The following is a 104,596-nucleotide window of genomic DNA, read 5'->3' as shown; positions in this document are numbered from 1 at the left end:
CAGAGTATGTGAGATGTTGACACTGAAGAGGCGATGTACTCCCTGCCCTTCTTACAGCTGCACGCTGCAATGTGTGTGGCTAAGAATATAAGGAAGCGAATGCTCAACTCAGGGTGTAGACCAAGCTTGCCTTTTCTCTCTACTTAAATAAAATATGATTATGTTCAGAATACAGTTGATGTCTGAATACTGATTACACTGTCCTATATGCATTCAGGGCTGTATTCTATTACAATACCTACAGAATACCACTTCGATTAAATCTTGATAAGGCACACAGAGAACACTCTGCTGTTATTAGTGCTAATTTAGTTATGCAGTTCCTTGCAACCAAAGTGGGAACCCGGCACTACACTATATGTCCCTTCTAATGAATGCCTTTAGCGACTTCAAGTTGCATCATTACTGACACAAATGTGGAAACGCACACATACAGCTTGTCTAGTCCCTGTGGAGAAGTATTGAGAAATAGAATAGGACTCTCTAGATAAACATGCCAATAGGTTCAGATAAACATGAACCTATTGGCACCATACCTAATGCCAGCCGTTGGCTAGAGGGGTATAAAGCCCCCCAGCATTGAGCTGTGGAGCAGAGGAACTGTGTTCTCTGGAATGATGGTGCCCCATCCAGTTTTTTTGAGATGGGTTGGGGTGGTGATCATCCTTTTCTAATCACTGAATGCAATCAAATCCTCACAGCAAAGCTCCAAAATCTAGTAATAAGTCTTTCTTAGCAATAGTTAGTTAACAGTTACTACAACAAAAGCAGGATACAATTTTTTAACACCCCTGATTTCAGTAGAAACAATGAATGAGCAGGTGTCCCAGTACTTTTGTTCACCCAGTGTATATAGATCTACAAAATGTGAGCCAAAGAACCATTTAAGCACCCAAAAATTATTTGAGTTGTCATTTATTTATGTAGAATTAAGACTAAGATCAGTGATTTATCAGTCTACTCAGGCTTTAGTAGAGCTCAGTAACACTGAGATAAATAACTGATCAGCACAGTGATTTATCAGTCTACTCAGGCTTTAGTAGAGCTCAGTAACACTGAGATAAATAACTGATCAGCACAGTGATTCATCAGTCTACTCAGGCTTTAGTAGAGCTCAGTAACACTGAGATAAATAACTGATCAGCACAGTGATTCATCAGTCTACTCAGGCTTTAGTAGAGCTCAGTAACACTGAGAGAAATAACTGATCAGCACAGTGATATATCAGTCTACTCAGGCTTTAGTAGAGCTCAGTAACACTGAGAGAAATAACTGATCAGCACAGTGATTTATCAGTCTACTCAGGCTTTAGTAGAGCTCAGTAACACTGAGAGAAATAACTGATCAGCACAGTGATTTATCAGTCTACTCAGGCTTTAGTAGAGCTCAGTAACACTGAGAGAAATAACTGATCAGCACAGTGATTTATCAGTCTACTCAGGCTTTAGTAGAGCTCAGTAACACTGAGAGAAATAACTGATCAGCACAGTGATTTATCAGTCTACTCAGGCTTTAGTAGAGCTCAGTAGCACTGAGAGAAATAACTGATCAGCACAGTGATTTATCAGTCTACTCAGGCTTTAGTAGAGCTCAGTAGCACTGAGAGAAATAACTGATCAGCACAGTGATTTATCAGTCTACTCAGGCTTTAGTAGAGCTCAGTAACACTGAGAGAAATAACTGACCAGCACAGTGATTTATCAGTCTACTCAGGCTTTAGTAGAGCTCAGTAGCACTGAGATAAATAACTGATCAGTACAGTAATATATCAGTCTACTCAGGCTTTAGCAGAGCTCAGCAACACCAATGCAGTGTTTGTAAATGCAGATGTTTGTTAATTTCCTCTTTAGAGTTTGTTTAACACAGTTTAAACATAAAATGATCATTTTGTTTCCCTTTAAAGATTTTTTGAAGGTTTTTATTTAAATATGGTGGACAAATATTATGAAATTTAATGTAACATGTAACTGCATTCTTAATACTGTCTTTTTTTTAAATCATTTTCTGAATACATATTCACAATACTTTACACTATTCCCAATACATATTAATACATCCCAACCCTAATTATTTTGTTAGATCAGGTTATATTCAGTATTTCGTACTCATAATATTTAGATTTAGAAAGTGATATCTGTCAGCAGTCGAACCACCTAGGCAAGTGTACCAATATGGCTTAGATAGCCTAGGTCCGTGGTTCTCAAACCAGTCCACATATCCCCCAAATAGGCCCCCCACTTTTACTCGTTCCCAGCAAAAGGATAGAGCCAAAATGTGGACCATCTGGGGTCCAGTGTCTGTTAGCAATGTTAGCCTATTATCCCCCTTTCTTAAGCAAAGAAGCAATCATCAGACATAAAACACGTCTTGGCCGACCGACTGCATCTGTGTTAAGAGATAAATCATGTTAATTACCAAACTATTCCTTTAATACAAATATATGACAGGCGAATTCACATGCGTGTAAACAGGCATTCAGGCAGCTTGCAAATGCAGTATTTGTTCATCAGACCCCACCTGAGCTGCAAATCACAGTACTAGAGTAGAACTCTAAATGTAAGTGTGGGATTCTGTTTATTCTCATGGAAAACATGTTTTTTATGCCCAATAAATTCACCTGCTCGGCTGTGAACTCCCCTTTGTATTTTCACAACCTATAGAAAAAAGAGCAGATCAATAGATACTAACAGGTAGTCATCCAAAGCAAAATGCAAAGTAGACTGAGTAGAGATGAATGCCAGTCCAATTCAGGACATCAATATGGTTCATGATCTTTGAGAAAGAAATGTTCCAGGAGAAATGGATAATAGTTCTGCTTTCGCTGGCCCTCGCCTGCAAAACACACACATGCACACACACACACTTGGTATAGGGGAGTTTACCCTGCAGCCCTCTCCTATTAACGGCTCCCTTACAATCAATAGGGGGCAAAAAGAGATTTAATCTCTTCGGGCGCTTGTCTCTGATTGCCCATTACGCAATAATAACACATTTCTTACTTGTGAGGCATAAGAAACAAACAAGCCTCTTATTCACAAACAGGATAAACAACAGTACCATGATGGAATTCTGAGTGTGAGAGAGAGAGAGAGAGAGAGAGAGAGTGTGAGAGAGGGAGGGAGGGAGAGGAAAGATGCAGTAGGTCTTGGTCAGAATACACTGCACGGTGGGGTTTCGAAGCTTTCTGCAGGCATGTAAAACTGCAGTCCTCACAATGGTCTCTCTCATGGCAGTGACAGCTGCTGCTGCTGCTGGGCCTCAGCACAGGACACAGAGGATTACTGCAGCAGCCCATTCTACACACACATCACATACTAAGCAAACACTAAATCCATGCTGCTGTAGAGAAGTGTCAAAAAGTTTTGCGACATTTATTAAACTACTCATAATTTCATGACATAATGTAAACAGTGAATGACATACTGGGCTGATTCTTCAGTTACAGCTACCAGGTTATGTGTCCAAGTAAAAAAAAATGTACAAAATAGATATTAGACATTTTGCACCATTAATATGGGCAATTTATTGCACCACCACAAAATCAATAGGAAAAAAAAACAACACCTATATTTTAGTACTCTGGCCTTCATTACTCAGAACTCCCTGCTCCCAAGTGACCACCACAAAAATAATTTATTATTTTATAATAAATTATTATTTCTAATAACTATGAACTATAATATAATAGTATATTACATAATTTATTAATGAATATATCATTTATTATATCTATCCAACCACTGCATTTTTGTATTTCAAGTGGGTAGTGTTAAGAAATCCATGACCTAGGTTCTAGGTCAAAACCTGTTGTGACAGTAAAGGCACCTGATGACAGTAATGACAGGTTATCAGTTTCACCATTAGTATTTTTTTATTGTTCAAAAATTAAAATAAAATACATTACTTTCTAAAACAAAGAAGGCAGGAAAAATCACCTTTTGGAATTACTAATTTTAATTCTAATTGCAAATTTTATTTTTCAAATGTTAAGATGGTAAAAGGAGCCCCCCTTAAAAAATCACCATCTTGCATGCTTACATACAGAAATATTACAGACTAGACCCCAGAGAATTTATTTTTAATGTTTTATTTAACTTTACAGGTTTCTTTTCTGTATTTCTTTATCAAAAACAGTTCAATATTTACAGTTTATAAAGAATGATATACTGACTGCACTGACAGATCTGCCTCTTCATCATGCAGAATACAAACCTGATTCTCAAGCTTTAGGACTCTCATTTTTGCTCTAATGAAATATGACCTTTTGTACAGAACAGCTTCCACAGTCGTGGTCCTCTGCTGTCATGGTGTATGAATGTGGGTTTGTGTCGGTGAGTGTACTCTCTCTGGTCAGGCCTGAGGTCAGTGTGCTTAGACGTCTTGGCCTACTATATGCTGAGCCAGCAGGAGAGGTGGAGGACAGCGCAGTCCGGCAGTTCCAGAACGGGCACCAGCACCAGTGCAGGCCTGCTCTGACCCAGCATGCTCTCCAAGCAGCCCTCCAGCCCTAAAACATACACACACACACACACACACACACACACACACACACACAAAGATCAGAGCACATGAATCCAAAGCACTCTTCTTCAAAGTCAGCTCTCCTGCACTTCAGAGCAGCTCCCACCTCTGGGGCAGGCAGGGGTAAAGGATGGACTTCCCGAAGGAACTGCCCTGAAGAGATGCTGCACTTAACCCTTTGACCAGGGAACCCATAACCATTTTAGAATTATTGATGTCCTCACATTCTGGTAAAATGTAGCTAAGCTTCACGCAGTGTAGACATATGGTCAGTCATGGACCTGGACTACTTCCTGTACTTCTCCTTACACACACAAACACACAGGTAGGTTACAATTAGTCAATGAAGTCAAATAGTCTGCAATGATTTCTATGAAAAAAGCTATGAAAGGCAACAATATAGCATTCTCTTCAGCTCTCTAAAAAGCGTGTAACGTGGAGAAGGCGGGAGAGAGCTGTGGGCCTGTCCACGGCGCCACCCTACATCGCCCTGATGCCGTTCACCTGCGTCCGTTCAGTCTAATGAGGGCCTGCACAGTCAGACACGGGAGGGCGAACAAGGAGAGTACGACAACTGAGCTGTCAGAGACTACAAGCGACTTGTGCACGTGTGTTGAGACTACTAGACCCCTACTTGGGCCATTATGTTCTTTTGAGTTTTGGTTTGGGTGTGGTGGAGGGTGTGAGCCACTTGAGCCCTGTGTTTGTGTCATCTCTGAGCCTCGCTGCCTACCTGGTCACGGTGGCCACGCCCCTTTCCCCAAGGGGCTCATCACAAGCTTTATAATGTTATCTCATTGTGTCAGATTGCAATACACAAAACTGTTGAGCACATTATAGCTTCTAATGTTCACCATAACAGGGGAAACTTGCTGTGCATATGAAACTGGAACGATGGTGGTACTGTGAAAGTAACAAAGCAAGGGGCATCTGAGTTCAATTATTTAAGTTACTGTGGCAAAAATGGTCAATGTGCATTGAAGCCATTCCACTGACGGTTCAATCGATTGATTTTGGATTGAATTTCTCACATTTGTGTTTATTTGCAAAAATCACCTGAAAAGTAAATTTCCTGAAGAAAATGCAGGACGGTTGCACAGCTCAGTGGTTGCTAAATTTAAGGCAGTTGCTAGGTGCTATGTGGTCACTAGGGTGAAACTCTTTTTACTAAGTGTGGTTGCTAGGGTACCCCAGGTGGTTGTTATGGTGTTGGTAGATGGATATTTTTGTGTTGCTAGGTAGTCTTGTCATTGGCAAAAATCTGGCAGAATAATAAGAGGACAAGAGATAAAACAGGTTATATAATGAATATATAACCAGCTCTAACAGTAGGTCATTCCCTTTAAAAAAAAAAAAAAGCTAATGCATGGTTATGAGACCACGGGTTTGTACCACGGTACATCAGTAAAACTAGTCCCATTCTAGCTGCAGTCCTCCACACAGGCCTCATTGAGGAGGCTACTCAGCTTTGGGGCTGAGTAACTCTACGGTCTGCCTGAGTCAGCTTATGAAGAGTGGACTTTTGAGATCTTGCTGTCCAGCTGTACTTGCCCCTGTGACAGCGATCTGCTGGCTTACTTCAGACCTACAAACAACCTCCTCGTGCAGCTGCTTGGCTCCCACTAATTGGTGACAAGCACTCTCATTGGTTGTTCAGATGTCACTGGCTGTTAGGCTTGTTTAGCAGGGTGGTGTCAGCAAGCTTTTCTCATCGGTGCGATCCTTCCCCTTGGACACGATGCACCACATGCCCACAGCCACACACTAAGACATACAGTCAGATCCAGTGCAATTTTTTTTTTTTTTCAACTCCAATTTGATTACATAAACCTAAATGTGCCCTCATAGCATAAAGCGCCGAAAATGGCAATGCATATTTATGAAGCAAACTTGCACTAAAGAGCTTACAGACGCTTATAACTCTACAATGAGGTGCAATGACAAATGGGCACTTCTGAAGGGAAATCGGGACAGGAAGGTGAAAGCTCTTTTCAACACCACTTGATAAGCATTGTGCTCTTTCATTAAGAACAGAAGCAGCGTGTCAACCAAAGAGTCAAAAAGCTCATGCTGGGTAATTAGCTCGGTGATTTAAAACACTACTGATGAACAGAGGATTTTTCTTTCATTTATAAGCAGGAAAGTGCTTTCTTATCTACGCATGCGGCACACCGTGGGAAGTCGAGTTCTCATGAGATCAACAGTGGACAGCACCCTGAACCAGGCACTTCACACACTAATTCAATGTCTCAAACAGGGATGATTCATTAGAGGACTTTTTGTACTCTTCCTTTTGTCTTTGTCCTCAAATATAGACATATTTACCATTCAATAGAGCAGTGAAGGTGATATACAAAGACTCAAAAACACACACAGTGAGTTTGTTGAGTTGGTCCATCAGTGCACATCAGTGCTCATACAGTTCGATGCAGCCTATTATCCTTTAATGATCCTTTTCAGCACCATTACACACATTACAGACGTCTTATTACACATTAGCCGAAGTTCAGAACTAAAACAGCAACCTAAGGCCGCATCGGGTCACACCAAATATCATGAAAGGTTCTAGAACATTAATGACAGCCACGGTAACGACAGCCAGTGAAAATGAATATAGTCTTTTTGTTGCCTATTTGTCTTCTGTAAAATCCCACAAAACAGCACTGAACGGTTTTATTAGTGTGAGAAAGCAGGCTCTGGTGGGCCTACAGGGCTTTTAACGAGTGAGGAGAAAGCCCTGGGCCAGTGGGTTTTAGCTGTGCTACAGTGCACCACAAACTGGTTCAAATTAACTGGTAAATGGCTGCGCAATTAGCAGGCATCGGCTCATGAAAATTGTTTATTTATGCTGAGGTGAGTGAGCATTGTGGCTGGAAGGCCAAACAAGCAGCAGAGGAGCTATGACTCCGAAGTGGAAGCTGGAGCACAGCGTTGGCTTTACAATGGACAGATCCAAAGCCCACGTGGGTGCTTGTGTGTGTAAAAATGGGGGGTGGGGGTGGGAGGGGGTTTGCTTCACACAATTCCGTGCTTCAGAGCAGTGAAGCTCTAGACCAGCACCCTAGTTCTTGATCACTACTTTCTTGGGAAATTCTACACCTTTAAAAGCTAAGGTGCCAAAAACTATCCCAAAAGATCCTTGAACCATTTGTATCAATTAAAGAAACTATCAAAGAAAAGTCTAAAGAACCTCAATTTCTCAAAAATACCAATTTGACCTTTCCCTGCTCTTATACACTGATCAGCCATAACATTAGAACCAGATGAAGCTAGACACAGTGGTCTTTACCTAAAGTGGCAACTGTCAAAAGGTGGATATATTAGTATATTATGTATTAGTATATTAGGGCAGCAAGTGGACAGTCCGCTCTTGAAGGTATTAGAATGAAGAATTAGAATCTGAGCCACTTTCACATGGGTCATATTGTGCTGACTAGACGACTGGGTCAGAGCATCTCTACAACAGCATGCAGGTCTTGTGGAGTGTTTTTGGTATGCAGTGGTCAGTCCCTACCAAAGATGGTCCAAGAAAAGACAACCAGTGAACCAGTGAACTCAGCAAAGGCTCATTTATGCAATCAATGGAGGCTCCACATCACAACGTACATGATCTGCAGGAACATCTAGGTGTCAGATCCCTCAGAACGCCTTCAGAGGGCTTGTAGAGTCCCTGCTTCGAATGGTTAGATATGTTGTGGCGGCACAAGCGGGTACTGCTGGATATTAGGCAGGCGGTGCTAATGATAGGGCTGATCATGTGCCTCACTTTTAGTCTGTGCTTACCAAAACTAAATTACATTCTGGTTTCCATTTTTCTCCATTTTGTTTATGGTAAGCTATGAAATGCAGCATAACTGGTTACTAATGCGCTTCATAAGAAACAGAATCTTCATGAGTGTGTGAGTTGGTCAATAACAGTTGGAAAATAACGCCTATTCTAAGAATTTATCTGAAGATCTTATGAAAGGTTTTTCCTAGGAAAGCGTTTGTGAAGCTGGCCTCCAGACTGTTAACCACAGCTCTAGATAAAATGAAAGAAGAAACTGGTTATGACTGGAGAAGTGGTGTAGCTACTAGCACAGATGTTAGTTGGACAGGATTAGCAGGAACATGTGCTGCGTTATTTCAAGCAGACAGTGCCTCATAGCTCCTGTCCCACAGTGATGGCCGAAAGCTAAATTTATTTACCCTCCCAGGATTTTTTCATATTTTTTTTGGGTGGCATCAGTCACTGAACGTGAGCTCTGACCCGTGAAGCTGGCCTGTGGCACCCTCGTAGGGCATGAGTGTCTACACAGCCAGGCATCGCATTCCACTTCAGTAGCAAGTTGTTTAAGCAGATGCATTTAAATTTAGGCCATAGAACAATATCGGGATACCATGCCCAGAATGAACGTTTTTGAAAAGTGGCTTAAAATGATGTCAGTAGCCGTGGTGCTGGTGGTGCTGGTGGTGGTGAGATAACCCTGCTCTCTCGTTATAATACTGGTGTAGGCAGTGTTTACATGCCATTTTGCACTTCTAGTGCTGGGTAAAATCCCTGTACTGGCAGAACGTGACATGCGTTTTCCAACTGTACGCAGCTTGTTATGTACTATCACCACCATCACATGCTTCTGCAAAAAAAACAAACAAATAATAACTGTGTGGTCTAGACACCCAGACAAGTCTGTCCTCATTTCTATTCATCATCTGTGACCATAATTTCATTTCCCACAATAACAAGTTACAGCAAGGCCTAAAAATGACAGTGAAATCTCGGCTTTGGCTTGTGTTCAAAACACTAATTGATTGTTTCAGAGAGGAGACAACAACTGTGTCAAGTTGATGAATGCCTCGTCCTTTTCCTAAGGAGGCGAGAGCTCTCTTGGGATGTGATAAAACTTTTATTCTGAGGAAACATCCTGGGTTTCTTTTGAAGTGGAACATGGGAGGTTTGAACAAAATGCGAGCTCATTTGACAAGAGACCTTCATACGCTTAAAAATAAAGGTGCAGCAAAGGGTTCTGTGAATGGTGCCATAGAATAACCATTTTCAAAAAAAGAATTCTGTAAAAGAGATGTGAGCCTTAAAATTGGTTAAAAACTTTTAAATTGACTTCATTAAAACCTTTAAAAGATTTTTAACACATACAAAAGCAGTTCTTTATAAAATCAAAAATGGTTCTTCTATGGCATCATTCAAGGAACTCTTTGTAGCACCTTCATTTTTAAGAGTGTAGAAAAGGGAATACCTATAACAATCAGCATAACATTAATACCACCTGCCTAATACTGAGTAGGTTGCCCTTTTGTCGCCACAGCATATCTCAAATATATAATATGTGTATTTGAGGCATGGACCCCACAAGACCTTTGAAGGCATTTTGTGGTATCTGGCACCAAGAGCAAGTAAGCAGCAGATTGTTTTAGTCCTGTAAGTTGTGAAGTAAGGCCTTCATGACTCGCCGGTTCACCAATTGTCCTTTCTTGGTCCTTTCGTTTGGTAGCTACTGACCACTGCATATCAGTAAAAAAAGCCTACAAAACCTGCCACAAAATCTGAAATGCTCTGACCCATTTGGCCCTTGCCAGAGTGGCTTAGCTCCTTATGCTTACCCATTTATCCTGCTTCTAACACATCACCTTCCAGAACTGATTGTTCACTTGCTGCTTAATATATATCTACCCCTTGACAGATGCCACTGTAGATGAAAAAATCAGTGTTTTCACTTCACCTCCATACAGAATGGCATTCATACACTAGCATCAATATTATGGCGGCACTGACAGAAATATTAAGAATATTTACCTGCAGAGAGCTCTCTGGCTAATGTGCTGCTGTTCTTGTAGAAGACCCGGGCACATAAAGGGGAGAGAGTCTTCTCCGTTTGTGCCAGAGCTTGCTGGATGGAGGTCCCCAGGATCCGCAGAATGGTCTCTGTTTTTGTAAGCTCTGGCGGTGTGCATGACCCAGTAAGGGACACGCTCAGAGAGAGTGTGGAATATTGCCCGGTGCCGGACTGTAGCAGGTCCCACTGGATGGTTCCACCTGGGATCTCCGAGGTCTGGTGACTGGATGTCCTCTCTGCAGGATCGTCCTGTACAGCGATGACGTGCAGTTCCACCGCTGCTCCCCTGGGTAAAGAAGGTACTACTGCAACCACCAGAGGAGTGCCCACGGTCTCCTCTGCTCCATAACAAGCAATCTGCAGGACAAGCCAAAAATACATGATAAAAGACTTCACAAAGACACACTACTAGGACAAAAGTATTGGTACACCTGCTAATTGGTTGTTTTTTCAGAAATCAAGCTTTTAAAGGGTTTATTCTATTCTTTTCTGCTAGATCTAGGATTTCTAGACTGTGGAACATTGCTGTGAGGATGTGATTGCATTCAGTGACGAGAATCAGTGAGATCAGGATGTTGGATGATCACCACCTCACCTCATTCCCAACTCATCCCAAAAGTATCGGATGGGGCACCATCATTTCAAATAACACAGTTCCACTGCTCCACAGCTCAATACCCCTTTAAACACCCTTTTAGCCTACACCTGGCATTAGGCATGGTGCCAACAGGCTCATGTTCCATCCTATTCTATTAGCACATCTGTGTCAGCAATAGATGCAACTTAAAGTAGCTGAATGCATTTCTTAGAGGGGTGTCCACAAACATATTGTGCAGTTAACGAACTCCAGCTACATAAATTAGGCATGAAGATAAAAAATCTTTTCCAGAAAGGCCACTTTCAGCAGAACATCTAGATGCGCACGGCCCATTTTACACCATTTCACAACACACACCTCTATTAGAAAACCTGCCGTGATGGCTTTAAATGATGTAATCTGCAGAGTTAAAATCTCCTTTCTCTTGTCTGGGCGCAAGCCATTACCACCTCTGAAACGTCTTCTGCCTGCAATACGCACAATGTAGCCCCCCTCAAATAACAGTGCAGCGGCCTCATCTGCTAATGGGGGAGAAATGAGCATTTTATAAAACAGTCATTTTGTCTGGAGTCGATAGGGCAAAAACACTTAACCCCCTTTTCAATTTGCTGGATCAATTTTCATCCACTTACACCCCACTTCGTGAGTGCAGAATAATGACAGGTTACATACACTTTATTCTGAAATTCACTCAAAAACCCACCAGAAAAAGTCATTGACAGGAGCAGGAGCGGCATTTGGAGCCTGTTTCTGGCGCACCCCAATGTGACCCAATCCGACCGTCTACATGAATGCAGCACTTACCTTGAGATTAAAAGTTGAGCAAAGGCCTAATTGTGTATCGGCGGCAAATCAACAGCAGATCTTTTAGAGTGTATGGCAACAAATAAACAATAGAAGTGTCTGAGCATGTGCCACGTGCATACGTGTGAGAGTGAGAGGGAGGGCGGGAGGCGCTGAGGTTAATTCTGAAGGCGAGGGCGCTCTTAGCACTGTGACAGCGTACGTGTATTCTTTCTGTTTTGATAAATGTTGGGTTAGCACTTTACGTGACCAAGGTACTCTGCCAGAGGGGCCGAGCCGAGCGCTTGTCAATAGTCATTGAGTGCTAAGAGTGGAGTGGGGTGGGTTGAGGGTGGACTGAGGCGGGCTGCAGGGCCTTGCTCACCCAGGCTTAAAGGCCAGCCCTCAGGCCCTGGCTGGTCAGTCTCCCAGCATGCAGCTGCAGAGCACCAGCTACACCCTCACAGGTCACTACCTTCAAAACACCCCAAACTTTCAGACTCTTTTATCCCTGACTTGTCTTAGGCTGTTAAATCACAGCCCCTATCCCCTTGGCCTTCTTTATTTCATTATTTTATATAGGGTTTTAGAAGCATCGGTGGCCCGAGAGCACTCCCCATCCCACTCCCCTCACTACCTCTCCTCATATGACGGCAGCACAACTTCATTAGACTTCCCAAGCCAGATGTGAAAGCACTTGGCCGCCTGACACCGGGCTTGACAAGAAATCATTTATTAGATTAATCTAATAAAATAAAAAGGTGACAAATGGTGATATATGGTGCGCGTGAGAGCTCAGGGACGGCGTGGGTCTGATAGCACGGGGGACCCTTTAATGCAATCCATCTATTAGTTCATTACAGTCTGCCCTCTCGCACTCATTTGCTCCACTCTCTCTCTCTCTCTCTCTCTCTCTTTCTCTCTCTCTCTCTCTGCAGAGTGCATGCTTGAGAATAATTCCAACCAGAACCACCAGTGTGTCCCTTTTCTTTGTGTTTGTTTTTCCAGTCTCCTCCATTCCTTCTCTGCCTAGTGTAAGAAGTCTGCCTGATTGTGGGTGGGGGGTGGGCGCGGCGTGCGAGGCGAACAGTAAACACCATAATAAGGAATTGGTTTAAAGCCGGTGAGCAGCAGGGAGCTGATGGGGCCTGGATGCTTAGGCAGTTCCCCTACATTTCCTGCCCAGCGGGAGGCCCTGATCGAGTAGGCTCGGTGGCTGTGCGGTGGGCTTCCACTCTCACAACACCCCTCCCACCACTTCCAGCTCGCATTCAGAGATGGCCACTTGGATAAAACACAGCCCCACTGCCTCAGTAGTGCCTATGACTGAAACTATCTTCATACACAGGAGCTGGATACAAGAACACAGCCATGACATAGCTCAGGAAACAGTAAAAAGCTTACATGTACAATGAGACACTATACACTATACAGACAAATGTATTGGGACACCTACTCATTCATTGTTTAATCCCATGAAATGAAGGGCAAAATGTGAAGAGCAGCATTGCTGCAAGGATTCGATTGCATACAGCGATAATTACAAGCCCATTTCATCCTCAACACCCCAGATCATCCCAAATGTATTGAATGGTGCATGTTAATGTAGCGGAATGCATGGGGCATGAAGGGGTGTCCACAAACGTTTAGACATGTAGTGTATACCATGCTATGTTTACAATATTAAGACTCTTACAGTTTATTCTGAATGGTGTGGATGGAAATGCCTTGTTGATGAGGTCAACAGAGAATGGTCAGACAGTGTTCTGACAACTGCGGTGAGCAGAAAAGCATCTCAGAATGCACTGCTGCACAGTCAATGGGCTACAACTGCAGAAGACCACGTCACGTTCTACTTTTGCCAGCCAATAACAGAAAGCTAGAGCTCCAGTGGGCACAGTCTTACCAAACTGGACAATTGAAATCTGGAAGAACAGCTTATTTAAGTACTGTTGTTAACCACGAGCAACCCTTCACATTGGCCCATCTTTTAATGGATACTTCCAGCATGATAATGTACCATGTCCTAAAGCAAAAAACATCTTAAATGGGTTTCATTAACATGACAACGAGTTCAGTGTTGTTCAGCATCCTGCATCACTGGCTCTGAATCCATAGAACACCTTTGGTAGAACCTTTGTGGGGACTTGCAGCATGACAGTGCTCCTGGAAAATCTACAGGATTTGCAAGATGCACTCATGTCAGCATGGACCAGAATCTCCAACATCTTGTGGAATCCATTCTAAAAAGAACTAAGGCTGTTGCTCGAGAGCAAAAGTGAGGCACCTCCTAGTATTATGATGCTTTTCAAATAAAGTGTTCGGTCAGTGCATCTCACATAAAAAGATGAACCTGTGTATCACATTTGTGCGCACACATATGCGTGCAGACACCCACTCACAAGTCTCTCCGAACTGCACTCCATAAATACTATTTCACACCAGCAGCAATTGCACTGCGCTCCCAATTAACCCTGTGAGCTTCTTCATGCACCTGATTAGAGAAATTATGAACGCACAGCAACTGCACGGCTGGCTGTGGTGTGTAGAGGAGGACATTGCCATGTTTCTATTAAAGACTTTTCCGCTTGGATTGTTTGGAGCATGGTCAACAGCACTGGAGGTAAATGTGATAAATGTTTTGTCATTAATCCGTAAAAAAGCAGAGAAGAAGCAGACTTGATGGTGTCACTTGATTGCATCGAATTTAGTCACGCAGGGCAAACAACTCCTTTATGCTTACCCATCCAAACAAATAAGACTGGACACCTAGTCTGCAAACAGTCGTTAGCGATCACTGTAAAACAGCTACAGCAAAGTAATGGTTTTAGGCTTTTTCCTGTGCCTGAATGATGTTACTAAAGTAAATATTCAACATGAGGATCACCTTGGGTTGATTTCAGTATCTAACACTGTCATTACTGAAGCACACATTTCAAATGAGAGTAAGGGAGGAATGATGTGCAAAGAAACTCATTTCAAGGCTTACAAAACACACGTCCAAATGTTTGTGGACACCAAACACACAAACAGCTGTAGAGAATTAGTGCCAATAGAATAGGACTCTCTGGGGCAGATAAACATGAGCATATTGGCACCATGCCTAATGCCAGCCACGGGCTAAATGGGTAAAAAGCCCCCCAGCATTCTCTAGAATGATGGTCCTCCATCCAATTCTTCTGGGATAAGTTGGGAAGTTTAGGGTGAGGTGGGGTGGTGATCATCCAACATGCTGACCTCACTAACATTCCTGTTGCTGAATGCAATAAAATCCTCACAGTAATGCTCCAAGTAGAAAGCCTTCCCTGGACAGTGGAGACAGTTACTCCAACTAAAGCAAGATAAACTCCTCTTTAATACAACTGATTTCTGAAGAAACAATGAATAAGCAGGTGTCTCAATTCCAATCACTATTGTGAATTTGGTTACCATTTGGTTTAGCATATCTTGTTGAGTGCCACAGGGTTCTATTTTTGGGTTCTATAAAACTGATGTTATGATATTATTATGATTAAATTATGTTATGATATAGTATTATAATGACGATAATGTTTTGCGAGTGATAAAGTTTGGGCTAAAATGTCTGGTATTTAAAAATAGAGGGAATGCAAACAGTACTCTTTTGAGCAATGCCAAGCAAGCAACTCCTTTGGATCCACAAAGAACCATGTTTGTAAGAGAGAGTGTAAGTCCGAATGTCCTTTAAATTGAGACAGAAGTGACGTGAAGGTTTGTTAAGCCACTCTTTTTTACAAACATGCTCCTTTGTGGACCAGAAGCGATTCCTCTACAGCATCGCTCAAAGAACGCCTTGTAGCACCTTTATTTTAGAGATTACCATCGTGACAGTGTTGAGTTATTAGTTACAATATCAGCTGACAATTTGCAGAAATAAATAAATTAATTAAATGAAAATACTTTTTAATTCATTCAATCCATTTTATTCGCCATAACTTTTAGGAGTTAACAGAAGTTAATGAACTGTTCTTAGGCTGATTTCTTTGGGCCCAATTGGTGGACCAACAGCACATTTTCCACACAACCCCTGGGACAATGGTTGGCAACAGGGTAAATAATCAGTCTTTGTAATTCAAGAAATGCTCTATAAACTGTCATATGGTGTTTTCATTATTTAATTATTTATTTATTTACTGATTACAATAATTACAGACAATTTCCAGCCCAAGAGGGTGTGACACAGAATTGCTAAACAGTGAACAGGTGGCTGGATCGGCTCCTTGGACAGTTGATCCTTCTCTTACCCTTTAACTTGAGCATGAACTGTTTACTTTTGGCCTTCACTGACAACCATAAATGCTAGCCGGCCACCTGTAGGGACACACTTCTCTTCTCTCGACTCTCAAACCTGTCATAATTTTAGACCTGTTTTTGGGGGTCAGAGTTAGGGCCAGGAGCAGCATCAGTAAATTCCCTTTTTAAAGCTCTCTATGCTTGGGGGTAAGGGGGTGTTACTGTCCCTGCTCCCTCAGGTCCACAGATTACTGGAGGAGGAGCAGCCAGGATGGGGAGCCCGCTGCCCTTATTAGCCATGTGGAGATGGGATCGCAGAGGGAACAGGGAGGAGATAAGCTGCTCTGAGGTTTCAGCAAAGCTCCAAAAAGGGGGGGTTTGTGTGTGTGTGTGAGGGGGAGAGGGAGGGATTAAGGGGGCTCTAAGGAAGACATCTGCCTCTGTGCCAGGCTCCATATTATCAAAGACACCAGCGTTTCCCACAACATCAACTTTTCATGAGTGCTCATTCCAGTAAATATGAGCCACTCCTGCCTGCTTTTTCAGGGGTTGGCAGAGGGGTCAGTGAATTCCATCAATTAGGTACATTACCTTTTTCCAGGGAAGGCTTGGTTTGTGGGTTTCTGACTTTAAAGGCCAGGGGCTTATATTGAACATTATAAGCTGTGCTAATTCATTTTTTATAACCTATGAAAGCATATAATGGTATTCGATCACAAATATAGATAATGCTCACCTCATCATGCTTATCCTGTTGCATGCTGCGCCAGACCTTCCTGACTGCTGGTATATGTGTGTGGTGGGTGACGTAGCAGTGAGCCTGCAGTACATGGCTCAGGGTTAGATTCGGGCCCATGGCACCCAGCACTTTCTCCACATGGCCGTAGGACATCTGGGCCTGGGAGGATGGACCCCTGTTCAGCAGCTTCATGGTGCAGGGGACCAGAGCTATCTGGCCTGCACAGAACACAGCTTCATCCACCTGTAACAAACACCAGCATACCATCAGCAAAATAGTTCTTTCTTATTATACTAGGAATGTGGACTGGTACTCATATACTCAGTTTAACAGTGTGACAGTATGTGAATACTCTCTTAACGTGAGCAACCTAACAGCAAGGGTGTGTTGTTAATGAAGTGAAAGAGAAAGTGCAGAAAGCTGTACACAACTATTCTAGCTGATGTGAGACCGCAGCCCCACATCCACTTAAAGTTTCCACTTAAAGTTAAAGTTTTGTTGTGTTGTTTTGTTTTTCTGTTTATTTTTCTTTCTTTCTTTTTTTCCTTTCCCCTCTAAATATTCACTGGAACATATGCACCTTATATACACTTAGTATGTCCATCCAAAGCATGAAACCGGATAGAAAAACACTAGCTAAAGTAAAACCATTTCAGTTCTGTCTATGGCATAATTTCTTTACTTGCTTCATTTCACCTATTCATCAAACGTTACCTTACAAAAACAACTTCCAAATCCCTGTGATACTGTACTGACTTATAACAGGGAGAAGAGCGTCTACATTGTTGCTACTCCGTAAACGAACTACGAGTAATGCTGTAATCCGAGTTATAATTGTGTAAAATCTGGTAATATTACTTTACAGCCTCCGTCCACAGGCTCTGTATCTCTCAAAACCCCAGAATAATAATGTAGAGTGTGTCCTTCTCGAGGGGTGGCTTGAAGCGTGAACTGACTGACTGTAGGAGGAGCCAATGAGCACAAAATGCCAATTCTCGCCTAATGCTCCTTAAAGGAAGCTTTCAATAGACGGTCATTTAAGGAATGATATGTACAAGTGTTAAAATCCCTTTCAAATCTGAAGGGGCCATAGAATGTCTATATAGAACATGTGTGACTTTGATCGGGGTAAAAACACGTGTATATCACATTTTATATTTACAACCTTATGATTTTGTCTTAGAATGAAACTCACTGATTTTCCTTTCATTGTGGGCTTGAGAATCATCCCAATCACAAGTTGGCTGGTTTACGACACCACAAAAGCTTAAACAAAAGCAGCATAGTTTACACAAAAGCAGCATAGCATTGCAAGACTTCGGTGGTAAAGTTTGTCATTTAGGGTTAACGTTTGGCCAAGCATGGATATCCGCTTACTTCCCCTTTTGAATTCCCCAACCATGGACAGTGGCATTGGTAAAGCCGTGGTCACTGGGGGCCTATTTCCCGTAGCAACTAGAGGTTGCATATTTCCCGACATCAAGTCAGTGTTACTGATGCACATTGTAGAGAAAGGTATTCTCAACATATTCTCAGAAAGCTGCCAGTGCGTTGTTACTGTGCCACCATCTTTCACTAGACCTTGAATGCTGCTATATGTAAATTCTGGGGAGGTAAATATTATTAGGCCAATGCAGTTGCTTAACAGTTGTGGGGTTCTGGAAGTGGTCAATTTTATAGCCCTCTTTTGTTAATGCAAAACTTGCATTTGAATGTGGAGACATACATGCGTTTAAAGTTTACAGCATGTCCCAAACTCTCAGCATTCAATTAAGCCAAGGTAAATATCAAACGCCAAGCTTTTTCATTCTATGCACCTTTAAAGAACTTCCAAATATCGTAAAGCTTCATAATGCTATAAAGACTTTGCCTAGAACCACACCATACCATACCTTCAAGCCAAGAACCATTTATGAAGCCAAGAAACTTTTTAAGAGTGTACACAGGCCCAAACCAATTTCTCTTAAAACGCATTACACGTTACAAAACCAATTAAATGGATGATGAAATGGTACTGGTGCGCTCCAAAGCATCGGTATAAAGGCTGCTGGAATAGCGAAGCAATTAACAAGTTACACCTTGTGTTAGTTTATCACCAATAACGCACGTTTCACACCATCAACAGAAACGTGTGCTAGAACGTGTGTGTACTTCATAAACACAATTAGCACCATTGTAATTAGCTGAGAAGCCAAGAAAAACTTCTTCTTAAGAAGTTCCCTGGCCCTCTAATCCTCAACCTAAAAATCCATGCAATCAATGGTCTCAGATATGCAAGAGCACCGGAAAGGTCAGGCCCTGAGAGACATATAGGGTGGCTGGTGCACTGAACAAATGAAACTCAGGGCCGAGCGCAGTGGCCAGGGTAAATAGCTGTAGGTGACACAGTGTTAATTGGAGCTCTGGGAAAGTATTTAGCAGAGTGGGGGAGTGTAAGTAGCATGGTGACCTCTGCAGGGATCATAGCAGACCAAATCAATTGATACATCTCGTGAAACAAGGTCTTTAGCCGATTAGCATACATACACGGGTATCGCATTTCCAAACCAGATTACCAGGCTAAGTCCAGGGGCCTAGCGTTAGTGGAGGCTTAGCCACCACCCCCATCTCTGGTCTGCTGGCACTTTGTGTTAGCTAATGAGGTAAAAAGCGTTACTCTACTTAACAGTTTCACATGGTAAATTCAGTTCCGGTAAGTAAAGGGTAAGTAAACTCAAACTAGGCCATAATCTCACACGTAACTTTTAGAAATTCAGAGGTTGAAATGTAATTTGAAAACAACAGATCAACAAAAAGAAACCCTTTGCCGGAGGGGGGAAATAGTCACATCAATTTCCATAGTCATATGGGTTACCCATGATTCCTAGCTCCTGGGTTCACTTGTCAACTTTGATGAATCTTCAGCATCTGCCTCTGCTGCTCCAAATTACCAAGGCTGTGCTGGAGAAGGGGGGGGGGGCTGAAGCACCGCCGCTTTTAAGCGGCCGGATCAATCATCGGATCATTTACCTGCAAGCATTATTTGGCAAAGCGTGAGAGCAATACATCTACGCCGGCGCAACCTACATGCATGTCACCCAGACGTCAACAACAAATCGTCATTGGCATTCCATTTATGAGCCATCAAGTGGAATCAGATCTTCGCCACAGAATCTCAGAGATCAGGTCAGACATGCAGTGAGGATTTCTCAGCAAGCCAGCGTTTAAGAGAATTTCACCATTTCACTTTTTTAAAATATAAAAAGGCCCGTTATTGGATGATTTGAATATCAAAAGAGGCCACCGCAAGGCTCTTCGACTGTTGTCATAAAAAAAACCCCAAAAGCTTCAGCAAGCAGGTGTGTAATGATCAATTATTAAGGACTTTGCTCAGGTTACTCCTGGCTGAGGGGGCGGGGCATGGCTTTTCACAGTGAACTTGCGAGTGAGCGAGCGAGAGAACAAGGGGGAATACTATTTACATAAAATTAACAGTTCAAAAGAATGAGTTCACACACCAATCAAACTTGTTAATTGACTGTCAATGGTGTGTCCCTGAATATACAACACAACTACATTATTCATCTTCCCCGTTGACAAGAAAGACAGTCCAATTTGCATTGGCGTCCAAAACCTGATCAGCAGCCACAATGCGCCATGCATTTTTAATAGAGCGTGGAGAGGCTGTTAATATTCATAGAGGTCAAACATTTAACTTCCTATAACCACCAGTGGTTTTCAAAAGATCAACTTTTGACCACATGATACAGACAGAATGAAGAGGATTTGATTTAAGCAGTTAGTTGGTAACCGTTGAAGCACAGAGCGCTTAGCTAATACCTCTAAGCGCTCTGACAGTTCTTGCTCTTCTGCTGTGTAATTGTTCCAGTTCTGAAAGTTTGCATGTACACCTTACTAAAGGTGTCTATATTTGTGGCTAAAAGACATCCTGCTGTCCAGCCTCCTCCTTTCAAACACAGGGCTGCCCTGTCCCGGCAGACTCTGCCTTCTTAGCATTAATCAAATGCGTGTTTTGGCTTCATGCTTTAACGACCTTTATTCTGAGCCTTAAACACCATCGCTTTTCATAGCGCCAATTTCATGTCAAAAGGACAGCCAGCCCCAAGGTCTCTGTCGGGATGCAGGCAGCAACCCATATGTAAATGCTCCCTCCACAGCAGCACCCAGCCAGGCCTCGCATGACATCTCACAACACTCCAACACACGGGGAGCATTTTAATTGTCGGCTACTGAAATCTCCAAGGCACAAGCTTTCTTAGCTTCTTTACATATTTGTGTTTGTGCTGTATGGCGAGGCGCTGGAGGTGACCTTAAAGGTTTTGCTGAGAGTGTTATTTTTGGAAGGGAAAGAGGTAGCTACCACAGTCTGGACCATACTGGCTAAAGTGACCCGCTATTGATGAACAGTCAGCTCACTCTCTCACAGGCCAAGGACGTGGTGAGGAAAAACACATCGCCGCACCATAAGATATGCTAATGGTCCCATTTCCCCATTGAATCCTCATGCATAATTGAACTCAGGGAACAGAGGGGCATATTCTGTGTGTGCAATGACTGACCACACTAAACCACAATATGATGCTACAGGGCTGAACACGGGCAAAGCTGTGGAAGAGGCATTCTACTTAGAGGCCAAGCAAATATTTTAAAAGGGAAAAATCAGAGTTCTACTGTTTTCTGAAAAATGGTTTCTAGGACTTTTCCAAGCTGTTTTCCATGACTTGCATACATGACAACACTGGACATACATGCAATGAGTGTTTTAAAAGTCCCTTAGCATAATTCAGTTTTACACATGTGTGGACAAAAATATTGGGACACCCATTCATTGCTCATTCAATGTTTCTTTCAAAATCAAGGATGTAAAAAAAAAAAAAGAGTTTGTCCTGCTTTTGTTTGGGTAACTGTCTCTACTGTGCAGGGAAGGATTTCTGCTCACTGCTGTGAGGATCTGATTGCATTCAGCAATAGTGAGGTCAGGATGCTGGACGATTAACACCCCACTTCAACCCCAACTTTCCCAAAAGTACTGGAAGGAGCACCATCATTCCAGAGAACACAGTTTTACTGCTCCACAGCTCAATGTTGGGGGGCTTTATACCCCTCTAGCCCACGTCTGGTATTAGGCATGATCACAACAGATCTGCTCCAGAGAGTCCTATTCTATTAGCAATACTTATCTACAGTGTGTAAGTGTGTGTATATTTGCACATCTATGTCAGCAATGGATGCAACATAAAGTAGCTAAATGCCTTCATTGGAAGGAGTGTCCCACAAACGGAAACCTGCAAAATAGCAACTTTACAGGAAAAGAAAAAAAATGAAATTGTGACATAATTGTCACAAAAAGAACAACTGCCAGAATCGAATTACAGCAAAAAGTAAAAATGGAAAAATTGGAGATACAAGGTTGTTCATGGGAGCAATTATATGATTTTTTTTGTAAGATGCAATTCCCTCTGAAAATCTTTTAGTGTTCAATAAATAGGGCACCCATATCTACAAAATACAATCTCAGTCTCTCCATAGATTAACCCTCCCAGGATCTTACTAATACTTCCAGGACATTTTTAGCAATTGCCTTATTTTCCATGAATTTCCAAAACTAGAAAAACAGTCTAAATGTTCAGTGTTTTCCAGATTTTCCAGGATGCGTGTGAACCCTAAAAGAAAATCACAAGTTCCTGGGGCTGAATGGGTGAACCAGAGCTAGGGCACCACATCAGTCCACTGCCTTTGCGTGTTTCACTAAGGATAGTGAAATAATCTTTTTTAATTCAGCTCTCCTGTATCCCCTTAAGTCATAGCTAAGCCATTTATACAAATCACAGTCATCTCAGACTTTGTGCACTACTTAAGCATAGAAATAAATAAGATGTGAAGACATAAACGAGATGCGATTGGTGATTCCATTTAATCCTTTTTTTCGCAATGGAAGACAGTTTGTCAGTTTGTCTCTTATTCCATCTTGAACAGGCTTCAAGTCTTTGGGATCTTTCAGCATTAGCGTGTTCAAAGCGAATCACGTCTAGAAGCGGGTGATGATGAGAGATGGGCTCGCGGTGAGCTCTACGCCCTAAGGAAACACTCATCCTCCGACACCTAATTCCAACAAATACAAAACGTTCAGGAGAGCTTAAAACTCTTCTCCATAGTGCTTCTCAACAGAACAGAATATATATATTTTTAAAGTCTTCCCTTGTTGTTCTCTTCTCTTTTTCCTTTTTTTTTTGTTGTTGTTGTTGTCTGCGCTCTCCTTCAAGCCTAACCCGTATATGCTCAACTGTCACACAAAATCAGTGTTACTTAAACGGCGACATAAATAGCAGTATGAAATGCACAAAGGATGGCCAGCATGGGGGGGGGGCAGCATCGCACTGCGATTTCCTGCGTCTGTTACAGCCTATCGGGACGAAAGAATTCCTTATACACGCGGCGCACGGATAAAAATAATCTAAGTGAAATTTGGGAAGATGATATGAGGTGGGATTGTAGCGGAGCTGGTAGCCAGATAAAGTAGGGTCATTTGCGATGACACTGGCCTCTTTTCTGCGCTCTCTTCATGCAGCCGTAAATACCCAGCTTCCCCGGCTGTCTGACCTCGACATGCCCACTTCCAGAGACGCCTGCGTAGATAAGTAACACTGTCATGTCAGCTTTTGTCAACTTTATGCTGATTACTCTCCTCTATCTATCGGCTGTTTGGAGTAGAAGCAAGGTCAGACAAGAGGGCCTAAAAGACACGTCTCACAGGGCACAAAAGAAGGGCACAAGAGTAGCACTATACCTTGATTTAGAGTATTTAGATGTAGCCATCAGTGCTGGAATCGGACGATTGGAATCATTTGGGAATATTAACAGCTCATGAAAATCTTTTATAAAAAAATGTGAAATCATAACAATGACAGCATACTGTTCTACAGAAGTGCTAAAATTCATTGATAAAGCGTGATTAAACGACGTGGACTGCGGCAGTGTGTCTAAGCGAGAATGGGGGCATGCTTCCTCTTTGTGCTCGGGCAAAACGCCCCACTGCCATCACGACCTCTGCTTTTTTGACAAATTGGTTGTGAGGCTTTTACGACTGATGCACATATCGCAAAAATCATTTCTGCCAAGATTCCTCTATGACCTGCCCGTGGGACATGACAAGCTCCTCGATGCATCGCTCTATCAAACCGGATCTTTCCAGGACAATGCAAATTATGACAAATTCCATCATCCTGCATTATGCGCTTTGCCGCTAATCTCCCTAATTCGAGAGAATGGGGAGGGTTCTGCAGTTTCAGCTGAGGGGCATGTTGTCTGACTGAATGATGCTGAAGCAGCAGTGCTCAGACCCTGTTCAGCATCCACTCCCAGCTGCGCCCACCTCGCTAGCTCATCTCCACTGCTTCTTTTATCCTTATTTTTTATTATTATTATTATTATTATTAATTTTTGTAGATAAATGTAATATAAAAATGAATGTGGTCAATGCAGGCACTCCCTGAAAGAGAATAATAAATAAATAAATAAATAAATGAAAAACTGCGCAGTGCCAGAGCAGTCCTCGTCAGGCTCTTTCGGCAGACAGGGTTTCAAAGTGGCACGTCCACGTGGGATGGTCGTAGCGTGAGTGACGTCCACTTTGTCTTGCCTCGCCTTCCAACGGCACATCAGCCTGACACGCAGGGGAAGCGGCAGGGCCAGACAGGACAGTGGGCCTGGACTGCACTATGAAGAAATCATTTAGCACAGAGGAGTCAGCCTCTTGGACACATCAAGGTTAGCCAGAACACACTGCTCACAGCACGGGGACAACCTGCACAAGACATCTATAAACGCAAGGAGGGAGGAAAAAAAAACACAACACACTATCAAAACACAGAGACGTCCCCATGAAACGCCTTGCAGTACAGCATCATTTCAAAAGATGGCAGTATGACTGCATGAAAGAGAGGCAGCAGCAGCCATTGCAGGCGGCTTCTTGGCAGATTTCATATATCCAGGACCTTTACAAAATGTTTTGCCTACATAAAAACGTTATGGCTTGAATTAGTATTTATTTAAAATAAAAGCCATCTGGTCACTTGGGTGATGATCTAATTGCTACTGCTTTCATATCAGGCAACACCAATCATTTCTCGTTATTGCTGACTATTTTGCAAAGCTTTGTAAATCAGCAACTTCCCCTCCCACCCAAGTTCAATAATTCTGAATAGTATTACCGCACTCTGTTTAAAATTCAGAGCCGTGCATTAAATCGTGGCTTGCTTGTACACTCTTTTTTAACAGTGTAAATTCAAGCATGCATATATTTCCCCACATTTTTTATTCCCCTTGTAAGAGCACTTAAATAATGTTTTAACGGATAATTAAACAACCTATCCATTATTTCACCAACACACAGTCCAGTACATTTTAACTTTCCTCACCAGAATGTCAACCCCGATATTCGTAGCGCCGAGTGCACAAAGATATAAATAATAAATCTGTGCAGAAGCGAACATGGTGCTCTGGACAAGGCACAAGACTCCTTAAAACAGGACATTGTCTATTATTCATCCACAACACTTTTATATCTGTAGAATGGGCTAAAATGACAATGGCTAATGAAAAATGAATGGCCAAGGTTAAAAGTTACAACTCAAACGAAGCCCTCAATGAGAAATTAATGACAACACGAGTGGCCAAAAGTAAATGGAACATAAATGTTAATATCATTGAGCCATCAGTTTTAGCTACTGCCATTAAAAACTAACATCTCCTTAATAAATTAAGACAAAACTGCGATGCTCGGCCACTGTTGCATGAAGACCCAATAATCATGTTTCACGGAAGGCACTTACTGTCAGCCTCCACATAAAGGAATAGCCAGATTACAGTGTGTAAGAGAGCAGAGAGAATGGGCTAAAAATAGAGCCTGCGTGCACACATACACACACACACACACACACACACACACACACACACACAAAAGTCAAACAGCAGCTTAAAGAGATACATTTTCTCGTTCAAAAACCACTATTTAGGCCAATCTACCTGTGTTTTGACCGTTCACTGCAGTAACCTTTTAAGTCTAACCCTATTTGTCTACAGCTAAACTCGAGCATCCCCCCTTTTCTCTTCTGTGCTGTGTGGCGAGTCTTTCCCTGCCCGTGTGTGCACGGTGCCCCCGCCTGCCTGTCCTGTCAGTTCTGGCCTCTCATCACTGAGCACACAAACAGTGGCATACAGGAATAGAAGCCCTCGTTACCATAGTAATAGGATGGTCATACAGCTCCTCTTTCAGACGGTGATCAAACTGGACAGTGCTTGCCGCTTTTCTTTTCATGTATGTATTTGATATTCGGTTAAACATTCTAGCGCTGAAATGCACTCATCTTACTCGAACATGGCTTTCCTGAGGTAAATGGATGACTTCAAAAAAAATATGTATATATTTTGCTCGTTGCTTGGTACGGAATGTACGACTTATCTTCCCAAACACCGAAGATGAGTGTTTGTCACTGGCCCATGATGGGTGGGACCTGTTTTGCAGACATATTGAGCAGTGGCGTTGCTACACAGCTCTTTTCAGATGTGCATTACAGCTGTCTGACAGTCCTCGGAGACTGTTGTCGGCAGAGAGGAAGTGTAAACACACTCATCCACATTAAAGCCTCCATTTACTGCCGCGGAATTTTAAACGCACAAATCAATCTGTCCTTTTATATTCAGATGACAACGCCTAATACATCTGCTGCCAAAACCCAATGCTTTCTACTGACGAAAACACTGTTCAGAGAAGTACAGACAGCACAGAAGTGGAAGCTGGCTGTCCCCCGGTAGAGGGGAGGGTGGTGCAGAAGCAAAGTCCTCTCCGTGAGGTTCACTGGCTAGGTGGGTGATGGTCACTGCCCTGACACACTCCGGTGTGTGTTTGTGTGTGTGTGTGTGTGCGCGAGTGTGTGAGTGAGAGTATAGGGTGCAAGGAGCGGGGCCGATCCTGTCCGCCTGCCTGTGGCTTGCTGACACGCACCAAGGCAGTCAGGCACCAATAATACATGAAGAGCTGTTCAGAGGCAATTAGGATCAGTTGTCAAGGCAGGGCCATTAATGAAGGAGTGTGTCGCGGTGGCCGGGGAGCGTGGCGGCGCGGGGCCGCAGGAAGGCGATCCGCTCTGACACATCCAGTCCTTCCTGTGTCCTCGCCTGGTACAAGCTAATACCAGCCCTAACGATGTCGCGTGGCAGCGGATAATGCGCCTAACATGGGCTATGATTCCACAAAATGACTGCTGCCACAGCGGCTCAGCCTCCACTGGGTCGCAGCAGGGGAGGGGGGTACAAATAATTATTCCCCTTTCACCCTGCAGCCCGCTGCCCCCAAACAATACTGCCCAAAGCTTCACACCCTGTGTTGCCTGCCACACCCGGAAGTACATCAGGATCACACCGGCTAGGGCTGAAATCATTGGTGGACACTGGAAGTTTAATAGCTACGATTATGGAGAAAAGCAGGCAATTTGTGGACTTGGCCCCTTGGAGTGCCGGCTTAATTCAGTAGCTATGAATATCTAGGAAAATGTAATTATCAGAGTTGGGTAAACTAGTTGGGTAATCAAATCCCTATGAAGGGACAGCTTCACAGAGAAGGTATATACCAGACCAGACCCGCACAACATCTTAAATGGAGATTTTCTGCTGAACGGAAGATATAGTTCAGGACTAGTTTAAAACAGCTCTAAGTTAATGCAGTTGTAGGGAGAACGTACGGTACGATACGAAGGCAACGTGGAACCAAATTTTACAACTGCAAGTTTCTCTTAAAAAAAAGGTAGGCTATTTGGATTTGCATAATATTGAGAGAATAGCAGTGGATTTATTAGTATCACAATGGTAACGGTAGTCTTGTCTCTGTGATCCTCCACCTTGTCTCTCTCTGCACTGTATGTTTTCATTTCTTTACCACTCACTGTTCTGTTGGCAATGAAATAACTGAAATTACACCAGTACACCCTGACACACGCACTCCCTAGCTGGAATCATCAGATTACAAGGACCCAATACCCCCTGCCTTCCACCTTCTTCCTAAAATCACATATCTCACACATCTCATCATTACACAGCTAGTATGCAGTTTATAAGCACAGTCTAAACAAGAATGAATAGACTGATTTATTGCAGTTGCCTAATCAAAACTGCAAAAAGCAGAAATTTGTTTAAAGCAACTGTAATCTGAGTCTGTATTTGAGGAATCTTATGATAATTACACCTGCTTTTTGTAATAAGATTATGTAATTCAGGTTACATGTAGTCTAGAAATTCTCTGAAACTACTATATGTATGTGGTATGCAGTTAAAAGAACGCAGCTAGGAGCCCAAGGAAGGTAGAGCTGCACAATATATCGTTTTGACATTGACATCGCAAAGTGTGAATGTGTAATAGTGACATTGGAGGATGTGCAATGTCACGTAAGACAAATTAAACAAAACACATCATGCCACAATTTGCATTAGTAAAAAAATCTGTTCTCATTTTCCAGGCGGACATATCTGCTCAATATCATTTATTTTACTCCAATGTTGGATCGCTGACTTCTAGAGAAATCTGGTAATAAAAAATTCCTGACAAATTTTGCAAAATCGCAAAACAACAAATATCGCAATATCAGTTCCCTCTAATATCAAGCAGGCCTAATAGAAGGATCTATGAAGTTCAAATGATACACACAGTCATTCTGACAGACTGCAGTGCACTACACCATACAATAAGGAATCACTTGTCACACAGAGGAAATCTAGTTCATAAATTACAGAAGCAAATGATAGCTGCACTTCAAACATCAACATATTGGTGTATTGGTTATGTGTACATGCTCCTTGTCTAGGAGTCATCTCCAATGTAACATACAGCCTTTCTGTCAGGAGTCAGGAGTCAGGAGTATAACAGAGCCCCAGTCGGGCACTGGTGAATCAGCGAGTTTGACCCCGGTGGTCCGTGTAATAGAGCTGGGGTTTAGGCACGGGGGGTTTGCGAGCAAGGGGAGAAAACAGGTGTGCGTTTCCACGCCCTCAGGGTGCCCTCCCGCCGCATTCCACTCAGCCACAACTGGATAAGCTCTGAAAGCTGGGTGGTGAGTTTGTCAGAATGGAGTGAAGAGCTGACCCCAAACTTTGAGTGGGGGGAAGCAGAGACAGGTATGAGTAAGGTCTGTGGACATGATGCTTTCAGAAAAGACACTCTGAAACATTGCCCGCACAGGCTATGAGTAAGGGGATGGTTCTGACTGAAGCCGTTTCTCGACTGTCAAAACACAGACCTCTTCCTCTGTCTTCACAAAGGCAGAGGAGTTTAAGAGCAGCCACGTAATCGCAGAAAAACTCGAGAGAGGCAATCAGTCTTCACATCAGTGTGGCTAATCAATGCAGCAGAGAGATGAAACTCCGGTCCAGAAGCTGCAGCTTTTGTAGACACTGTAGTGAGGCCCGTAAAAACAAACCGCTCATTTTTCTTCAACCCAATTGCACCGCAACACTGTTTCTCTGCCCCTCCTCCTCCTCCAGTGACGGTTTGTTCTTTTATTAGAGCTGATAGCATCCTTGCATTGTTTCGGCTCCATCGCTGAAGAGCCATCCCACTGTTCTAGCCTCCAGCAGTTCGTATTATTGGTGCATTATTTCACGCATGCCTGCCTCTTTTATCAACTGCTTTTGAAGTAATGTTAATAGACTAGAAAATTGAGACATTTATGAAGTATGGGCAGTGTTTATGAAAAAATCCATAAAATATGACAGAGGCGAGGTGAGATAAAAGCTCGGTTTTAATAGATTACGGCAAAGGGAGTTCGTCAGGGGCTGACGAGCACCTCCTCAGAGATCACTCACTTTTATGGGATTAGTTTTGTTGCATTAAAAATGAAATTTAACATCCTAATTAATCTGTACACACCACATATCCTTCCTTCTTCCATGCTAGAAGAACCCCCTGGCCCCGGTGAAGCTTTAGATGCCTTGTTGTTTAGCTAATTAGTCTCCTCTGTTATTTGAGGTGGGTGCAGACTGCATAGGCTACATGTGCAGAGTGTGTTTAGGAGAATTCACATTAGAGTCTTTATACAATCAAAAGAGAGAGAAAGAAGGGAAGGAGAAAAAAAAAAAAAAAACCTCCACAGATAACATGCTCCTAGTCTCAGAGGTTTGTTTCATTTTTTTGGACAACAACTACCATTAATCCAAGGCAATTCCCCAGCAAGTAATTAGCACAGCTTTAAACTGAGGCCATTTAACAGACTCTCTCAGTCACTTCAGTCCCAGAGATGTATTTCAGTAGGGCTAAAACAACCCCACCCAGATTACTCATTTAGACACCATATACCGTGTCTTGGCTTTGAATTGTGGCAGCTGAACCTGACCCCCTGGACCTACTAACAAGAGGGTCAGCCAGCCTAGCTCATTGTTTTAATATGTTTAACCCCCATAAGAAGATTATTCAAATGCAACCACCACAGAGGGCCAGCTCCTCCCTTTGACACTAATTGTGGGCGTCAGAACCACTTTTCCCAACTGTGCAGTGGTCCACTTTGACAATTTCCAAAATCCAATGCTAATCCAATTGCTGGTCCACATGAGGTTTCTGTAGAATAAGCTGTCACTCCCAATGGAGGAGGAAAACAGGTGTACTCCCCAAACTGGGACCACTACCGATACATCTCCTCCTAGCCTTTAAATTGGATTAGCAAATAGAATTTCAAGGGTCCCGTCCCTTGGTAGGGCATTCATCATGATTTCACTGGGGCATGTTTTAGCAGCAGCACCTCCAATACAATCTTTGCTTTGTTTGTTTGTTTTTAAATAGATGAAATGATGAGATATTTCAGCTCATGACGGTTCTACTGATGGGATTCTGGAGAACAAGAAACATTAAATTTGGAAGGTGTGCTGCGATGGGCAATTTGAGCCTCATGCTGTTAACTAAGACTTTGGTTAATGAAGGGTCAACTCTAACCATCTGCCAACATGCAAGCTTAATCGTCTGTTATAAGAGAAAATTGATTTTTTTTTCTCCCTACACATGAAAAAAGGGGTCTCCTTCAACATAACTGCTGCACTGTTAGAACACAAACTGGTTTATAGTGGGGTATTTCATTATTTTATGCTTTTTCTTTGCAAAATATAGGTGGTTGTGATGTGCCACATTTCATTAGTGACATTTCACTAATGTAGTACAGCATGGTGTAGAGGTTTTAGGCCCTTAAGCATATTATCTAAAACCACGTAACTTGGCAATATGAGAGTTTCTGCTTGTAAAAACTTTAGATCACATCAGAACTGGTGCAGGTAAACATAAATACAGTAAAAGTAACATGTTTTGTAGAAAGTAGTAGAAAGTGAATGCCCCCAGCCAGCACAGCGTTCAATTCCATCACCAGCTCACCTGATTTAACATCTTTAAGCACTGATTTACCAAACCAGGTGTTGGATGATAACTATATTAGAATACTAGAATACTAAACTTTCACGAGGAGAGCTTTGGTACTGGAGGATTCACATGGCTCTACTAAATAGCTGATTAGTTGTTCAGATCTGTTAATTGGCAGGTTTTGTCGGAACAGGGAAATGACCAAACTGCATCATCCTAGATCACCCACAGCTGGGCATCCTCTGCTTTTTGTTTGTTTTTACACAAATCTTATGAAGTAGTCATCTAGGATCACTCTGTAAGATCAACAAATTATGTGGAGCATATCGCCTCTGCAATAAATGCCAAAATAACAAAACAAGCCCAAATTGGCTGGAAGAACAGACCTCTGACTCATATCTCAAGGCAGAGCAATGGCCACAATAAAATCTGTCATGCACCCAAAATTTCTCATTAATGATATCAGATTAATATTATGCTAAACATGACCTAAAACTAGAACCCAATCAAGGATATAACCGATAGAAAAAAAAGACATAAACAAACAGCAAATTAAATTAGTTTTTCCCCCCTGCCTCCCGGATGATGTCACCTAAATGATCACAAAACATATTGAGAGCCTAGAGCAACACAAAACAACAATATAAAGGTTAACTAATTCTGTAAATCAAGGCTGATAAGAATCTGTCAAACAGCCAAACATCATCATCACACTCCTGGCAATTAGAATAAAGGTTGAGCTCACGGCACACATGGTAAGCTCTTTTTTTCTTGGCCCAGAGGTGACCGCACACATCTCGTGAAAGCTGTTGGCTGTCCCAAATGCTGCATGAGGTCTATCATTCATCAAAACAATATTCCACATAATAAAGGACATAGCCTGCATGTACTTTCATATTCCGGCCATTAAGTGGAAAATCTTTTTATAACCTCTTAGCCATTAAATTATGCAATTAAATACAAAGCAATTTCTCTTTTAGCTCACAAAAGATCTCGAAATGCCAGAACAATGGAGGAAATATGACAGTTTCAGGAAATAATTAAGATGCCGAAAAAGCACTCAAGCTAAGCTAAGCTATTCTCCTCTCCTTTAAATGGGATTTAACAATTAATCACTAATTATTTCTGGGAAAGGGAGGAGGGCCGGGAGTGCAATTCCCTCAGCGGCTCCGTGGCATAAAGGCTGTCTGTAAAAAACGTGCCTGCACCATCAGCACCAAAACACTCTTTCTCATTAAGGGCGAGACGTGGGGGGCAACGCATCTGCATGGGCACAGCAAGGGGGTAATTGTATCAATATGGGAAGCTGTCTACTGCATTAGGACATTGTTAATATACTTTTCCAATTTCGCAAATGTAACACAGAGCATTGGATGTTACGCACAATGGGGTGTAGAGCACGCATTTATCCATGATTGAGCTGTTGGACTTATGAAATTACGCTAGCTGTCTGCAATTTCAACAGAAATTAATAGATAAGGCAAGCCAGCCATTGCATTTTGCAGTCCGCAATGCCCTGCTCCTCTCCAGTTGGTCGTGAACGCAATGTGATAATAAAATGCAACTTGTAACTGTAACTGTAGTTCAAATGCCTGTTTGAGCTGCGGCCAAGATGACACACAACAGGGCTTTACCATAACAATAGCAAATCACTGTATTTTCCAAGGAGTTTACACAGCCCAAACACACATACTATTTCACCGCATTGTTGCGCACTGTTTGTGTGGCTTTATTTCAGGCTAATATTGACCATGTAATCACAGTGTGTGTGAGAAAGCAGGTCTGGTTCAGAGGGAGAAAGTACAGCACACATGTTCTCACTCATGGGGGGATCGTGCAGGAGAGATGAAGGCTGTAGGGATGAGACGGACACTTGTGTTGTTGACAGTAACTTGACAAGTTTAATCTCCTTCCCTGGCTGGGTAAACAGTAGTGCCGGCCATGCGTGGAACCACATTTACACTTCCTGAGCCTGTCTTTGGAGTTACATGAACTATTTGGTTTTACAGCAAGGGCAAGGTCATGTAAATCCTAACAGACTTGTACGACAAAACCTACATTTGCCCGCAAAGCCAGCGTACGTGCAAAAGACCTTTGCAAACACGTGTCGATGGATGGCCATTTCTAGCATGCAGAGTGCACTCTGTCAACGCTCATGGCACAGCGTGCACTCCATCAACACCCATGACACAGTGTGCACAGTTAGCATGCAAGAATGGAAACTGAGAAATGACCAATGACTCCTTCATCTTGCACACTCTTCTCACTTTACTATGTTTGCGTTCATGTAGCTCAGAGACTACAGATCTGCTCAGTGCATCTGAGCAGATCCTTAGTAATGAGTACAGTTTGGAGCACCTGAGTCATGTAACTGCTGCACAACAGTAGGGGTGTAACAGTACGGTACCCACTCTAAGAGAGCAACTGGGCAAGTGCTCTCTCTGACTTTGGCCACTGATGAAACGCCTTATTTTAACTGATAAAATCATGGTGGTTTAGATGAGGACAGAAATGCTATATTATTAGTTCAAAAATAAATGAGAAACCTAGAAAAACCTAGCCTTCTGCATTTGCTGGGGTTGATGATTTCTTCTTGTTGTACCGAATCATGACTTCTCTGTACTGTTAAACCCCTCCATGACACTGACTAAACACCATTAAATCAGCTTCTGCTGTGTGGAAACAATCACTTGCTCACTAATCTCTTACTCACAGCTCATTTTACCCTCATATTCAAATCATTTATGTGAAAGACATCCTATGTGATGCAAGTGTTTGCAATTGTAGGCCAAAAGGCAAGCTAAATTCAGCAGGCTCATAAACCATTGGTAGCCCTTAATGAACACATCCACCATCATGGAATACTCTTCCGCATGCATGAGTAGATGTAAGGTCTTTTAGCACTGCTGGATCTGCCAGGATTGAACACCAGATCCCTGCACACGAGTACTTGTTTATTATTAGAGCAAAACTGAATAACCTACTGTTTTAATACAATCATTTCCATGTGTGCAATTATCACTATTGCTGTTTTTTCACCTTTACTGTTTTTTCCCCACAAATAAAGCCTTTTTAAGCTTGCTTTTAAATCTCACTTAAGACACACCCACCTAAACCAGGTGTAAATTTCATATGTCAAGGATGACCAGACCCAACTTTCATGAACTGTCAGTGCACTCAAACTTTTTATGAGTATGTGTCTCTGGAGAAAGGCATCATTATGAGTGTATTGCACTGATAATGAGAATGAGCAGCCAGCAACAAACTCACCCTCACAGCTTGGCTGTAGGGACCAATGTTGGCCGGGGCCCAGTGAGACAGGCTCTGCACATGCAGGGTGTCCCTCTGGTGAAAGCAGTCGTCCTGAGGAGGCAGAGTCCAGTCATGGAGCAAAACGTCCATCTGCAAGAGCTGACCCGCAGACAGGCACGTCTGCACACACACCCTGAAGGAACACAGACATGCGCACATATTAATATAGTAATCAGTCAAACTGTAGGGACAATTCACAAGGTTTTCCACATCCTATGTAGCGCTGTAATCGGGATGGACTGGATGTTATGTGCTTTACCTGGCTGGTGGATTGTGGCTGAAGAAAGTGCAGTAGACCGAGTTGACTTCAGTAAAGTCCTCCATGTTTCTTACATACAGGTGAACCAGGACAATGTGCTTTAACTGGAATCCTCTCTCCTGCAACTCACCTACAATGCATCAGATACAAATGCATCTTCACAAATCTGTACAGCAGCTTCTAGCCTTGACTTCCGAAAAGTAATCATTCCAAATATGACTGGAACTCTAATCCGGTGCATATAAAAATAACATATGAGATGAAAAAAAAAATATTGAGATGTAAAATATTGATTTTTGTTGCTCGCACACAATCGGATCGACGAGGAAGGCTGAAACTGGGTCTTGAGGCAAGGCCTAGATCCCCATAATAATTTCATACATCATCCAGTTTGTTTTCCCTTTGCAGGCACTGGCATTTCAGTGTACTTCACAGACTTAGCTCATACAAAGAAGTTGTTCATTAAATATTAACTTGTTTAATATTGTCTCAGTACTGTGAAGGCTGTTCGGCAATGTAAGACGATAAACATTAAATATGCTTTTCATCTTATGCCTCTCTTTCTTAGGGAAAAAAAACGTTCTTTTTTCACCCCTTTTTTCTTTTCTCTCTCTTTCTTTTTTTTGTGGAAAAAGCCTGCACTTTAAAAGTTCTGCGGGCGAAAAAAGCCAAGCTTACAGAACGCGCAATTGTGTGTCTGTGTGTGCGTGCATATGCGTGTGTGTGTGTGTGCGTTTTGAAGCGGTGGTTTCGTTCTCCCAGTTTAATTTGAAGTGTCTGTCCTCGTTTGGTGCAGCTCGCGATCCCTGCACGGTGATGGACGGGGTCCCTGACACATGGCGCTCGCACCCCCTCTTTAAAGGCCTGAGTGAATAAAGAGCAGCCACTTACAGCCTGCCATACCTCTTAAAAGTGCATTTTGCTAACACAACAAGGGGAAAAAAATGAAAGCGACTCTGGAACAAAGGACTATTTGCTCTCTGTGCACCACAGAATGGGCTGCTAGTGAGACTGTGCTTTAAAAAAAAGAGCAAAAAACTCCACTAACTTGCCCAGCAGCGGAAACTGGTCTGTATCTGTTTCGCCTTCATCCAGCCTCTACTCCACCTCTGGTAAGACAAATCCCAAACCCTCTCCTCCAGATGTTAGAGGAATACTTAAAGCTAGTCTGATTTGTGCCAGTACGGATTTATTGTAGATGGAGCGCACGTGCCTGGGCCTGCTGCTGCTTCTGTGGCTGCAGCAACACATGAAGGAGGGAAAGAAAGAAAAAAAAAAAAACAGGGAGCGATCCAAAGCTACATTTTGCTTCCCAGCACAGGGCAATCTTTAATGTGTTTTAGCCCTGTGATCCGCTGCTTTGTAGCCACTTACCTTGCAGCTGAGTGAGAGCGTGCTGGGTTTGGCCCCGGACGTCTGTGTGTTCAGAGTGAAGGCCGCTGATGCCAGTGATCCACTGATAGCCCACAGAGCTTCTGGCTGAGCACCAGGGCCGGCAAGCTTCAATGAAAAAACACGAACATCGGTATCAGAGGGTTACCAAAACCTCACAGCATCTATGTGGTGATGCAGTGTATAAACAAGAGTCAATGCTACAGTCAACACGCTGCACGTGTTTATGGTATCTTACATATAATGACAGTGTTGTACAAATGGCATTGTGATTGCAAAAGAAATTAAACAAGTGTGCTAACAAAGACTATACAATACTCATAAACACAGAAGCCAGCTAACCCTTGTAAACAGCAATGTCTGGGTTTCCAAAAAGCCTTGTACTGTAAAGAACTCTTAACAATCAGTAAAAAAAATCAATAGAACAAGCCTTTATATGGAAAATGGAGCTTCAATATGTCTGGATAAATGATGACCCTGCTGTTTTAGGGGCCATCTCTACAACCACAGCACAAAAAATAATTATGCTTAAAGCTCTCAGAGTGCAGTTTTAAAAAAGAGTGGACCACCTGTAAAATGCAGGTTTTCTGAGGGCTGCACCATTTTTAAAAGCCTAAAATAAAACTGTGTACAATTAGTTTAAACATTTTTTTAGTGAATTTTATATAATTTATATAATTCAGGTTTCACAATGTGAGAAATTCCCATGGAATGCTCTGTTCTGCAGAAACTTGCAGAGTCAGGACTGTGTTTCAGTGTTTTACTGTGTCTACTTCCCATAAATTGATAACATAAAACTGATATCTAAGACACTATTTCTAACAGTTTTGGGCTACAATTTTGACCTAAAAACCTATTTTTAATAAATGTAAGGTCAAGAAGCACATTGTAAGGTTTTTAAGGTAAACTAGCACCCGAGGAAAAACTGTATTTTTGTATTTACTACTACTTAACATTATCAATATTACATATTCACACTCGGAACGAAAGCATGTGTAGGTTCTTTAATAATATTTCTCCACAGTTACACCAAATCTGATAAATGAATTACTTCACTTCTTGTTTACATCTCGGAAAATGAATTATGTAGACATTTTTTAAAAAGTGGCTTAGCGGTCTAATGTGCTACTACTATGGGCCAGAGGTCGCGAGTTTGATTCCTGAGCCATGGCGCTTTGCCATCAGTGGCCAGAGTCTGAGCAAGAACAATTGCCATGCTCTCTCCGGGTGGATAGATGGCTCTCCACTCATCACTCTTAAGCAATGTAGGCCAGCACAGGCGTCTGTTAGCTGGTGTGGTGGAGCTTTCCTCTGAGCTTGTCGTCTGCCTGGTGATGCCGCACTGGTGGCGATTTAAAAGAGCTAGTGGCTAGCTTCACATGTATATGTTACACTCCTAGTGTCGGGAGCATTGCTTGTGCTAGGGGGTGCTACAAGCGGGTCGGTTAATTGGAAGTACCACATTTGGGTACGATAAAATATACATATATAACATAATAGAAAAGATATTAATACAATTAAAAAAAAAAAACATAATCTTGTGATATATCATATGTCCAGCCCTAGCTTTAAACTATGAACACTGTAGACCATCATTTAAGAAAACTTAAGAAACTGTAGCCTGTGTAATAACAAGAAAATACTATAATAAACATTGTAGGTTTATATATAATTAACATCTATAAAAGGGTATAATATGCAAAAGAAAAAAATGAAATAACCATGATGCTGATGGGCCAATGACACAGCTCTGTACCCTCAAGCATACGACAGCATCCTCACACACAACATGCACACATCTCAGAATGGCCTCACTGACAACTAAGGTCACCATTTGATGTAAATTCTTCCTGGATGTCTTGGGTTTTATCAGCATATACCGCCTCCTCAGTCATCTTGTCAATGGCACTCTGGCAAGGACAACTACCAAGGGGCAGAGCGCTCTCTGAGGAGCCCTGCAATGGAGTCCAAACAGGAATAAATCAGGCAAAGAGGCTCAGAAAGCAGCCAAACTCAGTGTAATTAGTTTTTCAATAACCCTGCGTGTGCGTGTCTCACTCTTTTTTGACATGCCTCGACACAAATAACTGGAAGGTGAATGAATATGAAAAACATGCTAACATATTCATGAATTACATGTGCAGGGGGTGTGTTTTTTCTCTTGATACTGTAAATGCAATCATTTCAGCTGTCACTCAAAGGCCTTGACATGGCTGAGGTTTCTTAGAAGCGCTACACTTTTGTTTTAAGCCATTTATGTTTAAACCTTGGTATCCTTGGTATTTCTGATGGCAAACAAAAGAAGAAGAAAAAACACTTGGCCCTCCCAAAGGTGCACAGATATTACCTGACAAAAGTCCACTGAGCGCCGCGCGTTTTAATAAATATTTCATATCTCTTTAATCCCCTGCTGTCAACTGCAGTTGGCCATATGATAATCAAATTAATTATACTCCAGCCGCTCTTAGGCTGCAGAGAGAGGAGCTTGACTAGCATTAACTGAGGGCAAACGCTGCCTCCCCACCCCCAACACACTCCCCACCACCACCACCACCACTACTACCCTCCTCCTCCTCCTCTGCCCGGTGCTCTTTCCTCCAGAGCTGGTGTCAGTGTGGATCTGTCAGGCTGATGGAGAGTGCTTTGGACTGCTGGATGAGTGAGGGAGCTTCTCCCCTGCACCAGGCTCGGAATCTCCCGGCTCCGCATGCCGACCTGCGGGCCGGGAGGGGGGTGCGCCACACTCATGCGCTTACGGCCCTGCCGCTGCACCAGCCGCGCTCATAGGCTAGTGTTTTTTTTTCCCTTTCCTCTTTTTCTCTAGCCCCAAACTTACCCCTTCTCCATCCCTGTACTACATACGCCCACTAAACAAACTCTTGCCTCACACACAAACACAAAACGGCTCCCTGAAAAGCCAGAAGGGAAGCCCCCTGTCACACTGTGACCCAGTATACACTCTCTAGAAGTCATGCTCTAACCTATGCTCCAATTACTAAAGTAGCATTGCTCTCATCCCACGCGAATTCACTCAAATATCATCGCTGTCATAAAAATGAAACGTGTTATTTCCCAGTTTTATAAATGCTACCTTCATGGAGGAAGGTAAACAAAGCTTTACTTCTCTTATAAAGTGCACTTCTGGTTATGTAACATAAAAAGTTGAAAAAGTTGAAAAACTCTAAAATATTAAATATAAAAAGTATAATTGATGTTTTCAAATGATGTACACTAACTTAAAACAAGATTCTTTAGTAAAGATAAAGGTGCTACATCCAGTACTTCTGGGATGACACGGTAATAAGCCAACATCCTGATTTCACTAATGCTCTTGTGGCACAAGAGTACAATCAAATACATCAAATTCTCACAACAATGCTTTAAAATCTAGTAGAAAGCCTTTGCTGGACAGTAGGGACAGCTACTCCAACAAAGGCAGGATAAATGTTTCATTTCACAAGAAACTTTGAATGAGCATGTCCCTAAACTTTTGTCCCTAAAGTGTTTTTCTTTTCTACTTGGTAAAACCATTTCAGTTCACCCTTGATCATGGATGCAGCACATGAATATAATACTGGATAAGTGATGTTAGCCTGTTAACTATCTGCTGAGCTGGATAATCATGTTCCATCCTCGGGTCACTCTATCCTGTTCTATATTGAATCTTCAGTCAAAAAAGGATCCATATTAAAAAATAGGCTCATTCTCTGAGATCATTACAGGCTTAAACGGTACAGAAATATAATTCTTTATGGAACCAAAAGTGGGTTCTTCTAGAATTTTTTTTTAGGTGTCTAACTATGTTCATCAACTGCTAATTGCTATCTTTGGGTAAAAAGCACCAAAAGTAAAAGAAGTCTGTCAAATATTCTGGCTGTCAAATTCTTATAGAGATAAGAAGACAAGTAGACAAATTTAGTTACATTTGGCTTTTCATCAGTCCATCTCCTTAAATTATCTCGCACACAATCGTGCATCACCTTCACCCTAGCCTGTCTATAAGGCCACATCAGAGCCGGGTGAAGGACGTGGGGGACCACATGAATAAGTCGATCGAAGCAGAGCACCAGCAGGCTAAACACTCAATACCCTCGACAGATTCCAAAAAACCCAAACTGACACACACCCTTCAGAAGAAACTCAACCAGCAATGTTTGGCCTCAAATCCACCCGGAATGCCCAGGGAGTCGCTGTACAGTCTCTGGGGCTAGAATAACCTTTCTACATTCTCTCTCTTGCTCTCTCTCTCCTCTTTTTGCATTCTATTTTCCCCCCTCTCTCTCTCTCTCTCTGTCTCTCTCTCCCTCTCGATATATACCTTCCTGTCGACAGCAAGCTGGATGCAGCCATTGTGCTTTCCCAGGCCTACCTGAATGCAAAGTGCCTTAATTTAAGCAGACATGTTTGTTAAGCCAGGCCTAGTTTCAGGCGGGAGTGAATATTGCAGACGTCAAAGTAGGCAGTGTGGGGGCATGGAGAAGAGGGAAAGAGTGTGGGGGGGTGGGGGCAAGTGCGCCTCTGGACCTAGTTTTCATTAATGCCTCAAAGTGCTTCCCTCTTTTCTACGTCAAACCAGTGGAGGGCTTTTTACAAACTTCTCACGCACAGAGAAAGGCAACAGTTGCAGGCAAGTTTTTATGGCTTTCTAGCTGGTTTAAAAACAAGCATAGTCTGTAAAGACAATTTCAATGATAAGGTTCAAAAGGGTGTATCTTTTGAAATAAGAGCTGCTAATCTTATATGTTGTAAATTATAGCTTTCGCAAAGATCTGACCAGGAACTGTCATCCTGCATCAGGGTGAATTTTTTAGATAACTGGGATTTGATGATCATCCAACTGAATAACAGCTGAAAGACTATCAGCCTTAAACACTGATTGAAGTGAAGCAAAATAATCAAATCAATAATTGTAATTATCTGAACTGTTACACTGGCAAGTGAAGCTGAAAAAAGGGATAAAACAAACATGAAATCGCACAGACTCTTGTTAAAGGCTTGAACACACTCACGTTAGCTTTGTCTTCTGTGTGCATCTGTGTGAACCGCAGGTATCCAACAGGAGCGAAGGCGTCTGCGGAGTGGATAACTGTTTCCATCTTATCACTGAAACAACAACATTAACGTGAACTAGGTAAAGACATAGCCGTAACTGACAGAAGCAAGTAGAGCCTGCCTCTAGATATAATAAAAAAGATAATGCACTGTCTGTGTAACTAACATCACAATTCTTTTCTTGAAGAGAGGGCAGTCAGTGGTGAAGGTCTCATACTCTCCTCCCTCCCCACAGATATGGACTCCAAACTTCTTTGAAAGCTGCCAGAAAGAGGATCATACACAACAATTCAATCACCTGTGCTCTGCTAACAACTGAAGATCACTCTGGTAATGCACATAATAAAACTACTAGCCACTATTTGAACAACATACTGTTATCTTTATGCTATATACATGACAGTGCAGGGATTCTAGGCACCTAAACACATGACTTAAAACCACTTATCTCAGCAATAGGAGTGCTTTTGCTTGTAAAATCCCCAGATCAGATTAGAACAGATGCCGATAATCATAAAGACAGTAAAAGGTAAGAATCCATCATTTTGTGTAGCGATCTTATGAGCTAGTTTGGATGATAACAATACATAGTACTAGACTCCTATGAGAAGAGCTTTGGGGATGTTTTAATGAATACAGTAATGGACAAGCACAACTTTTAGTAATGCAGAGTTTATTTATGGAGCACATAAACACTAACTGCTCAAATAAGAAACTTTTTCACAGTTTGTCTGTGAATAAAACAGTACACAGCACTGTGTGTTCTATGTCATTTCTTTTACCTTTGTATGAACACTCAACATAAAGTCCATGTACGCAAAATAACTGGGATGCTGGGCAATATATCATACCATGCTGTTGACATATCATGATTTAATAATCACACTTTTAGTTCTGCAATTTATTCATGATGTCCAGGACCTGTCAAATAACTGCAATGTAGAGCATTTGCAGATCGATTTGCAATCGATGTGGACTGTAAAATTCATGACCAAATTAGTTTGCAACTAATTGAATAGTCTATTAGTAGGTGGCGTCATCATGCATTTTTCTTACGCTTTACACTATCTGTAATGTTTAACCATAACAGTGCAGAATTCCGTTTTACTGTCGCTGTTACTTTTTACAGTAATAACTCAGAGGAGCTGTCAGTCACGTAAACAGAGCGTGTGGAAAAAAACAGTATGGTGTGTAAACAATAAGCTATATAAGTAAAGTGCGACCACACATTTGAAGCACAATCACTCTGGTGAGTGAGTGTAGAGCGGAGTTCTATTAGTGTGAGGTGGGAGTCTAATATGGAGACGGACTGGGTGAAAAAAGGGGAAATCTTTAAGGTAGTCAACCTCAGAGATGTTTTATGAATGACGAGATTAGTCACTGTTCGTATCACTTGACGTGTTGCTGTTTACGGATAAAGTCCTGCCCTTCAACAAAAATATGTTCAAACTGAAAGCTAAAATTACCTTCCTACTACTGTCTTACACTTCTCCTTTTTTCTTTTTTGCTGATTCAACAAATGATAGGAAAACTAATTTAGTTTTGTTATATTTTATACTCTTACTTTGTACATCCTTGGTTTTAAAGTTTGACAGGAAAAAGAGTTTTTTTTTTATATTTGCAGGCAAGACATTAAAATTAAGCATTTATATATATATAAGTTTTTATAAGTTATTCATCATATTTATTGTCTTTATTGTTAGTTAGCAAATCATAAAACAATCTCAAGCTAAATTTAGAACTTGATATCTACATAAGAGTTATCTGGTATTCGATTATTCCTTTAAATATCTACAGATTATTCAAGCAATAAATTAGTCGGGTTGTTGCAGGTCTATATAAAGTGTTTCACACTGTTATAAAAGAAGAGTTCAAAATAAAATGAATCTATTTCTATAAATCTGTTTATGTCCAGTGACTATTTACAGCACCGTATCAGATTCCCTTCAGTGTACATTTAAAAGAGCACAAAGGTACAAAACAGTCCCATCCATTTTTTAGCATAGACTACCAGTAGCCAAGAGTAACGGGTTCATAAATGTCATTAATGAAAACATAAAAATAGTCTGATATTGTGATATACTTGCAAAATCCTGTGATAATGAATTTGATCAATATCCATGTCCATCACTAGCATGAGTCACACAGAAACTGCTAATGTGAGTTCATTCTGGGTAAATCAAGGGAACAATAAACAGTTTACGCACAGGTATAAGAATGTGCACGTATGTGTGTGTTTGTAGGCCCTGACCTGTTGAAGACAGGGTTCCATCTCAGCCAGAGCTTTTCCTAAATGTGTTCCAGGATCCAGGCCTGCCAGACACACAACATAGGAGAGCCCTGATCACACACTCAGCACAGTGATTGAAAATGACAGCAAAAAAAGGGCCTGAGCAGACTGTGTCCGTCTCTTGCTCGCCCAGCCTTTCTCGTACACATACAACATCATACACAACTTGGCTCCAGCTCCTATTTATTTGACTTTGCAAATTGTGTACACAGATCTCTCTGGGTAAGGTTAACAGTTTTCAGTCTCGCTGAAAAGTGAACCCTTGCCTGGTTCCTTTGTGGATGTAAGTGGGAAGGATCCTGTTTATTTGTATTTCCCTCCTAAATACGGCACAGGGAAGTGAGTCAGGGATCACACGTGCTGAATGTACAACAGGCAGGATATGGAGAGAGAGAGAATCATCAAACTATCTGATAAACCACCTGATGTACAGAGTCTTTAGGTCACCATCTATTCAAGCTTAATTTGTAGCTCCACCCAACATGCTCATAAACCTAATGAGCATTTTATACAGTAGTGTTAAACCTGAGCCACTGACTGTCTGACAGTGCCCTTTCCTTAACCCCTTAAACCCTAAAGCTGAAACTATTGTGTAGCCGTTTCGTTTGGCAGATTTTTGTGGCGTGCCACAGGGTTCTATTTTAGGGCCTAAGAAAGTGACAGCGTAAACTGTAATAGTAATGAGGTGTGGGCCGGCATACAAGGGTTTATGGGTTAAAGAAGCAGTTGGGTGAAAATTAAAGATAAATTCAGTATGAAGAATAAAATAAGTGCACAGTCAAGACAATAGTAGCTGCCATTTTGAGGAAACTGGGAGGTAAGAATTTTACTTAAACAGTGTGTGATACAGTGTCAGAAGTCATATAAGCAAGTTTATTTGGGGTGTATTTGTGCTTTGAGGCAAGTATGTGATGATTAAGACAAACAATATAAACAGCAGTAATTTTAGGTACATTAGCCTTAGCATGTCATGGCTGACTAGTGAAAATATGTTTCAAAAACTGAACAGAAACAACAGACGTGTTAATAAGACTCTCTATATTTGGCAATAATATAGAGAACTGCATAGGTCGGTTTAGCAATTAAAGCATAAAAGCATTTCACTGCTGGTTGTACTGCGTATAACTACTAATGTGGCAAAAACTCAGAACTAAAGCAACACTATGTAACATCACAGCTTGAAAATCATTGTCTCTCCAAAATCATGCTCCACTGACTCAACTTGGGAGAACACTGCTAACTGCCATATATAACCCTGGAGAAGCAGGCAGGACAATGCTTTCATGAACTGCTTAACGCGGCATAACCCAAGTCCACATGCTACTTTTACTTTCAGTGACAGTTCTGTATGTCTTAGCTTGTCCAGAATAACTTGTCCACCTTCAGGGGTGGCTCAAAGCATAAATTACACTTCTCGACTGTTGAGGAAGTACAGAATCAACAAATGCTAATTTTACATGGTGCTGCTCTGAGAAGAAATCGCTAAATAGAATTCTGTGCAAAAAAAAAAAATAAATATAGATTTTACAAATAAGAGAGTGTCTGGCAGTCCGGCCAATTAGAACTGTTTGCCGCACTGACGTTTCTACCCAGGGGTTTGGTCTGCAATGGCGAAGAGAGAGAGAGTGACTACAGCCCTTATTAAATGGGCCGGAGCCTTTTCTGGCCTCTGTCTCTGAACTGTTGGAGCTACAATCTAGAGCCAAAAGAGAGAGTTTCTAAAAACAGCTAACAAATGGCTGAATCTCTTCATTATGTGTGTGCCTCACAAAGTGAGGGACATTCTAGTTTTGCACCATGTGGCAAAATGCCATGTTATTCAACACCCAAAATCCAGACTGGTAATTGGCTATGTAATGTCTTTTGCATTTTATAAACATCCGCGCTCCTTGATTACTCTATAATCCGCTGCAGTATGGAAATACTCCAACGTCCGGCGTCTCACACTTAAGTTTCAGAAGGTTTAAAAAAAGCATATTCTCAGGAATCGGCATCGAACACAAGGGCAAGGTATCGGTACCTAAAAATTTTCACCACCACCGAGCCCTACTCAGCACCGACCCTGCGTTCGTACCTGTGTTCATGCTTTCATTACACATTCCTCAAGCCTGGTTCTGATATCCTTCTCCCGGTAAACAAGCCCTTTGTCCTCCTGTCTGATAAACAAACACATACGCTCTTACTGCCCGAAAAACCACAGCCCTGCGCTTAAAGCAGACGCAGCTACATAAGGCAACTATGCGCTCTACACGGCCATGTCCATAAGAAGTACAAAGAAATCGGAGTCTGGATGACAGATTTCCTCCACAGACACTTAAGTCTGCTTTGTTAAAGCCTGTGGCTATGTGAGACCACACTGACATCATTAGGCATGTGGGATAAACCGACATCCAAAGCAGCAGGATTATTTTAGAAAGGCTTCATTTGTGCTGTAAAAAAATAATCGTTTCAATTCCATCCTTTACTCCGCAGCAGCCGCTCGAGCTCTCTGTTCCCTTAAAGGGGAAATCTGAACTCGCTCAAGAAGCTGGACTTCAGAAATCATAGGCTTTAGCACACAACTATTAAATACTAATGAATAATCACAAAAATGCACGTTTGATTTGCCTCTCTGAAACTCTGTCCTCTTTGCCAAGCAAACCCATACCACCATATTTGGACTAGGTCTCCAGTTTTTGACATTCAGAAGCTGGTAATTACTGGACCAAAATGAGAGAGGCGTGTGCTTTGAAGCAGAAATAAATAAATAAATAAATAAATAAAAACACATATTACATTGACACACACCCCTCCTGAGAAGATCGGATTCCATGGACACTTCACAACCCACTCTGAACCAATTCAGATTTCAATTACTGTCTCACAATGGTGGCCATTACATTACAACTGAAGTGTGTTAAGGAGAAGTTGATGATGATGACGCTTCTGCGCTCTCTTTCCATTTCTCTCCTTTTTTTCTACGCAACCTCAGAGGTCAGAGTGCTGACCGCAGGCCCTGGGGGAAAGGCATGCGTTAGACAAGAGTATTTCCAGTGTCACGCTGTAACGCTTTCAGACACTGTGGAGCTGCAGGAGAACAGCAGAGGCCAGACAGGGGGAAAGGGAGTAGGTCCTCATACCCACCCCTGGGGAACTCGGCTCATAATTAGTGTGAGAATATCTAATCGGCTCTTCCTCTCTCATCTTAACCCTGCACAAAGGCAATAGGGAGTACGCCATTAAAATTCAATATCCTTTTTTAATTAGACATGCCCTTTTAACAAATTTTGATGATTGGCTTCATTTTGCGATGTGGGGGGGATGTTCATTAAGATCCTTCTCTTAAATGAAAAATGATCCATGATCCGATATTTACTGCAAGTAATGTGATTGAAATAACACTTGATGAGGGGAGCTGGAGCAGCTGATAGGACTACATACTGAGCTGATAACCCCACACATATCGCTGCCCCCCCCACCCCAAAAAAAGGAAAAAAAGCCATGCTAATGCTGTACAGTACTTTAAAGTTCTGTGAATTTACAATGGCTGCCATTCAGACACAGAAAGGCTAATGTCCTCTGTGATCCACAAATCTCCAGCCTCTTGATTCATTCACATGAGGTTCACACTGCTCGCTCTGACTCCCTCTCTCTCTCCTCTGCACCCGTTATTACCTGACCTAAAGCCAATTACCTCACCCCATTATGCCACATTAAACGCAAATAAGCCCACTTCAATTCATCTGCCAGCACCCCAGCCTCGGTGCACTTTAGACAGACAGGACTCCAGTGAAACCCAAAAGAAACGGCCTGGCTCTAAAAGGCTTTCAGCCAGTACCCTATAAAACAGCAATTAAAGTCAGTGAACTTTCAAACCAGCATATTGAGCCGCACTGAAATGGATTCTAAAGCTTCGCTGTTTGTTGAACTGCAGTGAAAGATCTCCAAAATCACCTACATGTTGAAGGTAGACAATGGTGTGTTGTAGTCCATCTTGCAAATGGAGTTAAAAAAAAAACAAAACCCTGGTTACAGCACTCAATGTAAAATATGGCTTTACTTTATAGAAAGTACACTTTAATTTAAAATACCTTTAAAATATCAAATACACTATGGGCCCTATCGTACACCCTGCGCAAGGCACTTTGCAATGCTGATTGCTATCTTACACCCCGCCAACAGTCTATTTTCACCCCTTTCCGCCTGAAAACGGCAACAGCAACGGGGTTTGCGAACATATCTACGTCAATGGGTGTGGTGGTCTCGAAATGAGGTGTGTTCAGGTACATTTTTGGCGTATCGCTGTCTTGGTAATGGAAGCATATTGCTATCTTGCACCACTGACTGAAAACAACCTAGACAGACATCAACAGTCAGACGTTCATCGCATATCTGTGATGAATATGTGCAGTGCACAAACCCATAGCGTGTGTCAGTTAGCAGTTATGCAAACCTTTACATCAACAATAATGTAACAATATAACAAATAAAAAAACAGTATTCTAGAGGCGAGGCGCTCCACCGCTTCAGCACACCTTCCCAGACCGTGTGCCACTACATTAGCAATCCGCCAAAGTCAGACCGCACTGGGCAACAACAAGTGACACGCTGATTGGTTTATTGCACCAGCTTCTCTCTCCTGATTCAGAGCAGTTTAACAGTTGCAGTTGCTGTCAGATGGACGCTTTAACATTTAATGAATGACTGATTTAAAATTGTTTTGCAGTTTTGCAGTATTGCAGGATGAGCCACATAAATCCTCTGCACTACCTGCACAACTTACACTACTGCCAGCTCCTAGTAATACCATATACAGCAGTAATATTTTGAGAAGGCATGGTGGTATTAAAAAAGAGGTTATTGCCCAACCGTGGACATCCCTTTTAATAAATGCTGGTAACATGAACCTATGGCACCATGCCTAATTCTAGGCGTGGGCTAGAGGGGTGGAAAGCCCCCCAACATTGAGCTGTGGAAAGATGACTGGTGCGCCATCCAATCCTTTTGGGTTGAGCTGGGGAGTTGAGGATGAGGTGGAGTGATGACCATCCAACATCCCGAACTTACTAACACTCTTCTCACTGAATGCAATCAAACCCTCCCAGCAATGTTCCAAAATCTGGTAGAAAGGCTTCTTTGGGCAGTAGAGAACCTTGATTTCAGAAGAAACGCTGAACGAGCAGATGTCCCAATACTTTGGTCCATACAGTATGCCTTCAATAATAGACTACAAACAACCTCTAGGTTTACATAGGAAACCGTTTACTGACCGTGGGGCAAAAAAAGAAAGAAACTACAATCTCTTGTTTAACCTTAAGCCAAACAACCTCAAGACAATGCAGGTTCATGGCAATTCTATTAATTTCAATATCATACGCTTACATTTTGTTCTTGGGACTGTTTTTTTTCCACCTCTATCCACAAACAACTACACCACCAGCTATAATTAACCACCCCACCAAACTACCCCTTCTCCGGCTCCATTTTTAATTGAAACTAAATCTGGGAAGAATCTGCTCCACCGCTATTGAGCAGAGAGCTAAATGAAAGCCTGCGAGATTCCAGATAGTGTCGGCGCTGGGAGTATCAGCCTTGCACAGGTTGTTGAAGATCTGGTGTGCAGACTGACAGCTTGGCTTTAATCCCTGCCTTCAGAGAGAAAAGCAGGGAAAATTGGATTCATGATGTGTAACATTTTAGCTTTTAAACGCATGAAAAAAGCATCTCCTGCTGGAAGGTGAGCTGGTTCATCCTTTGAACAATGCTCTCAAAGACCTTACCGAAAACAATAACTCTTCATTATCGCCCCATCTCAGCGAGAGAGCGAGACAGACACAGAGACAGAGAAAAAGAGAAAGAGAGAGAAAGAGAGAGAGAGAGAGAGAGAGGGAGGGAGGGAAAGTAAAGGGGGCGAGGGCAGGTAGAGACAGGAGATGGTAAGATTAAGGTATATCTAAAAATTTGCTCGAACCCTTATCTGAAATTCAAAGGCGGTGCATGGAATAATAGACATGCGGTGAATACAATTCAGGCAGATCAAGGATATAATCTTTTTATCCAATGAATGAAATAAAGAAAACACATGCAATTATAACCTCATCCGATCTTTATCTTACAGAACCAAAAGGGCCAAATCCCTTCTGTGAAAATCTAATATGAAGCGCTAACACGTAGCAAATAGGCATAATAAAAGCCATTACACTCAGAAATTACAGATCACAGCTGCAAATCCAAAATCTGACTCAATGCAGATTGGCTTAGTCTGAGAGGCAACAGGACGACTTTTAAAAGATTACTGGGCACGTCTAGCCAGTGATTAAGCCAGCCTTCAGTTTTGTCACAGGGAGCTTAGAATCTTAGTCAGAAGCACCTAAGGACAGGTGACCCAGGTCAAGGTTAACCGGAGGAACCTGAGGGCATACTTCCCCGTTTACTGTCATTTTGTTCAGCTAATGCTACTTTAATTGCACCCATCACCATTTTTACTGCTGGTTGTTCCACACAAACGTCAACAGTAAATTATGAGTCTGTTCTCCAGAGTAATTTGGCCCACTAAGACAGCCCTGAAAGCACACATCCTCTTGCTGATTTGATGGCAGCTTGTGCTGCTTCTGAGCAATTCCAGGTACTCCATAAATTCTGTTTTGAACCCCTACAGACTAATCATTTTCCACACTTTTGACAAATTGAAAATGCACTTTGTTATGCTCAAATGTCCAGGATGAGAACTTGAAGGTGCCACAGAATGCATTTGCTCTTGTTCTATTAAGTATGTGACTTTGTTTGGGGTGTAAAATGCTCAGATGTGGTTTTACATCCTTATTTACCACCCTGTTATTTTGTCTCTAGATGAAACATGCTGTCTTTTATGGTGGGCATAAGCAGCCACATAAAATAGCATAGTCCAGCCTACCTTTACAAAAACAATTTTTGTTGCAATCATTCCCAAATATACTGCATAGTGTCGCTATCGGCACAGTGTGTGGTTAGCTAGCTGAAGCAAGCATAGCCAGTGAACTGGGTTAGCTTTTAGCATAGCAAAAGCTTGCTTTCCTGTGGCAAATGGCAGTCCTCCAGATTTCTCCAGTTAGCCTAGCAGTAGCTTTTGACCTTTGTATCCACTACCCCAGCTACCATGCAATACCTACAGCAGCGCTTTTTCTGGATCGGCCTGCGGTTAGCTTTAGCCTTTTTAGTCTCACTTCCATATTCCTCCAAGTTAACCATTGCATTTAGCCTTTAAAAGAATAAATAGTGGGCTTGGGGTGTGTAAGTTGTCGGGACTGTAAATACAATAAGTTAAATTGGGGTTTTGGGATTTTTTTTACAGCCCTGTGTTGGTCATGCCGAATTATATTTTGAATGAGTAGACCACAGTGTTTGAGATTCACAGTATGTCAATTCCATGTACCAAACTCATTTTTCAACCACACCAAAATGAATACAGTTTTACATTCTAGGCACCTTGAAGATGGCATGTTCCATAAAATGACTGCAAGGGCTTGTGCACAGGCTGACTTTTCAGTTTCTCACTTTCATAACTGATATAAATGACATTGGTAAAAAAAAAAAAAAAAAAAATCTGGACATTTACCAAAAAAAAGGCTAAAGATTACAAATACACTTCCAGTTCAGAAAACCTCAGGCTAAAAAAATATTCAAACAACAGCAAAACACCCGCAAGACTTCATTTACTAATGAAGACCACTTTGAAAGCTAGATGTGTCGGAAATGGCAAACAGGAAAAATAACACCACAGAGAAGAGCAATCTCTAAACTTCACACTACTGGAAATGAAGCCCAATTAACCAGGGGAGAAGACACAGCATCGTCTCAGCATCTTAACTTTCACAAGCCAAGCAATTAACTAATCATAAGAGGGCCTGACGCTGCCATTTTGTCTAGCCAATTACCGCTGTTTGTGAGCATGGTGTGGACGGTAAGCGAAAATATTTGAAGGCCGCTCAGGTTGTATGTGGGATTATCGTGAAAATGCACTGACAAGGCTTCAGCACATCAACGCTGCGTGTGGGCAGCAATCTTGGAGCACCAAGCTCTATATCTGCTCCGCCCAACGGAACCGAGTGTAAGCTCCTTCACATATGCCCTTCATCTAACAAGCTGCAGCCAGGACCAGACGAGCAAGCCTCTCTCCAGTCCAAAACAAAGCTTGAATTCGTCTTTTCGCATCTCGTCCTGACCCCTGACGCGGGAGAGGAGGATTCTTTATCTCTTCCTGTGGTCTGAGTGGGTAAAGCTTTCCCCCTGTTGAACGCCTCTCTGTCACCCAATACCTGCACACAACACGCCCAGCTGCTTCAGCTTGCTCTGATGAAAGCTGCAATTACAGCAGCAGGGCCTAATGGCCCCACGGCACTGCAAGACCATTCCATTCTCTCATTTCTAATTACCAACGCCCGAGGCCAGGTGAGGAGTCAGCGTCGATAACATCTCACTCCTCAACCTGAAGCCAAAAAGAAAACACACACAAACTCACCTATGCTAGTTTTCCTTTCTAATTATGAGCTTCCAGAAATGCAGGGAATCTGCTTTCAGATGGCTTGTTTATCATGCAGAGAGTGAGGTGAGGTGTGCGTGTGCGTGTGTGTGTGTGTGTTCAGCGGTGGCGGATGGCTCGGGGCTGAACTGGAAAGGCTCTTAGTGTTGGGTGATTTCAACATTCCTGCAACACGCACAAAGGGTCTTTGTGTTCAGGAGAACTACACCCCCTACCACCACCACCACTCAAAAATCTCATCAGCATAATTACCTCCCTTCTGCATCTACTTCGAGTTCACCCCGGAAGGTTGAAACACAGGACAGTGCCATCACTCATGTCAAAGCACCGAATTATCAGCTTTTATAGACTTAAAGAAGACCCTCTAAGCACTAGAACAGAAAACCTGTGAAGCTGCGGAGAGGGAATAAAACAAGAAAATCAAGGACAGGTAATCCCATCTCATTCTTCTAAAAGTAAACCCATATCAGATCTGCAATCATTCAAGCTTAAAAGCTTTAAACACAGAGCCACATGCGACACGCAGGTTTACACAAGTGAAAAGTGTGAATTTCTACGCTGCATTTTGGCACTTCCAGCGCCTGTGGTTCTTTGTAATATCCTATTCATCATATATTTTAATTAAGACATGTACTATATGACATGTAATTCCAGAAAACAAGCCTAAGTAAATACAAGTTTGAAGGCAAGTAGATCAACAGTGTACCTCTAAGGCTAACGGAAGATGACAACAAGCTCTTAAATGCACATAAACAGGTCTGATGGTGATTTATTGCTACAAGTAGCTTGAAAATAAAAAAGGAACCATTTGCAACCTAATTATCATTCATCATTTCCCCTGTCAGGGAACTCTGGTGTCAAGCAGACACACGTAGCAACCTCAGCAGAAGGAACTAGCCGCAAAAAGTTTCTTCTTCTACCCGAGTTTCTTCTCAGCGAGCAACCTGATACCTATCTGGCCTCGGGCAGCGCATGGAGCAAACAGCTCAGAACAGGTGACAAGACACTAACCTTTCTTCGGTCCCCCTGCCATTTACCGGCTTAAATGAGACGTACAAGATTTTAATCTGAACTACACGCCCTGTGTGTTCCAAGGTATGCAGCAACCCAAAACACAGCTCAGCTTCTAAACAATGAGGCGGCATGCAATTAGAGGGCTTTCATTAACGGATGGAGAGGGGGCGTGTTTATATGTGATCCTTGCTTCAAGTGCCAGATTCGCCTTCTTATCTTCTCATATCTTCTCATACCTTCTCATATTGTCCTACGCGTCACCGCTTTTTGTCCCTGGCTAGCATGAAAACACTTCTGCTGAGCTCTGATTGATGATTTATGTATTAATCTGCAATTCTCTCTCTCTCTCTTTTTTCTGGCTTCAGCCCTCCCTCACTCCCCCCCCAAGGCAGGCCGGCTCCAAAGCCAAAGGGCCAGCTCCTCTAAGCCATGAATGGAAGGGCGTGGCAGCCGGACTGCTCTGCCGCTGCCTGCTGTCGCCTCTCACCCACCGAACGCCGCCACTTTGATCAGGAGGGCGTGGACGCCACAGGATATCATCTCCTTCAACAGAGCCGCCTGATCTCGCCGCCACAGGTAGGCCAGAGACTGGAGCTTCAACCTGGAGCACCTGCAAGAGAGAGAGAAAGGGAGAAAGAGAGAGAGAGACTCAGTTTCAGATTTAAATAGTCTTACTGGCATGAATTGCAATTCACAATTGTTGCCAATACAATTGCGGGAATGTGTAATACTAACCGTGCTGAAAACACACATGAACTATAATGCACAAAAGTATTGGGACGCCTGCTAATTCATTGTTCATCAAAAGGATTGAAAAAGAGCTTACTCTGCTTTTGTTGGAGTAACTGTCTCTACTGTCCAGAGAAGGCTTTCAACTAGATTTTGGAGCATTGCTGTGGAGACTTGATTGCATTGGGTGACAAGATCATTGGTAGGGACAAGGTGTTGGATGATCATCACCCACCTCATCCCCAACTCCCCAACTTTGTGAAAAGTATATGGAGCATCATCATTCCAGACAACACAGTTCCACAGCTCCATAGCTCAATGCTGAGAGGCTTTATACCCTCTACCCCACGCCTAATATTATGCATGGTGCCAATAGATTCATGTTTATCTGCTCCAGAGAGTCTTATTCTATTGGCAACAGTTCTCTGCAGGGACTACACAAGCTGTGTGTAACTGTTAGCAAGGGGTTTCAATATGAGGTCCAAAGATGCCCTAATAAAAGAAAATACAGAGTGTTTTCCTCAAGATGCAAATCATTAGTAACATTTAAGAACAGAATGGTCAAGGCTGCTGTACAGAGATCCGGGTCTGAGTCTTTCTTGAGCAAACCAGTGCCAACAGTCACAAAGAAAAACTCCCACAGAGCGAGAGGAAGAACCCTTAAGGAATCAAGACTCAAAAGGGGAACCCATCCTCCTCAGGCTGACATCAGATAATAACAATAAAAAAACAACAATAAAACAAAACTGAATCAAGAATAACACTTGCAAATGCGCTGTCAAGCCTTAAAAGTTGAAAATGTGAGAGAAATGATAAAGTTCATGCAGATAAACAGTCAAAGCACAGCCATGCAGTGAGGTCAAGATGAATCAATGCAAGGCACAAGAGCAGGACAGTGGGCAGCAGAGTAGCGGAGAGGCATGGCTGACGGTACCGGGATGGAACAGTTGGAACTGGGCATCTCAATGCATGGGCAAGAGAAAGAAAGAAAACAGGAGGGAAAAAACACAATGGGTTAGGAGGAACACAGCGCATTATACAGCGGAACAGGATCCAATGGGTAGGCAAGAGCAGCAAACCACAAATGGACTTGCGTCAGCAGCTAGCAGACAGCAGGGGGCAGCTCAGCACATGGGGGAGAGAAAAGAAAGGTAAACAAAGAAAAGTAACAAGTGTTTAGGAGTTTGAGTACACTGATATACGGCCTGTAAAGGAATCAAGTACAGTATGTAGAAAGGAAATAAAGGGTTCATCTGAAGCATACTACATTATCTGTCAAACATGGTGGAGGCATGGTTATGGCATAAGAGAGATTCATATTCAGTTTCAGATTGTAAGAGTCTAGACAAATCAATATTTCAATCCAATAAAATCCATATTAACATAATAATATCACATATTAAGTCACCCAGGCATATAAAGCTCTCCTAAAAGGTGTTAACTGTTTCAGAGATACAGTATGTGCTCAAAACAGCAAACAAACTAGGAGAGAGATTAATGTATGTATGGAGCGAGAAGTCAGATGAGACAGAAAGTCGGAGAGAGAGAGAGTGAAACAAAGAAGAGGTACTGAGGGAGGCACCTGTCACAAGCTTAGGCACTTCAAAGACGATTAGCACTTTCTCTGTGTTTGGGCATTGTGCCACCACCCTTACTCATGTGGCACACGCATCGACGCCCCTTCAATGGCAGTGGCTTAGGCCGAGGGCAGAGCTAGAGTTAAAAGTGCGATTAGCAAGAGATGGCTCCGCCCCGCTGGCGTCCCTGTCTGAGAGATGGAGACAGGCCAGGTAACCTGAGCTCATAGCCATAGAACAGCCTGTTTACCCTCAGGAACCAAGCCCAGAAACAATGAGTGACTGACAGCGGTATGAACTGACACAAAGAGACCTGAGCACTGCTGAAGGGAAGACTAGAGGAGATATAGAGAAGGAGAGAGTGAGAGAGTGAGAGAGAATCATGCTTCAACAAGACAGAAGCAGTCTGAGTTGAACATGCTGACAGGTCTTGCTCCCAGCACATGAGACAGCCTAATGTAAAGCTATGAGAAATATACTGTCAGGTCCATAGGCATTTGGACAATGATGCAATTATAGTAATTCTGCCTCTGTACACCACCTCAATAAACTTCAAATGAAGCAATCAAGCTGTGATTGAAGTGTAGATTTTAGACTTTCAGCTTTAAGGCAATTAAACAAAACATTAACCATTTAGGAATTACAGCCATTTTTAACATAGTCCCTCTATTTTCACAGGTGTGGTTTGTTCCCATGTCTGCCGTGGATGCCCAGCACTGAACATGTATTTGATAGCTATTCAAGGGAACTCTCAACATGCAGTCCAAAGAAGTGATGATGCAAGTGAAGGAGGCAGAAACTAGGTAGAAATTAGGTAAATAAATAAAAAATACACTGTTAGCTAAACACCACCAAAAGGCCTGAAAGATACCTAAAGATGATTGCAGAATTCTTTCCTTGGTGAAGAACAAACGCTTCACATTATCTAGTCATGTCAAGAACTCTCTCTCTCGAGAAGGTAGGTGTATCATTGTATCATGAAGTTTTCAATCAAGAGATGCCTTCATGAAAAGTAAATGCAGAGGGTTTACCTCAAGATGCCAAGCACTTGTAACAGACAGGCAAGATTAGACTGCTAGAAAACTAAAAATCTCAAAAGTCTGCATAGGTCAAGAACACGATATTCTGGAAAGCAGAAACCAAGATTATACAAAGACTGAAGAAGGTAAGAAAGAGTTCATGATCTGAGCATACCACATCATCTGTCGAATGCGTTTTTATTTACTGAAGAAAAAACTGAAGGCAGAAAGGCCAAACAAGCAAGCCTGGCAAAGCATATCAAGTGAGAAAACCCAACATCTGGTGTTGACTATGGGTTCCAGAGTCCTACATGGTACACAATATTAGGGTAAATACTGTAATTTCACAAACAAATGTGCAATCCTGGCAACCCTTAAATTGTTAGCTGTTGGATTTGCATGGTGCATGATGCATTATGCAACTATAGTCTTGTTTGCTCCCTCCCCCCCTGCCCTGTTGTGTGTAGAGAGAGTGACTCAGATGCTTGTTTTTATTTCTCTTGGATTTGTAACAGCTAAAATTAAGCTTAAAATTTCACTGCAATTATTTCAACAGATGAAATCATGGTAGACTGGACGAAGACGATGTGTCTGCATTTTTGGGTGTGTATGGAAACACATAGAATGTGTTTTTAACACTTTTCATCTTAATTAACACACTACAGGTGGTATTAACTACCTTTAGGGGGTGTTACACTGCATTACGTGGAACAAACTGTGACTTGCACAACTGTCTGTTCAAATTAAATGAAAAGAAACCTGGCTTACTCTTTTTTTTTGTTGTATCGTTGTATCGTACCCATACAGAATTGTGCGGCCCAAACTGTGGTGTCAACCGTCGCTTTTTGTGTAGTGTTACACCTCTAATATTTGTAGTAGGTTTAGATGATTTAGGTACAGGCGCAAAAAGAAATAAGCTGTGGTTATATAGAAATGACTTACACATTTTCCACCCGAACTCTCTGGTAGTCTGACAGAATGGCCCCAACTGATACAGCTTCAACCCCTTCCTTCTCCTGAAGAACGGAAACACACAGAACAGGCCTTGGTTAGTGAAGGTGCTCTAAATGTTTCCATTAAACTACTATTTCATGTTTCTGTAAATTCATCTCAACATGTACGCCTCTCTGTTGAGCACTTGGTAAGAAGAAATACAATGATATGGTTTAATTATCACGGCTTTTACAACATGATGCACTGTCTATAACACATAGTGGGTTTCAGTGGTACATTGGCCAACACTGGTTAAGAAATGATAGTCAAGTAGCATAGCTATATCAGGTTTTCCCTAAACTTACATAGAATCATTATTATTATTATTTACTTTTATGTGTATTCTTAAAAAAAGGATATATGTGGATGGATAAATGGATACAATAAAATAAAATAAATAGAAATGTCTAAATATCACTAATATCAAGTACTCTTGGACTAGATGGTTTGGTGGTTGGATGGTAAACATCTAACATTCTGACCTCTCTAACACACCTATAACTGAATGCTATCAAATCCTCACTGCACTGAAACAAAATATAAACTATATATAAGATAAACTCTGTTTAAATAGCCTTGATTTCAGAAGAAACAAGGAATGAGCAAGTGTCCTAATACTTTTGTCCATATAATGAATGCCTGGATGGACAGTGAAGTCTTCTTTTGTTCACAGGCAATATGATTTTGTAAACAGGCATGCTTTTGTTTTGAACGGGTAAGACTGAAATGTAAGATTTAAGACTTCATGCCAGTAAAACATATTTTTAAGGACATTTTATGCCCTTAAATTTAGCAAATCTAATTTTAGACCTTTTAAGAATCCACAGGAACCCTGACCCTTTGCTGTGGTGGCCTTCACAGAGGTTCCATGGGCAATGGTGAAATGGGACAGCAGTCTCATTAAATGGACCTCTGCCAGCTACGTCTATATACCGCAGACCAAGGGCTGTCAGAAGTGCTCCACCAGGAGCTAATAAACAGTCAAATCCCGCCATTGTGTAGATCACCTATGGTGAGCGAGACTCTTACCTCACACCATTTGGCACCAGCGTGTCATGTTATCTTATTATGAAAATTTCAGAAAACTTATTTGTATTTTCTTTTAGCGTCTTCTCTCTCAGCAATTCACCAAACCATATGTCTGAATTAAAAAACCCACATTCTAATTTCACAAATTAGAATGTTTCTCACAAGTAAACATGAAATTTACTGGAGTAACAGATCTCTCTCTTTCACACACTCATATTTACATAACCATGCAGTTTTAAAACTCAGCTCAAGAGCAGGTCTCTTCCTCAGACAGGCAGAGGGGATGTTTACATATGGAAGGCTAGTGGGGTTTTCCTGACTCTCTGGACATCCCTTGCAGGGTGGGGAGTCTGGGGCTGCGTCCTGTCCTCTCAAAGCCACAGCCTGTTGTCTGCTCAGCCCACCATATTTTTATCAACAGCATCCAGTCAACCCAGCACTGACCTTAGGAGCACTGGCCTTCTTTAGTGTTTCCCTGAACAAAAGCACAAATGCTCCAATCAGTGGTCATTTTGCACAAATGACCAGTTCACCACCTCACTAAGCAGCTGCTGCTCAAAGGTTCCAGCTGCCCATGTAGGGGGTTAATGCAGCAGCACCACACATTGCTAATGAAGCTGCACAAATGACTGCATGATTATGTGTCAGAGGTGTAGTAATAGTAACACAAATGAAACTTTATGTAAAGTGGCTCCTCCACCGCTCCCAGTCACCTAGAGTGCAGTGTTTAATTCAAGCATCATTAACACGCATAATCAAAAATGAACTAAAAATGAAAATGTTTAGCAGTATTATAAAAGCATCACAAATCACATCACCTACCCACCTCATGCCCAACTCCCAATCTCAGCCCAAAAGTATCGGATGAAGGAGCACCATGCCACAACACAGTGCCACTGCTAGCCCAATAGGTTCATGTTTATCTGCTTCAGGGAATCCCACTCTATTGGCAACAGTTCTCTGCAGGGACTAAACAAGCTGCGTGTGTGCAGTTGCACATATGTGTCAGCAAAGGGTGCCATTACAACTAGCTGAAAGCATTCATTAGAATGGTGTGTATGAACATTTGGACATTTAGTGTATATCTTCGCTGTCACGCCAAAAAACTTGTATCTTCAAAATGGTAACTTTGCATGAGAGGGGAAAAAACATCTTATCGCAAGTAATTTCTGAGCATTTCTACTGGTCCATTTATCATGACGTTTTGACATGAAAACATAAAAACATCTGTCAGATTGTGCTAAATTATGCCAAAAAGGTGAAAAACAGCCAAAATGGAGACACAAGGTTTTTGCGTGACAATGAATACAGATACAATGGTTTTATGATTATCTTTATAATCAACATGCTTTTCTGAGGACATTGTGGATCGCAATACTATCACCAACTAACCAACTGCATGCTCCATGACAGGGAACATATTTAGTCTCATTTTATTGAAGGTAGTGGAGAATTTTTTTATATATATATCCAGATATAGATCTGGTTTTTGACAGCAGGTTTAAAAACCCTGCCTGCATAGTGCAAAGTACTGTCATACTTTTATTGTGAAATGTGAAAATGTGTTGTGATATAACGCATATACGGCATCACTTAGCCCTCAGTGAAAGCATGTAATATACCATTATAAAGATCTTATCCAAAAGTGCAGAACAGATGTTTGAGATGTTCTGAAGCTCAACTGTAATCTATTTTGAGTGCGGGCTGTTTTGGGCTTATCACAGTATCTACTATACAGTAAAATGTATAATTTACACTACGCGTGCAAGCAATTAATATTAACAAAATGATGAAGTGTTTTATTCCAGCAGTAACATAAATACACAGACACCCACAAACCCCACAGGGACAGTGATATTTGCACTGAGTGCTGCGACAAGTTCATTTTCATCTGCAAAAAGAGGACAGTTTACAGGAACACAGGCACAGAGGCACACGCGCACACACACACACACACACACACACACACACACACACACACACACACACACACACACACACACACACAAACATCCACACCATCCCGCAGCTTCATTAGGACATTACATGTGCTGTAATTAGAATGGGAGGCCAGCCCTACACGGAGGGATGCACAAGTTGGCAGTAAATTACCTTGTAGCCATTATCAATTTCCCAGGCTACTGGTGCTTAAGATAACCCCCTCTCCCTGTGGTCCTTCCTGCAATTTTTCTCTGCCTGATAAACATGCTGATTAAAAAGAGCAGCATGTAAACCTTTGATACTTTTTTAAATGAAATCCATGCCCTGCCTGGGGCTGACGCTGCTTTCCGCACAAACGTGTCAGCTAATCAGATAAAGAATATATATGCATGGGTGTGTGTCTGTGTGTATCAGGGACACGGAGACACCGCAGCCCCAGGCATGGCTGCAACAGGGGAGAGAGTGAGAAAGAGAGAGAGAGCATCCGCACAGACACAAAATATATCACGCACTCAGATATAAACAAACACTGAGTTACAAAAAATCAAAAATCATTGAAAATCGTGTGATGTTTTTTATTTAGACTTACAAATAAACAGGTAAAAGTTACAACAAGAAAAATGCTGATGAAATGTTGAAGATTCTCCACTGTTTTAAGGTGAATATTCAAATTTAATCAAAGTTATGACACTAACCATGTTAAAGAACTCTGAGACTGCCCTATGGAACTGGTGGAACTGCTTGCCAGACCTGAGAAACACTGCATCACCTGAGCATGACGTTGATTTACTGCAGTCGTGCAAAAGCCAATAACACCAGAGACACAATTATCAATGAGGAGATCGGCCACTGGTTGAAATATGAATGGAAGTTCTCGAAATAGCCAATTAGCTTGCTGGATACACAGCGAGAGGAGGAACCCCCCTTCGATAGGAAGTTTTAAGCCAAGCGCTACAAACTACTAACTGTAAACAGACCTACTTTTATGGACTATCATACTCTATGAGGAGCCCAGTAGCAAAAATGACCAATTAATGCCTCTGTTAAAAAGGTCACATCATCGCTAAGACGTCTCTCAGGTTGATCTGATCTGCTTATCAAAAGCTTTTACACAAACTTCAAAAGCTCACGCTGTTCATTTTTGCACATCTAGGAATTTTGATTTGTTCCTGTACATCGAAATGTATGAAGAGGTGAGGTGAGCTGTGCTGCGGGCAAGTTTATAGATAGCTTATATATTGTGAACGTTCAGGTATTTCAAGACAATAAAATATATTTGGCGCACTTACAGACTTGCAGCGCAGCTGATTGAGCAGTCACTGTGTGGTAATCACTTTTTCTCTTCTCTAATGAAAGTCAGTCGCTGTGCACACTCCCAGTAAAGGGACAGGCGGAAGGCCGAGGGCGGGATTCAGCAGTCATAGGCCTCGCCACCAGTCTCCACTGTGCATGCTCTGACTCCAATTTTCCTCTACTGCACAAGTGTAAACATGATGGCAGCTTTATTTCAGTCACTGTCACACAGCAATGAGCTCACACACATCACGAGGCGTCTGAAATCTTTCTCTACCCTTTTGAATTCCCTATAATTAAGTTCCCTATAACAGTGTTCTAGATTTTCACATGTAGAAGATGGTGAATGAGGCACAGTTTTGAACACAGCTCTAGTTTGCGAGAAACTCCCGCAAGGGTTTGAGGTTCAGAGCTGTCAGTCGGGACTCTTGTTCACATGCAGATCGTGTAGTGTGGGGCAGCAATCAAGGACAGAACACACTGTGAAACATGTCAGTATGTGTGGGGTCTTGCGTTTTAAAATCATGTAGTGTGGGCCAGGTACCATTTCCAGTCATATGATGAGCTTCAAGACCAGGTATGTCTTTAACGTCTTTTGACTTTTGACATAAAATCCTCTCAGTACTAACTCTCTCTTTTTACCTTCTCAGAGTAAAATGGCCACCCAGCCCGACCTGCTGGAAGATTGCCCGCTGAGGTCCACTCTGCCTGCGTCAGACCAGCTGCCACCTACCAATCCGACCATCAGACCCCCCACCCACCACCACCCATAACAGACCAGCGGCACACCCTCCTACCACTGCTACCTGTTAAATGACCATGTTAAAACCTAAATGGACTCGTAACTATCTGCCACTATTAATATCACCACTATTAACTATCTGCTGTATCTGGTTTGGTCATTTTTATCATTAATGTTTAAATAGTTCTGACCAGAGGAGGATGGGACCCCCTTGTGAGTCTTGGTTCCTCCCAAGGTTTCTTCCTCCAACTCTGAGGGAGTTTTGCCTTGCCACTGTCGCCGTTGCCTTGCTCACTGGGGGTCTTTGATCCTTAATGTCTTACATTATTTCTTCTTTTTGTCTCTGTCTTTTATTAATTACTAATTATGTAAAGCTGCTTTGTGATGACAACAGTTGTAAAAAGCACTATACACATAACTCTGACTTGACTTGACTGTCCTTTGACTGGAGAGATTTCACTTGCCATGTAAACTGTGTGTGTGGACTGTTTGGACAACTAGTCATTATTCTGGAGGTTGATATATTTCTCCATTATAGTTATATAGTGTGCATTATTGCAAATGAATGCTCTTATCGATAGCAGCTTACAATGGAATAATGTTACAGAGGTGGATCATCGTAGCATAAGAAGTCTAAAGAAGTTAAAAGTGTTCATTCGTTAAGTTAAACTTTCCTAATTATCAAGTCTTATAAGAACGACTCACCTTTTTTTCCCCTCACCGCTGCATTTTGAACCCTTACAGATTAGGGGAGAGTAAATCTAGAGGCCAGGGATGTCTGACCTGAGCTCCAGTGAAGCATGGTATGACACATCCCTTATGCTAAACAAAGACTCATTATGTTAGTGCACTGCTGGGTTAGGCAGCGGATTTGAACATGTTTCTCCAACGACTCCACCACACAACACGAGACTACAGCAAGGTCTGAGTCACACTGATATTTCCAAAAAGCAAAGTAGCAATTATTAGTTTTAACGAAGCCTCAGGGTGGATGCAATGGGAATATTTTTCCCCAAAACAGCCCAATAAACCAAACCGACAGAAACGTGGGCACTCACATTCTGTACAGTTTGATGATGATGAAGCCATACTGTACACTGGAACAAAGACAACAAAGCTTTTGGTCTGACTGAACAGAAGAGCATTGTTTTTTTTTCCCCTTTGAAACAACAAGGCAGGCGCTAGGGTTGCTAGAGGTTGGACTGTCGATGAGAGAACTAGCGAGAGGCTAGCATCCTCCAATAACAATTCAACTGTGAGTTTTCTGCTGGGTCTCAGGCGAACTTTCCAAACAACTCTAGAAACCTGATATCAGTCTATAATAATAGCACTTCTCCATCCACTACCAACAGAGTGGAGCTGAGAGAACCGTTGAAACGTTCTCACACCCATTTCTTTCCACTCTGCCTTTGGATCCCTAGACCGTTTATAAACAAACCAGAGTACGATGGGGCTTGAGCAGGAGGTTATTTTTGGAGGACACTTTGTTTTCGTCCCGTTCGAGTCATCGTCGGGAGACCGGCAGGAATGAGGGAGGCTAGGCTCGCTCACTTACCAGGACAAACTCAGCCTCTTAAATTTCACAAATTCTACACATATTTTCTCATCCTTTGTGGACGAGGGGGGAGGAATAATCTTGCTCAAGCATAAATCTGGGGATATTGATATTGCAGAAGTGTTCCATGTATTCACGGCTCTGTAAAAACATAAACTTTGATTTCACGCTGTTTGAAATCTCTATCCACCTATTTTACAGCTTCATTTTTTACAGTTTAAGTAATACTACTATGAAAGAAAGAAAAAACAGTAGGAATGACGTCAAACATGACGAGCTATTAATTTAAAAAACTGCTCATAACCACAGTCTCTCAGATAGTGCAAAAAATTAGTTCTGGTCAATGAATCCTTTCTTTTGCATCTGTTTTCCACCATCTCCGTGTTGCCATAGCACACAAGTACTGTATGATGGAGAGGCATGAAGCAGCTCTCAAAAGCAAATCACCTCGTCCTTTAATCTTTCTTCTTCTCTTCTCTCTCTCTCACTCATTTTTCAAGCTTTGGGCAGGAGAAGCAGAAACGAAGCAACGCAGCTGCGAGCAGCAGAGCTCTGAGGCCCGCAGCCCTGTCAATGAAGCTACTTAGCCCCTAACACTCATTAACATGATTTGCTAATTGTCAAATTCATTAAACGAAAGCCCCCGATGTCTTTCATAAAAATGAATGCACTGGGCTGCATGATAAAGATGTTAAGTGATTAAAGCTTGCACGTGTTCCAGAAACAGAAATAATTACCCAAAGCAGTGAGGGAAAAGTGACAATTTACACATTGGCCTACTTGTTGGTAAAGATGAATATCACATAGGCGCTAACTCGGGAATATTTAGACTCCCACAGTCTTTTCTTCACACACACCTTCAGACGTGTTCCTGGACTAAAATGCTAAGTATGCAATCCAAGACTAAACCGAACGTATCCGCACAGCGTTGATTCAATGCAGACTGTAGTGTAGATTCTATCGGGTCTGAAGTCGGAAGGATTGAAAGCAGTAAGGCAGCATAGCATCGCCCCTTTCTCAGAGCATGACTAGGCAAGAGGAAGGAGAAAATTAATTAAAGTGCTTTGAATGACAGTTTGCTCAAGGGCACGCAGGACCATCACACTCTGTGGCATGCCCTCGCTTTCTCTCTCTCTCTCTCTCACACACACACACACACACACACACACACACGTACTTCACACACACATTTCTGCTACCCCACCCTCTCCTGGATCCATCAATGAATGTACAGACGAGACATGGTTTTAATGGGTCCCTCCATTATATCAGCTCCCCCTTGGTCTGTAATGGGATTGGTCCTGCAGAAAGGCCACTAGGCAGATGGAAGACCCTGTTGTGACAACACATGTAGGGTCAAACCATTTGTGTTTAATAAAATTTCCAAACACCTTCAGGGCCAGAGCCACACACACACACACACATACACAGACATTTAGTCACCTGCACTCTCAGAGATGGTCAGGAGAGTGTTCTGATGGCGTGATCATGGCCATGGCCATTTCCCTCACTGCCCTTTACTAAACGGCACTTGGCAACACCACAGCACTTGGCAACAAAAGCTGGGAATTCTGGGTCACCGTTCAAGGTCACACACCAAGTATGATCCTTAACAAGATCCTTCAGATGAAATGTACGGCTGACCTTCTACTGGTCCATTCGCAGCAGCCAACATTACAACAGACGTATAAACAACTATAAAAATGGATTTTTAACATGTTATTGTGCTATATGCAAGCTGATCAGCCACAACATTAAAACCACCTGCCTGATTTTAAAGGTGCAGGTCCAAGTATTTGTCACTGTACTAAGTACAGCGAAACATGTCCTCTGCATTTGACCCATCTGTGGTAGTGAACACACACACACACACACACACTAGTGAACTAGGGGATGTGAGCACACACACACACACACACACACACACACACACACACACACAGAGGTGGGCAGCCAACTCCAGCACCTGGGGAACAGAGAGAGTGAAAGGCCAGTAGATCCTCTGTAGGCTAGCTTTCACATCAACAAGCATTGGGCACCCATGACCCTGACACTGGTTCACTTGGAGCTCTTTTGGTACGTACTGACCACTGCATACCGGGAACATCCCACAAGCCCTGCCATTTCGGAGATGCCCTGACCCAGTTGTTTAGGCATCCCAACTTGGCCCAGGTCCTACCCTTGCCCATCTTGCCCTAGACTGTTCACTTATATGCAGATCCAACCCCTTGACTGATTCCATTGTAACAAGAGGGTCAATGGTATTCACTGGATGGTCAGTGGTTATAATGATATGGCTAATTGGTGAAAAACTCATTTTTTCAGTATTCAGTATTCAGTATTTTTTTAGGGAATCAGAGGCTGTTCTTCTATGGTGGGGATGGGCAATTTCAGTCCTGGTGGGCTGGATTCCTGCACAGCCTTTTGCTTGTCCTGCCAGGTTTAGTAGGTCTGTAGGGGCAGGGAAACTGTGCTGGACTCCAGCCCCTGTTGCCCACCCGTTCTATGGCATTTGGCCATACTCAAACTTTCCATTCCACATTAAATGCAAGGAGATAAAAAAAATAATAACTTGATCAGGACATGCCTAATTACAACGCTTAATAAATAGCTTAATTGACAGCTTAATTAACATGTCAGATTTTTATCAATAAAATGTTTTTTTTAAATACAGCGATGAACTCTTGATACTTTCTACACCACTGCACCACTCCAAATAGCCCTTTTTTCAACCTTTACTTTTTAGAGTGTAATCAATAAAGTAACTTGTCCTACTACAGCTAAGGCACCTTCTTCTTGGTAAAATAAATAACTGTGTGTTCAGTGATGAAGCACACAGTAAAGTGCAGACTGCAGAGCTAACGTCATTGCATTACCATTACAATACACAACCCCACAAGAGGTCCTTGTGTTATGGCACTGCGATAAATACCAGTAGCTGAGCTTACACTGACCATTGTCTTCTAGCCGTAACAGTTTACTTTGTGATGACACGAGCCACAAAACAATGATGACCCTTCCAAGAAATTCACTACACTGAGGCCTATTGGAAGAAAGAGAGAACCTTTCAACACCTTACGCAGTACAATCAATTTTTTTTTTTTATTCCTGGATGAAGGCATGTGGGCTGAGTGGTATGAAGTCTCCTAGCCTGCAGTGCACACATGAGGCTAGCCGTGATTCATTTACACTGACAGAGCTGTTTTCGCAGATAGGCTCATACATAAATATGCCATGCCGCACAGCTGGGAAATGTAGAAATTCATCAAGGTTAAAAAGTGGGGAGATTAACGTTTCACAAGTTTCCTCTTAAATATATATGGTTACGTAAACACAGGGCCAGACGTGAGCTGAGCCGAACCTACGCCGAGCCAAAGCAAGCACGAGGCATGGGTTTCGCTGCACTCTCACAGCTGAAAAGTAGAAGGGGAAAAGCTTTTCCATATCAACAGGCATGGAAAAGTGCGAGCTGGAATGGTGGTGCAGGGAATAGGGTTATATAGAACCAATCCATTCTCACAGCTTTGACAATTCAGAGCTAGGGTAGTTCTCCAGTCTCGCAGGATGAGGTTAAACTTCGGCCCTTCTGTCTCAAATGTTAATGGCGGCTGTAAGAGACGGTGCATCTTAGAAGGAACAAAATAATCACCCCATGTCCTGACATGACTTAAGCTACAAAGAAGACATAAACAAGAAGAAACTGGCACCTAGCCCTCGCTCACTTCTGAGCCCGCCTGACACGTTCGTGCTTCCAATGGTAAGCTTAGGAAAGCGAATCCATGCCCCATATGTGTCTCAGGGCTTACCACAACAATGCCAGTTACTTTCTTGTGTGAGCAAATGCTTTTCTGCTTAAGACTCATCACAGTGGAACCTATTATACCAAAAAAAAAAAAAAAAAAGACCCACACAAAGCAAAGATCCATCTTTAGAATCACTGTCAACAACTTTGGAGGCTTCTCCTCTCAGGCAGACAGGAAGAAAAGAGGGAGGAAAAAAAAAAAAAAAAAAAAAAAAAAAAAAAAAAAAAGCAAGGCTGTAGGTTTGACACACTGTCCAGACTCCAGACTCTGTTTTTGTAAGGCTGCTTATGGCTTCAGCGGCAGGAGGTGCAGGAGGGTCTGCCGCAAATATTCCTCCCCGGGAATGTTCTCCAAAACAAAACATTAAAAGCCATCAAGAGTCTCTTTTTTTCGCGGTGGGAACTGATTGAGAGCTATCCTTCAGCCTTGCCTTCGTCTGAGGAGAGGAAAGCAAAGGAGAGGGGAAGGGCAGACACGATCGAGCCACTCTGACGACAGGCGCCCATAAAAGAACTGAATGGCTCCTGCTCAGAGGGGAGCACAATTCAGGGTCCTCCAGCGCTAAGAGAAGCACAGCCGCTTTATTTCTGCCTTAGTAAATCTGTGCTGTTGTTGGATGGGCTCCAGTTCAAAGCGTTTTATTGGCAGGCCCACGTTCCCTCGGACCGCCGTTACTCCGAGCACGATTGCGGAGAGCCTTGTTTGTCTATGCATAATAATTACATATAGAAGCAGAACTCTAGATGCTTTCCTGATGCCAGCCAGGTCTCCAAGGGCAGCTTCCATTAACTCAAATTGCGACTAACGGTCAGACAGCCGCGTTTTCTAACTCTGTCTCTCAGGTTCCTTATCCTGACTTCCACATTTTTCCTCACATCGATCGCTGGATATTTTACACACCCACTGTATCAGACTGAGATCAGCAGTGGGTCAAGGCTGTATCAGACTGGGACCAGCAGCGGGTCAATCACAATCTCCAAGTATACCCTTCACTGAGTAGCAGAGAAACCTAAATGCTATCTGAACCTGGTTTACCGAGATTTGATGCAAATAACTCCCAGCTATGTCTACAACACATCTTAATGGCCAGGCTGTATGGATGGAGGAAAAAAAAAGACTCGATTGCAACAACGTTGAACAGTTGAACATTAGCTGCTCATGCCCTTGGCAAGCCAAGATAAGGCCTATCTTTCTCCATCATCACTAAACAAGATTGAGCAAAGTACATTAGGCAGAAAAATACAAACAAATTAGAAAGGCTTCAGGCATAGCTCTTTATCTACTGTTTGGGGGAGTTTCAGCGTGGCTGGGGAAACGGCTCTGTGTGTCTAACAGATCCCGTCCCACCACTTCCACACAGCCATAAAACAATGCGAGCAGCCTTTATCTGAGCTGCTCCAACTATCCTTCCTCGTGTGGAAAACAAGCAGAAACCTCACCCATTCCTAACAGTATCCCTGACTGCATAAACACGGCATATTTGGATGAAATGAAAACAAGAGCACACAAAGGAGCTGATGGGTATAAAAGCATGCAGTGTTTAGAATGTGGCAGGACGCTGGCTGTAGAGAACCTCAGAACCTGTACTATAAAGGGCCTCTGTAAATAACAGCACAGCTTCAATGAAGCATTGTCTTCAGTATTCTCCAGCAACTGGTAAGAATGGTGATCTGCACTGTTCTTCTACTTTGCCGCCTATAGCAGGTGAACTTCTATACTTCTCTCACTTTGTGTTTTTTTTCCCCGCCTTCTTTATTGATCCAGAGAATCCTGGGAGGGACCTGAGAGGTCATCATTTATGTATTAAGCAGGTTTAAAGGTATCCATTTCTTTTTAAGTTCTGTTCCTTTTCAGCAGTAATGTGGCAGTAATCAGAGAGGGGTTTGATTTTTTTTTTTTGGCTTTTTTTTTGCCCTTCTTTTTCCTGTGCAGTGCTCCTGACACCTCGGTGTTGGAGAGCAATCGATTAGCGTGGCTGGGCAGCTCCCGGGCCTGTGGCCCTACTCGTACCGCCTTACGCTCCTCACAGCGGGAGGGAGCTCCACCAGGGCACCTGCAGCGCCGCCCGCCCCGCTCTTCTGAAGGCTCCGGATAAAAGTTAGCCCCTCGCACCGAGGCCTGGAGACGAACAGAGGAGGAAAAAGAGAAAACAAACGTGTGTTTGGACTGGCCTGATGGACCCTGCTCTCAGGAGGCCCGTGGGCTCGTCTGATGATGTCGATAATGGAGCCCGCTCCGGCCCAGGAGTGCACTTAAACACCAGGATTAGCTCAGCCCGAACTCCTGTGTTTTTAATACACGCCAACGGAAGGAAGTGTTCATCTACAAAGGCGACGGAGCACTGCTCTTCTGTGGATTTCCATGACATGTCAGATGAGGGGAAAAGGAGAAGAAAAAAGGCACAGGTATACCATGCCCCTGGAAATCACCTACCAAAATAATCACCTCCTTTCATTGGTTCCTTGCGAGCTGAATCTGAGGAAGGTCTGAATGTTCGAGAACATTCTCTCAGGAAATACTTTTGACAAAACTATGAACATGTTTCCAGTAAATAAACCACAGCACACACAGCAGATGCCAAATTATTAATTCCATCAGGCTAATGGTCCAACACGTGTCCTCTGAGACAGCTCACATCATCGTTACAGCACAAAGAATCCAAGAAATATGGAAAACAAGAAGTGCTACGAAGTGTTTTCTTCCATTTTTCCATACCAAACCTAAAATAACTTAAAATAGCATAGTGAAGAGTTTAACTACACTATTTACTTTCTTTTCACTGAACCACAACACAGCTTATGGTACTGGATCACACCAGACCTACCTCCTCTTTTTAATGCATTTTCATCTGAAAAGTATATATATACACATCTCAGCTCAGCCGTATGTATATACAGATTAGCCCTAACATTAGTATCACCTGCCTGTTATTGAGTAGGTCCCCCTTGCTGCCACGACAGCAAATGTAACCACTGGAGGCATGGATTCCACAAGACCTCTAAAGACGTCCTGTGGTATCTGGCAACCAAGACATTAACAGCATTTCCTTAAAGTCCATTAAGTTGTGAGGTGGGGCCTCCATGGATCTCATTAATGAGCCTAAGGTGTCCTTGACCCTGTTGCCAGTTTACCATCAGTCGTCTGCAGTTTTCACAGTGACAAGATGTCTTTCTTAACATAGTTCTTTGGTGAACTTGCTGAAGCCCAGCGGTGTGAGAAACCCAGGAATGTACAAGAAATGTACAAATGAAGTGCTTTGAAACAGAAGGGCTTCTTGCACTAATATATGATTTATAAAGGCTTGTGTTTTCAAGAGATGAAAGAGAGATGCTAACTTATAATATGACAGAGCGCCTACGACCTGACCTTTAAGGTACCAACGCAGACATGCCCGCTCTTGCTGACACACACACACACACACACACACACACATACAAAAGAAACTCATTCCTCTCATATGCTGGTTATAAAGAGAAGATGAGGAGCAGGGAAGATTTGAGATGACTAATAGTAACCTTTTGAGGATCCTGCAGGGGGACTAGCTCTGCAGCCAGAGGTGACTGACACAGCTGATTTTAATCACTGGCAGCATTCGGCCGCAACCGAGGAAGAGGCCAAGAGTTCAATGAGTATGGAAAATAAAAATCAACTTCATTTGATATGACACTATTGATACCGCTCCTTCTCCGTCAGAAAAACATCGGTAAACACACTGGATTAATTCAAGAACTGAAAGAGGCATCGCAAAGTTCGCCATGTGCCAAATATGCCCTTTTTCTTCCCTTTCTCTTATTTCCCTTACTGGAGAATGCTTAATCCTTTTACATCGCGGAGGCAAAGCCGACATTCAATCTGACCACTGATTTATGAGACATGTGCTCGAAGAAAAGAGCACATCAATCACTGGCATATCCCTGCAATCAGCACACACATAAAGAAATGAAAGATCCCTCCGCCACTGACAAAACTGTTATTTCTCCCTCTGAAAGCCAGGTTCAAAGATCAGCCTCATCACTGGACGGCCAGGCTGTGCCATGCCTTCTGTCTCTCAGATTACACACATCAAAGGCTGTGAGCCACACAGACAGTGACCAAAAGGAAGGAGGGGGACCACTGCACGGCTACACCGTCGCTGCACGATTAACACCACCACTGAAAGAAAGAAAAAAAAAAGATGATGTATAATTGTATGTTTTTCCATTGACAATACTGCCAAAGAAAATGATACCTTCTTTTGACTTCTGAAGAGCTCGACAGATTCTTCAGGAGAAGCGAAAAACACAGTGGAGCTGAGCATCAGCTATGAGTGGGACAGAGCTATAGGTGGCACTGTTGCATCACAGTACGCACAAAGGTCTCTCTCCACATACTTCCCAGATTACAAAGAGCGGAGGGGCGTTTCAGCACGGCACCTAAAAATATTCTTTCATCTATGTTCAAGTGTCATTTCCCAAAAAGATTTTAATAACATCTAATTAATTCAAACTGCTAGGATGAATCTTTCAAAATATCACACTTCTCAAACAGAACACATTTTTGATGCTAAAACTGCTCTTTTCCTGTGAGGGTGATTCAACAGCTAATTATCGTTTTTTCATTCCTTCCACCACAAATCAAGCTCAACCCAACGAACGCTGAGCAGAACACATCAGAAGTCTTGAAACACAGGGACACAGAGAGCCGCTAACTTGCTGATATTGTTGGCTAAGCATATATACGGCTAAATCAAGCATATAAAGGGGCTAATTTGTGTGCTAACAAAAATAATAACAACAGAAAAAATAACTGCGCATTTCGACTTCATTTCTGGTGGGCCAAGCTTGCTAAGAACACAAGAAACTGTGGAAGTCTCACTGCCCAAAAACACTAAAGCAACCTTGAACAATTATCTTACATCTATCGTCACTGTCATGCAAAAAAACCTGCCTACTTAAAATGGTAACTTTACAGGAGAAGGAAAAAAAAAACTTTTAATGAAAGTCAATGTTAAAAAGATTTTATTCTTAGCCATTTTGGGGTACTTCTACTGGTCCATTCAGAATGTAATGAACAACTGCCGTTCATATCATGTTCAAAAAGTCAAAACCGTACACTTGAAACTTTTCAGTTTTCAATGAAAGTCAATGTAAAAAGATTTTATTCCAGTCATTTTTGAACATTTCTATTAATCCATTTATTATGTAATACTGAAAAAATCAAGTCAAAATCTTCCAAAACATCCAACTCATATTCAAAATGGAAACTTTTCCATTTTTAAATGGAATTCAATGTAAAAAATATTTATTCCAGATCATTTTGGAGCATTTCTATTGGTCTGTTCATCATATAATTCTAAAACAAGTTAAAAAAAGAAAAAAACAGCCAAGTTCACATTATATTAAAAAGAAAAACAGGAGAAATTGAGATGTTTTCTGTATCTGTTTAAATTTACAGTTCACATTTTACCTCAGAACTGATGTAACAAACTACAACACTCGCAAAAACAATCAACTGAACTGAAACGTAAACCTAAATGAATGATTTCCACTTATTTTCTCAATCCACTACAACAGTGTTTCTTACATGCGCCTGGAGAGAAGGCCTGAATGCAGACAGTCAAGCAGAGCTATCTGTTGCGCCTCTGAAAGCAGAGAGGAAGTGAGTGTTTATCGTACACCAGCGCGAGTCCACAGATCATTCTAAGAGTGGTAAACAATACGAGGACGGCATATCTGATGGCCCCCAGTGGCCGCAGCACAGCACCCCATGGGACGCCCAACAATGAGCGTGGTTACAAGGAGGCAGGCTGCTTACAGCAGGCCTGGAAGAGTGAAATTTGAATACGTCGCCATTGCTATACTCTTAAAATTGAAGGATCCTCAATAGTTCTTGACTTGGATGTCTAGGTTTGGGAAAATCATCTTTAGCAGGTTTTAAAGCATTTCGTTCTTTAACCATTAAAAAGGATTCCTCACACTCATGCATCTCATTTGCAAAGGCAGTGCTTTAAATAACCATCTACTACAAAACTGGTTCTTCAAAGGAAAAGATCGGAACTGCACTTGTATTTGAAAGGGTGTGGGCCATGTATGTGCAGATCTGGAAGAGGAGATGGGCTTTTTAGGGAATGTTAAAGCTAAAATGGCAGAGAAGGAAAGAGAGAATAGAAGGAAAGAGAGGCCCTGAGGCGGGTTCATGGGCCCTTCTCATCAGCCCTGCCTGCCTCATTCTGGCCATGTCCAGAGAGGGCCCAGCACTGAATGAACATGTTTGCACACAGACCTACAGGGAGAGCACTTTCCCCCCTTCCTGTTTACAGCATGTCAGGCCAGCTCTCCCCTCACCCCACAAACCAAGCACTCCGAAATAACAAGCTCTAAAAATTTGATGCTACGCAGGTTGAAAATAAAGGGGAAGGATACTCCGTGGCATGGAATGCAGGTGGGGGATGCTGTTCGCTCTGTCAGGGAGAGAACGCTTTCTCTTGAAGCGGGAGCTGGTTCACGCTCTCCTGGCAGCAGGAAGTACAGTGAGCGGTGTCAGGTGTGTTAAACACGGGCAAACTACGGAAAAGAGGCCTGACAGACACCTCCTCCTGAACCACAGCATCATCCTCTCTTATTGTGTGCCCACAATTAATAGTCCCGATTCAAACCTGGAAAAACATACTGAATAATATATCCCTGTCAGAACGCCTTATCACTCTACATCACAGAGACCAGACATACGGCACACGCTCTCCTGACAGCATGTGGCAAGAGCTTGAGACTTCTCTTCCCTCCACCTCTTCTAAATACATAATAACAAAATCTCCTGAAAAATAGGAAAATTTCCTGAAGCCAAATTATAACAATAATATAACTTTACATCTTTCTTTGGGGACATGCTTTTCTGGATACACCCTTCTAAAATAACCACATACACCTGGAAGTGTTTGATTACAGCCAGTGTAACCATCGGTGAAAGTGAAATTCTCCAAAATTTCTTCAACTTGGCTAATATCCTCCTGCACAGCAACTCTGCCAGTTTTAAGTCAGCAGGGTTAGTGTTAAATTAGAGACTGCTGTAAAAGTATTATATGATTATTTCATGGATCTTTAGGCATGTTTTATGTGACTAATCTAATGCAACTGACATATTAAACTGACACATCATAATTTTGCTTAATTTAGCCATCATTTGTAAAACAATCTGCATTACACACAACAAGCAAAAGTATTTTGTCTGGATGTAGGTTATGTAGTTAACTCCTGTAGTACTCTTTAGGGCAGATCCTTGTTGGCTTTCAATATCTGCTCTATATAAAATTACCACTCTAGGTATAGAAAACAAAAAGTTTAGTTTAGGAAAAACATTTGAAAATGTGAATATTTTTACCACAATCTTATAGTGATGAAGATATTCGACAGACAGGTGGAACTGAATCTGTTTCATTATGGATACAGCTACACAGGCATATACTACAATACAACACCAGCAGTGACCTACACACTCACTACTGATAGAAAAGTCTTTCCTGATTACTATATATGTGTATGGTATGTATATTGTAGCAGACAGTGGAAGAGCATAGCAGTATGCAGCTCCTTATAAGCTCCTAATATATACAGTTAAGGCACCCCTGGTCAAATGACACCTAAGGGGAAAAAGTGAATATAAATCTGAATATATATATATATGTGTGTGTGTGTGTGTGTGTGTGTATATATATATATAGATAGATAGATAGATAGATATAAATATATCCAGAAAAAAAATAAAGAAAAAGAAAAATACTAATTTTTCTTAATTATAGACAATTGTTAATTTTCCTTAACACTTAGCGTTGTATTTCATAAACCATGGACAACATTTCCCCTAAGTCCTGAATACAAATATTGATATTTAAAGCATTTATTTGCAAAAATGACAACTGCTCAAAAACAACTGCTCAAATAATGCAAAGAAGTTATTATTGAAATTTAAACAGTACAGTACTAATATTTGAACTTTGAGAGCGTTCAAAAATCACTGTAGTGAAATAATCTTGACTGCCAATCACAGCTTTCATGTCTTAGCAGGCCCTCCACTAGTCTTTCACATTGCTGTTGGTGAATTTATGCCATTCATAGCAAATTCAGGTGCAAATTTAAGAAAAAAAACATTGTCTCAATTTTTTCCAGGGCTGTTTGTGTGTGTGTGTGTGTGTGTGTGAGAGAGAGAGAGAGATAAAACATGATAAACACTAGCACTTATATCACATGTCCAGTACATCTACTAGATAAATATCAATATATATATATATTTTAATGAGACAGACTGACATTTTGCATATTAAAACAGTAGATTTGAACAAGTAGATTCTGATCATATGCCCATAGTATTATACAGTAATCCAGAAGGCCAGAAATAAGTGTTGCAGTCTAAAATGTTCAAATTTAATGTGGATTAAAATTACCTTCACAAGCTTCAGTAGATGGTACAGGTCTTCTACCTCATCCCCTTCTTTCTGGCTGTATTCTCTCCCAGTGTCCAGACTAGAGCCCTCTATGGTCCTCCTGTACAGTGGGAGACCCATGGCCTCTGCATACAGGTCAATGGCCTGATGACCCACGGTTTGGTACATATAGCTGTCAATTTCATCTGGGATATACAGAAGGAGGAAAAAGGAGTTAGTCTTCTTCTGCCATGCCAGATCTGGAACGGAGACGGGGCCATTGCTAAGGGAGAATGTCAGGACTGTGCACTTACCAGCTTTAGCTGGCCGAAGGTTGGCAAGTGCTACTACTGTGTGTCCTGCAGCAACACACTGCATCATGTTGTAACAGCTGTCTTTACCACCACTGCAGCACAAGAGACAGGAGGAGGTAAATGGGTAAAGCTGAAATTGTGGTGAAATGTAAGAGGAAAAGTTTAGGCTATGTTTAGTCTGAGATTGATGGTTAAGCTGGGTTACCACCAGCACAACCAGCTTAATCATGCTGTTCCACTAATGTTTCCGGCTTAACCATCAAACTCAAATGAGGTTATCCTGGTCATGTTGGTTCAGCTAAACCATCAGACCCAAACGACAGCATACACTATACTGGTCAGCAGGCAGGTCAACCAGCTATTAACATCTGATACCAGCTAAAAGCAAATGCTGGTCTTCAGCTGGACTTTTCAGTAGGCTTGCCTCATGTTATGGGCTGTATACCGGACATTAGACAAGGCACTGGACACGAGGGAGTAGATATAGATGTGAAATCAGTTATTTGTGCCTCCAGTGAAACTCAGGCAGGATTCTCCTTCGACGTTTCTCTTCCATCTTAAAGGATCATTGGTTCAGATCTCTCTGCACAGACGATATAATGAAAGTGCTGCACTATTTAGGTGGAGGGAAACTAGGGACAAGCATTACACTTCATGCAGCTGCAGCAGCTGAGGTCCGTTCAGAAAAGCTCTGCACTGGATACACAGATTAAATCTGTTAGCCTCTAAAGTCCAAACACTGCGCTGAAATGAGCCGCAAATCAACACACACAGAGGATAGACAACAAAAGCAGCACCTCGTTACCTTATTAACGCAACAACTTTCATTTTCTTTATTCAAAAATCACACAGAAACACGCAAAGATCTGTAAATGTGCTGCAGCCGCTCTCCCCAGTCTGTAAACACGAGCAAACACATGTGGACGCGCTCTTCCGCGAGAGTCAAGGACCCCAGGCAGGGGTGTCCTGAGAGCTGCCTGCACACAAAACGGCAAGCCGTCTGTCGCTCGAAGCGGAGCAAGACTTCTGTCATCAGACATATACCATCTCAGATTTTCACTTTATACGTGCATAACTTGTATTTGTGTCATATTGAAAGTAATAATAATAACTAGTACTACTGATACTACTAATACTATTGTTAATTAAAATATATATTTATTTATATAATATTGAAATATATAAGAATAAAGTTTTTTTTTATAATGTCATGTTTATATCTCTCTCTCTCTCTCTCTCTCTATATATATATATATATATATATATATATATATGAAATTTATTTTTATAAATTGTGTTAAAAATAGAGGATGTGATGTGTGATGATGCAGGTAAAATATAAAATATTAAAAATATTAAAAATATTATTAGAGCCCACGTTATGTAAAAAAAGCCCATACTGTTTATACAACTAAACACCAGAAATATATTTACATTTTGTCGTTGACATGCAAACCCTTGTATTTCCAAAATGTCATTTTTATAAGAGAAGAAAAAAAGGTTCAATGGAAGTAAATATTTTATATAGTATAATGAACAACAGTTTCAAATGAGGTCAAACTATTAAAAAACGCACAAGGTGGAGGCACAAGGTTTTTACATGACAGTGAAGAGCTCCACCTATTCAGCATACAGCAGTTTATCCCCACCTATTCACACTGGGGTTAAATGGGGCGCTTCTGTCAAGACCTCTTTTTAAGGCACAATACGGGACAGTCAATCAGAAAATGGATCAGTCCTAAAAGCACACCACAAAATTTTAATTGTTTCATTATGCTTTATATTATTACTTTATTTATTATTATTACTTTATATATTTCATAAATGATAAAAGACCACAACAAAAATAAATGGCATTAAAGGGTCCTCAGGGGGAAAATAAATATGAGAAAAGGGTATTACATGATATGTTTTTTTAAGTTACTGTACAATACGTGTTATAGTTTATCTAACACTTTTCTTCTACATTTATTTAAGATATTCTAGTTTTGAATATGATATAAAAATGATGTAACATTAAATATATTGTGTGCTTAAACCACAATTACCAATGGGTTCACTAGTTAATTCCTTTGAAGAATCCAAAGTAACAAACAATCAAACAGTGGCGTGAATGTTATTTCTCATTATAAGCGATAAAACAGTCTAATAGCCTCCTTTGTAGGAAGATGCTAAGAGGCTGTAATCAGTGTATGAAGTGTCATTCAGGTATGGCATGTGCAGCCTGTGAGCAGCAGAAGTCTATCCAGTGGTATTCACGCAGGTAGTGTTTTCCTCGGAGGGAGCGCTGTGGCTGAGAGGAAAGCCTTTGATGCTCCTTTTGCTCTCAGTTGTTGTGCCAGAGCAGAATAATTGCATCGCCTTCGTGTGCTTTCCTCACCTCGTGCCCCTAAGCAGGCCAAAGGCAACTGATTTTGTCTGAATGTACAAAATTGAAAAAGACATCTTCTCAGCCCTCTGCTTTTTCAAATGTTCCCTGCTCTTGGTAGTTTATGTACTTATTTATTTATTGGGTGCCCTTTGAAAATCCACCAGCACCCTGCAATGAGGATGAGCAGAGTTTATCAATAAAGGGAATCCACACAACAGCCAGAGTCCTCAATTCTTTGTCTGTGGTGTGCATAAATCCTTCAGTATGAAGCAGATGTTAAAAAAAAGATTTTTTATTGTTTATTTACTTATTCCTAACGATCAGGCTGTATTAGGCCATTTCTTTTAAAAGCCATTGCCTTTGTTTATTTGTATTACCCAACCACCTGATCTTTAAGTCCTGTACAGTGAAGCCTGACCTTCTGTTCGTTTTTTTTTTTTTTTCTTTCTTGCTTCGGCTATTCACATTAATTCTCATCACTGAAACTCTGACTACGCTCCAAATCTCCACATTTAACATTATTATTTTATAAATCACGCTCCTCTAATAAAGAATTCTGTTGTTTGTTTTTATTTGCGGCACTATCCCGGCGATTTAAAAGAGAGTGCTACATCCTTTTATAGACGGGTAGGGGAATAAAAACTCTTGATGGATAGTGCGTCTGAGGCACAGGCAATGAAGTGAATATGAGAGGCATAAATATGGAAGCAAGGCACAGGAAATCAAACGGCACCCTTGGCCTTTCCTTAAAGGAGCATGTGCATACGACAGCTGATTTACACAGATACACAAACTAATTTTTGTCGCACAAGGACACGAAAAACTTTGGGTTTAATGACGAAGTAAAGCCTGAAATCATGTTGAACAGCGGGACAGGCCGGCCAAGGCTGAACACGGAGACGAGAAAGAGTCGTCACACCCTGGCCTTCTGTTTATCTTCCTTTTAGGGGACAAGCAATACAGATTCTCTTAAAAGTGACACTGTGTGACAAAGTGTTCTGTGTTGTTTCTGGGGAGATTTCATATTAATTGATGATGATGAAGTGCGATCCCATTAACTGATAATGGTGTGAACAAGCAAGATATTCAGTTAGACATGTGTATGTAAACATTTACTAAGTATCAAACCGGCTTTTGAATTTAAGCTCTGAAAGGTCTTATGCAAAGCCGGTATTCAGGCCTCTGTGAGTTTGTCTCATAAGCGCTCAGTATTACTTCCATATTAGGAATCCGGTGAAATATTAATGGATTAACATTGGCGTTGCAACAGAGCACAGAATGCTGAACTTGCTTCGCTCAACTAAACTCTCAGAGGAATGCAGTTTCCCCCTGAAATTACAATATGATTTAGTCATAACTCCTGGAAGCACATTTACATCATTTGACAACTATTTCCCCTCCAGTAAGAGAGCATTTGAAGCCCTGCTTAAACCTGAGCTCTGCTGGGCCTCAAAACCTCGGCCGAATCCAGCTTCTGACTTTCTGCAGAGCACAATTTTCTATCCAATTTTTCATGTGGCCGCTAATGCTGAGCAGACGTGGATGGTCATCAGCGGACCGTTCAGACGCGTATTATTGCGGAATTACTGGGCCTGATGGTGACCTGGTGACCTCAGCTCCTGCTCTGCAAACACCAGCAGAGTGTGTATACAGCAGGCAGTGATGGATTTAACTGTACATTATGCTCAACAGTCCATGCACACTAAATACCAGATCCTTCCCCAGACCACTTAATGACAGCAAGTACTTTAGGGGAAGTTCGAGAATTTGCTCGGAACAATTGCTTGTGTTTTGATTGGGCGTTTACTGGACATCGCCAAGGGAGACTCGAAAGAGTCTGACGTTCCTCCCATGGCTCATGATGCAAGGTTTGTAATGGCCATAAATATGTTATAGAGCCTATGGGCCCTGCAACTTCACTTGTGTACTTGAAGCAACAAGGAGATTTAGCAATATTTCCAGTCTAGATGTGCAACTCTGAAACCTTTGACACCCTCATATTTGTTCTTGTATGCAGTGTTGTTGTTGATGGTGTTGCTCGGATACAATGTTTGACTGTCAAGTAGTAAATGGGATGCAGCCTGCACAAGCTGGCAATGTCCACCGAGGAGCCTGATTCACACTGCCTTGCACATTTCTACTGTACGTGTTTACTCTGCGCTCAGGGATAGCACTTTATTTGTGATGTCAACATTTATTACGGGGAGTTTGAGTGAAAGCACTGTGTACTTTAGTCTTGTTAGCTTGTTAGGAACCTGGCTTGGGCCTGCTCTATTCTTAAAAAGGCCAAATTCAACAGAATATAACATAGAATTGAATTCTGGGGTTTGTTACCAAACCTATCATTTAATATCTGTTACTATTATGCTGGTTACTTAATGCAGCTGATATCTGAAAACACTGAAAGTCTACGGTGATAATTAAATTAAATGGCTGTAAAATTCGACCATCTCCCCTAGAGGCCAGTGTTTGGTGCCAGGATCCCCATAACTATGCCTTTCTATGTCTTCACCACATCAAAAGTCCTTTGTGAACAATTCCAGCAGGAATCTTGACACACATTTTTACAGGCAATTAACTTCTATAGTGAGTAGCCTAAATGGATTAGTGGGGCCATTAATGTCTTAAGCTAACAGAACCTTGATTAGAAATCGGAGGAAACATGTAAACAATGAAACTTTGTCTTTGGATCAAATTGCGCTTCATCTCAGCAGAGGGCCGCCACTGCGCTCAGGCAGCTGCTAATGACTGACAGCGCCGTGAGCTTTGCACGAAGCCCAGTGTTTTGACTTGAAATTTCACATGAAATGTTGCACCTCTTTGAAATTGTCTCCTCCTAATGTTTATCACACATTTGTCCCTCATTTTTACTCCGAACAGATCTAAACACTTGCATGATTTTTTATTAGTGGACCCGAATCCACCGTATTTATAATTAACAAGTCCACAGACAATAAGCTACACGATCAAAGAGGCCACAGAGCTTTCATCATTCAAAAAAAGTGGGCAGCCTCTCAAATTACTATTCTGAGTAAATGTGATTTGCCAGATATTGTCTTGATTTGAAAGTGTTTTGTTTTCCTCTCAAAATCCCAGAATCAAATTACAGCGTTCTTTCCCCCCTCTGTGAAGTCACAGCCAAAGGGATGTGGTCCATTAACGTACAAGATCTCTTAATTCTCAAGCAGCTCGAGAAAAACACACACGCTCAGGGCCTACCATCACCTGACCCAGCTGCCAAACACAATTTCTCTTGCAGAGCTTGAATGTTTCACAGAGACGCACTCCTGTATTTAATCCAAGCCTTATCTTAATCACTGGTGGGAGTCTGGAAAGCAAAACAAGCTGCCTTGATTTCTTCTTGCACTCAAGTCTTTGCCCACTAGTAGAGAAGCCAGAACAATGAAATCTGAAGCATTTAAGCACTGCACTTTTTAGTCTTATTGGGTGTGCAACTGGTCTGGTCAACTTTGTAAACCTTGTATCTCCAAAATGGTAAGCTCACAGTAGAATACAAAAGTGTTTTAGGGTTTACTGTATGGACAAAAGTCTTGGGACACCTGCTCAAGCATTGTTTCTTCCAATTTAAGGGTATGCTGGAGCAACCGTGGGAAGGCTTTCTACTAAATTCAGTCACAAGAGTGGTCAGGATGTTGGATGATCATCCCACCTCATCCTAAACTTCCTAAAGCTTCATAGCTCAACACACCCCTCTAGCCTATGTGGTGCATTAGTCATGGTGCCGACAGGTTAAGTTAATTCCTATTTTATTAGCAATACTTCTCTACAGTGAGCTAAATGCACTCATTAGAAGGGTTGTCCACAAACATTTGGACATGTACTAAAAGTTAACATTTACACAATATGAAGGCCAGCTATTGTGTTTTAATTATGTTGAAAAAAGGAGGCTTTCGGACAGTAAGCTACATTTTGCTATGATACATATTTTTTTTGTTAACATTAGCTTCCTTGCTAGGTGAGACTCAGCAAGTAAGATTCATCAAAACAACACAATATACGTGCAGCAAACTATGGCCTTTTACATAATACACCATAATACACCCTTGTGGTTGTGTATTGTGGTTGCAAATGTGTTCTTTTTGTAGAAACAGTTGTGAGACTGGACAAGCTGGAGAAACTGGCAAAAAATCAACTTAGTGAGAAACTAGCACACAATTCAGCCTTTGTTCAAAAATACAAATGAATCAAACTGAACCATATACAGCATCACTGCAGCTTGAAAATCATTTTGATGATACACTGACTTGAAATAGGAAGAATGGCATCTCTGTCATTGCCACCCAAGGCCAGAACGCCGGCAACAGCTGTACAGCTGTTCGTTAGGGGGCGTTCTAATCGTCATATGTATTTACAACAGTGGTGTAAAAGTGAATTACACTCCACAACTGTAGGGGGAGCCTATATACATAATAAATGCCAATTTGCATATAATGCTGCTAAATTAAACTTTAGCTTTGTGATACAATGGGCTTCCAGTTAAAAAGCTATGCCAGGGGGCTCAAGATCAAGATATTTTGTGAAATTGTAACATTGCAAGAAATTAGCCGCCATGCTAATATTAGCAGGACTGCACAAGAAAATCAGTTTATTTCAAAAATCTTAAAAAAATATAAAAATATATATATTAAATTAATAACACACATGTATTTTTATCAGTTTAGGCTTAATGTAATCTTTGTCAAAGAACACATTTTGTGGCCAAAGCAAGGAAAGCTCAATCATATTTAACAGTCTTGCTGAAACTTGTGTTGCTGAAACTTAACTGGCTGCGCCTGCAACTGCTTACTTGTACTGAATGTGAAACCTGATGCAAATTTAATCATCTGTCCGTCTTTTTTTCTGTTATCTCGCAGTATTTCCTGTCAAACCAGTACATAGATGCCGGTGCACTCCAGCAACCAGTGGATCAGAAAGCGTTTTTCCATTTCTCTCCTTTGTCTACAAAGTAAAGTAGGGTGGTGTAATTAGGATGTCTGCAGTGTGATACACAAAGCCCGGACGGTTTAACTCTCGCCCGACAAACACAATTTTAATCGGGGAAATGGCTCGCAATCAGAATATTGGATCTGACATCGGAGGTAGCCACAGAGGCTATCCCCACACACCCTCTCTGAGCTTCAAAGCTCTTCCCGGGCCTGTTATGGGTTTCCCCCGTGATGAAGTGTGACACTCTGCAAACACAAAAGCCCCAGCCCTCTCATGGGCTGCTCTGCTTTTCTTGGAGCACCCCAACCAGCCTGATGCCAAGTAAGCTTGTCTGTTGTCAGAATGGCCCCCCTTCTTGTCCATGCGTGTGTGTGTCAGTGTTTGTGTGCATCTGGGTTGCCTTGGATGATGTAATCGGGCCCTCTAATCACTGGCCCCACCTGTTCTGCATTGGTCTGGGGAAGATTCAGAAGCTAATGCCCACTTCCACCCGCCGCTGACTCCATCTGTGGCCCGCAGCAACTAGCTCTAATGCAGTGCAGCTCCAACCAGACAAGCGCCTGTACCTCCCCCAAAACATGTCTAACCTATGATCCACCCAAAAATCACAATGAAATGGAGTCGAACTGGAGCTTGAGAGGGATTATGGTGCTGTAACGTCATTTTGTCCTGATCCCAACATAAATAAAGCACTCTGATGAAAAGCCTGCAATAGCTGTCAACACTCAATACCTCAGCATTACGCCGATCCACTGACACCCGCGATAATGTGACCGGCTGCTCGAGCGCTTTCGCCTCCAGCCAGGCAGCAATGAGACGTCACCTGCGTCCTGCACCAGGCCAGGCCTGCTCGTCAGCACAATACAGCTAGGCAGCAGCGCCATTTGTCTTGTGGTTTTGAGCCACGGCTATTTCTCCTCACGCCGTCCAATGTCAACACAGGCTCTATAAATATCTCGCACACTGCAGAAGTGGGCCTCCGCTGGGACAAGCACAGGCGAATGTGTGGAAGACACAGGAGAGGAGAAAAAGAGAGAAAAAGAGCGAGAGAGATTTCGCTCTTGATCTGTCTGGTGACTGACTTCTTCCACACATCTGGGCTCTGTCGTAGAAATGAGGACCAGCACACTTATAGGGGGCTTGGAAACCACCAAAGTCACATGGGAAACATTATTTCCTCCAATCAAAGTTATTATCCATCTGAATCACCACCACAAAAAGCTTTAAAGAGATGTCCTACAAAGCTCATCCTACCCCAGATACACTTTCACGAAAAAGGGCTTGACCTCGTAGAATTACCATTTTTTGTGTCTGTCATCATGGAAAGCTTATACTTTCCATCAGTCCAAACTGTTCTCAGAGCACTTACCTGAAGCCTGAACTGTAAGCCTGAGCTTACAATTACCTCTAACTGTATTGCTTTAGCTTTCTTACATTACCCCTTCATTATAACTCGGAATAAATGCATTATACAAGTCTCCAACGGCAGAGTGCAATTTAATGGCAAGGATATCCAAGCCTTTAAGTGCACCATAAAAGGGCAAAAAATATACACATAAAACACTAAACACAAAATATCTTCTGCATGTAGAACTGTTGCACACAGCACAAATCTTCTAGTTTCATAACGGCTTCAGAGCTGCTCTCTATATTTAATGGTGTAATAGTGCATAAAATATATGCCGTTTGGTTTTGTGACTGTTTGCTAAGTTAACCTTTGATGTTCTTGAAACCAAACATTACAGCACTGTCCTGGCCTTGAAAAACCTCGCCAGGCCCATATGTGAGAGCTAAAACAGACTTATATTTCCCCACTCCCCAATTGTCTTCATGTCCCATTCCGAATAGCAATTTTAGGCTATGTGCTTACCACAGCTGTCTTCTTTCTTATATGCCCTTTCTTTATAAACACCCACATATGCTTCTCTTTTTCAACAAAGAGTCTATTTTACTTCAAACAGATCTCAAACACAGCCATTAGCACTGAGGTGTTTTAACAAACTTTCACCAACAGAGTGAAGTAAAGTAGCTTACCCAATGCTTAAGGGCTCCACTAACCTTCTAAACTAAATATGGGAAATTTCTCAAATTCTAATGAGAATTAACAATTAACAGAAAAGGAAAAAAAGTTCCATTGCAAATCTTTCCATTACCTTATTTCCTCATGTGATTCATTCAAATTTGACATAATCAGATTGTGTACCAATGCTGTCAATACAAAATCTTGTCACTCCAAAATAGTTGCAGAAGGAAAATAATTCTCAACTTTTCAAGTAATAAAATGCTGGCTTTCCCACACTTCCTGGAAAATCTGGAAATGTAGAGAGTACGTTTCCAGTCATGGAAACTCCAGGAAAAGGATAAAACTGCTAACCTGTCCTGGATATACTAGTGAGATCCTGAAAATGTTAAGCTATTGAGCCACAAAGATTGCATTTTAGCAACTGATGCTCTATTTTTAGGCTTCTGGACAGATATCATCTTGTCTTAGAAATGGATACATACACTGATCAGCCATAACATTATCACCACTGGCAGGTGACGTGAAAAACATGATCTTCATCTTCAAACAGTGGCATCGGTCAAAGGGTGGAATATTAGGCAGACGCTGAACAGTCAGTTCTTGAAGGTGATGTGTAAAAAGCAGGAAAAAGGATCTGAGCCACTCTGACAAGGGCCAAATTATGATGGCTAGACGACTGGGTTAGAATATCTCCAACATCAGGCAGGTTGTGAAGGTTTTTTGGGTATATTTCTTGTATCTAACACATAAATGACTGAATTTGTAATTCATGTGTTAGCATCGTATAATCCGCATGCAAAAATCCCACTTGTCTCAAACCACACCAAGGAAGCCATTGTATAGATGTACTGTAGTATGGCAAATAATGTTGGAATCCACATAATCAATTCTGTTTGAAATGAACTCAATGGAGTTTGATGCGAGTGTGTGCCGACTTCGGCATTCAGTTAGCACTATGCTAATGAATAGCTATAGCCATAGTCCTGGCATGTAAGATGATATACAGTCACAAAACCATGAACGCAGTTTAGCACAGCTGTTACACATCAACCTTTAACGCAGAAACCCTGTAATTCGCTTTAAAGTGGGTAATACTAGCTTCCACTAAGTGAGAAGGGCCGTGCTAACGACACGTTACCGATGTTGGATGAGCCCGTCAGTCGGGCTGTGCTAATGTTGTGGCAGTGATGTTGGATGAGGCCTGTAGCTGATTCAAGTACACAAAACTTCATTAAGCTGCAGTGGACTAAAGTGTACTTGTCGTCAACGATTAGTGCACTTGAAGAGTGCTAAAACTATTCTTGTACTTCTTAATTACGATCTCTGCCATTTTCTGTACTAAAAATATTAATACCCAGGACCTTGCAGAACAGAGGTTACACAAATATGGAGACAATCAGCGGATCCCTACGTTATCAAGCCATCCCACTGAACAGTTCTGTGGTCCAGTTACAGTTAGGGTCAGTATGGAAAAGCCACCGGTTAACAGTTACCATTTATACTCAGAACCATTTGGCCCTGAGGTGGAAAAGAGGCCATTGATGCAATCCATGGAGGCCACACCTCACAACTTACAGGACTTTCAGGATCGGTTGCTAACGGCCTGGTTCCTGATACCACAGGTCTTTGCCTCGAATGCTCAGATCTGTTCTGGTAGCACAAGAGGGACCTAATCTAGCATTAGGCAGGCAGTGTTGTAGCTGATCTGTGTATGTCACTACTCATTATATAGTGTTGCCATAGATGAATAGGACATTAACTGAGGTTTATTAATAGTCAGTTAAACTGTGTTATCAACTTTTTGTTGATCAGTAAGCTATATTATATGTATAATATATATAACGCCATGCTCTATGTCAATTGTAAGTTGTAACTTGACTTCCTTTCTACATAGCTATTTTTTAATGCTCTGACCTATCTTCAAGGGCAGTTCTGAAACTTATGAACCTCACATTTGTAAAACACAAAAGATTTTCAGAGGTATTTGCATCTATTGGAAAAGATTTGCATGTGTGTGAAACCGCTGTATACTAATAGATAGTAACACAGCATGTAAGTATGTTGTCATATATGAACGTCATGGGAAATGTTCTGGTAAAGTAGAGGTGTGCTGTGTGGGGAGCTGTCATTTTCAAATGATGTAAAACCAAGTCTAGAGGGCTCCTGTTTACAGTCCTCCTTTGTTTTAGTCATGGCCACTGTGGCCACAGTACTGAAAGGGTTAGCCATTTTAAAGCAGCGGTGATTGTTTGGTGAAAGATGGCCTCCGATCATTTCAAACAGCACTGAACCTGTGACTAACTGTTAATAAAAAACAAAAGCCAAGGTCTTGTCTGCGAATCCTCTTGACGCGTTCATCTCCCCATTCCAGATGAGAAACTGTATACGATTCAAGATATGACCTCAAGTTTACAGCCTGGACCTGTTGCTCCTGAGCGATTGATTGTCACTGAGCGAAAACAGCCCAGGCCCCGGCTCAGCACTGTCTCAGCAAGAAGCTAACGAGTTTCTATCAGCCGCTCTGCCATGAACAGCACATCAGCGCCTCCTCGCTCCCTCTGCGTTTTTTTTTATTGGTGAATTCCATACACAGGCCCAATCTTCCTTGTGGCAGGAGTTCTGTGATTAAAGTGTATAAAAAAGCAGGCAGCTCCACTAAAGCGACGTGATTTACTGAGCTGTCACCCCGGTACAGGCGGGGCAAGAAGTTCAGGCCCCAGCAGGAGAGGCCTAATGAAAATGAAACGAGGAGCAAGACTGCAACCTGTGGGGAGGTCCAGGGTCCAGGATGGTGGAGGTGGGTTTATTTTTTGTGTTCCTGTGTGTGTGTGTAAAAGGTGGCTCTGGCCAGTAAGTCACCTCTCCATGACCTGCTGAAACCTTGACCCTGTCATTTCCTGTCAAGCAGGATTCATCTGGCTTCTAAAAGCAGGCCTGATATCTTAAGTATAGGATGGCTATAAATGACATATCCTGGTAGACTTTCCTTTGCCTCATATTTATTAATGCCCCCTTCACACACACACATATACACACACCCTAAGTTCTCTCTCTTTCTCTCACCCAAACACACAAATTCACATGCTCACACCGTCACCACCACACCCTATCCTTTCCTCACCATTAGCCTTTGGCTACCCTCTCTTATTCAGAGTTCACGGTCAGGCCAAGTGGATATGTGCCCGAAGAGAGCATTCGGGACAAGCGCATGAGACCAAGGACCTCTGATGTTCTCAAGAGCGTCCAAGAGGGGAGGATCCAGACTTTTGTTTATGCAAACTTACGAGAGAAGGGGGGTTGGGGGGCAATCAGACATAGATACAGATGTCCCGTGTTCAAGCTGCACTGTTATTTCTGACATGAAGGCCAAAGGTCAGGCTGTGAAGGAGCACAGCTGGAGAGGAGAGAAAAGAAAGGAAAAGAACGAAGGAGAGAAAGCAAAGACAGATAGGAAAAGAGGAAAAATGGAGTGAGATTGAGTGAGAGAAAGAGAGAGGGAGACAGAGTAGGTGGGACGAGCGTGGCCCGGTGCATAAAAGAGGTCTCCATCCCACATCCATAATAGGAATGGCTTCCATTGCAACTAAAGGACCTCTTCCTCCTGGCTCTAGCTGGGAATGTGGTGGTTTACAGAAAGTCCCCACTCCAGCGGCGGTGGGAGGTGGGGGATGCGTGCTGCTTGGCCAGGCCAGATGCGCTCCAGACAGGCCGCCATGCTCCACGCCGGCCTCCTGAGGGAAGAGCTGTTGGCCTGGACATAGCTGATTCAAAAGCTCAGTATCCGCCACATCCTGCTGCAGGACAGAGTCGGCACGCACAGGGAACCTTCTCACTCGTGCCCTTCATAGCAACCAGACTGCTGAGGAGCTTTCACCACACACATGCATGCCAAACTCTCACCCCGCCATGCCACCCTTTGTGTTTGTCCAGCCCTTCGATGCTCTGTTTCCCATCAGCACTTCTCACCCCTTCCCTTTCCACTCATCTCCAGAGGCCTAGCATGCTACGCTGCCAAAGTCTGTAATGATAACAGTTCCCCACGCTGGATTATGACAACTTTAAACATACAAAGCGCATGAAGACAAAGGAAAGCATTAAAGGAAAGTATGATTGAGTCCTACAGCAAGTCCCGCACACTAATGCAGCCCGCTTAACCCCTCCGCGGCTCTCGTTTTTCACCCTAAATAACCCGCTAAATTTTTACTGCTTAGCGTCCTCCGCTTGCGCTAGGCTGCTATTTCATATTCATGTTTGCTGCGGCCTTGATATACGAGCTAGGACTATGATGTCAGCGAAAAACACTTTCAATAATTGCTATGAGAAATATCCTCAACCTTCTAACACCTTTCTGCGTCCGGCACTACACCCCACCCCCACCCCCCTCCCATCCTCTGAAACTTCATCTATCAGCTCAGGCACAACACTTTAAGTGATCCGAGTGATGTATGGCTCCCTGCCATCCTTGTGTTCCACTCCTAACTATTTACATTCTATCAAGTGAGCGGGCCACCAGCTCCTTGTGCATGAGATTACCATAAATAAAAAAAAGCCCATGAGCTAAGCAGCTCAGAGTTTTAAATGATGAAGCTGAAGATGGTTTTAATTTAATGAGAAAAAAATGTTTGCCACAAATATATATTTGTCAATATATTTTTTTATATTGTTTTTGAGTACGCACTTCAGTTTTTAGTTCTTTACAGTCGCATGTCTCGTTTACAGTATGACTGATTATAAAAAATCTGTTTTTTCAAGATTTCTAAATAATTTAGTCAGTGAAACGTAAGCAAGGTTATCCATATGATTATTTACAGTAGTGGTGTAAAATCTGTGTTTGTCCCCAACAAGAATTTAGCTTTTTTTCTATCAAAATGATCAGTAAATCTACATGTGTCTTCTGAGTTTTTGTACCAACTTTAATAGATTACAAATTTAATATGTTTTTCATTACATTTATTTTTTAATTAATTTATTTTTAAATAATAATTTGAGCAGCATATCTAGTACTAGCTTTCAGTGAGTACACAAAGAAGGCCAGGGAGGTTTTCTAAATTTTCTCCTCAAATCCCACTATCTATTTAGGACTCCTCCTATCACATGAAGCCACCAGCACTGGGAGGAAGAAAGCTACCACACAGGACATGTGAAGCCAGCAGCCACAATTTTTCGAACTGCAACTAATACAATGCTATTGGACTGCTGAACATGTTTGGAGGGGACAGCAGTAGGAGGAGTGGCCCACCCCTTTCAGAAGGTTTCTCTACACCATACCACACATTTCACATCAACACACTCTGAATAATTTCTACAAGATTTATACAGATTAATTTAAAGAAAATGGCAGAATTCCCCTTTCAGTCCAGTCTTTAAAAGACTATGAAAATGTTCTGCATCAATCTATAGCATCAGTCTTAAGAGCCTGTTACCAGGGCATAATGCTAAATATCAAGACACTACAGTGAATATGTAACGAGTAAGCCATTTTGGAGAGCGCTCCTCATTGTTGCTGTGTGTTTAGGGTATAGATTGCAATTATCAGTGTCATGGTGTTGGTTATCCTGGTCCTTTCCACACAGCTCGCCTCTCAGAAGGGGAAGTGCTCCTTCCTGGCCTGGAATTGTTCTGGTTCAGGTGAAACGGATGTGTGCTGTAAATAGGAGGAGAGCCAGCCAGTGGCCTGCCTGGGACAGTAGCTGACTCGTCCTACTCAGCATGGAAGGGGGGCCAGAGTGTGGCGTCAGACAAAATAAACTCTTACTTCCAGGCCACTGATAGACGAATGTGGGTGACAAAAGGAAACGGGTGTCACGCACACAGTATACAGCCAGAAGAACCCCATGTCCAGGACATTCAGTCATGTGAAAATATCAGCACATCCCATTAAACCATTGTCTTTTTTTAAATCATATTGTAACATGTGGACATTTGATCTTACTTTTAACAAAACTGAGGGATAGAGGTCATATAACTAAAACACAGACAACTGAAGACATGTCTTTTAAAGAGAATTTGTAAAATGTAATTAATAGAAATGTCATTTTCCTGGAAGCAAAGTTAGGACACCCCCCACATTTATTACATTACAAATGTAAAATGATTAAAATTACAATTGCAGCACATTATGATTAGGACATGGTAAGAGTGAATACTGAATAAATATCAAATAATTCAGATATTTTGTCCGGTTTGCTTTTGATTGTTGAAGTGAGTGGTACTACCCTGGTGAGATCCAAAGAGCTCTCGACAGGTTGTAGATGCATATGAGTCAGGGAATGATTTAAACACATCTCAGAACAGTTGTCAACATGGCCAGGTCAGGTCATTCTAACTGGTTCCGCCCAAGAGCAGCTCACTAGATGCATAAAGAAGTCTCCAACAATCTTAACATAACATCACAGGATCTACAGGTAGCTCCTACCACAGTTAATGTCACAATACAGCATCTACCATCAGAAAGAGACTGCACAAGTTTGATGTTCATGGGAAATGTGCAAGAAGGAAGCCCTTGCTGTCAAACAAGCATGCTTTGTACGTGCTCTGCTCAGCCACAACACTTTCGTTTACTTTGCGTAATTTCAAATTTGACGGTTTTCTTTAATCCCCTCCTCCTTTGCCAGGCCAGGTCTTTAACTGGCAGGAGCTCATGAAAGCCTCCAATCCAGCTCAAACCCCAGCATGAGAGCTAAACGTGGCACACGAGAGCAGGGCCAGAGTGAGAAGCTCTGGGTGTAACAAATTGATAGAAGTCAATTAAATGTCTATTATTAACCTCCTATGGCTCACTGTCAATTATCTGTCCCATTAACTCAGTAATACAGTACTGTGTATGTGCTTAACACTGAGAGGAAGCAGCATGGATACCGTCTCATCACTGCTCATTAAAAAAAAAAGGAACAGAAATGATGACTTTAAAATAAATTCAATTCCGTTATATTTAATTAAGCAGTTAAGGTCATTTGCACCTCTGGTCCCAGCGTTTAGATGATTCATGCTCATAATAAGGTACATTACTGCTGCTTTTATATAGATTAGTCATAAATTCACCATACTTATATTACTCTTTAAAACCCAGTGTGCAAAGAAGCTCCTTACATCATAATTATCATATTAATGATGTTATCATTCTCCACTTTCGTACTGAACTGGAAATATTTGATGAGAGATTAACGAGGACTCTGAGGGCCAAACGAAGTGAGCAATGCCAGGTTAGCCTACACTGTTAACCATGTATAACATGGTTGAAACATCTAATGTAATCTTATAGCAACTTAGTCATAGATGATTAAAATTAACTACCTGCTATATGCTCATAGCCATGGGCATGGGAATGTGCGGGCTTACCAGGGCCTTTTTTAAAAATCAGATTTATTTATTTAACCCTCACCCACTAGGACATGTGCACCAATGATTATTGACTGCCGATTGGCTGGATTTATGAGCATGGTCAGCTCTACTGATTGGTGGCTATCAGATGCAATAAAACTTTTATCACATTATTTGATTAATTTATTTTGCTGCAGGAGGGTGCATGGGAGCTCTTTTTGTATTATGCAATGTTTTGAATTTGAAGATTGAATAAAGGGGAGGGGGGGGCAGCTAAAGTGTTTTGCCATGAACAAATTGTGCAAGGAAGGATCTTCTCACATCTAAAACAATTACTAGAAAAAATGCTGATGCAAATGCGGTGTCAATGGCAGCAGGAGAACCTGCAGTGATGTGTGCTGGCATAGCAACGCTATTCCTGTTAGTAGAAAGTTGAGTTAGTCCGTTAATATTGTGTGCACTAACCTGCCAAATTAGGATTAGTGGGAACTGAAGACCACTAATAAGATTAGAATACTGTATATCATAGTCTTAGTATGCAGTATACAGTTGGCATGCAGTCCTTAGAAGAAAGAGAGAAACTTACACTGGAATTTCTCCGAAACTGTTTTAAAGCATCAGTAAAGCTCAGGCATCTCGTATATGACCTCATATATGCACCTCGAGTTTATTTCTAGGGTGATGGAGGCCCATTTTAACTTAACTGAGTCATGGTGATGCTGTAACTAGCAACTAGTGGACTGGTTGTTGTTTTATGATGATATGTTGGAGTCCTGTCACTGTTTCAGCATGCCTGAGGTTCAGTCAATAGCTTTTTCAATTTCTGACAGGGTGATGTCTTGCAGAAAGAACCTCCTGTTGAAACACACTTGTAAGAAGAAGTGGGATAGATTGCATTTATTTTCTGGCCTTGCATGTCTGATTACACTTCTCTGAGACTCTGAGTTTTAGCTCACTGTTTTTGTGTCAATTATAGCTCTAAACTCACTTGTTGTGCAGCGTGGCTATGTTAATCAGTGTTCAGTCCCAACCCCCAGAGCTGCAGGACTTCTGGCTGGCTTGGTTAGTGAGGGATGTGTAAAATATTTTGGAGGGGATCCTAAGTACCTTCTCGGAGTACATTTCAAACAATGTGGCTTACTGTAGGTTTTTGTGATGCAGTCCTGGTTTTAATATAATGCAGTAACACAGGTGATGACTGGAGCTCAGACAGTCATCAACCTGTCAGCCCTGAGTACCATAGAAGACTTACTTTTGATTCTGGAAGCAACCTTAAAGTTGAGTAAATTTGTATTTGTCTTTTTTTAAAGATACGTCCAGAAATCAAAAGTTGTTGTTCTAAGGCATCAGGGTAAAGATCCCCTTTTGGTACCTTTAGTTTTATGTAAAGACCTCTTTTTCACGATAGAAAAAAGCTAGTAGAGATGTTGCTCACGTGCCTCTTCTACTAAAATCCACCAATAAACTATGAAAGTTAATCAATGTGTTTTCACTCTTAGTGCAGCTGGAATTGCTCAATCTTCTCATATCAACGATGAACATCTTTGTTTAAATAAAGATGTACATAATCTCATCTTTCATCAGTTCCACATTTTAGGTTTGCTTTTATCAGAAAATCACAAGCAGAGAGAGAAAGGGGCTTCATCCAGGACCTCACTGATACTGTTTACATCATAAATCAGTGAAACACAAGCAACATGTACACGCATTTACAACTCTGCTCCATAATTCCAATTTCCAGATTGCATAAACGACGTGTTTCCTCGACTAACAAGCATTTTCACTTCCTCTTGTCCATGGTGGACAACAACCCCAGAGCTGGTGGAGAAGGAAAAGTCTGGCCAAAGTCCCATTCAGTCATTGCGTTCTTTCCATTAACGTGTTCTGAAACCATTCAACCTGATTTGGCTTCGGTTTTAAGATGCTTTGGCGTAAATCTCAGAACATACTTACCATGGCTCATTAACTTCAAGTGTTTTTTTCCTCTTCCAATGATAATTCAGCTTGCCAAGCCTTCCATTATTGAGTGGAGGATCCAAGTAAATAACCATGAGTTGATGACAAAGAAATCACGTAAATGTGTATTATGGGTAAACTTACCCTTTAAACCAGACATCCATAAACGTGAGCCAAATGTAAATAGCTTTTTCGTACTCCTTTATTTTCTTTAAGGCAGTTAAACCTTTCCTGTGTCAAATAAAATGAGCATTCTGCTCTTACAATCTTGCCTGTTTACACAAGAAACCTCTTAAATGCTTGAAATGGGATGTTCAATTGAGAGAGGCCTTTTTTTCCTTGCAGGCTTCCTAGAGCTGCCCATCAGAGTCAGTTACAGGCCTGCCAGCTGACACAAACAACTCTGAGCTTTGTTGAACAATGAGGAAATGAGGGGCTGTTTGTCATTAGAGGCTTGTGGCACTGTGTGTTTCTTGTCTGGCTCATGATGCCGGCCACATCATTATCATTTAGGCCTATTCTTTCAGTTATTACAGAGTCAGCCCACTTTTTCTGGAGAACTGTGTGTTTCATTTCACTTGAACTGTAGGCTAAGACTTACTGAAAGAGATCGGTGACAACAGCGATAACAACAGCAAGTCAACATATTAGTCAATCAAACTGATATGAATGGAACTGAATCCCTTATTAAAATGTACTTAAAATATATTGTTGAAAGAATAGAATTATGTGGGGCATAAAATCAACCAAACTCAATCAACTCAAATAAAAGGGAATGAATTGTGTTTTTTAAAGGTATTTTGAGACACATATCCAAATAAATTAACTAGCTATTCTGAGGGGAGCTAGCTTGGTTGATGAACATTCAAATGGGACCTTGGAGTTAAATTTAACACATTTTTAAAGCACCTATTTGCATCAGGATCTCATAAAATTGATTTGTATATATGCCATTAAAGTGCACCCCAAAATATGTGTAACATTTGGATGAGCTCCAGTCCAATATTTTGTAAATATATTATATTATATATTATTTTACAGATTACAGTATCAGTCATATATGTACAATTTTCTCTTCCTGGTTGCTGAGTGTGGGTCAGCACTGACTGGGCACATCGGTTACCACATTTGCATCATGATGACATGAGCATTTGGTCCAGATGGTCTAGAGTAGATTAATATAAGGTTTAGACCAACTCAAGTTAGTTAAATCAACTCAAGTTAGGAATGTAACAGTACTTTTGCCTGGTGTAGCAAAATATGTTTGATTTTTGATTGTTTGATTGTATGATTAACAAAATTACTTTATTCTTAACAGAAACTATTTAATCAAATGAAAACACACCGATCAGCCATAAAATTAGCACAGGTATATATTAGGTGGATATATTAGGCAGCAAGTGAACAGTCAGTTCTTGGATGTGATGTGTTGAAAGCTGGAAAAATAAGCAAGTTTAAGAATCTAAACCACCTTGATAAGAACAAAACTGTAAATGGCTAGACGACTGGCTCAGAGCATCTCTGAAACATCAGACAGATCTCCTGGTCTGCAGTGGTCAGTACCTACCAAAAGTGCTCCAAGAAAGGCCAGCTTGTGAACCAGGGACATGGTAATGGGTGCCCAAGGCTCAGTGATGCTCATGGAGGCCCCACTTACAACTTACAGGATCTACAGAATCAAATACCACAGGACGCCTTCTGAGGTCTTGTGGAGTCCATAGCTCAAATGGTCAGATCTGTTGTGGTGGCACAAGGGGGACCTACTCAATATTAGGCTGGTGGCATTAATGCTATGGCTGATCTGTGTACTTCAGATGCCTTGATTAATTTATGTAAATATTAAAAAAATGGAATGTCACAAAAACAATAATAGTAATAATTGATGATAAAAATAAGCATCACATGAATATTAATCTCTGACAACATAGGCTGTTTTACTTACAGTTAGCATATCATAGTTGCCTACCTTTGCACACTTCTGTGTGTATCTCAGCCTGTGTTACACTCTCAGCCAGCCATTTCAGCTAATGGCTCCTCTCCCAGAGATTTATGATCCACAGACAAAGAACAATTAGCGAGAGGGACACACTAAAGCCAAGAGAGCAAGAGGCAGATTTATGGCTGCTAGACATGTTATTCTATATCTGGAAATCTGATTTAATGCTTCCCAAATATAAGAGGGGTTCAGTTAGGGGTTAGGTCAGTTTAGGTTCCACAGGCTGATTGGCCTTTTGTTTGTGTACTGGTACTTATATAAAGATATTCTGAAGGACCAGGATGGCTTGCTAACTTTCTAGAAATGATTAATGGTAGAACCTGAATATAAGGCCAAGTATATTGGCTGATATTGAGCGTTGAACACGTTACCATAGGAAATATGTATTGATTCTGTCTAGACAATGCAGTGTTCACTTTTCATAATTTACAGTAGAACAGAATTCATCCAGTTCTAATGCACTTGTAGAGGCAGGCAGAAACTTGTGGATGTGTTAACACAGATGTGTTTGTGTCCTTTTTGGTTGCACGTTACTGGCCAGGAAGACAGGAGGAAACATTTGTACACTTGTCAGACAGGAAATGAGACGGTTGTGGGAAAGCAACAGGGATTACTCTATGAAAGCCAGATACGAAACCTTCCACAATCAGCATTTATATTGGAAAAAAGAATGCTTGGAATTTGCATGATTAAAATGTGACAAGTGGTTGCACACAGATAAAATATGTAATAGCAACACAATTCTTGGTGTTTTATGTTGGATATTTTATTTGTTTGTCACATTATTTTCATGCAAATCAAAGCACCATTTTGTTCAGTGTACTAAGGCAATTATTAGCACTTTTAAGGAGATATGTAGTGGATTCTGGATGCAGAAACAAACTGCTGTGGTTATATCAACCCACTAAATATTAAAATGACAGTTGTTGTTTTCAATGAGTGAACATTTCGTGATTAACTGAAATACAGAACATACATCTAACAAACATCTGAAAAATAGTGACTTATAGTGATTATTAGTTATCCAGGCCCTCATGCTTCATTTACACTGCTCCGGTGTGGCAATGGCAGCCTGGTGTCAAGTGAAGACTGTACATATCATACCATAACTCTTACCCTAACCTAAACATAATCTAACCCTTACCCTAGATTTAACCATAATCTAAACTTAATCTAACACTTACTCTGACTTAACCATAACCTAAACTTAATCTAACCCTTACTCTGATTTAACCATAACCTAAACTTAATATAACCCTTACCCTAGACTAACCCTTACCCTAGACTGAACCATAACCTAAACTTAATCTAACACTTACTCTGATTTAACCATAACCTAAACTTAATCTAACCTTTACCCTAGACTGAACCATAACCTAAACTTAATCTAACCCTTATCCTAGACTTAACCATAATCTAAACTTAATCTAACCTTTACCCTAGACTGAACCATAACCTAAACTTAATCTAACCCTTATCCTAGATTTAACCATAATCTAAACTTAATCTAACCTTTACCCTAGACTGAACCATAACCTAAACTTAATCTAACCCTTATCCTAGACTTAACCATAATCTAAACTTAATCTAACCCTTATCCTAGACTTAACCATAACCTAAACTTAATTTAACCCTTATTATAGACTTAACCATAACCTAAACTTAATTTAACCCTTATTATAGACTTAACCATAACCTAAACTTAATTTAAACCTTAGCCTAGACTAAACCATAACCTAAACATAATCTAACCCTTACTCTGACTTAACCATAATCTAAACTTAACCTAACCCTTACCCTAGACTTAACCATAACCTAAACATAATCTAACACTTACCATAGACTTAACCATAACCTAAACTTAACCTAACCCTTACCCTAGACTTAACCATAACCTAAACATAATCTAACTCTTACCATAGACTTAACCATAACCTAAACATAATCTAACCCTTACCATAGACTTAACCATAACCTAAACTTAACCTAACCCTTACCCTAGACTTAACCATAACCTAAACATAATCTAACACTTACTCTGATTTAACCATAACCTAAACTTAATATAACCCTTACCCTAGACTAACCCTTACCCTAGACTAAACCATAACCTAAACATAATCTAACCCTTACTCTGACTTAACCATAATCTAAACTTAACCTAACCCTTACCCTAGACTTAACCATAACCTAAACATAATCTAACACTTACCATAGACTTAACCATAACCTAAACTTAACCTAACCCTTACCCTAGACTTAACCATAACCTAAACATAATCTAACTCTTACCATAGACTTAACCATAACCTAAACATAATCTAACCCTTACCATAGACTTAACCATAACCTAAACTTAACCTAACCCTTACCCTAGACTTAACCATAACCTAAACATAATCTAACACTTACTCTGATTTAACCATAACCTAAACTTAATATAACCCTTACCCTAGACTAACCCTTACCCTAGACTGAACCATAACCTAAACATAATCTAACCCTTACCATAGACTTAACCATAACCTAAACCTAATCTATACCTAACCTTAACCATAATCAAAGTAGAATGTGAAATGCATTTTTTAGAAGCTCCACAATAGAGGAAGGTAAGAGGCTGTTGCACCACTGTTTTTCAAACACTGTTGTGTGTGAATTTCTTGTGGTGCACTTTTGTGATATATGTATGAGATCTTGTTGGCAACTGCTGTGAATGCACTTTCCCTTTTCAGCTGGCTGCTTGTAGGCATTAACAAAGATGTTCCTTGCGTCATCCAATAGAAATTACATACTTTTTTTGCTAAGTCAAACCAAATTTAAGTAATAATTTTTTTTTTAGGTTTGAAATGGTTTGTTTTCAGTGATGAGGCAAAGGTGCTTAGTGCTTGTATTTAACATCAGCTAAATCATAGGATGTTTACATCCAACCAGACATTTTCCTGCTTTTCCGGATTTTTAATTTTAGAGGGACTGCTGTTGAGTATAAATATGTAAATTCTCGAGTACCTGTAATTTGGCTGGGGCAGATAGAAAAGGACAGGGAATCCTGAAACTGCAATCATGAGGTTTTCCTCCATGCTTTACCAAACCCATCATGCACTCCGCAGTTGTGTATGATGGAATCTACGCTTCCCATTGAAAATGAATGGAATACGTTGCAATGCGGCATCACGCCGAAGCAGTGTAAGTGCAACATTAGCCCTCTCCAGGGCCTCTGTAACAAGGTTCGTCCTGATCAGGGTTGTGGTGCATCCTGAGCCTACTTGGAATACCAGGAATACCCTCTAGACACTGCCTGAATACACTAATAACGTCTTAGTCAGACATGTTATTATGCACCACAATAAAAACAATTTTTACATTTATTCAACTATTAATTGGATAAAACATTTGTATCGACCAGTTTTCTTAGGTGTTTAACTCACATTAAAAACAGGATAGAGTATACAGAACATTAAGTTGAAGTGACCCAGGAATCAAGACAGCTGTGTTCGGTGAGGAAATTAAGGACTACTAGTGACTCACATTATTATTGACTAGCGTTTGCATTCTTTAAGGGAGTTTCAGCTGATGCTTAAAAGACCAGCAGTGGTGCAATCAATCAGTGATTGCAATCTTGTTTGCAAGTTTTCCATACCTTCTCATTAGTGTATGGCGTTCGTGCAGTAATTTGGAGCAGCACAGTAATCCTGGGAGTGCATTCTGCTGGAGCTCTGTTTCCTGTGCCCAGCGAGCCGCGCTGCGGTCGGCCGCTGAACATGGCAGACGCCCATCTGTTGGGCCCAGTCTGCAGCCTAGCGGCCCGTGGAGGCCCACATTAGTGGCTGTTGGCCACGGCCCCAGGTCCATTCCGCCTCGGAAACTGTGATTATGGAGCGTGATTGCGGTGTCTGCAATGATGATAAGAGGCTGGTCTGGTGTGCCAAGCAATTTCATCGTTAAAGAAGAAGAGAAAAAAAAGAACACAAGGAAAATTAATGGTGCTTCAAATGCCTGGGCTTTTTTTTATATCGATAATATCCATCCGGAGCAATTTGCCACAATTGGTGGCATATGGCCTTGTCCTACACTCTGTGTTATGCCAGAAAGGATCAAATCTGTCACTGTATGAACGAAGGTCAGCAAATTAAATGTACACATAAATGAATAATGTGCTTGGGTAATGAGGTGCATAAGTAAACATATATAATGAGTTGGGCAAGGGAAAGTGCAGTGAGGCTGAGGAGGTGTAGCTAGAATAGAATATCCTTAGAATTCAACCAATGGGAGAGTTCACTTTGTTGTATATTCCTCGATACCACAAAATTTTAACCTGTTTATTTACAACCAAAGCAATTTTTCCACCAAGCTGCCATCAACAGTTTTTTGGGATTTTTTTTTTTACTGGTTTAAATTTTGATATAAAACAAAGGCTTATGTTCTTGTTGGATGCACTGTATTTTTTCCTAAGCGAGCACATTAGCTGGACAAGGCTGGAGAGGTAGCAAGAGCACAGAGCATAGGTGAGGAAAAGGTGGTCAAAATATGATGTTTTGGAGATGTGAGGTGAGAGGAGAGAGTATGCATGTCTTGCACATACAGTATGAAAGAGGCTGCTGGGAAGAGTCCTGCGGGGAGACGTGCCTGCGGTGGTCTCTCCTGCACCGATGTTTTGAGGAATGCTTTTCCTTTTTTTGCCTCAGCCCTTGCTTTAGGCAAATCCCCATTTCTCTGTCTCAGGCCTCTCAACACTCTCTCCCTTTACCCCTTCACTCACCACCTCTTTCTATCTTCCTCCGGCTCTAGATCTCCTTTAGTCCTGAGGGCCGGCAGGTTGGGCCTGAAGAACTATCGCTGCAATAAGAGCAGATAAGCTTTCTGCTGGACAGAGGCACCACATGGGGCCGCACCTTGCCTGAGGATAAGGGCAGCGTAGCCCAGGGCCGAGAGACACATGGCTGGGGCCAGCGGCCTCCAGATGAGGCTTTAGTGACCCCGGCCAGAGTGGAGCTGACAGGTGAGAGGCCACTGCTGCGTCTAATGATGGCCGCCGCAGGGCAGGGTGGGGGATGGACCAGACCAGATGAGACCGGGGAGTGAGAGAGAATCAGAGGCAGAGAGAGAGAAAAAGAGAGAGAGAGAGAGAGAGAGAGAGAGAGAGAGAGAGAAAGGAGTGACGCAAACAACGATAGAATCTATAAACCATGGCGACGTGCCAAGAGGCCGAGCGTCCAGTGAGCGCGGAAGCCGTCCTTCATCTCCATCGTCTCAGATCATGCATGAACATGTGGCTGTGGGCTGAGGTAGAATATGCACACTCTGCTGGAGGGGTTATCAAAATGCTAGACATACCTTGGCGCAAAAAGTCATTTTGTGCTCAGAGATTCAGCTGTTTGATATTCTTGCCCCGACTGTATTCATCAGTGGCAAGTCTGAATAGAACCCTGAGTGGAGATGTGTATCAGTTTCATTATAATGTGCTGCAATTTGCAAATTCTAGATCTATCAGCCTCACTTAGCATGACTGACTAGGTCCCTTACTACAGAAAAATGTGCACAGATACACACACAGGTGTACAAGCAAGACATAGTACCTTGAAAAGTTTGTAAAGGTTGAAAAGTTAGGCATGAGTGTTTTTTATTATTTTTTAAATTTTTTTATTATATAAAACCAGTCTGGCTGGTATTTAAATGTCCAGTAAACTGTACTATACAGTTTTTAGGTTTTAGGTAATTAGTAGGAAGCAGTATTTGTGAAAGCTAAGCCTTCAATTCATCAAGGTCATAAATATCCAAACATGACCAGAAAATGAAGAAAAAACCCTACTGCTACTTTCTGCACAGAATTCCTATAGTGTGTTAGCACTAAGCTAAGATTACTGCACATGGACTGTAAATGAAGAGCTGATTGATTCTACTGTCACTTCTTAATTATGTTGGTGGTAAATCTGCTGAGTATCGACTTCAGTTCATCTTCTGAAATCCTAACCAATGTGAGAGCTCACTTAGTTATGCCCAGATACCACAAGAACTTAACTCTTTTATTTCCAGCCAAAGCTTCTTTAACTTAGAGCATTGTTACAGTGTTTATTCATATGTACTGTGTTCATAAATGAAACTTTGCCATTGTTTTTTTCCCTGGCTGGTAAATCTGCTGTGGCTCAAGGATGTCCACACAGTAAAACAGATCAGCATGTAAAATCAACATATTTTTTGTGCTTCCATGTTTTCTGTTGAATATGTACAAGGCCTTTGTTCTTGTTGGATGTGCTGTTTTTATAAAGGCCCTATGGGCCTCCACTGGTTCATAGTAATTAGAATAATGTGCATAAATGTAATAAAAAACAATTACAGTGTATCATTTTACAACTTTTACACTGTACAACTTATGTTTATTTATTATAAACATAGCCCTAAACAATATACAGTAAATTACAAACTTTTGAATGATGCCGTATACAGCAGTTATAATACAATACTCAGTAGGCTACTTCATGCATGGGCCTTGAGTTTCTGCATGCTCTTATGTCCCATGGCAGTTTATCTAGTGTCGTCGTGCAGGCCGGCCCGTGCAGCCAGTCAAAGTGCCCCACCATCAACCCTGTCTGCCGGCCCCATTCCGTCCTCCGAACAGAGACCTGAGAGTGTACACAAACAGTCACCCTGCATCTGCCAGCTGATTAATCAAGGGCGATCCGGCGGCAAGTGCAGCCTACCCGCTCCTTCCTGGCTAGTCCCTGTGTATTTATTTAGAGTAACCCGTAGCCAGTCACGCTTGACCCAAAACTATCAGGAGCGACTATGGCTGCGCCCAAGCATAAACAAAAAAATGCGTAATGAAAGTAAAGGGGAGGAGGGCTGGGGGAGCGACTGGTAAAGAGGGGGGCTATTCTTGAAGATAGGGATCTGCAGCTCAACGCGGAGCTCCTCAGCACAGACACAGAGCAGAATACAGCCCCCTATGTCCTGCTGTTTATTTCTCCTCTGACATGGGAAGGGAAATCATTGACCTCTGAAGTATGGTGGGGGGGAGTGAGGGGGTCTCCATTCATCTTCCTTGCTGAAGTCTTTTAGCTCGAGGGCATCAAGTCACTGTTTGTCCTGGAAACCTCCCTCTGATACATATTCCACTAATTAAAACTTAGAAATAAATCACTGTAGCAGTTTAACGAGTGATGTCATCTCAACACAAGAAAATGAAGAAATTGTTCTTGGACATCGAACCAATAAATACTTGCAGGAATAAGTGAAGCAGATAATAATTGCAAGTATTCTTCTGTCTTGTCTTGTAGAAGAATCTGTATCCCATCTTTATGCTGTTTTTTTAATTTCGTAAACGAACAAAAGTCCTCACCCTAGAGCTTATTATTCAGTACCTTTGAACCGAAAGTGGGTGTGGCCTAAACTTAAAATTTAAAGTAATGTTTCCTGGGATTAAGGAGGATTTCATAATAGGGGTGTAAGAAAACATTGATATATCAAAATATTGTGATATTTTGTTTTGCAATACTGTATCGGCTCGCAAATAAAGGACACAGTTTCATGCAACCTGACTGTGGATGCATCACCTAGCAGACTCCAGCATCAAAAATGATGTGGGGAGAGAATGAGAGCTGTATACCTACCCTGAGAGCAAGGCCAATTGTGCTCTCCTGGGCTCTGGTTGCTGATGGCAGGCCGCATGACCTG

At 41.8% G+C, this 104,596-nt stretch overlaps 1 protein-coding gene across 5 annotated transcripts; it reads right to left on the bottom strand.

Annotated features, from left to right (window-relative positions):
- Positions 1-3,860: 3,860 nt before the first annotated feature.
- Positions 3,861-77,239, bottom strand: dph6 (diphthamine biosynthesis 6). 5 transcript variants are annotated; one of them, XM_072689220.1, is made up of 15 exons: positions 77,121-77,239; positions 76,316-76,407; positions 76,023-76,207; positions 57,193-57,266; positions 53,417-53,535; positions 43,376-43,437; positions 41,291-41,385; positions 41,082-41,175; positions 37,904-38,027; positions 36,055-36,180; positions 34,681-34,810; positions 34,380-34,554; positions 16,721-16,966; positions 10,313-10,709; positions 3,861-4,507 (listed from the first exon to the last, which is right to left on the bottom strand). In XM_072689220.1, the coding sequence occupies exons 1-15, from the start codon at positions 77,141-77,143 to the stop codon at positions 4,389-4,391; spliced, it is 2,061 nt and encodes a 686-aa protein (XP_072545321.1). In that variant the 5' UTR covers positions 77,144-77,239; the 3' UTR covers positions 3,861-4,388. The 5 variants fall into 5 exon arrangements, 3 of the variants coding, with proteins under 3 accessions (XP_072545321.1, XP_072545323.1, XP_072545322.1); XR_011980518.1 differs by lacking the exons at positions 3,861-4,507; positions 10,313-10,709; positions 16,721-16,966; positions 34,380-34,554 and adding an exon at positions 35,729-35,917 and having other exon boundaries at positions 34,765-35,544; XR_011980519.1 differs by lacking the exons at positions 3,861-4,507; positions 10,313-10,709; positions 16,721-16,966; positions 34,380-34,554; positions 37,904-38,027 and adding an exon at positions 35,729-35,917 and having other exon boundaries at positions 34,765-35,544.
- Between the last annotated feature and the right edge of the window lie 27,357 nt (positions 77,240-104,596).

The sequence above is a fragment of the Salminus brasiliensis genome, chromosome 10, assembly GCF_030463535.1.
Source record: "Salminus brasiliensis chromosome 10, fSalBra1.hap2, whole genome shotgun sequence".
Lineage (NCBI taxonomy): Eukaryota > Metazoa > Chordata > Actinopteri > Characiformes > Bryconidae > Salminus > Salminus brasiliensis.
This window is presented reverse-complemented; position numbering and strand designations above follow the sequence as displayed.

Coding starts and splice junctions, on each gene's coding strand:
- dph6 (XM_072689220.1), bottom strand. CDS start 77,143: ATGAAAGTTGTTGCGTTAATAAG. Junction 53,536..57,192: donor AGAGTTCGGGTGGAAAATGT/GTAAGTCATTTC, acceptor TCTCTCTTGCAG/GTGCTCCAGGTTGAAGCTCC. Junction 43,438..53,416: donor GATCAAAGTGGCGGCGTTCG/GTGGGTGAGAGG, acceptor TGTGTCTGGCAG/GCCTGGATCCTGGAACACAT.